We start from the raw sequence: 142,353 nt of genomic DNA on the forward strand, positions 1-142,353 counted from the left end.
AAACATTCAGAAAGCGAAGTTTCATTACATTTTTCGATAACTTTACACTCTGATTTCTTACGTCTAGCATTCAGAAGCAGATATTCAGAAAAATAGGTGTCAGGGTAATATGCGTTTATATTATGTCTATTTTGACGGTAGAGTAGACGTTCTAAATACTTTTATTTTCAAGGAATGGTGATGAAGATGGTGAATGGTGAATTAAAACTACTCAAAAACAAAAGAGAAAATCAAAGAGATATGCGGCTGAAAAATATACCACAGCGAGAACAAGGGAGTATGCGGTTCAAGAATAAGCGGCAATGAGAATTATCTGGAAATGCGAGACAGTGAGCATCAGAACGTGTAAATAATTATGTAAACATTAGTAATTTCATATACCGTACGGAATAATTTCTGTTCGTTTTAAGTTTTAATGTTGCTCCTTACTTTCAGTTAAAAAAAACTTGTTTTTCTACTTGTTTTCTGAACATTTTTGAATTAATGCAACTTTGATTTTGGGTTACCGTACATGAATAATTAAAGCAAAGTTTGCCTATTAATTTCACTTTTTTGACCTTATTACGTATATTAGGTAGTTCGCCCCTTCGTCAATACCTCGCTCTTTACTCTAAAGTTCAAATTTGTTCAAATCACTAACCCTGAGTCACAAATGTCGCTTAATTAGAATAGATAGCTCTTTTGAAAGTACTAAAAAAAAAACTTTAGCGTAAAGAGTGAGGTATTGACTAGGGATCGAACCCCCTCATACATGTAACAATTTTTGTTCGTAGAAAATCCCTTCATAGAGATGTCCCTTCCCCCAAGAAAACATCCTCCGTGGAAAGATCCTCCCCTGTAACCCCCTTCTCTGACTCCCCAAACCACCAGAAAAAAATCCCTCCTGATAACGTCTGTATACTTCCCAATAAGCAATACTATATGTAAACAATGGGCAAAGTTCATAACTTGCAGCCCTTCCCCCGGGAACTTTGGGGAATTAAGTCATCCTCAAAGACATATTTATTAGGTTTTCGAATATGCCGAACAAAATGGCTGTCTCAAAATTTGATTGAATGACTTTGGGGAAAAAATGAGCGCGGGAGGGGGCCAAGTAGCCCTCCATTTTTTTTGGTCTCTTCAAAATGTTACTAGATCTTTTAATTTCCGTTCGAATGAGCCTTCTCACGATACTCTAGGACTATTAAATCGATACAATCACCCCTGGGGAAAAAAAACAAAGACGCATCAGTGATCTTTCTTCTGGCAAAAAATACAAAATTCCACATTTTTGCAGATAGAAGCTTGAAACTTATATAGTAGGATTCTGTGATGCACTAAACTTAATGAAACTTATATACTTGAAATTAGCATAAAAATCTAAATCCCATTTTTTAGAGTTTCGGTTACTATTGAGCCGGGTCGCTCCTTACTTACAGTTCGTTACCACAAAGTGTTTGATCGTGGTATGCATGCAATAAACCGAGTGTGTAAAGAACAATTTGCCTTTTTGCTTTTACATATTTTGTTTTCAGTGAGGCACTTGTTAATGTTACGACGGCATACGTGGAGGGGGCTGTTATTTTTGTTCGTTCACAGAGCTCTGTTTTGCTTTTGACCTATACTTATGTGTAGGTTATCTGATACACCGATTGTATTTCTTCCTCGTTTTACCCGTAGCAGCGCTATAATAGGGTTCTTATAGCGTTCGCTATTTTTGGGCTACTCTGGGCTATTTTTGGCTAGTGATTGCTCCCGTTTCGGCTAAACGTTATGCTAAAGCCTGGCAATAGTGAATACAGCTATAATTGGCAAAACTGACGTGATTCCGCTTTTATTCAAAAATATTTAGGATAATGAAACAATTGACCATTGCCTATTTGAATGTAATATGCTGACGTCTGCACAACATAACTTGCTTTCTAAACTGTTAAAATACTTCAAACACCACAAAATCCCACTATCAGCCAAAAGCCTAGCCAACTATACCTACACACAGAGCATAGATATTGACATCTATCATATTATATTTGAACTCCTAGAGTCGAAAGATCTGCTGAAAGATATCTGAATATATCTAATAAATATGAGGCAATCAAGCCAGTAGCTCTGTAGCCCACCGAGTGAAGCAAAAGGAAAAGGGCTAAATAGTTTTACTGAAAAGCCCGCCTGCTGTTAAATAGAAGAAGAAGATTCTTGGAAATCCCGAAAGTGATTCCTCTGGTTGAACCAGCCCTTGAGTGGTCTTCTTTTTTTTTAGGATATATTTCAATTTAACCAGAGCATAAACTAGCCTTTTCAAGTACCATAATTGTCTTATGCTGCTTGGAAATTCAATTTTAAGCCCTTTATAGACTCTTAAAGATGGTGTAGATATGTTTTTCTTTGGTAAATTCCTAGAGGGTCTTATAATTTAGCTAGAATGAATGTGACAATATTAATTGATGGTTTTTTTATGCTCTGATAATTCAGTAATTTTTTGCAGTTAATTACTTCATTAGACTTACAAATAAAGTGAACTTACCCCTTGATGCCTTTTTTATGCTATTTACAAATATAATAATTATTTTTGTTATAAATGAATTTCACCCCTGCCCCTAGCCTAGTGTATATTTACCAATTCAAGGTAGGCTATAGGCTATATTTACATGGTAAATTTTTTTTGTTCATATTATTGACTTATGAATAAAGTAAACATACCACTTAATGCCTTTTTTATGCTCTTTACAAATATAATAATTATTTTTGTTATAAATGAATTTTACCCCTGCCCCTAGCCTAGTGTATATTTACTAATTCAAGGTAGGCCTATAGGATATATTTACATGGTAAATTTTTTTTGTTCATTCCTAGAGGGTCTTATAATTTAGCTAGAATGAATGTGACAACATCAATTGATGGTTTTTTTATGCTCTGATAATTCAGTAATTTTTTGCAGTTAATTACTTCATTTATTGACTTACAAATAAAGTGAACTTACCCCTTGATAATCATTTTTGTTATAAATGAATTTTACCCCTGCCCCTAGCCTAGTGTATATTTACCAATTCAAGGTATAGGCTATATTTACATGGTAATTTTTTTTTTAATACTATTGACTTATGAATAAAGTAAACATACCACTTATTGCCTTTTTTATGCTCTTTACAAATATAATAATTATTTTTGTTATAAATGAATTTTACCCCTGCCCCTAGCCTAGTGTATATTTACCAATTCAAGGTATAGGATATATTTACATGGTAAATTTTTTTTGTTCATATTATTGACTTATGAATAAAGTAAACATACCACTTAATGCCTTTTTTATGCTCTTTCCAAATATAATAATTATTTTTGTCAGAAATTAATTTTACCCCCACCCCTATAGGCTATATAACAATTCAGGGAATATTTTTGCACCTTAGTGAATGCACCTCAAATGTTTGATGTTGCATATCTTCTAACCACATGTGTCTTTTCTCCTCATTTTCATTTTTGACACATCGCCACTTTTCTTCTAACCACATGTGTCTTTGCTCTTCATTATCATTTTGACTAGCTCACTTCCTTGGTCTTGCATGTCTTCTAACCATGTGTGTCTTTGCTCTTCATTTTTATTTTTCACATGCTCTAATTGTTGTTTTGTATAGCTTCTAACTGCCTGTTCTTATCACATTTAATTGTTCAGATGTTGGTTCCAAAGAATCTGCAACTGCAAATTTTTGTTTTTTGGGCCTTCCAACAGACATTATCATAGGCAGCGCAATAGTGCTGCCTAAGTAAAGAATGATGTTGGCACAATGTATTATTATTTTATTTTTTTGTGGTTGGTCTTAGACCAGGGCACTTCATATCAAAGGAGTTGTTGTAGAAGCTGTGAAAAGGGCTTGTTGATTGGAATGGCTTGTGCCCTTTTTAATAGTTGAAAAGTGATTAGAAGGCAATTAACACTCCTTCCACACCCACCATTTCCCCAAAGACATTCAATCAGAATTTTGAGATTGCCATTTTGTTCAACATAGTTGAAAAACCTAGAAATTATGTCTTTGAGGAGGATATTCCCCCCACAGTCCTCAGGGTGAGGTTGCAATTTATGCCCTTGGGGGTATATAAGGTTTTTATTGAAAGTGTTGTCATAGAAACTTCAAAAAGGGCTCATTCAATTGGAAATTCAAAAGGTTAGTGCCTTTTTTAATAGTTGAAAGTGATTGGAGGGCAACTAACACCCCTCTCATGCCCACCATTTCCCAAAACACATCCAATCAAAATTTTGAGATAGCCATTTTGTTCAACATAGTTGAAAGTTCTGGAAATTAGGTCATTGAAGATGACAAACCCCCACAGCCCTCAGGGCAAGGGTTGTAAGTTATGCCCTGGGGGCATATAAATATTTTATAGAAAGCGATATCATAAAAACTTCAAAAAGGGCTCATTCAATTGGAAATTGAAATGGCTAGTGCCCTTTTTATAGTTAAAAAAGATTGGAGGGCAACTAACCCCCTTTCACACCCACCATTTCTCCACACATGCAATCAAAATTTTGAGATGTCTATTTTGCTCAATGCAGTTGAAAGTCTAGGAAATTAGGTCTCTGAGAATGATAACCCCCTCAGAGCCCTCAGGGCAAGGGTTGTAAGTTATGCCCTGGGGGCAGATAAGGTTTTTTATAGAAAGCGTTGTTGTAGAGACTTCAAAAAGGGCTCATTTGATTGGAAATCAAAAGAGTTAGTGGCCTTTTTAATAGTCAAAAGTAATTGGGGAGAAAATCACCCTCGCCCCATGCCCATCATTTCCCCAAACATTTCTGATTAAAATTTTGATATAGCTATTTTGTTCAACATAGTTGAAAGGTCTGGAAATTATGTCTTTGAGGATGATAAACTTCCCCCCCTAGCCCTCAGGACAAGGGTCCTAAGTTGTGCCCTTAGGGCATATAAGGTTTTTATAGAAAGTTTTGTCATAAAAGCTTCACAAATGGCTCATTTGATTGGAAATTGAGAGGACTGGTGCCTCTTTTATTAGTCGAAAGTAATCAGAGGGCAAATGCCCTCCCCCACACCCATCATTTCCTTAAACACTGACAATCTAAATTTTGAGATAACAATTTTGTTCAGTGTATCAGAAAGGTCTGTAAATTATGTTTTTGATGATAAAAAATCCCCCCAGCCCTCAGGGCAAGGGTTGTAAGTTATGTCCTGGAGACATATAAGGTTTTTATATAAAGAATGGTCATATAAACTTTGGAGGGGGGTCATTGGATTAGCAATCAGATTCTCTAGTGCTCTTTTTCAGAGTCAAAGCGATTGGAGGGCAGCTACCCCTTCACGCCCCCCCTACACATGGCGTATTGGCCCAAAGTCATCTATATAGAAATTTTGAGATAGCCATTTTATTCAAAATAGTCTAAATATCATATAACAAGGCTTTTGGGGTTGAAACACACCCAAGAGATTAGAGGTAAGGATTTTAAGTTATGCCCAGGGGTATTTAAGATTTCTATTGAAGGGATGGTTGTTTAACTTAAGTCTTTCTCCATGATAAAGACTATGTCAATATAAAACGAACAAAAATTAATTAAAAGAACTTTTTCCTCAAAATCAGTTTTTCAAAAAAAAAGGTAAAGAAGTCCATTAAACCAAAAATGAACAAAAATATAATCAAATGATCTACCAAGCATACAACTACCACAAATCAGTATCAGTAAATAAGTGAAATCCAAAACAAACAGAAATTAAAATAAATCACAGAGTCAAACTCAAAACGAGCAGAAATTGTTATTATTAGGGTTCTAAACCCCATGCTTTCTAAAAGCCAAAATATAATTTGTAGTTTACTGAAAAAAACATTTTTAAGTGTTGTCACTTTTATAACTTTAAGAAGTCAAAAATAAATTAAGATCTTAAGGAATAAACATCAGCATATGTATATTAATACTATACACATTTTTTTCAGTGAATTCATTAGAATTTTTTTCAGTAAAGCTGTACATATTTGCAAAACTAGGTATAAAACTTTTGCCAACTGCTGATGGGCACAGTGTACCAGCTGAAGTTTTTCAACAAGCACTGTAATCCTGTGCGGGAGTTGTTTTGTTGTGGATTGAGGGGGAAAAGGGTTTTGTGGATTGGGTAGATTAGAGATTTTCTTCCAAAATCCATGCAGAGTTTCTCTCTTCTTTTTTTCAGTTTGTATTTTAAACTTTGCCAGCAGCTCTTCATGCAACATTTCTGCCTGTTTTGATACTATCATTAGAGATCTTTTCTGAGCTCTTTTGATCCTGGTGGTTTGCTCAGCTGTCAGTCCAAAATGGCATATAGCAGCTGCATATTCCCGAATTGGGCCAATAAAAGATGTATTTGGAGGAGGTGATCTGGAGGGGTGCCATGTTTCAACATAAGCTTGAGCATTTCCAGCCCAGCATTACCCCTTTTTACTAGACTAGATGTGTTTGCTTCCCATTTTAAATCACTGGTAATAATAACTCCCAAGAGTTTAATCTTTCAGACTCTGAGAGAATCAGAGATAGTTGGTAGAAAATTTGGTTCAGAAGAATTGAAAATTGAAATAGTTAAAATTGAAGATTTACTGTCATTTACTGTCAAATTTGAACTGGGAGCTTTAGTCTTAACGTTATCAATTAAGATTTGAGCTTTGCTACATTTATTTGCTTCACAAATTTCTCCAAGGGTAAGGTTGTCAACATATTTCCAGTAGTCTTCACATTCATTAGCAATATCATTGATCATAACTAAAAAAAGAATAGGACCTAGAATGGTGCCTTGTGGTATGCCACAAAAACTGGCTCAGGTTCAGAGAGAGACTCCTTATATTTTAAGATTTAAAACCTATTTATTAAAAAACTCTGAATCATTTTCACAGAAGCAGGATTCACTCTTAAATCAATTAAAAGCTTAGAAATTAAAATATTATGATCAATTAAGTCAAAACCCTTTTTAAAATCAATTGTTATTAAGTTTAGCCATTTACCAGGTTCATCAACATGCTTAAAAATAAAATGTAAAATACTGACTAGATAATGGGATGTTGATGTATTCTTTCTGTTACCATACTGACGAGAATCAAGGAGGGGTTCAACTTCAGCTTTTAGCCAATTTGCTACAAAACTTTTGTATATTTTGTTGAACAAGGGAGTCAAAGTGATTGGCCTCACATCATCGAAATTAAGTTCGGTATTTTTTTTAGGGATTGGAGTGATATACTCCGTTTTCCATGTCTGGAAGACTGGATTATTTTGGCCAAATGACCATTTAACTGGTTAGCAACTGTTTCATCATTAGAATCTGAACAAAATTCGACACCACTAGGGGATTTTCCACAAGCACGTTTTATTTCCTTATATCAAATGCTAGGCTTTGATTAAAAAGGTTATCAATTTTTTGTGGTAATACTCAGCTGCAGCTTTTCTTATCATTTTACATAATTTGTTGCAGACCATATTAGTATTTTCTATTTTTTCTTCTTTTCTTCATTGAATTTTATGCTGAATCCAATCTTTAATTTCTTGGGTTATGTAAGGACGATCTGCGTTGCACCACTTGAACGTTTTCTCAGAAAAGCATTCTTCATATTTGTTTCTTAATTTATCTTGCAAAAATTTAGCTTTCTCATCAGAGGACTCTAAAAATTGCTACCTCATCCCACGAATTGGATGTCATCCAATTTCCAAATTCTAAGAGACCCCTGTCCAAAAGAGGTCGGTATAAAACTTTCTCAGTGACATATTTTACTTTATACGAGGGCAGTGGAGCCCAATTTATAATGTAGTGGTCTCTACCACCAAGGGGAGGTAGGTCTTGAGGTTCACTGTAATATTCTGACAAATTTGTGCAAATTACGTTGAGTTCAGTTTTATCTTTGGTAATCCGAAACTTTACTATTTGCTTGAGTCCATGACATCAGAGGAAACTTTCAATTCTTAGATTGTTCTTATCACCAGTAACACAAGTTTCGAAACTTACCGGTAAATTTTGCACACTAGGTGGAGCTCATTTGATTTTTAAGAGTCAAAAATGAATGGAAAATGAAGCCTGTCTTTTAAACCCTCCAAAGAAGTTCTAATTTTCCTTAAATCCTTCCTTAAAATCTCCTTCAAGTCCATTTTGTTAAGACCTGCTTTTAGGTTGGCCTTAGATTGTTGGACCAAAAGATGATCTTTGACAATCTGTCATCCATCATCCATAGAACGTGTCCTAGCTATCTTAACCTTTCTCTCATTATAGCCCTAGAAACTGGGATATGTTTAAAATATTGTTTATATTTTAGTAATGAGGAATGTGGTCCCTTTTTTCCAAGGATCCTTTGAAAGACTTCGGATGTGAAATTCTTCCTCATGTCATCAATGAACCAAATGATCAATGCTTCTGGAAGCTAAGCAAGGGAAAGCATAAGGTAATTCTTATGTGAAGACTACCTGTCATTATCAGTTTTATGCTTGTTTTCGGAAATTTATAGAAATTAAATGCTGATTATGTATAGAATATTCATCCCACCTTTCTTTTTTTCTTTTTTTTATGAGTCATTAGCGAGTGGCAATTTTTTAGTAGGTTTGGCTTAAATATGCTGTAAAGATTTTGTAGTTTGTAAATATCCATGAATATGAAAGCAGCAAATACAGCGATTTTAGCAGTTGATTCTCTGTTTTGTGCAAGAATAGAAATTGTGTAAGTAGTTTGCTGGAACATTGCTGGAAAGACTTGCTTGTGTTGGCTTTGAGTTGATGTTTTCTAATAGAAGAAATAAGTTGTTCTCTGCAGTGAAATGTAATGATAATCGAACTATATATGTTGAAGAGACTCTTCAAAGCCATGGCAGGATCTACAAAGGGGTATGCTGGATTTCTTTGTGTGATAAAGTTCTTTATTAAGGGCTAATGAATGGCATTTTATTGTGCAGTAGGAAACGTCGTATCATATGAAATACTCTGTATCTAAATGATATGCTAATAGTCTGTTTTATTGAAAGAGACCGCAATGCGGAAGCAGCAGGCTACGTCTGTAGTTTTTAGGATTTTTTGGTGAATATTGGAGCAGGTCTGTAGCTTCCTGGTTTTTTTTCCCAGCAACTTCATTCCCTCTTATACCAACGTCACCAGGTATGTGCAGAAAATTCACTTCAGTATTTTTTGCTTGTAGATGTTGTAGATGTGTAGATGTTCTACATCTTATCATTTTGAGAAACTGGAGGGATGGTTTTATGTGACTAAAAACAACAATCTACTTATTTGTTGGAGGGCTTTTTACAAGAGTTGCTAATGCTAATTTAATTGCCTTTAACTCTGGTAATAGAGTAGAAGATCCAAGAGGAAGTTTCTGCATTATCTTGAGGGACCAATCTCGTATAAATACACCTGCTCCACTTTTTTCAGATTGTTGAATTGTCGGTGAAAACATGTAAGCATCCCAGGTCTGACTCACAAATGGTAGGATAGGAAAACTACAAAATATGGGGCCGAGGAATTTCGTCTTTCTTCCTTGTTAATTGGCTATCTTTAACAGTTGACAGTTTAACTAACCAAGGTGGATCTTCAGGAATTCTTTTTACTTCCGGGATAGGATTCTTCAAGTGGGTTCTTCTGTCAAAGTGTAACTTAAAGGATGAATTGGACAGTGAATTGTTTTACAAAAAGCCAAGTGATTTTTTGTCTTCTAATTTATGTTTTGATTATGTATTTTTGGTTAAAAGACTTGTTTATAGAAACATGACCATAGTTTGACAAAAAAAAGGTCCTGTAACCTCTTTTGGACTATTGCAGCTAGTTTTTCTGCTCTTTTCTTTGGTCCTTTATGGCCTCCAATCAATTGCTGATTATGTGAAGTCATTTCTCTTGTGAACATTATATGATATCTGTCTCTGTTTATTTGATTAATTCAACATAACAAAAAAAATATACCCCCAACAGAGAGCAAAGCTCGTAAAATTGGGTATTAATAATAATAATAAAAAATAAAAAAAAAAAAAAAAATTTCTCATCATAACAAAAGAGAGAAAGGAAAAAAAACCTGGTTAAAGAAAAAAACAAAAAACATAACAAACATAAAGAAAACAAACACTGGACAAGTGAGGCACGGAAGGCTATCCCAACATGGGTAACAAATATAAACAAAAAAAATAATAATAATAATAATAAAAAAATTTCTATTCCACCATCACAGGTCAATACATAATTTTAATATTTTCTTCCTTAGAACTGATATTTGCCGAAATGACTCAATTTGAATTCTATCTTTCAGCCTATATTTATTTGAAATAAATGGTATTTGGTATCTAATTGAAAATCTAGATCTTTCACAATTAACAAAGGGAATTCAATATGTTCCAGAACACCTATGAGCCGAAGGAGGGGGCAGAATCAACAGAGATTTTTCATAAAAATAACTACTAGGATCATGTATTTTAAAATGCCATATTGATATATTAAGTTCTCTTATATGTTTCAGATCTAATAAATTCGAGAAAAGAAATAATGTTTCATTTTCCAATGCATCTCTAAGTTTTGATGGACGATGTAAAAAATTTCCAAGTATTCTCACTGCTTTGTTTTGAAGGATCTGTAGGGGTTTTATATGCGTCCAAAAAGTATTTAAATAAATAATTTTGCAATAATTTAAATAAGGAGCAATCAAAGAATGATAAATTATTTTTAAAATTTAAAATGGAAAAATATGTTGCAAACGATACATAGACCCAATATTTTGCGAAAGTTTCACCCTTAAATGATCAATATGAGTTTGAAATGACAAAAGGGGATCAATAAAAACTCCTAAATAACGATACGATTGAACTCTACGTATTTTATGCTCACCAACTTGAAGCTCCTGACATGAAATTTTTTTAGTAGCACGTTTTGAATGACCAAAAATCATAAATTCTGTCTTCTTAAAATTCGGTAATAAATAATTAGAAACAAACCATCGATTAACTGAACTAACAGTGTTAAACAAATTTTGAATCAATGTAGATGAATCCTTCGCTTTAACAGAAACAGCTGTGTCATCTGCAAATAAAATTGCAAGACCATTATTTCCCTGTAAACATCGTAGAAGATAATTAATATACATCAAAAATAAAAGCGGACCTAATACCGATCCTTGTGGGACACCAGTATCTTCAAGATTATTTAAACTAGACAAATGTCCATCAACATCTACCACGATTTTATGTCCATAAAGGTATGATCTTATTATTTCTAGTCCTTTCCCTCTTATACCGGAATTTTCCATTTTATCAAAAAGAATTTCATGGTTTAAAGTGTCAAATGCTTTTTTAACATCATAAAAAACAGTAGATACAGGATAATTACTATCTAAGCAGTCATTTATTTCTAATACAAGAGCTGCAACTGCATGTTCCGTCGAATGGCCTGCCCTAAATCCAAACTGATATTTGGTAAAAAAATTTATTTTATCTAGATAATTAGTAATCCTTCCTTTTAAAATTTTTTCCAATACTTTAGACAATGGTGATAAAATTACAATAGGACGATAATTATTTGTATCAGATTTATCTCCTTTTTATGCAATGGTATTACACGTGCAATTTTCCATCTTTTAGGAAATGTACCTGAGAAAATACATAAATTTAAAATATGAAGCAATGGTTCAAAAATTTCATCTGCAATATTTTTTAGCAAATTAGTTGAAAGTTCATCATATCCCAATGAATTACCATTTTTTAAATTCTTAATGACCTTTTGAAATTCTGCAAAAGTAACCGGGGCCATAAATATGCTCGTATCTTCAGTGGGCGGTAGATATTTTTTATGCGACCTTGGGGAAGAAAGGTCAACTTCTCCTGAAACAACAGATGATCCAATACTAGCAAAATATTCACTAAACTTCTTAGAAACAGCTTGTGGTCCTCTAAATTCTTTACCATTAATATCAAATAACACTTCAGGGTGTAACAACTTTTTATTTCTTCCAATTTTATCATTAATCAAACTCCAAGTTTTTCTAGGGGAATCTGAATTTCGAAAAGATTTTTCATAATAAAGTCTTTCACTTACTCCAAGGATCCTTACCAGCATATTCTTATAATTTTTAAAACGCGTTATATTTATTTCCGTGGGATATTTTATTCTAATTTTATATAAACGATTTTTCTCATTAATAGATCTCAAAAGTGATTCATTTATCCAAGGTTTTTTTGGGGTAAGTTTCTTTCCTCTCGGGCTCTTATATGGGCAAAAAGGATCAAGCTTTTCATTCATAATATAATAAAATTTATCTAATGATTGGTTCGGATCCTTCTCATCAATTACAGGACTCCAATCAACATCACCAAGCCCTTCTTTTAACCTTAACACATTTTTATGTGAAAAATCTCTACGTTTGGTTTGATTTTTTTATTATTATTTGAAAAAAACTACGTTTTCTAAAGAGTTAAAGAGGCTGAGTTACAAGGTCGAACCTTAAAACGTACAGGGATTAGGAGGCACAGTTGGGGGGCTACCGCCCCCAAACCCCCGCTTTCGCAGCCTTTAAATATAAAAAAAAGTTCATTAAACTGAAAGTAAGGAGAGAGATTAAAAATTAAAACAAACAGAACTCTTGCTTTAGTGCGAATTGTGTCAAATTTTGTTGTTTTTTTTTGTTAATAAAAATGTATGAACCTGAACCTGAAAGAGGATTTGCCCTCTTCAACGCCTCGCTCGTTACGCTAAAGTTTGACTTTTTTCAAAACGCGTTGTGAAACAAGTACAAACTTTAGCGTAAAGAGCGAGGCGTTGAGGAGGGCACAGCCTCTTTCATATACGGAATAATTTCTGTTCGTTTTAAGTTTTAATGTCGCTCCTTACTTTCAGTTTAAAGAAATTTTTTTTATATTTAAAGGCTGCGAAAGCGGGGGGTTTGGGGGATGGTAGCCCCCCAACTGTGCCTCCTAATCCCTGTACGTTTTAAGGTTCGACCTTGTAACTCAGCCTCTTTAACTCTTTAGAAAACGTAGTTTTTTTCAAATAATCTCTGCACGTTTTTGTACAGTTTATTACTTATTATTGCTTGACTAACTGTTAGCTGATCTTGTCAGGAGTTAAAGTTGGGGGCTGCCGCCCCCAAACCCCCGCTCTTGAACATTCTTGTGTTAAGGCTTTAATTCCTGAATACTCAAATCACGTCGTACAGGGTGCCTCTAATCCCTGTACGTTTTAAGGTTCGAACTTGTGACTCAGCCTCTTTAACAGCCCCTCAACTGTGCCTCCTAATCCCTGTACGTTTTAAGGGTCGACCTTGTAACTCAGCCTCTTTAACTCTTTAGAAAACGTAATTTTTTTCAAATAATTTAAAAAGAAACTGAGTTTCTTTTCAAAGTATATAAAAAAGTTGATCTGATGGTGAATCGAACCCGGGTTTTCCGCCTGAAAGTCGGGAGTCTCAGCCGCTGGACTATACAGAGACATAATAGTAATTGTTGTTTAGCAACGTATTGAAGCTATTTTCGACGCAAGCAAATTCCCAAAAATCTTGATATGTGGTTTTTGGAAAACAGGGAAGGAGTGATCAGATTGAGCTGAAATTTCGAGGATAAGCTCCCAGGCCCCAGGAAAGCTTATCCTCTAAATTTCAGCCCGATCAGACAACGTTAAAGGGGGGTTGTGGTGGGAAAAATTAACATGGGCTAATATAGGAAAACGAGGTTTTTCGTAAATGTAAATTCGGGGGATAATTTTTTCGGTCTGAAAATATCAAAAGGCCCTAACAGGTCAAATTCTGCTTCAAGTGAGTCCTCATTCAACCGGATCCGGTGCCAACGGGGGCCTGTAGGTGTGGCTAAGAAAAAAAAAAGAAATGAATTTTAAGGGGCTATATTTGTTTTTTTGAAAACAGGGAAGGAGTGATCGGATTAAGCTGAAATATCTAGGATAAGATCCCGGGCCCTAGGAAAGCTTAACATCTAAATTTCAGCCCAATCGGACAACGTTAAAGGGGGCTGTGGTGGGAGGGTCCAAACTTCCGGCCCAGTTTACCCCATGAAGATAAAGTCGGAGGAGGAGGAAATTTTGCAAGTTTCTTAGTTTGAGCTTGGGCTACAAAATGCAATTACCGCCGTCTCTCTGCGACCTCTAGGACCTGAAATCGCTTAACATTGTGGTGGGTCGCCTCTTTATAGAGGCACAAGTGTGCCTCCTTGATGCGGAAAATTTATAAGAAAATCAGACATAATTATACAGTGGTCAGATGAATCATCAGGAATAATAAATGTATTAACAGCACTATAAGGTGAAAAAATATTATCGATAAGTGAAAATGATGTATAAGCTATTCTAGAGGGCACAAAACATACGGGGTTTAGTCCATAAGATAGTGGGCCCTCCAAAAACTACAAAATATTTCTATCTATTCTATTCTGATCTGCAGATAGGAGTTTCATTAAATCAATATTAAAATCACCCATAAGTAAATAAGGAGTATTAAGACTAGCTAATTTATCCAACATACTTTCAAAATGATTTTTAAATTCTATCTGGCTGGATGACGGAGTACGGTAAATAACTGCAATTAAAAAATTCAGATTATTTGGAAAAGAGCATTCAACTAAACAAGATTCAAAAATCATTTCAATATTCATTGGCAAAAAATCAATCCTTATACGTGCTGGTATGCAATTTTTAATCAAAACACCTAGACCCCCTTGTTTTTGTCTTTTCCGACCGATGTGAAAAAATTGGTAATCTTTTACATGTATATTTTCAATTAAAAAATCATCTAAAAAAGTTTCACATAGGCCTAATATATCTGTATCTGAATCCGACAAAAAAGTTTCAATCACATCCTGTGCAGTCCTCCAACCCCGGCAAGTCCAAAACGACATCCTACTTGTATTTACATTTTTTCTTATCAGCTCATTCATAAATATATATTGATTTTTTGGGATATCAAAATTACTAGAAGTATCTTCATCATCACCAGCTACAATAGTTTGAAAAATTGACTGAAATGAAAGAGAATTCTGCTCAAATTCTTTTAACATTGATGATGGAATTTCACGATTATCTCTATCCATTATCAAATATTAATTCCACGTTAAGAGAAACCACACCATGCCCCAAAAGACCAGCAAACCATAATAAAAAATAACAATTAAAAAAACAAAAAAAATAATCTCCATTCCAAGTCGTTTTCCCTCAGTACGACTAATCTGCGCAACTTTTAATTTAACCTCTATGTGGATCTAAACAAAAAAAAAGGAAAGAAAAAATAATAATAATAATAATAATACACCTTATATAAACTAAACATAAAAAAAACAATTTCAATTTAAATGTTTTCATTCATATTACTTGGGCACATGAACTATTACTGCAACCCACGACATTACGACATTTGAACATCGACAGGGACTATAACAGGCACTTCCCTTCGGGTGATGGAAAATTTTTTATGAAAATCGTCAATCTCCGATATGGCATCATTGAATGTGTATTTGGTAATCGAGCCGTCTGGTCTTTTAACTAGCAGATTCGGCTGAAACCCCTTCGATATCCTGGCATCACATCCATGATCTTTTCATAATTTGTCACGTTTCACTAGAAGCAGCTTTCACACTTTACGGATTTCAGTTGGGACATCATCGCTGATGAACAGGTTGCTGTTGTTTCCAGGGAATGTCTTATCCTTAAGTTTGATAGCGTTCTTCAATATGGCAAACTTATCGTGTTTTTTATTCAGTGTCACCTTCAAAAATTTACGGTTGCTATCATAATGAGTAATTGTGAGATTTACTTCGGGCATTTCCAGTCCGTGACGAACTACCTCTGTGGATAGAACTTGAGCGTGGTTATTATCCTTACAAGCTGCGTTCCATATGATGACATTATTTTCTAGCTTTGCAGCTTCCATTGTCACAATCCGAAACATATAATCTTCATTTTTCATTCTTAATTCCATTATTTCATCCGTGCAAGTTTTTATTTGCATTTTGAGGCTAGAGGTTTCATTCTCAATCTTTCCAATTTTCGATTCACTATTGTTTATCTTATTTGTTTGTAGCGATTGTTCTTTTTCCAAGTTATCCACCCTTGCGGTAAGAGTTCCTAATTGATTGTTGATATTGTCTAACCTATTTCCATTTTCTTTCACAACATCAAGAATTTGATTAAAATCCGCAGCTAGTATCGATATTTCTGGTTTTGAGCTAGAACTGAGTCCTGAGATGTCAAATGAACTGTCCATGCCTTCTCGCTTAGCATGTTTCCTTTTACGTCCCATCTAATCACAAATATATCAATAATCATTGATATAATATTGTCAAATAAATTCACTCCACACAGAGGTATTAATTACGCCTTATTCTGACGATAGCATTGAATGATTAATAATAATCTTTATTATTGCCAAACTGGAATACCTCACTTGGATATCTTATGAAATTAACTCAATTTAACAAAGTCAAAAGTTCAATTCATGCATTGGTCAGAAACTCCAGTCAATTCAATTTATCCAGTGACGTCACACATTCCACTAGGTTACAGATACTGAATAAATGTTTAAATACTTTATGAGACGTAAAAGCGTTCTCACTATTTCGTAACTACTGAAAGAATCCAGTGTCTAATTAAATCAGAATAAAATCCTTTACCGACAACTAGTTCAAAACTGGGATTAATCCTTTTTAAAAGAATAGATAGATCTTAACTGTTCAAAGACTGAATCAATACTGATAATTGCTGTTTTGTTTCGTTGAATTATTAAAAAAGCTAGACCCATTTATCTCTCCGTTTTATGGTGGAAATGCAGCCTGGTCATCACAATTACTGTAATTTATGTTTTGGGAAAATACACAATAAAGGATTAAAAATTGGGGTCAAACCACTGTTATTTCAATGAAACATAATTGAAATACCAAATATTTAACCTGGGATTTGATTAACTGAAGGATAAGAGTTTGACAGCCCAGACAAGATGGATATACGAACTCCATTACTGAATAAACTAAATAGTTTGTTTACAAGGATATAAAGCAATATTCTAATCTACAAAGAATTATACATTAAGATTTGAAAATGAGGCAGTTGAATTTTTGTTCACTGGATAAAATAAACACCGATCTGAAAACGTTCAAAAGAGCACAATAAAATAACACAACACAGGGACAAGATAATAACACGAGTCAAAAAGAAGCTCCATAGAAAACAACATCCCTTAAGTCGATGTATTTTATTAAGAACGGTAAGCTGCAAATGTGGTAGCGGCAAGTGGTAAGTGGCAAATGTTTACATACATAGGATTTCCTTGAAAGGGTTAATAAACGCAACAGAAGTAGCGTAAAAATGCACTTCGTTCTGACCCTTAGTAAGGTAGATCAGACAATTTCCTGGGGAGAGTTATTTGCTTTAGAATGCAAATGTTTAGTTGCGGAAATCTCGAATTTTTTGGGGTAGATGCTTCCAAACAATCTAAGGGAATAATCTTCTCTCCCTGTTTGGTAAATGTGAAAGGAAAGCTACACCTTTTTAAATGTTTTGATGCCATAAGTTTTTAGCTGTTTTTGCTGTTTTTTTTTACCCACATTCGTTTTTTAAAAGTTGGCGGTCGCTATTTCATAAAACAGTGCAACTGCAGATATTTTGTTTTTTATTTTTACTCCGCATTTATTTTATATTGCAGGTTATAAATAAACTTACTTACTTACTTATACGTAGGATGTCTTTTCTATTAAAAATAGAACTATCAATTTTTCTTAAATTTAAAGATATATGGTTGTGTAAGTTTCCATATAACCATTTCATACAATTAGGTTTCATTTTCACTGTCCTTGATACATTAGATTTTTAAGATTTTTATTATCCCCCCCCCCTGTGTCCCGCAAGATTTTCAAGCTGAATTGCAAGAAAGTTTTCATTTATTTACACAATTAATTTCAATTTAACAATTGGTATTTTTGTATTATTTTTAATTCATTATTTAATTATTTTAATTTAATTATATTAATTATTATTGTTCAATTAGTTTTATTTTATTTTTAAATTTATTCTTAATTAGTAATTGGTTAATGCTTTTCGTTTATTAACTGTGACTTTTATTTTAATAAAAATAAAATTTCAAAGTTACGAAATGATTATTATAACCATTAGATTATTTATTTGAAATTTTGCGTCCTAAAATTTGAAATTTCCTACAAATTGTCCTTGGTATTTTAAATTTTTTACTTCTTGCCTCCTTTTTGCATTTTTTTCCCTTTTTTCATTAAGTACTTTTGCATTAAAAGTACTCGAGTTGTTATGTTTTTTTAGGTCAGTGGAAAGTTCGTAACAATTTTTTCAGTGGACACGAGATTTGGTGCAAGCAACACTGAGCTAGAGCATGCGAAAACATGTGCTAAGAAACTCAAGACATTGCGGCATCCCTCAGTACTCCAGTTTGTTGACAGTGTTGAGGTAAGCTAATGGAGATATTGGATTTTATTGAGGGCCATATCGGCTATCATTAATAATGTATTATTTCGTTTGCAAAATAGTCTTTGGTATAAAAATAACGAAATTGAGTTGGAAAAAATTTGCTCATCCAGGGGAAAAAAGTATGTTACAAACCTATGCTAAAAAAAAGTATTCTGAGTTTTGTTTTAGGAAAATTCTTATTAGGATTTTTTTTTTCTACTCATTTTTTATTTAACCCACCTTAAAAAAAATTAATTACTGCCAGATTATGAGGACCTTCGTTTGTAGGTATTTAAGTGCCAGTTTTATTTAAAAATGAAAATTCCGTTCCATTTTGTCAATGACAAAAAGGGAATAAGCCCCGCAAGGTATCCAATCTTGCTGTATATTAATCCAGCAAGATTGGCTGATTAATATCTTGGTGGATTAATCCAGCAAGATATTAATCCTTGAAAGCTATGGGTGTATTAACTACCCATCTGGAAAAGGTGTATTAACTACCCATCCCTAATATTATAACTACTGGAAATGACAAAATCCAACGAAAGAATATGAATCTAGGCCTCGCTTTAACTATGATAGAGTGTATTAATTTTTAAGCTGAAAGTAGATGCTCTTTACTTAGGTATTTGCAGGAAAGGCCCCATTCCTTAATACATGGGTCGGCAACCTTTTGTTGTAAAAGGGTCAAAATTTAGCGCAAAGATATTACGCGGGCTGCACCTAGGTCACATGGCATTATACTGTAATGTAGCATTGTAGGTTAGTTAATACAATCAATGAGATTTGTTGTTGCATTTGACTTGCAAGTTATTTTGGGTGAACAGTAGAGGAAGACTTCTTCTAACAAGAGAAGCAATGTCATATATTGTTAAGATCTTCCCAGGATTAGACAACATCCAGTTATTTGCAGGCTTATTGCATTGGCGCTTGAAGGAAAAGTACAGAGAAACATCTAACAGCTGGAGCTTGTGGCTGACGTGTAGCGTGATGCCTGAATCTTTTGCAACCTGGACTACTTTTTAGGAGATGTGAGAGTCATGGAGAATAACAGATGTTCATAGAAGTTACAAAAATTTATTTGGTTTAATTCTGGTCAAAAATAGAGGGAAAAATAGATGATTAAGGAGAGTCATGGTTATCTAAGATTAGAAGCTTGGTGGTCTCTTGAGATGCATGTGAATATATCCATTGAGCTGATGAATATATTTCAAAAATAGATATTGGTTGATCCAACCCAATGGTGAGGCTCCACCTGCTGAGTTTGCTGAAACTTTTCCCTTGGAAATATAAAGTAAGGTGGTAAATACTAACCGCTTGTAGAAACAGTCCCACCCTTAGTCACAAGAACACCTCTCTCTGAGGATGTTGCCTTGCACACTATCATCTGTTCCTTCTCCTCAAACACCTTAGGAGGAACGTGAACTTTGGTCACCGAATTTTCGTCACAGTTGTATATGTCACTTGCTGTCAAAGGAAATTTTTCTAGTTCTGACTTCAGATTTTAGAAGAACTATTCAATGTTGACATTGTTAAAGCTCGTTGCTTGACCCAAGCTTGTGGGTTCAGGCTTGCAATGTGAAAGTTGTAGATTTCGAGCTTGAAAGCCTACCAGCCAGTCTGTCCCTGCCTCTTTAGAATTGCTCCACTTCTGAGTGATTGTCTTGTTGTTTGCTATAGCAAAGTAGTTGATGCAGTCAAAGTCGCAAGCACTGTCAATTGTAGTTACAAGCAGATGGGGTTGCAGTTGCAATCAATCACAGTCTTAAGCATTTGCAATTGAAAGTAGTCACCAACTGCAGTTGCAAAGTCACAGGCAGGTTCAATTTATTGCTTTCAGCTATTCCTCACATATTGTTCATATGCCCTTTTGAAAACCTGCATGCATAGAGCGCAGCTTGATTTTGTTCAATGTATACTGCAATATCCCTTGATTTTTTCACCTTAATAACCTTAACCACTCCAGATATATTGCAGATAGGCCATTTTAACATCCATGGTTAGTTATAAATCCCCCTCAACAGGTCCTGAAGTTTCAACTTAATACCTTTATCTGTTCCTAAGATGTTGTAATATGCCCTTAGGACAGACTTGGATGGACGTAGTGCCTTTTGATTTAGTTCAACATCCTCAATAGGCTATGAATGTCCCAACGTCCCCCCTTTCTTTTCCTGGGATATTGCACATATACCCTTTTGAGAATCTGGATATGTATTGTACCTTTTGATTTAGTTTTACTCCTCTAGTTTCCCTTAAAGTTGAAACTTAATACCTTAGTTTGTTCCTGAGACATTGTATCTATGCTCCTTTTATAACCTAGAGGTACTAAACCTTTTTTGAAGAAAATTACCTTTAGAAGAAAAAAAAATCACCTTCGATTTTGTAGATGGGTGTCATCCGGCACATAGTGATATGTCCGAGTGTGTACCATTTTTTCCTAACCCACTATATACCAGATGACACTCATCTACAAAATCAAGCGTTATTTTTGTTTTCTTCTGAATATTTTGCCACAAGAAGGCCACAAACATGACCAGATAATTTGGCTTTCAGTTGGTACCACAAACACTAAATTTAACCGAAATAAAACAGAATAAACAAAGAAAATCTAATTGCAAAATATTTTTTGATCGGTGTATCCCAAACTTTGAGGTAGGTTTACTAAAAAATTGCAACATACCAAAATAATTGGTCCGGATGGTTGAACATCGAACTAACTATGCTAAATGGCGTTCATGGATTTTTTCGAAAATACTAGAAGGCAGAATGCTAGATGGTGCCCCTTTCCACTTCGTTGTGTATTCGTATGGTGAATAATATGGTCCGTCAGGTGCGTAGGGGTAAGGATTTTGCGGGCAGCACGAAGACGCCTCACGGGCCACATGCGCCCGCGGGCCACGGGTTGCCGACCCATGACTCAATACAGAAAATAATAATGAACTTATGGTTAGACATCCAAAAGTATTCAGTAAAGTGATTCTTGAGTCTCCGTTATAATATTTCCGTCTAATTCTAAGCAGGGCCCTGGAGTCGGCTATAAGTTATAACTGGCTCCAGCCATCTTCAGTATACTGACCTCCATTCAGCAATAATTCACACGACTCGACTCCACAGCCGTTTTCTGAAGCATCATTTAACTAGATCTTATTCGTTATAACTGACTCCAGACTTTTTCAATATACTGACTCCAACTCCGACTCCGTTCAGCAAAATATATTAAAACTCCGACTTCGACTCCACAGCCCTACTTCTAAGGATAGAACGAGATGGGAAAAGTACTAAGACCACTTGCACTAGACGTTACGATTTAGCAATAAAAAATTAAGTCTAAAAAAATTTCAACCGTGAAAAAAAAAGAAATACGGATGTCTCGGCAATGAACTCTACCAAGCCATTTTAGGTGCAAAGAAAAAAAAAAAAATACACAATTTTGTCGCACTGGTTCCAGAGACATTAGTGTTCTTGCAGCTTGTTCTTAGTAGGTTATATGCATTACTATATTTACTGTTATTATTATGTATGTTTTTAATTCTAGACAGATAGATTTGTACATCTGGCCACGGAAGAATGTAGCCCCTTGTGGGACTATCTCTTTATGCAAACAGACTGGGATGATATCCAGAAAGAGATGTCTATCAATTGGGGTCTTTTTCACATACTAGTAAGCTGAAGGTTTTTTTTTGTCTCTTACGTGTTTACTGTTGTTTATACTTGCTTTCTGGTTGAATTTTTGCTACAAACATATTGAATTGACTTCGTTCGACTGGTACTGCTGAAAATTAAACCTTTTAAATAAAATTTGTGGGACCTTGTCAGTTTCTAGTAAGGTAGGATGTGATTATAAATGTTTAGAAGAAATCTTGACGCATTGAGAGGTATGTTACCAAAAATTATTACGAAACTCTTATTGAACATTTTTCGGCTGTTTTTTCTTGTTTGTCGTTGATGGCAATGTTGTCAAGGGAGAGCAAAATGCCCAGGAAGCATTTAAATCGGTATTAGGGCTGCCTAAACTATTACTGTCTCCGCATCACAACAAGGTTGTTTAGTTTTTCTTATATCCTCTTGATTTGAATTAATGTTATTTGAGTTGGTTTCATATATAGATTGTCCAGAATTGCCTACGGATTATTTTGGGTACCTGACTTACTGCACGTATCTCGAATAGTAAGCTGTGAAAATGTGGTTCAATACCGCTTTCTAAGGCTATAATGAGAGAAAGGATGAGATGGCTAGGTCATGTTCTGTGGATGAACGATGACAGAATGTCAAAGATTATCCTCGTTGGCCAACCGTCTAGGGCCAAACGAAAAGTGGGTCGAGGTGGCTTGAAGATACATCTAGTTGTTAGTAGTAGTAGTAGTAGTAGTATTAAGCGTGCTTGATTAATCGTACTGTGTAAAGGGCAAGGGATTATCCAGCTATTTATCCTGAAATTTCTTTGTGGCACGTATTTAGTAAAATTTTGGGATGTATTTTGCTTTCTCATGTTAATACGTTTTATGTTTTAAAATTGCTCTTTTTGCCTTTGCTCAAGATTGCACCCTCGGTACTTTTAACGAACCGGGGAACTTTCAATTTTAGTAGAGAGAGCACTAGTAAGGTTCGATGCAAACTGTCTTGTCCTGGATTTTTCTGTGTCAAGTTTCTTAATTTTCTCGAGGGTTTTTCATGCTCGCCCTCGGCTAGTTACATCTTCCGAGTGGGTTTGTTAGTGGACCAAGGGATCAATACGTTAGATTTTCAGGTATTTTTCTAAACGAAACATTTTTTAAAGCACCATATAGGAAGAAATACAATAAAAAGTTCGCAGAAATTTTGATTTTACTTCGGTATTTTACCTGGTTCTTTACTGAGCATCCTCTGGGGTTCTACCATTGCGACTACCCGTCACACGCACTAAACGACGTAACATCTAAAGGGAAAATCCATCAGAACCACTAACCGTCATAACATCTTAAAAAATGTATAAGTTTATATAATAGTAATAAGTATACAATAGTTTAGAAACAAATTACGGCTATATATTTGCACATCAGGGGGGTGAGCGTAAATCATAGCATATATTAAATACGTAACCTAAACTAGGTACCTTCCCCCCCCTAAACCTCAAAAAACTAAAGTTTTAAAATTTTAGATGTTATGACGGTTAGTGGTTCTGACGGATTTTTTTGTCGATGTTATGACGGATTATGTAGTTGTCCTGACGTTAGTGCTCCTGGCGGTTAGATGTTATGACGCCTTCCCAATCTTCTTCCTTTCCGTGATTGAATCGTATGTTTTTTATTGGCCGATTAAATGGATTTCAACAATGGGTAAAACTGAGGTTCGCAAATCAAGAATTGTCGGTTTATTATCACGATTGGACTTCCCGATCGATCCAGAGAGTGTGTGTGCTTCTAACCAAGGTATTGAAGAGATACAGTGCATCAGTGTTTCGAAATCATATTGTGTATACTTCCGTTCGGCGACGGCTAAATCTCATTATTTGCGTAATGAGATTCACATGGGCTACGAACATTTCCGGCTTACTGATTATAAGTTTTTACCGCGAATTTGCTACAAATGCGGGTCGCTAGAGCATATATCGTCGGGCTGCTCTAGCGTGGAACGTTGTCTCAAGTGTCTTGGTAGTGTACACTCATTCTCGGAACAACCCTTGCCAATATAAACCTTGTTGCTTCCATTGTGGATCTCATGAGCATACTGGATTTAGCTTTCACTGCAAACGGTTGACCGAAAAAGTTGTAAAGAATAAAAAATGATTAGTGCAAAGATTATATCTCTGAATCTGAATGGATTTGATGATAAACAACATGTATTGCAGTCTATGCTGCGCGATCTGGATTTTTTGTGTCTGCAAGAGATTTACCTTCTGGACCACTCTACTAGTCTTCTTTCGAGCCTGTCGCAACAGTTTAAGTGTTTTGTATCTCCAGCTACTCCTACAGGTGGATGCCCATCTGGAGGTGCTTGCATATTTATTCGAAAGAATATTCCAGTTTCAGTGTTTGCCGTTAATCGTTATTTTGTTGCTGTTTGAATCACAGGGATTATCGTTTTCTCGTGCTATTTACCAACAAATTATCATACTATTGATTCGGATTTTGATTTCAATTTTGCATGTTTAGAACGACCGCGATTTGTGGCGAAAGTTCCATCAGATTTCCAGTGGCTTATTTGCGGGGATTTTAACTGCAACCTTGCTATTTCTAATGTCCACTCCTCCGCTCTTTTATCTTTGTTTTCGGTTTTTGCTATAGTTTCAAAAGATGCGGATTTTACGTATGTCCATAATTCTGGTTCTTGCTCTAATCTACACCATGTGCTTGTTTCAGATGCAGCGTTATTGCCATAGCCTGTTCATGTTGGATTGGATATGCCTATTAGTGACCAATTTTATCTTTCTTTTCATTTAAATATTCAAATTCCATCTTTTAAAATTATCCATCGTTCTAGTCAAATTGTAAGTAAAATCATCTGGGATTGGGAAAAAATGTGCAAATATCATGAAGAATCAGATGCTCTTTTAGCTAAAATAATTGTAAATTATTCTAAGGATGTTGATCAAATTGATATTGATCTATTTTTCCTTGAAATTGTTCATGGTTTAAAAGTCGGGGCTAATAAAGCATTTACGATTGATTCTTTCCGTCGGGGATCTCGTGTTTTAGGTTGGAACCTTGACCCGATTTTAAGCAAAGCCAAAAGAATGCATCTCAAGCTTGTTACCGTTGGAATTGCACGGGAAAACCGCGATCTGGACCATTTTATGATGGTATGAAATTAACTAAACGCTTTTTTCGGGCTGAGTTGCGTTTGCATAATGAAATTATAAAAGATGAAATTGGTTCAAGGATTACTAGTGATAAGAATGAGCTTTGGAGTTTGGTCAATTCTAGACGTCGTAATAATAATTGTTCACCAGATTCTTAATAGTTTTCTGGAACTAGATGATTGGATAACTCATTATAATCATGTTTTTTCATCCGGTGATGCGGCAGTTGAGTCACGGTTTGACTCTTTAGTATCGGATGGAACTTCAAAGCCCCGCCCAAATAGTAAAATATATGTTTCTGTTGAAGATGTAACGGCAGCAATTAAAGCTCTAAAAAGTAAGCATTCTTTTGATCATGATGGTATACATTCAAACCATATAAAATGGGCATCCCCCAAAGAAATCCTTCTTCTCGGCTCTCTTTTTACTACTATTCTATCTTCTGGAGTTCCAACTAGCTTTTCTCGTGCTACCCTTTCACCCCTTTCAAAAAAAAGGAGGGAATACGAATCGATGTTCTGATTACAGGCCGATTACTGTTTCTTGCCAGATCAGTAAAATTTTTTAGTTAGTTTTATGAAAGTATCTGGAGTCTTGTAACCAAGGCCTGAATCAAATTGGACTCCGTAGGGGGCTAAGCATGGATGTTGCTCATACCCTCCTTTCAAGAATAACATCCTTTTGTAAGCAATGGGATAGAGTTTATACACTTGCGTTAGATTTTGCGGTGGCGTATGATTCAATTATCCATTCTTGGGCTATGACTGCGCTTCTGAAGAATAATGTCCCACTACCAGTACTTTTGGTTTAAAAAAAAGTGGTATGGCTCCTCTCGTATTCGTATTAAGTGGAAGAATCAATTTAGTGATTATTTAAGTTATGTAGGGGGCTGAGGCAAGGAAGCATTATTTCTCCTTGGATTTTCCATATTACTGTTTCGGGACTATTGGATCAAATTCAGTTGACTTTTATTTACGGTAAAGGTTATGTTCTGTCGTGGATCACTTACGCAGATGATTTAGTCCTTTTGAGTCGATCACTTCAGTCACTTCAACAAAATGTATATTTTTTTTGCTAAGGTTTTTAGTGAGCATGGACTTCGTTTTCGCCCTGAAAAGTGTCAGTTTTTAATTCTTGGTCCTAAGGCTAATGATCTCGTTAATTCAGAAAAATCTGTTCGTATTGATGATATTATTTTAAAACCTTTGGAATCTTTTTTATATCTTGGTGTGCCTTATGGACCAACTTTAGCTCTTTGCCGTGCTTCTTATTTCTAAAGCAGTTAAAAGTAGAATAGCGTCTAGTTTCGGGGCAGTAATTTGTCTTCGCGATCTTCTTTCTCGGAAATCACTGGCTCGGGTATATAATACAGTCGCTTTGCCTCATATTTTAGTTTTTTCATCGCTTCTCCCGTTTTTTAGAATTAGTAATATTGCGCATGTAAAAACCACATTTTTAATTTTGCTAAGTTCCTTTGCCGCTTTTCTAAATCTGAATCAAATACTTTTTTAATGAATACATATAAAATAAAAAACCCTGTTGATGTTTTGGAGAAAAAGCAAAAGAAATTTTTATCAAAATTACCCCTTTTCTCTCATAATTTATATGAAGCTGCGCATGAAGTTTTTTTTTTATATATATATATTATGTTTAAGAGGTAATTACTTGGAAAAAAAAAAAAAAAAAAAAAAAAAAAAAAAAAAAAAAAAAACTGTCGTCCTAATCCAGCAATTGAGACAAATGTCACTTGAACGAGGCTTTTACCTTACCCATCTATCCAACTACCTAGGACCAAACAGTATATATTGATTATTGAATGAAGTGTTAATTTGTGAAATGTTAATTTTAAGTGTTAATTTACTATTTATTGAATGAAGTGTTATTTGTGTGGTAAGTTTGATTGAAGGCCTTTGCGTACTCGTTATTATATAGCTTAAAAGAATTTTATGGTCTATTGATTGCGTTTTTTTTTTTTTTTTTTTTTTTTTTTTTTTTTTTTTTTTTTACTCTTCGTATTCGGAAGAAATTAAAAGTTTGAATTGAATTGAACTTACCCTTTTTTTCCGAGGATTCTTTCCTAGATTTAATAAAGCAATAAATCTTATTGCGTAAACAAACCACTTAAGCAACTAGACTAATAATTGATCTTAAATCACTTTGCTCTCTTTACTATATATTATGTTTACTCAGCTTCAAGGGGGCTTTTCCAATGTCCCTAAATGTATTTCCCTCGTTATTTTTGATCAAGCTTTTGGTCGTATTCAAGATTGGAATGAAATATAGATTTATTTTATTTCCTCTGTAAGGCGTGGTTCTATTCCTTTAAATGTGTGTCACACTATATGGAAGACCCCTCTTGCGCCAGATCTAGGATGCCACTCAGCTGTTTTACGGCTTTTAGAATAAAAGTGATAAATTTTCTTGGCTTTTTTTTGCTTTCTTTCTTTCTTCCATTTGTTTGTGGCTATTTTTGTAGTTTTTATTACTGAGTCTCTTTAACGTGTTTTATTCCCTGTCACGTTTTTATGGTATAGTTCCGTTCCTTGCTGTTTTGCCTGGTCATAAAACCTTGCAGGGAATGAGGATGCAATTACTTTGTTTTGTATGTAACGTAATTATAATAACAGTTATAACAACATTTTGTATTATAACAACTTAATTATGTCAATCTACGACTACTCTGGCTAAATAGGCCACCACTCAATAGGGCAATTATTCCTTCTAAAAAATTATTATTGATTACCCTACCAATAATAATTATTATTGATATTATTGAATGCTACCTCTTGATGCTATTGTGAAAAAAGGAAAAAAAAGACGAACAAGTTTTTTTCAACTGAAAGTAAGGAGCAACGTTGAAATTTAAAACCAACAGAAATTATTCTGTGTATGAAGGGGGAGCCCCCTCAATGTCTTGCTCTTTACGCTAAAGTTCGACTCATGTACGGAATAATTTATGTCCGTTTTAAGTTTTATATTACTTTCAGTTGAAAGAACTTCTTACTGTTCTTTTAATTTAATTTCTGTTCATTTTTCAGATCATGCCCGGAAATCCCCTCCCCCTGCCGTGAAATTCCCCCCGGAAAATTCCTCTCTCCTTTGAAAAATTCCTCCCATGTAAAGTTCACCCACATAAAATTTCTCTCTTGTGAACTCCCCCCCCCCCCCCTCCTCAGACAATTTCTCCTTGATGAAAGCTTCCTCAGACAATTCCTCTTGGAAAATTCTGCTTAATTTCATTTGGAAAAAAAACTTGTTTTGTTATTTAATTTCTATTCGTTTTTCAAGTCATGCCAAAAATTCTCCCTCCCCTCCGTGAAAAATTTTCCTGGAAAATTCCATCCCCCCATGGAAAGTTCCTGCCGTGGAAAAAAAAACTCGCAGGAAACGTTCCTCCGAAAAATTTTCATATATATCCCAATAACAAGTACTTTGTGTAAAATATAGGCAAACTGGATACCTTACAGCTTTTTACCCTGGGGCTTTCGGGGGCTATATCATTTCCAGAGGCATAGTTATTGGACCTTTCAACTATGCTAAACCAAAAATTATTGGTTCGCAATCCCGACTTTTGGCCAGCAACTATGCTGGCTATCCCAAAATTTTGATCAAATGTTAGTGGGAAAAAGAGAGGTGTTGGGAGGGGGGGGGGATTTGCCCTCTAATCTTTTTCGTCGTTTAAAAAGAGCACTAGAACTTCTAATTTGCGTTTGAATGAGTCTGCTCTCAACCTTCTAGGACCATTAATTCCATACGATTACTGCTAGTTTTTTTTTTTTTTTTTTTTTTTTTTTTTTTTTTTTTTTTTTAGAGTTTTGGTTGCTATTGGGCCGATTTATTCCTTGCTTACACTTCATTATCACCAATTTTGATTTGCCTCTCCAGTACCTCCATAATTGTGGCCAAAATAGGAAGAAAATATGCTTAGGTAGGAAGCAACTATTGAATAACCAGAAGACCTTGGCTACTCTCCCTGCATTCTTGGCCATAGCGATTTGCGGGGGGGGGGGGTATTTGATGTTGATTTTTTTTTTTAACTGGATTAATCAATAAATAAAATTTATTTAGAAAATAACAAAAGTAATTGGAACTGCAAGCGATGACAGAGAACACAGCTCCATTTTGTATTCCTGAAATTCTAAAATGTATTTTATAAGGCTAAGTTGCAGAAATAGACTGAATTGACAAGGCTAATCAACATCTTACGTCTAATTTGTTACTAGTATATTGAAAAGAAACAACCGAAGAGTTGTCCACTTTCCGTAACCTGGCGTACATCTCTGAGTGCCATGCGTGTCGCTCAGTTCCGCCACGCTTGGCACACATCACCTGGTGTATATTATTTATAAAAGTCGACGACCTCTCGTGAAGAACAAAGAATTTCTTTTTTAATTGTGATGAAACAGACAATTTCCTTGTGATATATCTATGTGTGCAAAAGAATAATAGCAGAAATTGACCGTATAAACAAGGTCAATGCTTGTATCATCGCACTCAATCCCTCTTCACACTAAAAAAGATAGGATTATTTTGCAATTTTTTATCTTGCGCACTGTAGTGTCTAGTAATTATGTTGTTATATTTTATTTAATTTTTTAGAAAGGAATTGAGTTTCTTAATCGTGATGGTAATATTAGTCATAATAATATCAACATGTCCTCAATTTTTATTGCATCGACTGGAGAATGGAAGCTTGGAGGTGTTGAGTATACCTGCCCAGCCACAGATGGAATGACATATCCGACTAAAATCCTGCCATCTTTGGATAAGTACGACCCGCCTGAGAAAAATGACCACAAAAAAATGAGATTAATCTCTAAATGGTACGTACTGGCCTTTAGTAGACTCTTGACATAACCCCTTCTTCCTCTTTATTTACTCAAGTCTTTTTATAGTCAAATGACTAAATGATGGCAATTTGCTGTAGCATCATATCCGGATTTTATTTAAAAGAGTGGATTATAGGAGCTGTTAAAGCCAATTTGGTCAAAATTTTTGAATTGTAGCCTCCAGTTTCAACATTTTATTCTATTCTCCAAGCAATATCTTGGGTAGCAATTTTGAAGATTAGATAAGAAATGTATATATATATATATATATATATATATATATATATATATATATATATATATATATATATATATATATATATATATATATATATATATATATATATATATATATATATATATATATATATATATATATATATATATATGGCATCGGCAGCCCGTAGACTTCGCTGCTGGGCCCCGGCACGCGGCAGGTTTCTATATATGGATTCTCATTGTGGCCGTTTCAAGTTTTATTTTATATATAACTAATTTACTTTAATCAGTTTTGTTGTGAAGTGTTTATAATTGATTGCATAATTTTACTTGACTAGCCCTTCTCTGAGTATAATCTTATTTGCATATACTTATTTTCTTTTAAGGAGCGGTTTATGTAATCTTTCCACAAAAAAAAAGTTTCAGAAAGTAATATCATTTGAACTGTGGGTCTCTAGCAGTGTTAACCAGTCTAAAGCCTAGAACACACGTAGCTTTTTTCGGTGCCGATTTCCTTCTCTTCAGCATGAAATGTCCAAATGTTGGCATATTACCTGAAATAAAATTATGTGTGTTGTTAAAGACTGTAGACTGCAGATTATCTTTAATCATACACATAATTTTATTTAAGGTAATATGCCAATATACAAATAAAATATTGATAAGTTACCAAAATAAGACATTTTTCAATGAAATTGAAACCCAAAAAAAGGTGTTTTTCAGAATTTAAGGGAGCAAAGGCGCATTTTGTATGAAACCATTATGTATTAGAAATTGAAGCCATTTTTCAAACTGTCGACAACTCTTTGGTATTCCGATAGCTAAATAGGGTAATAACTGTGCACCCTTATCAAAACTATTTGGTAAAATTTCCGTTATTATAATAATAGAAATAATTAAGGACATAGAAATAATTATTAAGGGCAATCATAGAAAGGACAAATTATTACTAGTCCCTGCAGGACTTTGAACCACCAGATTATGTCCTAATTCGCTAACACGCTTGGTAAAACAAACGTTGACAGCAGCAATGCAGCCGTCTGTTGTCACTACAATAAACGAAGGGCAAAATAAACTATGGTTTATTTTAACGCCCAAGCCGAGATTGAAGGAGATACACTCTGTGTTTTCTTTTCTTTTTTTTACTACCGGTGAATGGGTGTGCTTGGAGAGGGTACATCATTAAAAAAAAACTAAATTGGAAGTCGTAAATTATTTTTTCCTCTAGGAAGGAAGAGGACGATTGTAAAAAAAAGTGTCCCCAAACGTTTGTCCTGGAAAATGTCTTATTTTGGTATTTTCATTATAAAACAGGAAGAAAAAAAAATTTCTTCCCTCCCACCCTAGATTTTAGGAATTGTGCCAGTTCATATCCAGCCTACCTTCAAACACCTTTCCAGCTATTGGCTTACTGAGAAGTTATTGCCAGTTTGAAAGAGCTTTTCAACTGCATGCGATGGTATATCAAATTTTCTGTGTAAAAATTTAGCTGGTGTTCTGCGGGTTTTCCACTCTTTTGTAAAACATGGGGTTCTCTCAGAATCCCTTAAAGTTTCTAATGCTTTACCCTTGTTTAAAATTGGTAATTGGTAATTCAAACAATTATAATACCCATAACTGTTGTACTACCAGTTTAAAGTTTTTGAGAAGGTAATAACAAGTAGTCTTATTGACGAAAAATAAGTTGCTGTTTTTGTTTTTTCTGATCAGTATGGTTTTTTGAGTGGTAGATCAACAGAGCTTGCAGTATCTTCTTTACATTATGTTTTTTTTATCTCAGACTGTGATTTTAGCCATTTGGTAGCTACTATTCTATTTATTGATTCAATAAATTCCTTAAGATTTTGACGAAATGACTAATTTTTGTCGTTTTCTGCGGCATATCCAAAATAGTACTAACAGTTTCAAAATTGTAATTTGTTGTTAATATTAGCAATAATGCGAGGTGTAACAACATAATATAGTTATAATATAAATACAATAGGCCTATATGATAAAATATATAATAATAATATAATAATTCATAATAATAAAATACCACTAATATAAATAATGTTAGAATAAAATCTGAAAAAGGAAACAACTGTCTCTTATGTTAATACCACAATAGACTTGTACTAGAATAAGACTGTATCCTTACATGATTCCACGCCACCAAGAACAAACAAAAATCAACCTACACGAGATTCATGGAATAGCCAAGGACAAGCAAGATCGTAATTAAGAAATTCAAATATCAAACCAAATCATCAGAAGTATTAAAAATATTGTAACACCCCCTCCAGTATAATATTCAAATTACTGAAAGTATGAGAATTCTATAAACATGCGAATTAAAACCAAAATAAAGAAAATAAACAAATAGGCCTATATGCTATAAAATAGGACTCATCAGATGTTTTCTTTTTTTTCTGCCTTCTTTTCTTCTTTTCTCTCAGTCACTATATATACAAATATACATATATTTGTGGCCGAGGAATTGCAACCAGTTAATATTTTTTAATATTTTTGCAACCAGTTTTTTGCTCTTTATGGAATTTAATGTCTTTTCATACTGAAGCCTTTCAAAGATATTTGATTATTGAATCAAGGCCGAGTTCTAACAACGATTTCTACTAAACTTTAAATTTTTTGTTTTCTTTGTTAAGGTTTTTGAGTTGTTGAAATCCCTTGTCAAAATATAGACAAATATTTTCGCAATTACCATTTTTTGTTCTTTAACCAATTTAATGTAAACTTTTCTATTCATGAAAATCTTCAATTTTACCACATAAGTGTGACAAGTGTGACAACGTCATTGCAATACTGATGTATATAAAAATGACGTCACTCACATAAATATTTTTCCATAAATTACGGTTCTTAACGAAATTTTTCAAACTTCTAAACCGTCTAAATCGTTTTTTTAGGCCAGAATATCCCAGTATGCCAATTTTCCCGAAAAAATATGGAGCAGTTTTTGAGAAAAAATAAATATATACATAATCATTGCTCACTTATAAAGATAGTATATATATATACATATAACTGAATCAAACTCAAATCGAGCAGAAATTAACATGAGTAGGGCTCAAAACCGTTATGTCATCCCAAGGCCAGAACTTAATTTGCACTTTACTGAAAAAATATTAATGTTTTTACTTTCATAACTTTAATAAAACAAATAATATTAACATTTTGATTACTAAACATCAGTATATGTATATTAAACTGACAATGCACATTCATTTGTATTTTTTCAGTAAAGTGAAAATTATGTTCTGGCCTTGGGAAGGCATAGGGGTTTTGAGCCCTATGCCTGCTCATTTTGATTTTGACTCGGTTATTTATTGTAATTTCTGTTTTTCTTGGCTTTCATTTATTTATCAATTCTTATTTGTGGTTCTTTCACGATTGGTAGATTATTTTATTTTACGTTTGCTCATTTTTGGTTTAATGGAGTTCTTTACTTTTCTTTGAAAAACTTATTTTGTGCCAAAAGTTTTTTTTTAATTAATTTCTGTTCGTTTTATATTGACATAGTCTTTTCAGGGAAAAAGAAAATAATTCTTTAAATCTTTTTGTTTTTTTTAATACTTTATAGTTTGGCCTGCTATTTGTATACTGGAGAAAAATTTTCAGCTATTTTTAACAACATACACCCTTTTAAAAATCCAGACACAAATAGTATTGTTTAATTTAGTTTCATGCCTCCTCTAGTTGACATGAAATAGAAAACTTGATACCATTCGCCAAAAAAAAATCTGTTTACTTTCTTTGATAGCTTGGATACACTTACGCTATTTTGATTTGGTTAAATTTTAAGAACGGAAGTAGCCCCGAAGGTTTGAACATAACATCCTCAGTCGCTCTTGGGATACTGCTGAGATGCCTTATTGGGAATTAGCATTAACACAGTGCATTTTGATTTAATCTTAAGGCAACATTTAGTTTTTAAACATAATGGGCAATGGGGAGGGTGGGCGTGGGAGAGGGACTAATTGCCCTCCAATCATTTACGACTATTAAAAAGGGCATTAGCCCTTTTTATTTTCAATCGAATGAGCCCTTTTCAAAGTTCCTAAGTCAACTCCTTCGATACGAAATGCCCTGGTCTAAACAAAAAAAAAGGAAAAAATAACAATACATTGTACCCACATCGACCTTTACTATAAAAATGCCAAGTCTTCCAATCACTTTCGATTATTAAAAGTGCACTAGCCCTTTAAATTTCTGATCGAATGAGCCCCTTTGAGTTTCTACGACAGCGCTTTTTATAAACACCTTATATTACCCCAGGGCATAATTTACAACCATCGCCCTGAAGGCTTTGAGGGGGCTGTCTTCCTCAAAGACCTAATTTCCAGAATTTCCAACTACGTTAAACAAAATGGTTATCTCAAAATTTTAAGTGGATGTGTTTGGGGAAATTGTGGGCGTGAGAGGGGCGTTAGTAGCTCTCCAATCACTTTCAACTATTAAATAAAGGCACTAGCCCTTTCAATTTCCAATCATATTAGCCCTTTTGAAGTTTCTACGACAATGCTTTCAATAAAATTCTTATATGCCCCCAGGGCATAACTTACAACCCTTGCCCTGTGGCTGGAGGGAGGTTGCCATCCTCAAAGACCTAATTTCCAGAACTTTCAACTACGTTGAAGAAAATTCCTATCTCAATATTTTTATGGGATGTGTTTGGGGAAATGGTGGGCGTGAGAGGGGGTTAGTTGCCCTCCAATCACTTCCGACTATTAAAAAGGGCACTAGTCCTTTCAGTTTCCAATCGAATGAGCCCTTTGAAGTTTTTACGACAACGCTTTACATAAAAATCTCATACGCCCCAGGGCATAACTTACAACCCTTGACCGTAGGGCTGTGAGGGGGTTGTCATCCTCAAAGACATAATTTCCGGACCTTTCAACTACGTTGAACAAAATGGCTATCTCAAAATTTTGATTGGATGTGTTTGGGGAAATGGTGGGCGTGAGAGGGGGGTTACTTGCCATCCGATCACTTCCGACTTTTTAAAAGGGCTCTAACCGTTTCAATTTCAAATCGAATGATTCCTTTTTGAAGTTTCTACGACAACGCTTTCTATAAAGAAAAACTTATGTGCCCCCAGGGGATAACTTACATCCCTTGCCCTGAAGGCTGTGGCGGGAGTGTCATCCTCAAAAACATTATTTCCAGACTTTTTAACTGCGTCGAAAAAAATGGCTATCTCAAAATTTGGATTGGTTGTGTTTGGGGAAATAGTGGGTGTGAGATGGGTGTAGTTATACTCCAGTCACTTTCGACTATTAAAAAGGGCATAAGCCCTTCTAATATGGAATTGAATGAGCTGTTTTTGAAGTTTTTACAACATCACTATCTATAAAAACCTTATATGCCCCCAAGACATAACTTACAACCCTTGCCCCGAGGGCTCCGAGGAGGCTATCACCCTCAAAGACCTAATTTCTCAAACTTTTAACGATGTTGAACAAAATGGTTATCTAAAAATTTTGATTGGATGTGTTTGAGGAAAAAGTGGAAGTGAGAGAGGGGCTAGTTGCTCTCACATTTTCGACTATTAAAAAGGGCACTAGCCCTTTGAATTTTCAATCGAATGAGTCCTTTTTCAAGTTTCTACGGCAGAGCTTCCAATAAAAACCTTATATGCCCCCAGGGCATAAACTACAACCCTTACCCGGAGGGCTGTGGGGGAAGTATCATCCTTTTAGATATAATTTCTGAAACCTTTCAACTACTTTGAACAAAATGGCTATCTCAAAATTTTGATTGGATGTATTTGGATAAATGGTGGGCGTGGAAGGGTTGTTAGTTGCCCTCCAATCACTTTCGACTATCAAAAAGGGCACTAGGTATTTCAATTTCCAATTGAATGAGCCCTTTTTGAAGTTCCTACGACAACGCTTTCTATAAAATAACCTTATATGCCCCCAGGGCATAAATTACAACCCTTGCCCTGAGAGCTTTGGGGGGTTGTCAACTTGTCATCCTCAAAGACCTAATTACCAGAATTGAACCAAATGGTTATCCCAAAATTTTGATTGGATATTTTTGGGGAAATGGTGGGCAGAGAGGGGGGTTAGTTGCCCTACAATCACTTTTGACTATTAAAAAGGGCACTAGACCTTTGAATTTCCAATCGATTGAGCCCTTTTTGAAGTTTTTACGACAACGCGTTCTATTTAAGCCTTATATGCCCCAAGGGCATAACTTTATAAACCTTGCTTTGAGGGCTGTGGGGGGTTGTCATCCACAAAGACCTAATTTCCAGAGCTTTCAACTACGTTGAACTAAATGGCTATCTTAAAATTTTGATTGCATGTGTTTGGGGAAAAGGTGGATGTGAGAGGGGGGTTAGTCGAATTCGAATTTCCAGTCGAATGAGCCTTTTTTGAAGTTTCTACGACAACATTTTCTATAAAATTCTTATATGCCCCCAGGGCATAACTTACAACCCTTGCCCTGTGGCTGGGGGGAGGTTGCCATCCTCAAATACCTAATTTCCAGAACTTTCAACTACGTTGAAGAAAATTCCTATCTCAGAATTTTGATTGGATGTGTTTGGGGAAATGGTGGGCGTGAGAGGGGGTTAGTTGCCCTCCAATCACTTTCAACTATCAAAAACGGCACTAGTCCTCTCAATTTCCAATTGAATGAGCCCTTTTTGAAGTTTCTACAACATCGCGTTCTATAAAAACCTTATATGCCCCAAGGCATAACTTACAACCCATAACCTTAGGGTTGTGAGGGGGTTGTCATCCTCAAAGACATAATTTCCGGACCTTTCAACTACGTTGAACAAAATGGCTATCTCAAAATTTTGATTGGATTCGTTTGGGGAAATAGTGGGCGTGAGAGAGGGGTTACTTGCCATCCAATCACTTTCGACTATTAAAAAGGGCACTAGCCGTTTCAGTTTCCAATGGAATTATTCCTTTTTGAAGTTTCTACGACAACGCTTTCTATAAAAAAAAACCTTATGTGCCCCCAGGGCATAACTTACATCCCTTGCCCTGAAGGCTGTGGGGGGAGTGTCCTCCTCAAAAAAATAATAGACTTTTTAAATCCGTCGAACAAAATGGCTATCTCAAAATTTGGATTGGATGTGTTTGGGGAAATAGTGGGTGTGAGATGGGTGTCAGTTATACTCCAGTCACTTTCGACTATTAAAAGGGCATAAGCCCTTCTAATATCGAATTGAATGAGCTGTTTTTGAAGTTTCTACAACATCACTCTCTATAAAAACGTTATATGCCCCCAGGGCGTAAATTACAACCCTTGCCCTGAGAGCTTTGGGGGGTTGTCAACTTGTCATCCTCAAAGACCTAATTACCAGAATTGAACCAAATGGTTATCCCAAAATTTTGATTGGATATTTTTGGGGAAATGGTGGGCAGAGAGGGGGGTTAGTTGCCCTACAATAGCTTTCGACTATTAAAAAGGGCACTAGACCTTTGAATTTCCAATCGATTGAGCCCTTTTTGAAGTTTTTACGACAACGCGTTCTATTGAAACCTTATATGCCCCAAGGGCATAACTTATAAACCTTGCTTTGAGGGCTGTGGGAGGTTGTCATCCACAAAGACCTAATTTCCAGAACTTTCAACTACTTTGAATTTCCAGGAGAATGAGCCTTTTTTGAAGTTTCTACGACAACATTTTCTATAAAAACCTTATATGCCCCCAGGGCATAACTTACAACCCTTGCCCTGAGGGCTGTGGGGGAGTGTCCTCCTCAAAAACATAATTTCTATTTGGAAATCAACGACGCTGAACAAAATGGCTATCTGAAAATTTTGATTGGATGTGTTTGGGGGAAAGGTGGGCGTGAGAGAGGGGTTAGTTGCCCTCCAATCACTTTCAACTATTAAAAAGGGCATTAGCCCTCGCAATATCCAATTGAATGAGCCCTTTTGTAGTTTTTACGACAACTCTATCAATAAAAACCTTATATGCCCCCAGAGCATAACTTACAACCTTTGCCCTGCGGGCTCTGGGGTTTTTTTCAACCCTAATTACATAATTTCCAGAACTTCTAACTACGTTGAACTAAATGGCTATCTCTAAACTTTGATTCAATGTGTTTGGGGAAATGGTGGGCGCGAAAGGGGGGTTAATTACTCTCCACTCACTTTCGACTATTAAAAAGGGTAATTTCAATTTACAATCAAATGAGCCCTTATTCTATATAAACCTTATATGCCCCCAGGGTATAACTTACAACCCTTCCACTGAGGCCTCTGATTCGACGAAGATTTCAATAAAAAGTTATATGCCCCCAGGGCATAACTTATAACCCTTGCCCTGAAGACTGTGGGGGGAGTGTTCTAACCAAAGGTATAATTTCCTGAACTTTAAACTGCTTGGAAAAAAAATGGCTATTTCAAAATTTCAATAGGATGTTTTTGGGGAAATGGTGTGCGTGGAAGGGGTGTTAGTTGCCTTCCAATCACTTTCGATTATTAAAAAGGGCCCTAGCCATTTCAATTTCCAATCGAATGAACCCTTTTTGAGGTTTCTACGACAACGCGTTCTATAGAAACCTTACATACCCAAAGGGCTTAACTTACAACCCTTGCTTTGAGGGCGGTTGGGGGGTGGGGGTTGTCATCCTCAAAGACCTAATTTCCAGAACTTTCAACTACGTTGAACAAAATGGCTTAAAATTTCGATTGGATGTGTTTGGGGAAAAGCTGGTTCTGAGAGGGGGGTTAGTTGCCCTCCAATCACTTTAGAATATTAAAAAGGGCACCAGCCCTTTGAATTTCCAGTCGAATGAACCTTTTTTGAAGATTCTACGACAATACTTTCTATAAAAAACCTTATATGCCCCCAGGGCATATCTTACAACCCTTGCCCTGAGGGCTGTGGGGGGGGGGGGGTGTCCACCTCAAAAACAGAAATTCTATGTGGAAATCAACGACGCTGAACAAAATGGCTATCTAAAAATTTTAATTGGATGTGTTTGGGGAAAAGGTGGGCGTGAGAGGGGGGTTATTGTCCTCCTCAAAAACATAATTTCTATCGGAAATTCAACGACGCTGAACAAAATGGCTATCTAAAAATTTTGATTGGATGTGTTTGGGGAAAAGGTGGGCGTGAGCGGGGGGTTAGTTGCCCTCAAATCACTTTCGACTATTGAAAAGGGCACTAGCTCTTTGAATTTCCAATTGAATGAGCCCTTTTCCAAGTTTCTAGGACAAGGATTTCAATAAAAAACTTATATGCCCCCAGGGTATAACTTATGACCCTTGCCCTGAAGACTGTGGGGGAGTTTCCTGCTCAAAGGTATAATTTCCTCACAGGTATAAATTAAAATTGCATGCAACAAAAAGGCTATCTCAAAATTTTGATTGGATGAGATTGGGGAAATGGTGGGCGTGGAAGGGGTGTTAGTTGCCTTCCAATCACTTTCGACTATTCAAAAAGGCACAAGCCATTTTCAATTTCCAATCGAATGAGCCCTTTTTGAAGTTTCTAAGACAACGCGTTCTATAAGAACCTTATATGCGCCCAGGGCATAACTTAAAACCTTTGCCCTAAGGACTTTTAGGGGGGTTATCATCCTCAAAGACCTAAATTCCAGAACCTTTAAATACGTTGAACAAAATGGCTATCTCAACATTTTGATTGGATGTGTTTGGGGGAAAGGTGGGCATGAGAGGAGGGTTAGTTGCCCTCTATTCACTTTTGACTATTAAAAAGGGCACTAGCTCTTTGAATTTCCAATCGAATGAGCCTTTTTTGAAGTTTCTACGACAACGCCTTCTATAAAAACCTGCCCCCAGGGCATTACTTACAACCCTTGCCCTGAGGGCTGTGGAGGAGTGTCCTCCTCAAAAACATAATTTCAAGCCACTCCGATTTCCAATTGAATTAGCCCTTTTCGAAGTTTCTACGACAACTTCTTCGATACGAAATGCCCTGGTCTACGGGAAAAAAATAAGAAATAATACATTGTGCCAACATCGTTCTTATTACCCTCAGGGCATAACTTAAAACCCTTGCCCTGAGGGTTGTAGAGGAGTGACCTCCTCAAAAACATATTTTCTGTCTGGAAATCAACTACGCTGAACAAAATAGCTATCTCAAAATTTTGATTGGATGTGTTTCGGGAAATGGTGGGCGTGGACGGGGTGTTAGTTGCCTTCCAAACACTTTTGACTATTAAAAAAGGCACAAGCCATTCCAATTTCCAATTGAATGAGCCCTTTTCCAAGTTTCTATGACAACTTCTTCGATAGGAAGTACCCTGGTCTAAAATAATAAATAATACATTGTGCCAACATCGTTCTTATATGCCCCTACGGCATAACTTAAAACCCTTGCCCTGAGGAGCGACCTCCTCAAAAATATATTTTCTATCTGGAATCAACTACGCTGAACAAATTTGCTATCTCAAAATTTTGATTGGATGTTTGGGGGAATGATGGGCGTGGGGGGGGGCAAGTTGCCCTCCAATCACATTCAACTATTGATAGCCACTCCAATTTCCAATCGAATGAGCCCTTTTCAAAGTTTCTGCGACAACTCCCTCGATACGAAGTGCCCTGGTCTAAGACCAAGAAATACACAATACATTGTGCCCACATCGTTCTTTACTTATGCAGCGCTATTGCGCTGCCTATGATAAGACAGTATCCTTACATGATTCCACGCCACCAAGAAAAAACAAAAATCAACCTACATGAGATGCATGGAATAGCCAAGGACAATGTGTTTGTATATATGTATACATATAAGAGCCCTGGCACACGGCATGCGGCAGGCTTCTATATAGACCCTGGCACCGCGCCGATGAGGAAAGACCGGTGGCGGCGGGGCCAAAAACAGCGCGCCGTGCCGCCAGTAAGATGTCGGCAGTGCGCCGCCGGTGCGATCAATGTTGACCGCAAAAATTAAGGTTTTCATCAGTCTTTCTCAAATCACAGCTTAAATTTACAACAGATTCGAGCCTATTCATGAGTTCAAAAATTCACAAGTCGCTGGCTGGAAACTGGTCTTCGTTATTCATCAAGAGAAGTAGAAATCTGGTAGAAACGAAATGGCTGTGGCGTTTCAGAACCCTTGCATAATTCGAGTAGTTGAAGTATTTATTAGCTATGTATTCTTAACATAAATAAATTGTCAAAATTAGTAGTTTTTTTCATCGAGCATTACTGCATACAAAACTTCAAATACCGTATCACAAAATTCGTCAGTTATCTGGGTAAAAACTTTGAATATAACTTTAAACATAGAAGCTTAATTTTTTCATAATGCCCTTTGCCTATATCTGTTTTGTCACCTTTAAAACAGTTGAAATGGGTGACTTTGATATCGATTATTTTATTTTTTTTGCTCTTTTGGATTCCTAAAAAGCCTTCTTGTATTAAAAACTGGTTTTTAATAATAATTTAAAAAAAATGCATCTTAAAGTTTTTTTTTTGCTTCTTTATAGAATATTTGTCATGTAGGCTAAGGCTGAACTGCTGCTTTTTTCTTGCTTTTGGCTGCTCTTTTGGATATTATTCATTTTTTCTGTTGGGGATTTATTCCAAATTATAAACTGATAAATACCTAATATCACTCAAATTATAAACTGCATCTAAAAAGGAGTAAATATATCAAATTGAAAAATACATGATGAACACTTCACATGAGAACACTTCAATTGCAATGAAATAAAAAACACTTAATGGTTTATTCGGTATGAAGAAAAATGAAGTGCCAGCTATTTTCTTTGGTAAAAAATGAAAAGCTCATCCGTTTTAAATGTAATTAAATGAAATAATATGCAGACTGAATTAGCTCCGGGAAGATGTTGAGATTTTCATCCTACCTCGTCACTTTTAATCCCAGCAAAATGTAAGACACTTAGCATCAGTTATTGAGTTTAAGCTTTGATTTCCAAATGCTCACAAAAATTACCAAATTTAAGAAAGTCGCAACAATAAGTCACCTGTGGTCAAAATACTCAAAGACTCCTCTTTGATTCCCACCAAGGCTCAAATTTTCTACTATGGTCATTTCCATGGAAATCTCCAAAGAGTTTCTTTTTTAAATAGCTTTCAAGCGTAGTTAGGGGTATTTAGCCTTTTTTGCTTTTCTTCAAAGCTTTGAAAAAAGTGTTACATTTGTTATATTTGTGCATATTTTTGGTAATCATTTGTGGGGTGATCGAATTTTTTTAAACCACTGTAGATACGTAAGAACGTTGCAACATCTAGTAACCTTAGGTCATAAGACTGCCAAAGACTCCTCCTTGAACCTCCCAAATTGAAAGCTTTTATTATGACCTGGCCTTTTAATGTAGCTTGGGCACTGGACCAAGGGCGCCATTGTCACTCGAGCGCAACGCTAGGTGGGGATGTCAATATCGCTTTCGTCACACCAATTCGTTGTAGTGTGAATCTGCCTGGTACTTATGAATGAATGTTTTCAAAGTTAACCCGTTTCATCAATAAGAAAAAAAAACGGGTTGGACCCATATGTCCCTTTCCCTTTGGACGATAAAACCATTCAAGTGCTGTATCAAGTATAAATCACGAAAATCTTGTTAATTTTGTCAACTTTTCAACTTTTTGGTATCCCTGCTTTCAATAAAAAAAATCAAGGTACTATCACTTAAATATAATAACTCCCTATGCTCCCCCCTCTGGATACCATCTTGATAGAACACCGTCTCTGCTTTAAATAATTCAAAATAATCAACTTATTGGCACCCCTGCTTTCAAAAAAATAATAATAATCGAGATATATCATTGAAATATGATAGCTTACTACCCCCCCCCTCCTCTGGATACCACCTTGATAGGATGCCGTCTCTGCTTCAAATTAAAAAAAAATTAACGTTTTGGGATCCCTGCGTTAAATAAAAAGATTTCGAGATATTATCATTTAAATGTAAAACCTCCCTACCCCCCCCCCCGCTCTAGATACCACCTTGATAGGATACCGTCTCAGGTTTCATTAGAAAAATAATTTACTTAATAATTAACTAGGTCGCTTCATCAATAAGAAAAAAAAACGGGTTCGACGCATATGTCCCTTTCCCTTTGGACGATAAAACCATGCAAGTGCTGTATCAAGTATAACTCACGAAAATCTTGTTAATTTTGTCAACTTTTCAACTTTTTGGTATCCCTGCTTTCAATAAAAAAAATCAAGGTACTATCACTTAAATATAATAACTCCCTATGCTCCCCCCTCTGGATACCATCTTGATAGAACACCGTCTCTGCTTTAAATAATTCTAAATAATCAACTTATTGGCACCCCTGCTTTCAGAAAAAAAATAATAATCGAGATATATCATTGAAATATGATAGCTTACTACCCCCCCCCCCCCCTCCTCTGGATACCACCTTGATAGGATGCCGTCTCTGCTTCAAATTAAAAAAAAATTAACGTTTTGGGATCCCTGCGTTCAATAAAAAGATTTCGAGATATTATCATTTAAATGTAAAACCTCCCTACCCCCCCCCCCCCGCTCTAGATACCACCTTGATAGGATACCGTCTCAGGTTTCATTAGAAAAATAATTTACTTAATAATTAACTAGGTCACTATATGGTTCAAACAAACACGCAAAATAATGTTATACAGCTTAGTGTTCCTCCTAATTAGACTCCTCTTTGATCCCCACCAAGGCTCAAATTTTCTACTATGGTCATATCCATGGAAATCTCCAAAGAGTTTCTTTTTTAAATAGCTTTCAAGCGTAGTTAGGGGTATTTAGCCTTTTTTGCTTTTCTTCAGAGCTTTGAAAAAAGTGTTACATTTGTAATATTTGTGCATATTTTTGGTAATCATTTGTGGGGTGATCGAATTTTTTAAACCACTGTAGATATGTAAGAACGTTGCAACATCTAGTACCCTGAGGTCATAAGACTGTCAAAGACTCCTCCTTGAACCTCCCAAATTGAAAGCTTTTATTATGACCTGACCTTTTAATGTAGCTTGGGCACTGGACCAAGGGCGCCATTGTCACTCGAGCGCAACGCTAGGTGGGGATGTCAATATCGCTTTCGTCACACCAATTCGTTTTAGTGTGAATCTGTCTGGTACTTATGAATGAATGTTTTCAAAGTAAACCCGTTTCATCAATAAGAAAAAAAAACGGGTTCGACGCATATGTCCCTTTCCCTTTGGACGATAAAACCATGCAAGTGCTGTATCAAGTATAACTCACGAAAATCTTGTTAATTTTGTCAACTTTTCAACTTTTTGGTATCCCTGCTTTCAATAAAAAAAATCAAGGTACTATCACTTAAATATAATAACTCCCTATGCTCCCCCCTCTGGATACCATCTTGATAGAACACCGTCTCTGCTTTAAATAATTCAAAATAATCAACTTATTGGCACCCCTGCTTTCAAAAAAAAAAATAATAATCGAGATATATCATTGAAATATGATAGCTTACTACCCCCCCCCCCCCTCCTCTGGATACCACCTTGATAGGATGCCGTCTCTGCTTCAAATTAAAAAAAAATTAACGTTTTGGGATCCCTGCGTTCAATAAAAAGATTTCGAGATATTATCATTTAAATGTAAAACCTCCCTACCCCCCCCCCGCTCTAGATACCACCTTGATAGGATACCGTCTCAGGTTTCATTAGAAAAATAATTTACTTAATAATTAACTAGGTCGCTTCATCAATAAGAAAAAAAAACGGGTTGGACCCATATGTCCCTTTCCCTTTGGACGATAAAACCATTCAAGTGCTGTATCAAGTATAACTCACGAAAATCTTGTTAATTTTGTCAACTTTTCAATTTTTTGGCATCCCTGCTTTCAATAAAAAAAATCAAGGTACTATCACTTAAATATAATAACTCCCTATGCTCCCCCCTCTGGATACCATCTTGATAGAACACCGTCTCTGCTTTAAATAATTCAAAATAATCAACTTATTGGCACCCCTGCTTTCAAAAAAAAAAATAATAATCGAGATACATCATTGACATATGATAGCTTACTACCCCCCCCCCTCCTCTGGATACCACCTTGATAGGATGCCGTCTCTGCTTCAAATTAAAAAAAAATTAACGTTTTGGGATCCCTGCGTTCAATAAAAAGATTTCGAGATATTATCCTTTAAATGTAAAACCTCCCTACCCCCCCCCCGCTCTAGATACCACCTTGATAGGATACCGTCTCAGGTTTCATTAGAAAAATAATTTACTTAATAATTAACTAGGTCACTATATGGTTCAAACAAACACGCAAAATAATGTTATACAGCTTAGTGTTCCTTGAAAAAAAAATTGAGGGTATGAGTAAAGGGGTACAAAGACAACAACAAAAATATCGAAATTATTCAAATATACCTAAATTATTGGAAAACTGATTCATAGATTTGCCGTGACATTCAATAAGATCCTAAGAATCTAATTAAAAGGGAGCACATACAAAAGCCAAATTAGGCCAGTAGCCCATGAGAAATTGCAAAATACCCAAGACAATGAACAAGTCCCAATGGGGGCCCTGGGTCTATCAAAATATTTCAATGGTTTCCCAGGGAATTTGATATTATTTTCTTCCGTCTCTACTTTAAATGAAAAATCTAATTATATTTTTGGCATCCCTGCTTTCAAAAAAAATATGAGGTATTATCATTTAAAAATGATAGCCCCCTATCCCCCCCCTATTGGCAATAATTTACAATTTATTTATGAATCATATTTTGGGGTAACTTCCGGTTCAATCTTTAATTCCCCAACCTTGTACATAGCTTAGTCTATAGCTAAATTTTGTCTCAATAGAAGGTTTTTATTTTTGGGAAGGAGGGTAAAAATGCTTCAGAAGGAAGATTGTATTTTCTATCAGGCGTTCAACAGTTGGGTATTAAACATTAAGAAAATCTTATATAAAAACAGCAAAAAAAAAAAAAATGCAAACTTTCAATTCAGCTGTAGCAACAATCTGTCGGCTGTCAATTTCAAAATCCAACTGAATGCTGAAGCTGTATAGTAGTGAATGCGTTCTATAATTCTACTATTCAACTTGAAAATAAAATTCTTGACTGCGAAGGATGTAAGAAATAGCGATTGGGAAACTGCATTCGAAATTACTTAAACTCATTTCATAAAGACGATACTTTTTTTTGTCAACATATGAAGAACTGTGTATATTGCAATATTTGCAATTGCATATTGCATCTGTCTGGTTTTATGCAAAGTAAAAGAAGAGACGAAAATTAATGAACAAGAGAGTAGTGAAAAATTATGGTATGCAAAGTAATATTTGGCAGGGAAAGTAACTGGTGATAAATCTCTAGGGGGCAGCGTGATTGCTTGATTTTCGGGGATTCATGGAACCAAATTTTTTTTCGGGGTGACGCATAGATTTTCGGGAAAATACTCAAAAAATCGGGGATAGTTCAAGCCCGTGCTTGATTTATAATCAGGAAAATTGAAATTCTAAACCACACGATAAGGAAAATCTCAAACTTTGCGGTTGACGCAATAAAGAATTGCCGCAAAATTAATTTAAAGTCGACCGAACGCCGCCGCCACTGCCGGCGGCGGCGCGCCTGTGGCGCGCCGGCGATGATACGAGGCTTCAGCGGCGTTCGACCGGGCCTCTCGTCGGCGGCGTTCGGTCGATCAACCGCGCCGGGGTCTACTTCTATATATGGATTCCCATTGTCGCTTGTCTTCTAACCGCAGACAATTTGCTGTCTTTTCATGCTATAGTCTTTTCAAAAATATTTGATTATTAAAGCACGTCCAATTTCTAACAACGATTTCTACTAAGCTTCAAACTTTTGTTTTTCTTTTTTAAGGTTTTTGAATTGTTGTAATCTCTTGTTAAAATGTATGCAAATATTTTTGCAATTGCCAGTTATATGCTCCTTACGCAATTTAATAGTTTTCATACTGTTGTCTTTTCAAAGATGTTTGATTATTGAAGCTAGTCTGATTTCTAACAACGATATGTAGGCTACTAACTTTTGGTCTTCTTTTAAGGTTTTTTGATTGTTGTAATTCCTTGTCAAAATAGAGAATCATCATGTAATAATCGCAAATTTTCGTTTTTTGGGCCTTCCTACTGACATACAGTAATATAACTGTTTGCGTTCGAACCTGTAATCACGTAACGAATTGATATTATCAAACAAAAAACAAACTAATTTTAAAATTTTCCTGCATTTTTCTAGTTTGAATTAAAACATTAAAGTTAATGCTCAGACACTCCAAATATTTTTGCAGTTTACATAATAACCTTAGTTATTCTGAACTGAGCTTAAAAAATTTTTCAACTTTTTTTTATATCTTAAAAAGATATTGCTTATACTTATAAGAAAACAAATTTGGTAATGATGTTTTTCTTACAACAATTTCTACTAAGCTTCAAACTTTTGGTTTTCTTTTTAAGATTTTTGAAGTATTGTAATCCCTTGTCAAAATATATATATAAGTATTTTTACAATTACCAGTTTTTTGCTCTTTATGCAATTTAATGTCTTTTCATACTGACTCTTTCAAAGGTATTTGATCATTGAATCAAGTCCGAGTTCTGACAGCAATTTCTACTAAGCTTCAAACTTTTTATTTTCTTTTTTAAGGTTTTTGGGTTTATGTAATCCCTTGTCAAAATATATACAAACATTTTTGCAATTACCATTTTTGTTCTTTAACCAATTTAATGTAAACTTTTCCATGCATGAAAATCTTTAGTTTTTCCACATCCATGTGTGACAACGTCATTGCAATACTGATGTATATAAAAATAACGTCACTCACATAAATATTTTTCCCAAAACTAAAGTTTTTACGAATTTCCTCAACCTTCTGAACTGTCTAGATCGTTTTTTAGGCCAAAATATCACAGAATGCCAGTTTTTCCGAAAACATATAGAGGCCGTTTTCGAGAAAAAATAAATAGATCGAGAATATATACATACACAATCATTGCTCACTTATAAAGACTGTATATATATATATATATATATATATATATATATATATATATATATATATATATATATATATATATATATATATATATATATATATATATATATATATATATATATATATATATATATATATCGTTCTGACGAATATTTTTGGATGTAGCATCAAAGTATTATGGGTCTGCACTGTTTGTTTTCGGTGCTAATTGTTTTTGGCCTTGTTCCCATCATTTCAAACTTAAAAAGAGAGAATGACTACTTTTCAGAGCACGCTATGGAATTTTTCTTCTTCTTTTTTTTGGAAACTAACTGTTGAGTGTTACCAACACTTCTCTTCTAGCAGGATCAGATGTTAAATGTTATTGATCCGACACCATTTCGTGGGATTTCAGATATTTTTCAAAATTCCCACAAATTTGTCTTAGCAAAAAGTTTTATCATTAAGATTAATCAAAATAATATTTCACATTCGCGAGTCGGCTTGAAATAGCTATTCTTCCATCCTTAACAGTTTTCTTTAACAGGTTTTAAAATTTTCTGTTACTGTGGGCTAAATTTCTTTCTATTCTAGGTTGCTTCAAAGGGGCAACCATGACTACAGATATGCAGTAAGTCACTAAACAATACACTAATAAGACTAAATACTGATAGATGATTAATAGAGAATAAATAACGAATAATATAATAAAGGCATATTGTTTCAGGTCTGCTGATATGTGGGGTTTTGGATGTCTCCTTTGGGAAGTCTTCAACGGAAAATTGGACAATCCCCTGTCACTGAAGAATTTGAAGAAGGTAAACAATTTTTATGGTACAGGTTTAAGACTTACATTATTTCTTTATAAGCCATATATTATGTTAGATATTATGATTATGATATCTGGACTATCATAATAGATGTATTTATGATTGAGATTAAGTAAAAAAAAACACAAGTTTCTTCAGCTTAAAGTAAAGAGCAACATCAAAACTTAAAACGAATAGAAATTATCAAACAGTTCGTGGCAACGAACTGTAAGTAAGGTGGGACCTGGCTCAATAGTAACTGAAACTCTAGAGAATGGAATTTTGATACCAATAGATACATCAAAATAATTGGCTTTTGGTGCTGACTCCAAGTCCACAAGTTTCATTGAGTTTATTTTTATATTTTGCCTCAATTTTGAAAAAGGGGGAAATACCCCCTAAAAGTCAAGGAATCTTAATGAAACCTGCACCATCAGATTCAGCGTATCAGAAAATCCTACTTTAGTGGTTTCAAGGTCCTCTCTGCAAAAATATGGAATTTGGAATTTTTTGTCAGAAAAAAGGTCACGGATGTGTGTTTATTTGTTTGTTTGTTTTTTCAGGTGTGATCGTATCAACCCAGTAGCCCTAGAATATCGGGAGAGGGCTCAATCGAACGTAAATTAAAAGTCCTAGTGCCCTTTTTAAGTGAAAAAAAGATTGGAAGGCAACTAGGCCCCATCCAACACCCTTTTTTCTCAAAATCGTCCGATCAAATTTTGAGATAACCATTTTGTTCACCATAGTTGGAAGGCTGAATAACTATACCTTTGGTGATAACTTGACCCCCCACAGCCCCAATATGCTGAGCAAACGAGAACAAATAAATCAAATTGATTTCAGAATTTCAGAGCTATGTTACAATTTTGAGTTGTTTTTTTCTTTTTTTGTATCAAAGGCACACAATTGTTTTTTTATCACAATTGTTGAAATTAGCCAAAAATAATTTATGTCATATTGAAGATGACTTTTTCTAATACAAAAGTATTGAAAGGAGTTTAGTTCATATTCTAATGGTATTTGGGATATTACTCTAAAGTTATTCTTTAACATATCCCTATTTTACAGATCCCTAAACTGTTGCAAGCAACGTACTGTGAACTTGTGAGTGCCAATCCGTCAACTAGACCAAATCCAAGTGATGTTATTCAAAAGAACAGGATGACAGGGGGTTACTTTGATGACAAGAAAGTAAAAACACTCCTATTGCTATCTGATATTCACATCATGGACCCAACTGAAAAAAGCAAGTAAGTGTGTAGGGTCATTCTGTATATTTGGTTGTTTCAGCTTCGTTTAGGCTAAGTTATCCAAAATGGTGGCGTTGTAGATGTGCTGTAGTCGTTAATGATGCATCCAGAGTGTCATTTTCAGATTCATACTTTTTTGGAGCCTGTTTGCCTGTAGGCAGCCCCACTCTTATGCAGAATAATTTCTGTTCATTTTAAGTTATAATTTTTCCTCTTATTTTTATTTTTTTCATTTAAATTCTTTATTCCAACCAAGTTCATGTTGTTTTTTTATTTTTATTTTATAAGCTCAAAAATAACGCAAACCAAGAAGCTTAGTAAATCTTCGTAACATAAGGGCTATATCAAGGCATTAGGGGGGGGGGGGTTAGGACGCAGCTGCCACGCTAGCGATTATTATATTTGACAACGGTGTTGAATGGCAAATCTAATTGCATGTTTATCATTCAATGTTCTTTCATCATTCAGAAAATTTTAACCTTTCATTACAAACAGGGCAAACGCCATCTATTAAATTTAAAAACTGAAAAAGTATTTTCCGATGTCTAAATGGCTCAAAAATGTAAAGCCGATGCACACCGTCTAATGGGGCTCTGGTTTAAAGTTGCAACATAATTGTTTAAGAAGCCTGAAAGTGGTAAATTAAAGCGCACCATTACGTTAAGTTGCTTCAAGGAATACCACAATAGAGGAATAACACTGGAATTTTGTTTTGAAAAACCCCACGAGCTTGATTTTGTTAAGATAACTCAAAAGGTGTTATCGTCACTGAAATCATTATAACATATAATAGCAAATGATATATAATTAAACAAAAAAAAAACTGGAAATCATTTCACAATATTTTAAATCAGTAGCATCAAAGGGTGTGATGCTACTTATTTGCATCCACTCTTTTGGGACAACCTCGGCGACCCATATCCTGCTAAACAGTAGAATCAAACGGGGATTATTTGTAGCTTTTTTTCCAATTACAGAGATTTTCAACTGAGAGTACAAAAAGAGTTGGAATTCTATCGATAAAAGTATGATTTTTTTATAATAGACCGAAGGATATTTAGTCGAAAAAAATATATTCGGCCTAGCAATCAATGGACTATAAAGCCAAAAGTTTCTTTGTATTCTAATGAGTGTGATTATTTCGAAAACAGCTAAAATCTAATTTTTAAAACTGCTTGTGAAAGTGCTGACTATTTGGATTGAGAAGGGTGGACAAATCTTTAATGTGATATATTTTAACCCTTCTATCGACTTATTCAAATGCAAAGAACCGCTGATCTTCTCTTTGAGAAAAGCTTAGTCAACAGTTTTGTCACCTATTACAGAAGCGTGAAAATGTCAGATAAGACCTTCAGGTACGGCAGTGACGCTACACTGCACATAATAAATTTTGCAGGTGAGTGAAGATGCTGCAAAATGTAAATGCAATCAATATATTCAATTGAAAATGCAAGTCCCTGCTGATCTTCTCTTTGACAGCAGCTTAGTAAACAGTTTAGAGTTTAGTAAACCTATCACAGAAGAGTAAAAATGTCAGATACGACCTTTAGATATGGCAGTGACGCTATCCTGCACAGAATAAATTTTGCAGGCGACTGAAGATGCTGCAAATTTCAAATGCAATCAATTTACTCAATTGCAAATGCCTCACTGATCTTCTTTTTTAGAACGGCTTATTAAACAGTTTTTGCACCTATTGCAGAGTTGTAAAAATGTCAGATACGACCTCTTGGTGTGGTGGGGCATAGAATGGATTTTGCAGGCGAGTGAAGATGTTGCAAAATGAATTTCTATTTGTTTTTTTTTTTTTTTTTTTTTTTTTTTTGGTATAATATAGTAATTTTTTTATGAGTTATTAAAGATCAACTTTTTGTACAGTACATAGAATATTTTTCCTTTGATTCTCAACATGCGGCTAAGATCTCTGGGGTTTTTTTTTCGACAATATTTTGTAATTTAAAGGGGGTATAATGTATTCTGAAAAACCTCCAAATATCTTGAGAAAAAATGACATGAGAAAACAGGTGGGATTAATCGACAGGACTTTTTTAGTGGGAGAGGATAAGCTGCTATTCTGTATATCACAGAAAAAAATATCACATAAATACCTTTTGAAACACCGTGGCCGAATTGAGGAGCCTTTGGCCGAATTTTTGCCGTGGTTAAACTGATGGCTGAATTACAGTGGCCAAATTTTATTAGATCATATATTGTCATTGTAACAGTAGCTTGAAGTAGCAAAACCTGAACACTACTGAAAAAAAAAATAATTAAATTAAAAAGCCCAACGATATGCAGTGGCGAGTCGACAAACGACAATATTTTTTTCTTCGTCTATCTCTTTTTTTTAATTCAAATGGATTAAATTTAAGTGGAAGACAATTACTAATTATAAAGACCACCTTTATTTAAAGCATAAAGTTGCTTTCCCTACAAATTGAAGTATTGCTAAGATCTACTCTTTCCTCTATCTCTTTTCATTGGTGCATTTATTTTATTTTTGCTTCAGTGTAATCTGTTGGGTAAATGCTTTAGTGGCGACCCAATTCATATTTCGTTTTTTCAGTCTGTTTAAACACATTTCGGATTACATTTCAAATTACCCGCCAGAAGTTTGTAAGTTCAAAATACTCCCTGTCCTGCTGAATGCATTTGAGTTTGGCAATGCTGGGTCGTCTGTTGTGTCCCCATTATTAAAGGTAAGTGATTAACACTAGTTTTTCTTCTAATTTTCTTTTTCTTAAAGTGGGCTGTGGGTGTATAGTAGGCAATCTTCGCCTATGAGGAGGTATCAAACTTTTATTGTGTCTGTAAGACGTTCTGGTAGCATAAGCGTTCCTTAATTAGACAGTATTTGTTTTGATCAGACAAAAAAAAAATAATCAACACTGTCTTCCTGCGGAAAATCATATTGAGATGAATCCGAAGAAAAGTTAGACAATTCTAATTGTAGAAGAGAAGATTATAAAAGTAACTACGGCTTTTACTGGCTCCTAGGGCTATCATAAACTACTTAACCATTCTCATTAAATTTTAATGTTTACGATTTTCTCGTATTAAAAGACAACGTAGCTTAAAATACCTGCTATTACCTGATAATGAACGCGAACATATAATGCTGTTTGGAAGAAAGCATTTACAACAATCCAAGAAACTTCTTATTGTTAAAATTTTATATCTTTTTTAAAATTATTTAAACGAGCAATAATTGTGTATATATGTTATTTCTCCTCGGAATCAGCTACAGAGATTTTTTTAAGACCAGCATATTCACATTTCTGACCACCAAAACCTTCTAAATAGGTCATAACATTAAGGAAGGATTCGTACTTTTCTCAGGGTGGTTGTATCAAACCTATGATGGCGTCATGACATCAAGAAGACTCACATTGTCTGCGGTTGGAAGAAAAGCGACATCGAAAATCAATATATATAAGCCTGCTGCGTAGCCATACCAAGGCCCGATACTGTTTATTATATATATATATATATATATATATATATATATATATATATATATATATATATATATATATATATATATATATATATATATATATATATATATATATATATATATATATATGTATGAAACGTTTAAGTCGCAAACATTTCAATGCTTTTAAGAACCAACATCTCTAAATTTATTACGAGGATTCGTCTCGTAATTTTCCCCTAGCTCTTTATCCCACCCCCCACCCCCCTCATAGATTTTCAAAAATCTGTAATCAATCATAGGGCTGTGTGTCTGACTTTACCCATATACCAGCATGTATAAGTAAAATGCGTTTGAAGTTCTTCTATACTGTCAGTTTATATTACCATGTGCAATAATTATGGGTGAGTTTGACCTCATTTCTTGGTATTAATGGTAAAAATATGGGAAACAGACTCCTACTTCAGCAAACCGTTACTTAAAAGTGACGAACGCTTACTAAAAAGTGATCACTGATCATTGCTAATAGTAATCGAAGCTCTGAAAAACCAAATTTTGAAATATACTTTGCAACAAATTAATATAATTTTTATTGTGATCCCAAACATCAGAAAAAAAAAATTACGTTTAAAGGTGCCTGTCAAAAATTAATAATATAGGAACATTTTGCTAAATTTTAGAAATAAGGGGAGATAATAGCCCCCCGAAAAACGGGTTCAATCTTGATGAAAATTAAACCATCGACGTCATCAGATTTGAGAACCCAAAATCAGGCATTTCTGCTATCATTTTACCAAAATACGGAATTTCCTATTTTCCTGAAAAAGACAGTCACAGATGCGGTTTTTTTTGTTTTTTTAATGAGGGGGATTTGTCTTATTAGTGGGCGTATAATGTCGAAAGATGGCTTATTTGAACGAATATTTAAACTCCTAGCACCCTGTTTAAGTAACAAAAGATGTGGGCCGTGACCTGGGGCTATGCGTGACTCTTTTGTGCCAAAACCAATAGTGTTTGTGCGAATAGGGCCTAAACACTATGACGTGAACAGCTTGATGCAGCCAATTAGTTTTAAACGATTTTAAAGCAGTGTGTAATACCCTCTAATGCCAGACGACATAGTGCTGTGAGATGGCACATTCAGGTCTGTGTCGGTTGATCTTTGGGGAATAGGTGAGGGGTCTCAGAAAATGTATTTTTGTTTCGTAGATTTTAAATCCCTCTGAGACGCCATTTTGGTTAATATGGTGATTGTAATACAGGCTCGTTCAAGAAAATCAAAGACAATTTCTTGAATCAATTTGAATGCGTAAAAGCCTCATCCAAGGAAAAAGCCAGAAGCTGGTGATAAAAGGTGATAAGAGGTTCTAAGATGTCTAAATGCCCAGGACGTATAAATCTGGGCTGGCTCAGATAGCGATGGGTTGAGTTACTTTTTAACGCAAGCGGAATCGGCAGCAACTTCTAGGTTGCTTATGATGAATATCAGGGCCATATCCAGGATTTTTGTTCGGGGGGGGGGGTACCTGATTTTTTCCCGTGGACTTTGTCTAACATCCTCGAGACGGGTATTTTTTAGACTAATTTTCGACTCTGTCAAAAAATTTGAGGGGGGTTCAAACCGGGTAACCCCCCCCCCCCCTGGATACGGACTTGATGAATATACTATTTCAACAAGATTGGGTAACCGGTTAAACCTGCTCTAAGAATGACTAAAAGGGATCTTTTGTGGCTGTGTAATCAGTTTTAAATAATACTGATCTTGTATGGCCATTTCCTTTCCAAGACTGATATTCTAGAGATGTCTAAGGATCATTGTCACACTCAAGTAAACCATCATGTATAGCTCCTGTTCATTCGTTTTCTAAGAAAGTCATACCAACTTTTTGCTAGACCTTGGGATAGCATATCCTCAAAGCTAAATGATTCCTCGTTAGCAGCTCTAGAACGAGAAAGAAAAGCCCTTGGATTATCAAATTTTAGTACAACAATTAAAATACGATAAGTTAGCATGAACCAATGTTTCATTGAATTTTTACTAAAAAAAAAATTAGATCTATTGAAGGTTAAGGGTTTTTTCCACCCAATTGAGTTTTTCTTCCTGTCACCAATTTTTCCTCTAACTTACATGTCTGCTCTCGTTCTTATTACCATTAATTCTGTCTGCTCTCGTTCTTATTACCTTTTCTGTCTGCTCTCGTTCTTACTACCATTAATTCTGTCTGCTCTTGTTCTTACTACCTTTTCTGTCTGCTCTCGTTCTTACTACCATTAATTCTGTTTGCTCTCGTTCTTACTACCATTAATTCTGTCTGCTCTCGTTCTTACTACGATTTATTCTGTCTGCTTTTCTCGTTCTTACTACCATTAATTCTGTTTGCTCTCGTTCTTACTACCATTAATTCTGTCTTCTCTCGTTCTTACTACGATTTATTCTGTCTGCTCTCGTTCTTACTACCATTAATTGCCAGAATAAGATCGTAAAGGACGATGTATGCTCTTTTTTATATTTTAGATTGGAATGCTGCTCAATGAAGAAGAATACCAGGAGAAAATGGTGCCTTGTATCATCAAATTATTTTCTTCTAATGATCGAGAGACGAGAGCCAAAATGCTTCAGGAACTTCATCAATTTGTTCCTTATTTAAGCACATCTGTAGTAAATGATCATATTTTTCCAAATATTGCCAACGGATTTATTGATTCAAATGCATACATTAGAGAAATGACTATAAAGGTTTTCTTTTTTCTCTCACTCTTTCTTTCCTACAAAAGTTAGGTGTAGTCAGTGCCTTAATTTTGTTTTTTGCTTTTTTATTTAATTCGTGGAAGCTTTTCAAGCAGACAGATTGAAATATTTTTGATTTTATTATTTAATTATTTTACTTTATTTAATTATTTTGTTTATTCTTCTTTTAAATTATATCCTGTGTGTATTTATCTTCTGTTTGCTTCCTAAACTTTGCTCTCATAATTTTTTAAATAATTCCGTACTCCATTCTTTTCCTTTTGCTTTTCTTTACATTTTTTTTCTGACGGTATCAAAAGTCATTCTTTATCTCGTTTGTTTTCTTCTTACATACTTGTTTCCCGGTAAAAAAAAAAGTAGTAAATGAAAAAATAAAAAACCTATGAAAATAATTAGGAAATAAAGGAATTCAAAAAAGTATTGTCAATGAAGCTGAGGTACAGTCGAAATAGCTATATGGCTTCTTCAATGGGACCCTTGCGCTCTTAGGAACAAAAATGTCTCTATCGTTTGTTTTTGTTCGTAACAAATATTGGAAGAAAATAGTGAACACATAGCTCAACTACCATCAACTGAACCACCACATAGCTCAACCACCACATAACTCAACCACCTTAAACCCATACACCGCATAGCTCAACCTCTACTTAACTCAACCATTAAATATCTAAATTGCCACTATTCTATCATTGAATAGTTTAGTAAGAAGAAGGTAGTTGGAGATGTATGCAAGTGTGATAATCAGAACCTAATGGTATGTGGTTTTGAATTTTGGTCAATTAGTCTATAGGAGTATCTACAGTGTAAGCCGTAGATTAGTTGTCCACGTGTAATTGTAAAATGTGTAATTTATGCAACCGATAATCTTCTTATGAATATGAATAGTTTTTCAAATTTGTGCTTTTCTTCTTTGGAAAGTCACTATTGTCACTTGTGAAAAAAAAAGTTACTATTGAGGCGGGTCGCTTCTTACTTGTAGTTCGTTACCACGAACTGTTTGATAGGCGGTTCAAAGATAATTTATTTAAAATTACATTAATAATAAAAGCTTGAAAGTATTTGGCAATGAAAAAGTTTGAAATTTTTAAAATTGTCACTATAATTTCTAATCGAGAAACCGACAATTCACGCTTGAATTAAAAAAAGAACAGCAAGGCCAGTAAAAGGGTATATTGTTAAGGGTATATTTTCACAATTCAAAAGTCTTCATATATTTTGCTTCCTAAAAAAAAAGTTAAGACTCCATTAGAAAACTTAGAAAACAAGAGTTTACATTAGAAAATTAGATTTTTACATTGCATCTTGAATGTAAAAATAGTTTTATCGCTTTAATGTTTGATTTTCTTTCTTTTTTTCTTTTCTTTTTTTCTTTTTTGAAAGGCAATATTCCACTTAGATTCCACTTCCATTCCTTCTATAGAAAACCAAGATGAAAAAATGATGTTTGATTACGGGAAGATCGATAAGCGGATTAATAAGAACGGTGTGTGCAGTGAATATGTTAAAGGTAGAACAGCCAAGGCCCATGGTGTTTTTTCCCAGTTGAAAAAAGTTTGGAAGAACAAGAAGATAAATCTGCGAACATACATTAGAATATTGGAAGCAACAGTGATGACAATAGTCAAGTATGGTTCTAAAAAATGGGTGCTCCAAAAAACGGAGGAAGATTTGCTAGATGTTTTCCAGAGAAACTGCCTACGGATTGTTTTGGGCACCCGGCTGACTGACCGTATTTCAAACAGTAGATTGTGCGGAAAGTGTGTTCTAATCCCGCTTCCTAGGGCTATAATGAGAGAAAGGTTGAGATGACTAGGGCATGTTTTGGGGAAGAAAGAAAGCAGATTGACAAAGATTGTCCATCCTTTTCGGCCAAGCGTCTTGGGCCAAACGAAAAGCAGGTCGTCCCAGATCGGCGTGGGAAAATGTCGTAAGGAAAGTTTTAAGGGTAATGAAAACTTCCTGGGAGGGTGTAAATAGGGAGGCTTTGAATAGATTGGGATGGAGGAGGAGCATGCATAGCTGTTTTAGCCTCTGGTGGCTTGAGCCAAGAATTACGAATACCACTGAGGGTTTCCACAATGCTCTTAATGGTATGTTCATCTGCGCTCATGCAAGTCTCTGAATGCTCTTTGATGGGCTAAAGCATGACGTTGTTGTTCAGTGAACAGCACAGTGACATAATTAGTGGTATCACAGGCTGCTCAGCATCAGGGTCAGAAATTGTCAAAATGTAAAATACTTGCACAACCACTTTCAAAACACGTTCAAACATACCCTCAGGAAGAAAAAAAAATAAAGAGATACCTGAAAGCAATTGCTCATATGCAAGTGTGAAAAGATGCTTTCAATTTAAAAATTCCCACAAGGACGTGTTTTCCATTAACTTTCTGTAGATTTCCTCCCCCTCCGCCCTCCCAAGAAGAATATTGTTAACTTTAGTGATGTATCAATATTTTCTTCCAGTGTTTGTGCGTCCCCCAGTGCTTGTGGTCAGATTGAAGCTGAAATAAGTTTAGAAGATAAAAACGTTTACAGTTGTTAAGGATGAAGAAATAGCAGAAAAATAAATCTGACTTGCCCAAACGCATTTTCCTCTCTGGAGTCAAGTCTCTCTCTTTGAGTCCCGTTTTGCTCTTGAGAAAAATTGCACCAATTGCAATGTTTTTGCTCCTTTTTTAAATCAATATATTAAATAATCTCTCATGAGACAAAACGTTGAAACAGATCTGAGCAGTATGGTGGTTGAGCTATGCGGTGGTTGAGTTGTTTGGTGCTTGAATTTAAGATAGCTGAGTTAAGTGGCAGTTGAAGTTCAGGGTGGTTAAGCTATGTCGTAGGTGAGTTGTTTGGTGTTTGAATTTAAGATAGTTGAGTTAAGCGGCAGTTTAAGTTCAGGGTGGTTGAGCTATGCGGCGGTTTAGTTGTTTGGTGCTTGATTTTAAGATAGCTGAGTTAAGTGGCAGTTGAAGTTCAGGGCGGTTGAGCTATGCGCTGGTTGAGTTGTTTGGTGCTTGAATTTAAGGTAGTTGAGTTAAGTGGCAGTTGAAGTTCAGCGTGGTTGAGCTATGCGGTAGTTGAGTTACTTGGTGCTTGAATTTAAGTTATTTGAGTTAAGTGGCAGTTGAAGTTCAGGGTGGTTGATCTATGCGTTGGTTGAGTTGTTTGGTGTTTGAATTTAAGGTAGTTGAGTTAATTGGCAGTTGAAGTACAGGGTGGTTGAGCTATGCGGTGGTTGAGTTGTTTTGTGCTTGAATTTAAGGTAGTTGAGTTAAGTGGCAGTTGAAGTTCGGGTGGTTGAGTTATGTGGGAACCCAACACAATAGGGAACTGTTTCATCAAATACCCCCACTCTGCTGTCTTCAGTTCAAGAGGAACCTTGAGGAAATATATTATCACAAAATAAAAGGATCTGTTTTTAAACTATCAGGTCTTGATTTGAAGTTAAAAAAAAAGTTGTTTTTTTTTCATGGTAAGTAGACTTTTGGTGTTAGTAGACTATACTAAGTTTTTTGTTCATAGATTTTTTCAATTTCTATATTTTTTGTCTCGCAAAACAAGAAAAAAGTGTAAAGAGTAGTAATAATAATTACAGGACAGGAAAAAGAGAACTTGCCTAGATCAGGGCGCTTTACCCAGGGGGAGGATCAATTTCTATGCAGTGTCTAACAAAGCAATATAAAAGTGTAAATTATAATTATAATAACTACAGGACAGGATAAAGAAATCTTGTATTGCTCATGGTGCCTTCACATAGGGGATGGATTGAGGATATTAAACAAACCTATGGTTTTTCTAATCACCCTTCCTCCAGAAAGAGTATTGCTTAAAACCGCTATTTAGTTGTGATTTTTCCCCTGCCATTTAATAAAATTCCTAAATTTTGGAACATTATTTTCTGAGTAGCACTTTGAAACAAGCACAGGACTATTTACTGCTACATAAATTTCGTAAATTTATCAAGTGGTATAGGTAGAGTACGGTAGATTTGTAACTGAAATGAATTTATTTTATTTACTTTTATTTACTTTCAATTACTCTAATTTATTTTAATAACTTTAGGCCATGCTACCTCTTGCTCCGAAATTGAACTACAAGAACCTGGATGAAGAAGTTCTCAAGCATTTTGCTAGGCTTCAAGGACGAGATCTAGAGGTAAGGACACCCTATGACTAAAATATTTTTGGTTAATATTTTGAATAAATTACATAAGGTAGAATCTGAAAATTTGAATTTGAAAATCTTCAATTCTATATAAATAGTTTTGTCCTGTAATTTCTAAGTACCCCAAAGTAGAGGTCTCCAGTTTGCCAAACTGCGGCCACTTAAAAAAACTATGCCAAATCAATGTAATATTTGAACCGACCATTGGTAATTTCCAAATGAAGTTTAATATCTTATCTAGTGTTTTAAGGTTTTTTTTATAATAGATGGTCTTTGGAAGTGCCGACCATTGTTTCTCAAGAGAGATACTGTTTTAATTCTAAAAGAAAAAGCAACTCAACAAAGAAGTAAATTGAAGGGTCCGTAGCTTGCCAGTTGTAGGCGGAACACCGTTAGATAGTGGCAAGTGAAATGAGAAACGGTCACCGGCGAAAGGCCAATTAACCGGTACCAAACCAGTAAGGTATCCATTGCTCATCTAACATCATTTTTTTTCTTTTTTTTCAAAACCCTGAAATTTTTCTCATCGATTTGATGTGCAAAAGCAAGTTAAATTTAATCTAGCTTTTTCTTGGCCAGAAATTAAATATTGATGATCATGCTGATACAAAAAAAACTATTTGATTTATTCATCTACCTTGAAATGTAAAGGGGATTACAGAATTACGCTAATTTGTTCTTATGCTTACTTCATTACGTTCATTTCTCTTGAATCCGCTGCAACAAGGACTTTCCGTAATAGTTTATAACCATTACATCTACGTCTACATTACAGTCTAGTGAGTTTGCAGCAGATACATGTATAGAAAACTTAGGAGTCAATGGAATTGTGGGAAATAAACTAAAAATAGTTAGTGAAGTTTTGCTCTAAATAAATCTTAAAACTAAAATTTGCAATTGCTACTTCATGGGGGAACAAGTTACATGTTGTGGTGCCACCCCTTGTTCTTTTTCCTTTCATATAAATGGCCTGAATTCTTTGCCATAATTATGTTTGCCTATAGGATAATTTTCATTTGTAATTTAAACTCTTGTTGCTAAGCTAGATTCTTTCGCAATAAGTAAGCTTTGAAGTTAAGTTCTATTTTTGTCTTCCGGATCTGGGCTATTGAAAGACAATATTACGCAAAAGAAGCCAGGGATTTGAATGTTGATTTAGCGTATTGGTTGGGGCAAATCTAAGGCCCACCCTTACGCAATGTTAGAGATATTCGTGGTGACCCAGGTTGGGGCACCCTTGGCCTAGATTTTGGCCGTTTGACAGTTCGATCACGTTACCATACCATGGAGAAGAGTATACCGTAAAAAGGGTACTAACATACTCTATATTTACGGAACGGTGGTGGTGATCGCGGGCATTCCATTACAATATTTGGCGCCATCGAGGCTTCCCCTCCAGTAAGTGGTGTAGCACCATTTTCGCGCCAATATCTGGTGGCAGCCGTGGCTACCAGTGCAAACAGTCGTGGCAGCGGAGTACGAACATTACACATTTTCTGTTTGTTTTTTTTTTTTTTTTATTCAAGTCTGAGGTTTCATTGCTTGTTCTTGCAATGGAATAATAGAATATTCGAAAGTAAAATAGCTTTTGCATAAGAACTACATATATCTTGGATTGTAAAATAATTTTTTACACCCTTGAATGTTTTACAAAACCCACTTTGTATTTTGTTAACTTGAAGCGTATTCAAACAAGAGACGATTTTGATTGCCGTAGAAACAGGAGAAAGAATGGCCAGATAGACTCCTTTCCTAATTGAAAAGAAGGTTGATAGGAATATATTTTCAAGAAACGGCTATTTTACAGGATGGAAATTTGCTCTGTTTCGCGAAGTATTAACACAGTATGTAGGTTATCATTCAAAGAGGAGAAAAAAGTCACGCCACAAAAGGAAAAAAGCCTGGAAATATTATTGTCAGTGGTGTAAGATTTTTGAATGCGCTTTGTTTTTGGTAACATCGTTTTCTTGTTATTTTTGTTTGTTTTTTTTTCTCATTTTTTTTTCTCTTTTATAGGGTGGGATTCGGGCAAACACTACAGTATGCTTAGGGAAAATAGCACCCTATCTGCATCCTGAAACACGAAAAAAAGTGCTAATATCGGCTTTTACAAGGTCGCTAAAGGACAGTTTTCCACCAACTAGGACAGCTGGCAAGTATTTTGACTTTTTTTCCATGCAAAACTCTATCTACAATTACTAGTATACCATTGAACAATTTTTTTTTTGGGGGGGGGCGGGGTCAAGAATTAAATATTCTAGTTGATCATTTTACTCTGACTTCGTTTTTTGTCTGTTAAAACCATTTTTAAAATCTGCAAGTATAAAAAAATTTTGACGGAACAACGCAGACTTAAACAGTTTGGTTTGATCCTGGAATATATTATATAGGCCCCCTTGAGCCGACTTCAGCTATTTTAATGATCCAGTATGTACATTGTCTTTTTTCTCTTCTTCAGCTTCTCTCAGTAGAACATATAGCTGGTGATGATTCTATTGATTTAAATTTTAACTGCGTCCCTTCTAATCGGATAAATCCTTGCTTTTCTGAAATAAGAATTTGATCTTGAGTCCTATAGAACTTACTCTAAGACTGAAAAGACTATGAGATTCAGGTTTGATAATATTTGACTAGTGACAATATTTGACTAGTAACTTGGCTTTATCTCAAAAATAAACTTTAAATTGCCTGTCGAGGAGGAATCCATGCCTTTCTATGAGCAGTAAAAAACGAATCAAAAGAGCAACATCCAAGAATGGTAGCTTATAGGTGGATTATGTAAGTTTGTTTTCTCGGGTAATGTTATAACTAATTGCAGAGTAGACATGGAAAATAGAAGACCGAAAGCACAAGAGGAATTTGCTCAACTTTGCGACCTTTTATTTTTCTTTTTTAGTTGATTTTCATCACTTGATTTGCTTTTTCACTATTAGATTCACTCGTTATTTTTCTGTGTTTAGCCTTTTTTATGTTTTATTTTCTATTTTAGTCAAATTAAAATTTAACTTAATCTAATTAAAAAAGTAAAATAAGTGAACATCACCTTTTTTTTTATTGCCGCCTTTCTTGTAGTATTTTTGTATGTAATATGAGAATACCTCCCCGAGAACCTTATTGCTATTGTCTTGTGTATCCCTGGGACGTTGGGATACTTCTTCTTATAAGTATCCTTTGAGGGTTCGATTTGTCTTTTTTATTTAGAAAATTTATTAATTTAAAATGTTAACTTAAGGGAGAATATGAAGAATATAATAAGATATAAACTTACAGGGTACTCCAGCGCCATGAGTGGCTTCTATTTCTTAAATAACAACTATGAATAATAATGGCACTGTAAGTTCTACGAGTAATTTCGAGATGTGTTCTAAACTAAAAAAAAAAGTCTAATTTACGAGTAAGCACCAGGGAACCAAGGTTTGCTCGGTGAAGTGAATTAGACAAAAAAAAAAAAGTGTTCGGTGTATACCCCCCCCCCCCCCCTGTGGCGGAAATACATACCCCCATACCCTAATTCACACAAGAAAAGTCTCTTAGTGCAATTTTTATATGTTTCGTTTTTTTAAGGCTGTTCAAGCCTTTTTAGTTTTTGTGGCTAAACTGTACAGAATTGATTGGGCTTTCTTGCCATAACTTGTCTAGCTTTGATGAGAGATCCGAATAACGACAGAAAACTAAAAGCCGACACATACTTTCCCCGGGATCTTAGAAAAACCATTTAACTTTCCCTGCTTGTGCCAGTGATAAAGATATACAGATTCAATGAAACTTGCATCATTAGAATGCATAAGTTTATTTATATGATTGAACGGAGCAGAATTTTCTTTTTAAAGTTCAAGAAAGGGCAGTCCCTAAAATATTCTTTTATGCCTGCTTGGGATACTTTAGAAATCAGCTCAAATGAAGCATCATTGAATAATTTGACAGCTTTGGAAATTTCCTATTGTGTTAACTGCTTTGATTGAAATTTTTGCGGGCACAGGATGCACATTATTTATGCTGTATTTACATTGATTAGACAGCGTTGTGCTTGATAATTAGTAAGAGACTATAGATTTTTTTTTGTTTTAAACTAGCCTCTTGTTAGCTTTTCGAACTTGGGACTCATTTAAGACCCCCTATCAATGTTTACCAAAATTAATTCGGAAGCTCCCTGTGGTGCTGGCGAATTTATTAATGGGCCTTTTGCCTTTGAGACTGTCAGCCGATACTGAGACTCGCAAAATGAGATTTACGGTATCGAACGTCCTTCAGCAAAGATATGAAAGGGAAGGAATTTTCTAAACTCTATGGGTCAATACTTCTCCTAATTGATATTCCTGGTAAGTGCAAAGGCGGGAAAATCTGGACTGTTTATGACAAATGCCTTGGGTTTTATAAACGACATAAATAGGACCAAACTCAAAACAAAATTTCTAGGTCTGTAGAAAGGCTTAAATAAAAAAAAATATGATGCAATAGCTTCAGCCACTTGAGGTAACTTGTAATCCTGGAGGGAGTCTGCTATGCTGCACCATAATTATGCGCATGAGATGCGGTGTTAGAGCAGAGATGATCAACCCGAAAATTTTTTACCATCAAACAAAGGAGTCCGATGCCCAGTTTGTTGACATAATCAAGGTTTTTGTTTTCTCCGTTCCCCGTCACTTTAGTGAAATTCATCCTTTTCCGCTTTTCCAGGTCAGAAAATGTTAGTTTGATAATTTTCAGAAAAAATTATCGAGCCGTTTCAAGAAAAAATAGATACATAAATATTCATACACTACCGTATAGTTTCTGTCTGTGTATCTTGATAGCCAGTGACTCTCAATATAAAGATATATTTAAATATGTTCAAAAACCATAAAATATTATTATTTACTGAATATTACATTTCTTTTTTACTCATCTAGAATTGGCCTCAGGGAGGGTTTTGAAGGTTTTGGAGTACAGCTCATTTCTGTCAATTTTCTGAAATTATTTTGCCACTGCTCATTTGTTTTCAAGTTTTCTTTTAACTTTTCCCCGGAGTCCAATTTATTTACTCATCCAATTTATTTACAATTATTATTTAAATTATTATTTATTTCCAATTTATTTTCAATATATAATAAATTAAATTTATTTCCAATTTATTTAAATTATTAAAATCATCCAATTTATTTACAACCTTGTTTGGATGATGGAATAGTCGAAAGAAGATTTCAGGTATCTTGTTTTATATGTAGCTTGAACTAGATGTAAATATTCATTTTATAGATAGTCTGTGAGTCTAATATCAAAGGAGTCTAATCTTATTTCAGGTGTACTTGCACTGTTAGCGTCTCTTAGTTTCTTTACACTCGAGGATGCAGCTACGAAAGTATTGCCTAGTTTATGTGCTTCCACAATCGATCCCGAAAAGGAAGTTAGGGACCATGTGCTTAAAGTCGTAAAAATCTACTTAACACGATTGGAAAAAGTCTCAGAGGATCCTTCACTCAAGCAAAGCTATGGTATTGCTCAAATAGCAAGATCCTCTCTCTCTCTCTCTCTTTCTCTCTTTCTCTCTATCTCTCTCTCTCTCTCTCTCTCTCTCTCTCTCTCTCTCTCTCTCTCTCTCTCTCTCTCTCTCTCTCTCTCTGTCTCTCTCTCTCTCTCTCTCTTTCTCTCTCTCTCTCTCTCTCTCTCTCTCTCTCTCTCTCTCTCTCTCTCTCTCTCTCTCTCTCTCTCTTTCTCTTTCTCTCTCTCTCTCTCTCTCTCTCTATCTCCCTCTCTCTCCCTCTTTCTTTGAAATTTTATTTCATCCCGGGTTATTAGACCCTTTCTTTTCTCTTTCTTTCACTCTCTCTTTCTCTCTCTCTCTCTCTCTCTCTCTCTCTCTCTCTCTCTCTCTCTCTCTCTCTCTCTCTCTCTCTCTCTCTCTCTCCCTCTTTCTTTGAAATTTTATTTCATCCCGGATTATTAGACCCTTTCTTTTCTCTTTCTTTCACTCTCTCTCTCTCTCTCTCTCTCTTTCTCGACCTTTCTTCTCTCGTCCTCTTTTTTTCCTTTACAATAAATACGCCTCAGGGACGTTTCCACTGATAATTAGCAAGCTAGGGAGATTAGCCGTCGAATAGCTGAAAATACTTATAATGCGAACTTCTTTTCTATAAAATTATGTGTGTACTACTCTCAAAAATCGGTTGTATCAACAGTGGAGTCTTTCCATCTATCGTAACTAGACTATATGTCAAAAACGAAATTTTGGTATCATTCGTCGAACATTTCAATTCTTCTTGGTATTTTCTATTAAAACTTCTGCGACATCTGTAGATTCTCTGTTTTGAAAAATTATATGGAAAAATACGCTAAAACATATGAAACTAAAATTTAGGCCTAGCTTACTAAGTTTTTTTTAAGTAAGTCTCCTTTCCTTCAGACAACCTTGATATTCTTCCTCAATTTTTAATTGTAGGCACACATATACACAAAATCGTCGTTTCTTGTAATTAAAATAAACCTGACATTCTTTGTTCCTCTTACCATCTGCTTCTCATTTATCGATATATTTTTTTCTTCTTTTGTCGTTCCATATTTTTCTTCTTTTTTTTCTTTTTTTTCTTGTTGCTTTTTTACCGATATAGTTTCAAGAAAGAAGAAAAATTGAAAATATAATGTTTTTATAAGAGAAACAAACCAACTTTTTGAACCTGAAAGAGAAAAACTTGCTAATCTGACATATTTTTTATTGTAATTAGTTTTTCCCTACCGTGAAGATACAACTGTATTTATTAGAGCAATCCCTGAGCATGCCACAAGAGTTGTGAAAAACATGTTTGAATTCCACACTCAAAAGTACTTGTATCAAATAAAACTTGCCCATTAAATAAACTGAAAAATAAGTTTTGTTCATCTTTTCCTGTTGTCATTATACATGTTAAAGAAAATATAGAATCCGCTGGATATGCTTCAAGAACTCTTCATTGGTAGTATATGTCGAAAGGAATTCTACCTACCTAGACTACGGCAACAACGGGTATATTATAAACTATGATTGAAAGCGATGTTTTAGGCCAAAAAAGTACTTGATCCACAAAATTAAATTAAAAGTACATCACTAAATTGGTAGTGCGTACTTGGGTTGAAAGACAGAAATTTCTGCTTTCCAAGATTGCGAAGACGACGGGTACATTGTAAATTATGGGATGAAAATTACTAGTTACAAAAGTAGTTACATAAGAAAAGTAGTAGTTACAAAGAGTAGTTACAAAAAGTAGCGGTTACAAAATAGCTTTATCTGTAAAAGTAAATTTTCAAGTTCACCACTTAGTGGTGGTAGTTATTGGGATTGAAAAATTAAATTTTTTGCTTTCACAGACTGCCAAGATAATTAGGTCCTCGGTGAATTATGAAGTGGTATTTAGTATGGCACAAAAGTACTTATAGCATGGGGAAGTGGTATTTAGGCTACAAAGGTAATTATAGCATGATCAAGGCCGTATCAAGGATTTTTTTTCGGGGGGGGGAGTTCTACAGAAAAAATTTAAAACATCAAAAATTTGTTTATTTTCATTTTTGTTACATTTTTACGAGTTGGACAAACATTTAGAGGGGGGGGGGGGTTCAAACCATAGATTTTGTTATAGTATGGCACAAAATTGCTTGGCCATACAAAGCAACCATAGGATATGTACGAGTAAAAATAGTGAAATAAAGCAAGCGAATAAATTTCTGTGAGACTAGGCTTTTAACTTGGCGAATCAATCCCAGAAATTTTGACAATTTTTAAGTTATAATATTTGAAAGTGTTTTCCATGATAGATATATGGTAATAGTGGTTGCATTGATAGTCGTAGTAGGCACTGGGATTGAAAAGCAAGAATGTCTGTTTTACCAGACTGCCTAGATATTTAGTATTGATTAGTCCGTAATTTTCGTGGTAAGTTATGAGGGAAAGTAGTATTTTAGGGTACAAAAGTTCTTGATCCTCAGAAGTAAATTAGAATTCAAAGCTGAAGTTGTAGTAATTAGGGGTAATGAAAAGCAAAATTCTTTTTTCCCAGACTGTCAAGATAACGGGTACATGATGAACTATAAAGGAAAGCGGTATTTTAGGTTAAAAATTAGTTATTATAAGCACGTGATTCCAAGGAGATAAAAGATATCCTTATTATTTTGATAATAATCAAGGGCTATGATAATAATTAAGGGCTATGATAATAGCCTTGAATACCTTGTCTATCTTGAATCCAAGTCTTGACTTTCTCACAACTCTATTTTTTTTAACAATGAAAAACTTTAGCGCAAAGAGCGAGGCGTTGAGGAGGGGACAGCCCCTTTCATACACTGAATAATTTCTGTTCGTTTTAAGTTTAACGTCGTTCCTTACTTTCAGTTAAAAAAAAACTTGTTTTTTTTAATTTAATCTATCATGACTCCAATTCTTTACTACGACCATGGGGTTCATTAAATAATAAAAGGGCAAAATATCATTTCGAAATATAAAAAATGGATAAAGAAAATGGGCCAGTTCTCAAATTAATCCAAATGCATTGAGTTCTTAACCACATTAAGCTTGGAAGCTGGCCCTACAAAAAAGATATTAGTTTAATTGGTAATGATAGATTTCAATGATAAAAGTTTTCTTTTCTTTCCCTAAGGAAAAATTGCAGTATTATTATTAAGGATGTTAGATCCAGTGAAGCTTTAAAAGTAGAATAAACAAGGTATGGAAAGTTTTTTGGCAAGTGAGAGAAGTTTTGAGGAATTCTAAGACAAGTCTTAGAACTTGTATTAGGGTACTAGAACCCATTGTAATGACCGTTGTCAAATGTGGCCCTGAAATGGAGATAGTTCAAGAGCTTCGATGAATCGGAGATGCATCGACTTAATGTTTTCTAGCAGACTAGTCAATTGATAGTTCTTCATTCTCGTTTGTATTATTTTGTATAGAACAATGAGCTGTGTAAAAAATGTAGTTTGGTTTCAATGACTATGGCTTTAATGAAAGAAAGGTGAAGGTGGTTAGCTTACGTTTTACAGATGAAGGATAGCGCCACTGCAACTAATAACTCATTGGCACCTGAGATCAACACAGCTGCGCATCCTCCTTCAACCCAATCGACTCATAGCTTCACTTTTTACCCCCCCCCCCCCCTTCCATGATGTTCCAGTTACCTTTAAATCCTTTCTTATGATCTCAATCCTGCTGGATAGAACAAATAGCTGGAAGTCCTCCAATGAAAGACTTAAAGAAACTAAGAGCTGTGGGAGATAGTAATATATGGAGATCTTAAAGGGAGGGAGGAGGAAAAATTTACGGAGCTTTTTTGGCCTCGGGTGACTTAGGACTTGAATGAGTTTTATCAGAAGTAGTAGTAGCATTTAAGCAAAGAGTATTCATTGGATAGATGCTCACATGTAAAAGTGTAAGTAGTATCAGGAAACTCCTTTTGGGGTTCAACTAATCTCAAGTTACCAAAAAGGGCATTTACATGCCTCACTTTTCTAATTTTTATTGGGGCTTTAGACCAGTTCTAGGGGAAAGGGGGGTACCAGAAACCTTTGGAGTCAATTCCTTGTCGCTCTTCTTTATGCCACCAAATAGGCAAGGCAAAAGGTTCGATCAAGTAAGCTACCTAGGTTCTTTCGGAAGCTATGATCTTTATTACTAGCCCCTTGGTTTAAATCATGTTTCTTTTACTAATTTTTAATGCTAGAAGCTAGTGTAAATTGTCTTTCTAGAAGCCAAAGTAGACTCGAAAACAGTGGATCCATCTAATAGCTCTACTTGGACAGGCTGGGCTCTTAACGTTTTTACGTCCAAATTTCAGAAGCCAACCAGTGCAACTACAAATGGAACAATCGGAGAAGTCAAAAGTACAGTTATTGCTGCTGAGGGCAAGTTGTTTCTCTCGTTTTTCTTAATGCTAGAACTTACTAGTTTGTGGTTATTAATTTGGACAACTATGCATTGGTCAGAGTATCACCTCGGTTGTTTTACTTTTTTCTTAATCTTTATCTTTTTATTTATCTTTATCTATACTTTTATTTTTTGTTGATTTATTTACCTCCGAAGCTTGCATATAACTGGGAGGTTTCTTGCTGCAATCCCTCCCCTATTTGCTTTAGTTCGTTAATGCATTGCTGCTGCTTAACACATTCTAGACTTGAATCTTTTGTCACTTGGTACTTCGTAAATAAAAAATCTTGTTAACCATCCCTCTCCCCCATTCCTTCCAATATTCTTCACTGTTTTATGATTGATGCCCTGAGTACTGAAATTAAAGAAAAAATGAAATACTTTGCGCAGTATTTTTATTATTTTTAATTTTATACTCAATTCAGTTTTTTTTTGTGGTTCATTTGGTTCAATGGACAATTAAATATTTGAGATTTTCAAAAACCCTTCATATTTTATTTGTTTAGGCACATTCGTGTCCAAGTTACGTTACGACAAGATTATTTTACCGTGTTTTGGACATTTTAAAGATCTTTTTTTCTATAAAAGAAGAGGAAAAATACCCTTTAGGGTAAAGGGTATAATTACGTGGTACCCTTTAGGGTTGCTGGTTAAGTTTGGAAAAACTGGTAAATTGTAACAACCGTTTAGAAAGGAGAATTTGGTATTTTGGCTTGGGCAGAATTATTTTCCTCTGTGCTTAATCGCAAGGTCGTTATACACCAAACGCTCTTAATAGCTCGACAATATTTTTAATTATTTTTATGCCAAAGGCAAGTTTCTTACAATCAAAAATCTATATTTCAAAGCTCTCAGGTAAACGAAAAATAACATCAAAGATACAGTTGAAGCGTCTAAGGACATTGCTCCGGATGCATTGTATTGGGTCCAAAAAATTTGTATTAGCAAATTTAGGCATTTTAGGCATTGAAACTATTGTTAACGTTGTAACGTTAGAACTTTGTGACATAATCGTCACGTTATTGTAACCACGCTGTATTATCCTTTTGTCAATTAGCTCTAAAGGAAAAAGCATCAAAATAAATCTGTTGGTCTCATTAATTCTATTGTTCGCAAAATCTACAACAAAAAATAGCTTCTATCTTCTTCGTCCCGAAAAATTTGAAATATGTTGTGGTGGATATAAATATTGCATTTAGTATTCTGTTTGGCTGAATGAAGCAACTTCTTGCGACTGTGTTCTGGCTTTGTGACAGTGAAATTGCTCGTGTCGTTTTTGTAATTTTTGTGTTATCATTTTGGGTGTGGAGTAAAGCTGATGCAACTGACATTTTCACTCTAGTTTTTTTTTGGTCAGGATAACAAATATTGGTGTCTGCCTACGTTTCAAGGGGAGCTCCAGGCTTACGTAACATTTCAAGGGAGTCTTCATTTCAAGGGGGATTGGAGATGGCGTTTAGAGCGCTCAAGTAGCAGCCTGAGCGTCGTCCAATTATAGCTTGATTTGTGAATTTTCTCGTGGTTTTTCTGCTGTGATGGTGTAAGTAATCGAAAATTTGACTTTCCTAGTTTCCATTAGTGCACTAATGATGGCATTAAAGAACTGAAAAGCTGACTTATACGAACTGAATTCATCTCGCTGACAGTAGCGCCATCTATTTTGTATTTTGGAGTTTAATTGGAGATGGCGTTCCAGAGCGCTCAACTAGCAGCCTGAGCGTCGTACAAGTATAGCTTTATTTGTGAATTTTCTCATGGTTTCTTTTCTGCTGTGGTGGTATGAATAATCGAAAATTTGACTGTCATAGTTTCCATTAGTGCAATAACGATGGCATTAAAGTACGGAAAAGCTGATTTATACGAACTGAATTCATCTCGTCTGACAGTGGCGCCTTTTATTTTCATTAACTTAAGGCTCTTTCGACTGTTGAGAAAGCCGCCAGATGTCAATCCAAGTCAACAGCGATCCAAGCGTAGCCACAGAGGGAAAAGAGGAGGCCAAAGAAATAAAAATTGTGCTATCCCTGTTCTCGTTTCTAACAACAGAGCGAGGTCTCTCAGTACAGCAAGGGAACGTATTCTGACAGTAGTTAACTGCATCCCTCCTAGTGAAATCCCTCCTTCGCTTCGTCCGTGGTACGCTGACCCAGTATCGTCACTGTCAAGTACCCCACCCCCTAACACCTGAGTTTTTCTTGTCGAAGTGCAGACTTCCCAATATCCTAGTATGTAATGCCCGATCACTAAACAATAAAACCGACGAACTTGAAGTAGTTCTTAAACAGACGAGTTCCCCCATTGCTGTTATCACAGAATGTTGGGATATTAATGATGAAACCGGGCATATCAAGGGGTACAAGTGTTTTTTTAATACGAGACGCGACCGAGGGATTAACCGACGAGGCGGTGGGGTCGGACTGTACTTTCGGGAAGACTTACCTTGTAAATTACTAAGTCAGCCCAGTGAATCATGCCATGAAGTAATTTGGGTCGAATGTAAACCAAAGCGCCTATCAAAGCGATATTCGTGCTTGGTTGTAGCTGCAGTTTACTACCCCGAAAGTGCAAAGAACAGAAAAGAACTGATCCAGTATATCCAAAACTGCACTGATGACCTACGCCGCAGACACGCAGCGCCTGCTTTTGTAATCGCTGGTGATTTCAATCAGACTAATAAGGCATGGGTCTCCAGCATGCTTGACCTTAAGCAAGTTGTCTCAATCCCTACTCACGTCAGTGGTAGTATATTAGATCTTATTTTCACGAACATTCCCGATTATTACGAAGTACCCTTCTCTCTCGGTCCGTTGCATAACTCTGACCATAACACACTTCTTTGGAAGGCCAAAGTTGGCCTTCCAGCACCACGTAAAGTAAAAATTACCACTCGACCTATGACTAAAGAGGCAATTCGTTCCTTTGGACAGTGGATTGGGACGTTTGACTTTGATGAGATTTGCTCTATGACAGATATCGACCAGAAAGTTGATACTTTCAACTCTTTGCTGTCATGTAAATATCACGAACATTTCCCTGAGAAAAAAATAACTGTTAGTGTTACTGACAAACCTTGGGTAACACCCGATCTAAAGAAGCTTATCTTAACTCGCTGCCAGTTACATCGCAGTGGGGATATTGTTCAAGCAAACAAACTTCGTAACCGCATTGTTAAACTGTTACGAGCAGCGCAGAAAAGGTACGTTCATGACAAAGTCTCGCCTCTCCTTCAAGGTGAGCCCCGTAGGTGGCACTCTGAAGTCAAGCGTCTTACCGGTAAACGTACCACCAGTGAAATTAAGATACAGAAAGACGATAAAACGCTGATAAAATCAGCCGAAGTGAACGCCTTTTTCACTTCAATCTGTACTACTCACCCGTCCTTCACTGAAGCCGAAATCGAAGCCCTCATTGCTGACGTCTCTGAAGATACAATCGTTGAAGTATCAGAGTTCGCGGTGTATAAAGAACTTCAAAAGTTAAAAAGCAACTGTGCTTCTTACCCAGGTGAATTGCCAGTTAAACTTTTAAGAGAATATTCTATGTTTTTAGCAAAACCACTCTCATCAGTGATCAATCAGTCGTTCAAGGAGCACAAATTCCCGAGTGCTTGGAAAAAAGCCTACGTCCGCGTCTTACCTAAAGTCAAAGACCCGAAGTCCTGCAATCAGCTTCGTCCGATTTCTATTACGCCTAATATGGCTAAAGTGACTGAATCTTTTATTTATAGAGAGCTCCTAGCCCAAGTTCAGCCAGCCCTTGATCCGTTTCAGTACGGCTGCTTGAAAGGGAGTAGTACGACGCATTATCTAGTACGTCTCTACCACCTGATTACCGAGTGGTTGGACAAAGGCAGTAGCCTCGTTGACCTGCTTTTAGTTGACTATCGTAAGGCTTTTGACTTGATCCGCCACTATACAGCAGCAAATAACCTCAAAAAGATGGGCGCTAGGAAGCATATTTTGCTCTTAGTTGTTGACTTCCTGCGTAACCGCTGTCAGTGTGTCTATGCTCTCTTCCCTAGTGACTTAAACTCTGAGTGGGCTGAACTAACGTGTGGCGCACCACAAGGCACTAAGCTGGCAGCTCTTTTGTTTTTAGCGGTAATTAACTACATTATCCTCGAGTTTGAAGACAGATTCAAATACGTGGACGATCTCTCCCTACTTCTGAAATATCTTGCTGAAAAGTCAGACGTGTATCCCCAGTTCAGCAGTGAGATCAGGAACTCCTTTCTCGAGGCGTGTAGCATTAATGACCTCCAGCTTAATATGAATAAAACAAAAGTCATGAGGTTTAATCCGCTTAAGCGTGACCTCTCATGCCCGGTTCCTTGGTACCCTACTACCTCAACCTCAGTGATTCTCGGGGTTACTTTCAGTGACGACTGTTCATTTAGCGCGCACATCGCCGGTCTGGTGAAAAAAGGTAGTTACGCATTACAGTCGCTAATTACCTTGCGCCGACTGGGTTTCTCACAAAGTCAGCTGAAGACGGTTTACGTCACGTATGTGCGCCCAATCCTTGAATATGCGTGTCCTGTGTGGGGCCCTCAGGCTCATAATATTGAATACCTAAGTGAAGATCTGGAAGCCATTCAAAAACGGGCAGTGAAAGTGATACTAGGCCCGAAATACAACTCTTATGAGGCTGCCCTTAGTACCTTACGACTGCCAACGTTGCGTGATAGGCGCTTACAGTTAATGTGCAATTTTGGGCAGTCCCTTCTTTCGTCCCAGAAACACCGTTCGTTGCTTCCCCCTCCTGCACCTATCACCGCCAACACCCGCCATAAAAATCAACTAGTGCCGCCAAAGTGTCGAACAACCCGTCACAGCAATTCTTTCGTGCCTTTTTTTGTCAGTTATTTAAACCGCCAGTGACCAGTTTTATGTAATGTATTAAACAGCGCCATTTAGTCGGGGCTTCGGCCACGGCTACGATAGTTGTTTATAAATAAATGAGTCTATGAGTCTATGAGTCTGAATTTTAGCTAAAATTCAAAGAGTATGAGTTATTTATCATCAATGCCATCTAACGTCTGGTGTCTCTTGGCGTTTTTTTCAAACTTCTTAGTTGTGTTTTTGAATTGATGTCAGAAACTTATTACTTGACTAATTTTGTCAATTACGCTAATTTTGCCTTTTTACTACACTGAAATAAAACACCAACAAACATCAAATGCGTTTGAGATTTTTTTTTTTCTCTTTGGCACTAGAGCCAGCTTTCACTTTTATAAGTTTCCCCTATTCTGCTCAAATCATTAGGTTTAAAAAAAACATCAGGAGTACTAAACCTGAAAAGGATTGTCCATTTTTATACCAAAAACATAAAAATGGCCACTGATCGTTCAAACAGAAAAGGGAAGTACTGAACACCCTAATATTTGTCTCATGTAGAGCGGTATGTAGAGGAAAAAAATTTGAACGGCCAGAAATCGCTATGTAGTTTACGATAAATCCTGAGTTTTGGGCAGCTAACCCGACTGGAAACAATACCCTACGATCAGTTTTGCTCGTATTTAGTACAGGCGAGTATGCAGAAATATATTTTGGAAAAACTATATATCAGGGATGGGGGAGGGAATTAAAAAAAGGAAAGATAATTTCATAAACTACATTGGCCTGCCATAACAGAGAATAAAAATCAAAAAAAATAACGATCGAGAATGAGGTTTTTGAAGGCCAACGTAAATACCGGACGAAAGAAACGAATATTTCTGGAAGAAAACCGTTTCCCTCCTTCAGTGCTGTAAGAGAAAGTTGCAAGAAAAGACGTTCATGTTTTCTGAACAAAACAAATCGAGTAAAAACAAAATGATGAAAGGAAACAAAGTGGAAAACAAATAGAAAAAGAAAACCCAAAGTGAAAGAATTAAGAAAGATATAATAAACCAAACACCGTGGAATAACCAACAACACATGAAATCAGAACTAACAAAATTGGAAATTTGTGAAGCCAAAAAGAAAAAAAATCAAAAGCAAGCCACTCACCAATGTCCACGATTGACAAAAAAAAAAAAAAAAAAAAAAAAAAAAAAAAAAAAAAAAAAAAAAAATGTCGCTTAATACTAGGCAAGTGACTGAAAAGGTAAAAGATTCTTTCAAATGAACGCAATTAGCTACCTAGGGAAAAAAGTAAATCACCTTTTGTCTTATTTAATTACTGCTTCTTATGCACTAGATCTTTTAGATCTGAGGGGTTGGGGCACGGGCTATTTTATGAATGCAAAAGTAAGATAGATTTATTTTAGGGATGAATAAATTATTAGTTTCTTGTTTCTGTTGCTTCTTTCACTCACAATTCTGTGTAGCAAAAAACTTGTTGTTACATTAGTGATAGAGGGACCTTTCACGCACAAAAATATGAGGTTCCAATTGTTGCCCTCTTTCACCAACAAAGCTGACCACATTGCGGGAAACCTTGAAGAACATGCTATTTCACAAAGTTTTAATGAGCCTAAATTGTGGGGTTGTTTCAAAGATGACAGTTTATTTATCGGAATATGGGGAAGAATCTCTAGAATCTTTCTTTGGTTTCCTTAAATCCCTGGATATAAAACTTAAATTTAGTAAGAATCGGAAGTGGGTAGGTGACTTCCATTTCTAGGTGGCCTGCTATACCGGAATGGCACATGTTTTAAGATTTATAGAGAACCTACACATAGTGACAGGTACTTAAATTATGCTTCTAAACATTCTCCTTACGTGAAAAGAGGGGTAGTCACTTCTTTAGTCGATAGGGCAATACGAAAATGTTCACGTTTTATTGACTCAGAGCTTAACCACCTCTGGGATATCTTATTTGGGGATGGGTACCTGATGATTATAATAAATTCTGTGGTTGAGAAGCGTATTAAAAAGTTAACACAGAGAGAGCTCAGATAAAAAGGAAAAGTCAGTTTGTCTTGGTCTCCCTTATATATAAAAGATTTTGGACCAAATTGTAAGAAATCTAAATAAAAATAATGTTTTCACTTGTCATAAACCTGGTAAAACTATTAGATCATGAATTTCAGGGTACGGTGAAGATCCCGAACAACAAAAGCACAAAGAACAATAGGGAAATTTTTTTGCAAGACAGTGAAGGTAATTTGAAGGAATATTTCGTCCCTATGTCCAAGGGCTGTCCTCAGCAAGAAAAAATTATATAAAATAACAACGACTCACAACAACATGCGACCAATAAAACCAAAAATTAAAATTTTTTCAAAGCAGTCCCAGCATCCTTACATCAGCGAAGTTCAACCAGGACTGAAGATCCCGAAGTTTAACCACGGGTGAAGATCCCGTCCCTAAGTTTCAAAATTCTGGTGCCTACGGTATTCCTTGCTCCTGCGCTTTGTGGCACATATAAAGGACTGAACAACGTCTTATAGATAGAATATCTCAGCACTGTATCTCAATTGATATTGCTCTCAAAAAGAGGAAAATCCCAGAAATTTTTACTCATGTCTAGCAGAACACATTTATGACCACCTGCACTATAATATTTTTTTTGTCCAAGCCAGTTTAATTTCTCATGACAAGGGTGTGGCCCAGTATATATAAATATTAAATTTTAGGCCTAGGTCTAAACAGAGATGCGGGTGTTTCTAAAACAAGTGACCCTTATTTTGGTTTTCTCAAACGAAAGGCTGATAATTTATTCATTCCTAGCATAAATCCTATGTCACTTTTGCATTAAAAAGAGGCACGTATCCCCAATCCCTCAGATCCAGATGATCTACTGCAAAAGAAGAACTGATGAAATTTAGACAACATATGACTTAGTTTTATCTCTAGTTAGCTAGTTGCGTTCGTTTGAAAGAATCTTCATCTTTTCAGTCCCTTGTCTAACATTAACCATTGTAATATTAAACATTGTGTTTTGTTAATCGCAGATATTGTTGAGTGGCTGGCTCTTAATATTAGGTTTTTCGGCTTTTGAAATTTTTAAATCTAATTCCGATTTTGTCTGTTGTTGGTTTTTCCGTGTTCGGTTTCTAGGTTTATTGATTCTTCCAATTTGGGTTTTTATCTGGCTTGTTTCACCCACATTTTCATTGGTAAAATGTGAACTGTTTTGGTAAACATGTTCCATTCATTGGTAAAGAAAGTCCTTGTAACGTAACTTTATTTATAGCGCTGAAGAAGGGAAGCTGTTTTCCTCTCGAAATATTCGTCTTTTGTCCAGTATTTTTAACTCCGTTCTTGGTTTTCTTCAATTCTATCCTTTATTAAAAAAGAGACGAATTCGTGACCTTACTTTTTTGAGAAACTAATTTTGAGATTATCTAAATACATATCTGGAGTTTCCTGGTTACTCGATATCCCTAGTGAATTATTTTTTTTTATCTGGATTGAAATATGTGTATGGATTTCAAAATTATTCAGTGACAAGATTATATAAGGTCAGGCTTATTTGAAAGCGGAAGTTGAGGGGGACGGGGATTCTGGTCTGTTCTGTCGTAGATCTTGGACACTATAGAGAGACACTCTGTTTCGTTGTTTTATATCACCCTTGGAGTGTAGGTTTTTTGGTTTATTTTTTACTTCAACTGACCATCTCTGTCCTAGTATATTGCTAATGTTTTCAAGTCCTATCCTAGTCATATTAAATTGTCCAAGTTTAGTTTCTATCCAGTTCTGCTTGTTGTTTTGATTGGTATTTAGAGCTTTTTTTAGTCAACACAGGCTTTAAGTAAATGATTACTAAGAACTTGCTGCAGAAGGTACATTTACCAGAAACAGAAAAGAGGGAAAATGTTACCCTACTGACCACAATGTAACAGTCTGATTTCGAAATCATAGTGTAGTGTTGCAAATGGTGTAGTAACTCTTTTAGCGGCAAAAGGGTTCATTTTATTTCCTTGTACTGCATTATGCTCTGCGGGTGTCATATAGGAGGGTCTGTTGAAATTATGTCTAAATAGTTAAACTAATAATAATGTTTTCTTGTAAATCATATTTAGATGTTGCATTGTATCAATTGTGATTTATTAAAAGATAAGAAACCAACTTTTCAGGAGAAGAAACTAGTAATACAAAAACAGAATCGCTTACATACAAGCCGAATAGACCAAATTCTGCCGCTGTTGAAGACACATCAAATTTAGTAAGTCTGTTTTCATAATTTTCATCTCTGTTTTTGTCCTTTTAAGAGGAAATTTATGAGAGTAGCTCATTGCAACCACTCATATCAATTCCCAGAAGACCATCTTAGAACTCCTGTACAATTAGTTTCATCCGTTTCCATGTGTATAAGAAAAATTACTGCTGTCAAGACTCTTGCCATATCATCGTTCTTGCTGATGGTGTAGATGTTGCTGCTTCTGCTGCTCCTTATGTGATCAAGATTCTTCTTTTCAATCATCATCGTTCATAACAACTATATCATCGTTCTTGCTGATGGTGTAGATGTTGCTGCTTCTGCTGCTCCTTATGTGATCAAGATTCTTCTTTTCAATCATCATCGTTCATAACAACTATATCATCGTTCTTGCTGATGGTATAGATGTTGCTGCTTCTGCGGCTCCTTATGTGATCAAGATTCTTCTTTTCAATCATCATTGTTCATAAGAACTATATCATCGTTCTTGCTGATGGTGTAGATGTTGCTGCTTCTGCTGCTCCTTATGTGGTCAAGATTCTTCTTTTCAATCATCATCGTTCATAACAACTATATCATCGTTCTTGCTGATGGTGTAGATGTTGCTGCTTCTGCTGCTCCTTATGTGATCAAGATTCTTCTTTTCAATCATCATCGTTCATAACAACTATATCATCGTTCTTGCTGTTGGTGTAGATGTTGCTGCTTCTGCTGCTCCTTATGTGATCAAGATTCTTCTTTTCAATCATCATCGTTCATAACAACTATATCGTCGTTTTTGCTGATGGTGTAGATGTTGCTGCTTCTGCTGCTCCTTATGTGATCAAGATTCTTCTTTTCAATCATCTTCGTTCATAACAGCTATATCGTCGTTTTTGCTGATAGAGTAGATGTTGATGATGCTGCTGACTTGAAAAGAAAAGAGTTTTAGGTCGAAATTTTGATTATAGCATTTATCTATTTCTATTAACCAGTTCTATCTGTCTTGTTTGGTCCTAGTTTTTCCAGATGCCACACCAGCCTCGCGAATTACCACCAACACTACCAATGTTCCATGCCCTACCCATTTTGTTTTCTAAAGTTGAATAATCAGTCGGTGTTTTTTTTTTTTTTTTCATATTTATAAAACTTACTGTTTATGTGTCCTTGATACATCTATAATTGGATATATCTCAGCCAGAAATAGCTTAAGCTTTGCCAGACAAATAGAAACTAGTTTCAAAGTGTTTTTTTTTTCTTGCTCTCTCCCTCTCTCTCTCTCTCTCTCTCTCTCTCTCTCTCCCTCTCTCTCTTTCCCTCTCTATCTTGCTCTTCCTTAATTTTTTCATCCTCTTCACATCCTTTCTGTTTTTGCGTTCCTGCCTGCTTAAACTTTTTGTAAGCTAATTAAATAAAATTGGGCTCCAGGCACTGTTTCTTTCTTGTGGTACTTAGCGTATCTCGCGGTTTCTTGGCATTAATCTACACAGATTATTTCAATCTTTATTTCTTTTTGTGTTTCTTGTTATTGCCTTATAGTTTAGAATTCAGTTTAATATTTGTTTATTTTTGTTATTCCTATTTCATCGGTAGTGCTATTTTTAAAGAATTACTCCATGCACAGTTTCGTTATTTCCTATATAAATTTCTTAAAAATCGAAAATCAAGCGGTTTAACCTTTCTTTGCTAAATATTCCATCGGTGAAATTGCAAATAATAGACGTTGAGAAAAAGGACACCCTCTCGAAATTTGGGTTACATGATTTTTTATAATTATCAAATTTCATCTTTTGCAGAAAGTACAAATTGAATCTGAAACCTCAGGTTGGGACTGTGATGATTGGGAAGATGATTCTGAAGCATCGGTTAAAGAAGAAGGCTATGCTGCACAAAGTAAATTGCAGGCTGGGTGGGATGACACCGATTGGCCTGATCTAGAAGAGGCAAGTGAACTTTAATTTCTTTCCTTTTGACGATAATGTCCTTTCAGTAACGTGCTTTCTTTATTCGGGTTATAAGAACAAAAATTCTATTTTGAATCAAACTATAAAGGCAACAATTTTGAGTCCAAACTTCCAAAATCTCTTTAGCAATTTCATGAGTGTTCCGACCTGGAAACTGTCTTGCAATTTCACAAGCGTAGGATTTTTATCCCTGAGTTTCCTGGATTTCCTGAATTTAATTATTACCAGGGTGTAGGTGATGACAATAACTGTTCATAGCCTCATTTGTAGTGATTATTTTCGCCTGAAAACCTATGTGAAGAGATTTTTGACAAATTTTATTTACTATTTGGCACGTCCTCTTTGTATAAGTAATTTTAAAAAAGTAATTTTTACACACGTTTAAGCCCGATATACATCCATTTCATACTGAAGAAATAATATTTGCCGAAACCAGCATTATAACATTACCGTGTCTTTAATAGCTTTGCAGAATCAGTGTGTTTTTGGTATCTGAGTGGATGTTTGAAACTGTCGAAAATAATCTTCTGATCTAATACCGGGGGAGGGGGGGGTTGAGAAAGACAAATATGAGGGGAGAAGTGAAAATACCACTTTCGGGAAGAGTCTGCAATTAATGTGATTTCTTTCTTAATCAAAACACCAAAGACAAGATGTTTAACCCCTAAACAGGCTCCGAGTCTTGTATAGGGGAAAGGAAAAGCTGGCATTTTGTTTAAATACTAATTTGAATAACCAAAAAACAAACAACCGATTCAAAATAATAATGAACATAAGTGGAAACTTAAAATCCACCAATCTTTCTTTAAAAAACTTTCAGTTGAAAAAAAAAATGTTTTTATTTAATTTCCGATCATTTTTTAATCATGCCCAGGCTTAGCGAAGATATGATGTGATATACCGGCCCCATAAACCCCGATTTCTTACTGATAAATTGTATATATTGATAGTTGTAAATCGTTTGATAGCGTCCCACTTTTTCAGTGTTTCTGCTTAAGAATAATATGTTGGATTGCTATCAAAATTTAGGACGAATTTGAGTATTTAGTCGAAATTTTAGATGAACAGTAGTTTTGTAGAATGAGTTCTTAAATGTTTTTTTTTTATTTTTAGTTTAATTCGGGTGGATCATGTAGATGTAAAATTTGCGCGAGTTTTGATCATCTACGTGCCAGAAGGCAATTGTGATCTCTACAATAAGGTTCTCTGATGTTTAAGTACACATGTGTTTAAATACACCGAAACATTGTGTATAAATAAAGGAAAAATATTACCACATACAATCGCCGAAAACAGAGCTCCTGGTACGCCTTGTTTCCCGCCCCTTCAAGTGATTTCCTGGCGAGGCTCATAACGCCCTGCATCGTCTTTTCTACCTCTGTGCCGTTGGGTATGTCAATATAATATTTTTTGCTTAATAGAAAAAGATTTTCGTAACGGGAGGGACAGTATTACCCCCCGCCTCTAGCACCAGTAATAAATGCGTAGACCAAAAGTATTCCCGGGAATTAAGGGAGATTATATATCAATTTCTACCTTCCTCCGTTCCCCAAAACTTACTCTGTAGTTGTCCAAAGGCTCAGTGAGAGATAATATCTGTGCGCATTAACAAGGCAGTGTATGAGGCACACGCCCCAAAACAAAGCAATATAAAGAAAAAGGATTTGTATATCTATTATTTTACATTATGTTACGATTAGGGTGTTTTCTTAATTACTTGAACATTAATCACTTGGTTTTTAACTGAACCTAATGGATCTCAGTCAGAACGGGGGGGGGGGGTTAGCGCCACCTCTAGTGACATATCAAGTGGATATGTGGCCTTTTAATAATACGTAACATATACTTATTGCAACTAAATGTTGCTTTGATTAAAAACTGCATATGATGAAACCGTCACTAGTTAATCCGCCTATCTTAAAATGTTAATATTTGTCTTTTTTTAAGGATTCAGTGAACCACAGGAAGAACTCATCGGGAAGTACAGGTGCTTCAAAAACATCGTCATACACTGAGACTAGTAGAGATGATTCTGTATTTGAATCTCTAGGTAAGAAAAATTTTCGGCTGGTAGAATAAGTTTGATGACACAGTGCAAAAATTGGTTAGTTTTTGAAATTAGGAAGTACCAATGGCTTAAAAGTTTATGGTAATTTTCGGTAACTTATATTTCCTTCCATTTTTTTATGTTCCTCTCTTTTTCATTTTGTTCCTTTCATTTTCTTTTTTTTAATCAGTTCTTTTAATGCCAGCCATGTTCATCCATTCTCGTTTGACCTACTGAAGTTTTAATTGTTTCAATATCCACATTACCGATTTGTGGAATGGTGATTACAGCTCTGATAATTTGTATTATAATGGCTTATTGTACTTAGGACGACAAATCATGCCTCATTGAGCCGGAACATTGGTTACTTTTATTATTATCTCCTAAAATATTTAAAATCCAGAGAAAAAATTATTTCGTTTCTGCACGACGTATTGATAAAACAAGATTTTGGAATCCCATAAATGTGGCTATTGTTTGCTATTGTGTGTGTGAATCCCACAAGTGTGGATATTGTTTGTGTGAATCCCATAAATGTGGCTATTGTTTGGTTCAGAAAATCATAAATAGGCTAGTCCTTCTACGTGAAAAAATGGTAAAATATGGAATAAATTGCAGCACAAATGACAAAATTTCAATCTGGTGAATAACATACTAAAATACCCAAACAATCTTAGACCCGAAATGCCAGAAAATCATACTTAAAGACCTGAATCTTAGACCAAAATAAAAATGAATGCTTAGGCTTTGAAGTATTAACATAATACTATGTATAATAGTATATGTATTTGTAATACATAATATCTATGTTATTACATAACTATGTTATAACATAGTATATGTATACATAGTAATACATAATACACTGCATTTGAACCTGCTGATAATGAATATCAGCTTTAAAATTGCTTTAGACTTCAGTTTCACCCGTAAAAAGACATTTTTCAGAAAAAGGCCGAAAAATTAATTTTCTTCAAAAATATTTAAAATGTTATTTTATTTCTTATCTTACCTCCTGAATTGCACATAATTTAGGTGCAAAAGACCTTACGACTTCAAATCCACGGAACCAAAACTTCTTGTGGGGGCCCAAGATCTTAAAACATATTTTCTTTTAGCGTTTGAAGTTACGCTAAGAAAACATAGATATTGTATTCACGTATTAAAAAACATTAGGTATTAGAAAATATATTTTCTATGGCGTTTGAAGTGATTAGAGGTCCCTACTGGGTAACCTATAAAGGCTCCAATTTCAAACCAGTGTCCCCGAGTTCTCTTCGACACTACCTTATTGACTAAGGTTGGTTTGTCTACAGATGTAAAGACATAGTTTGTCTTTAAGAACCATGGCGAGTAGAGATACCTTATGGGGCTATGTTATATGGGGCTATATGTTGTCTTTGACGGATATAGATGTGGACTAAAAACTGGGCTCATCGAAAACAAATAAAACATATTTTAGGCCGTAAGATCCACTTCACGCCTTTGAAGTCACCTTTGGTTAAGAAGGAAAGGTTTCTTGCCAAGGAAGTGAACAAGTAGAGGCTCATCTTGCTACGGTTTGCTACATATGCTTGGGTTTGTAGAGAAGAAAATTAGGTGCATCGTGCCAACGGCGATGCCGACTTTTTTACTGTAAAGACAATTGTTTCTATTGCAACTGTAACGGAAATTTCGCTTGTCGGTATTGATATAGATTTGCTAGTCCTACTGGTCCATCACTCAAAAGAAGGGGCCAACTCTCTTTCCTACCAAGTTGAAAGCAAGTCTAATGAAAAGCATGTCAGTATTCTAAAAGTGAAGCAAAGTCTCAGAGACGTTGCCACTGACATTCTGTTCTACATATCTTCTTTGGTTAGTACACTACATCAAGACTACGCGGTTTTGGTAAGCTAGTCGAGTTCTCGCTTTCGAAAGCTACTTTACGAAGCTGCTTCAGTTATCAACTAGATACAGAATCGAAAGATGAGTTGATTAAAGTGGAAGAGCAGGCACTGCTCAGTCCCTACGACACAGGCTTTTCGTCAGCAAACTGTCAACTTTAGTATCTTTTGTCAGTCCTGAAAGACTTCCTCCCACACCCTCAGCTGTTCGGTACTACTTCTATCGAGTCTTCTTTCAGATAGCTTAGTAGAATAGATCTCCTTCCAGTCTTGACCCTACCACTTGAGGTTGATGCCTTTAAGATGGTGAACTCGTTCCAGTCACGACAGATGCGAAACCTGCACCAGAGCGAAGGCTGGTGTTTGGTTGAAATTAGATTCCACGACTGTTTGTGCTTAATTTTCTTGTCTCACATGTCCAGTTTAGCTGGAAAAGTTTTTTTTTTTTTTTTTTTTACAAAAGAAAATATGTTTTGGACTTAATGCTCAATTTTGGGCTGCCAGAGAATTTTGGCTACGTGAATTTGAGATCTTAAGGTCTTTTGTGCCTAAATTTTATATAATTCAGCAGGTAAGTTGAGGTAGCAAAAGACATTCAAATGCATTTTTGAAGAAAACTCAAATTTCGGTTTCTTTTTCTTGAAATTTGCCTTTTATGTTTTTTTGGGGGTGCAGCTGAAGCCTAAAGCAATCGTAAAGCTCATATTTGCTCTCAACAGTTGTTCTTGTTATTCTCCAGATTTTTCTCAACATTGCAGTGCCAAATAAAATTTATTGTGCAATTCGTTCCACCTCAAACCGTAGAATGACCAGCCACAATGTAACATTAAAACCAAAATGTGTACCCTGAAATTTTCACAACTTTGCGCGATAATTTATAAAAGATTTCACAGCTTTTTACGGACGCGAAGGTAAAAAAAGAAATTTGAGAATGAAAATGAAAGGAATTAAAAAATTCCTTATCTGAATAATGTGACTTCACTTAGTCTTTTAGATATAAACACAAAACATTCTTTGTCTCAATCGTAGTAGTTACCCATCTGTTAATCAAGTTAGTATGCCCCTGCAAGTTAGATGATCGCCCAATACCGAAAAGTACCAGATACGATATTGTTTTGGGTACAGTATGGCCAGTATCTTATTGTAAGGGCATAGGAAGACCCTCTCTCTTTCTTTCTCTCTCTCTCTCTCTCTCTCTCTCTCTCTCTCTCTCTCTCTCTCTCTCTCTCTCTCTCTCTCTCTCTCTCTCTCTCTCTCTCTCTCTCTCTCTCTCTCTCTCTCTCTCTCTCTTTCTGTCTCTCTTACTCTCCCTTTCTCTTTCTCAGAAAGAAATTTTTTTCGATAAGATAGTTGGCACATCAAATGCCCTTTTCATATTAAACCAAAAGGCTTTTTCCTCGTTATGCTTTTTCCAAATTCTCACCTTTTCTTAAAAACAGTTGAGATGTTCATTTTTACTATCTTAGGATCAACTCGAAATGTTTCTCAGCAAAGGACAGCTGTTTATCAGAGCTCATCTTTACCGACAGATCCGACGAAAAGGAAACCCAAAACAGGTGGTGCAATGAAACTAGGAGCCAAAAAGGTAATATAAATGAAATTATGACTATTTACTTTGCTAATCGTTTTGAAGTGATTGGTTTATTCCCAAAAATTCAAAGTAAAAAGATGAAGAATCCCTAATCTGATAGCGGCATTTATTCGGGATGTGGCATTTTTAGTGAGGCTGTGGCATTTTAGTAAATTAAATTTAAGAACGTAAATCTGAGTAAATACATTATAAAGCTGCAAGACTTCTTGGTTAGACGGGATTTTGTTGTTTTTATTCTAAGGAAACCTTCTATACGAGCGCAGCTATTTACTTTACCATTCACTCATGAGCGATTGGTGTATCCTAAGAATTCAGAGGAAAAGATGAAGCATTCCTAATCTGGCTGAGAAACCTGCTGAAAAACGAATGAAGCAAATTTAACGATTCTGACTCTTGTTCGTTTTTGCGTACAAGTAATAACATACCCAAAAACTTTGATAAGATATTTGATGAAAAAGATAAAAGATAAAAAAAAGGCCAAAAAAAAGGTAATTTGCACTTTGCTGAAAAAAAAATAACAACAAATGACCTTTGATTCTGTTTTCAGTATATTGCAAATTATGATAGAGATAAAGAGATTCTTCTTTTATCCGTTTCCCCACCCTTTGGAGACTCGAGGAACAGCCTAATAAGGTTTGGCTGTCCTTGAAGGTGCAGTTGTGTTTGAATCAATAGATTGTTGATGTTTCTTTTTTTTTGGAAGGAAAGCGTTGCTAAATTTAATTAATTAGTTTTGCTTTTTTTCGATTCAACGTTGTAACACTTAACGAAAATGCGGCACTACCCTAAAAATTTCATAATTTTGTAACAGCTAAAAGACAAACGTTAGAAAATCGTAGTTTCAGGTAGGAATAGATCTAAGATGAATTTAGAGGCCAAAATTGTCCTTATTTGGATGTTTTTGGTACTTTAGGAAATAAAATACTCTTTCTGTTACTGTTCACCGTGGATACAAACCTTTTATACAATCATAGCTTTCAGGTTGCTTCCGGTTTATAATTATTTCTCTTTTTCTTGTTTAAAAAAAAATCTGAATTGCCCATAAATTTGAGCTTACGTTAAATTTGAACTCACCCTTCGACATTTTAAAGTTTAATTTTTTTTTTTTTTTTTATATTTTTTTTACTTATGTGCAACAACGAACAAGAATTAGAATCGTTAAAATTGGTTCATTCGTTTTTCAGCAGTTCTAGGGATACGTTCTTAATCAACTGAAGGTTCACCATTTTATTAAAGGCAAAATTGACCAAAACAGTAAATTTGAGGAAAAGAATCAAATTTTCCATTCGCCTCATTGTCTCTGCTCTTTCTAATAACTATGTTCAAAATGCAGCAAGCTCAATATTCTTAAATTCTAAATCCTACATGGAAAGCATTATAGAAATGACTGTTGTTGTACGACCCTAAAACTTTGGCGTTAATTGGGAGGGGGGCATGGTCAATTGCCCCCTCTTTGTATATTATGATAGACGCCTTTTTAGGTGTATTTTCAGTGGGAAATATCTTTTTTCTGTTTTCATTGAAGAAATTGAGGAAACGACATATTTGCCCCCTTCCCATCCTAGATTTTGAAAAGTATATTTTACCTCTAAAGTTTCGTGAATTGACGTCACTGTCCCAAAACATGATATCAGAACAAGGAAAGAGCTGCTCACTTTATTGATATCGCAACAAACCTTTAAGTGATTTAGGGCGTACTATTGTATAATTACCTGTCAGTTATGCCAAATGCATGGGTTTTCTCATTGAAAAATTTAAAAAACGACAAATTCCCCCCCCCCAAACTTTTTAAAATGTATTTTACCCCCTCCCCCCCCTGTCAATTCTCGTGAATTGACACCAATGTCCCAGAAAATAAAATCAGAAAAAGGGAGCGGGTGCAAACTTTATTGATATCATAGCAAAATTTAAAGTGATTGAGGGCATACTCTTTTATGAATACCAGTGTCAATGCTAAAGAAAAACAGCAGAACCAGTATCAAGGACTATCAGCAAAAAAAGTACAATGTTCACGGACCGATGCCAGCCCTGGTCATGATCTGGTACATCGCGGGCATGTGATCAGCAAGTATGAATATTCAACAAGACAAAACCAAAATAATGTGGCATCACATGTCAATGAATATCGCATTTCATATAAAGAGGCCTACAATCACTGCAACTACCATTGAGTTGTAAAATAAAGACCAGTAAGTCGCAAAATCTAGTCATGTAGAGCTCGTGAGATTTATATCATTAGGCTGTATGTGTTTCGATGCTACACTGAAATGTGCATTGTATAATATATATATATATATATATATATATATATATATATATATATATATATATATATATATATATATATATATATATATATATATATATATATATATATATATATATATATATATATATATATATATATATATATATATATATATATATATATATATATATATATATATATATATATATATATATATATATATACATATATGTATATATATATATATATTAGTTTACTGTAATATTATATATATTTATTATAATATCATATACATTAGTATATATTTGACATTCTTTTTCATTTCTAGTATTTTGATGCGCAAGAATTAACAGCATTAAAAAGCATCCCTGTTTTTCTGAAAATTGGTATAATGAATTTTGCTAGCTGAGAGACCTACCTAAAAGGCCAGAAAGCGCATATTTAGGACCAAGATTTTCAAATATGTCATAAAGAATTTAGAATCTCTTTTGTGCACAGGTGTGACTGTATCAAGGAAGAGTTGCCAGTATCCTGAACTTGGGGTCGACCGTGCTCTGATAGACTCACGGGGGGTAGGATGGGGGGGAGGGGGTATGATGTTGAAAATGAAAACACATTGTTTCTCCTTCTTTTGAGACTCGGAGTGGAAGGTCAAGTAACCTCCCTCTTTATAAAAATGAGAAAACATGATAATTGTGAAAATCTAACGAATTACAGATAAAACGCAATTTATTCAACTTTTAAATTAATCCCTCCTTCACGCCCTAAAAAATATTTGGATTCCACTTAACTAAAATTTTTGCTCACATCTGAGAGGATTCTAAAGCTAGAAGAACCTTTTAAGTTAACTTACACAAATAATTTCTTCTTAAGTGAACTTAAGTTGACACAACCATAAACATATGCAGGATTCAATATTATGACCTCTAAACAGTTTATGGGGGTGGTAGGCCTATTTTTATTTGTGGTAATTTAATGAAATAAAAACCCTGATTAATTATTACCAGTGGAGAAATTTGAGCTTTAATCCTATTTCATTGCAAAATCAATCATATTCAATTTTCTTTGACAATTCCTAAAATTTCTAATTTAAACCGCAACTCGTAAATTTGGTTCTGAGAAAATGTGATTCTCTGGTCCAAAAATGTGAATTTAAGGCATCTGGTGCGTCACTAGAAAATATCCCAGAGTCATTCTCTCTCCTCAAGAATACCAGAATGGGTGCATCTATGGCTATTAAATTTAGGTATTTGTTGACATATTGATTATTTATGTTTTATTCATTCCAGGTGACAATACATATGGATTGAAATCATGATCTTAAACCCTTCGCAGTCAGTTATTCCAAATTTGCTTTAAATTTTCTTGGAGTTTTTAAATATTTATTGATGCTTCGGTTTTATCTTATGCTTTGTTTTTCTTTTTCTAATTGAAAATTAAATGTCTTTCCAATAAAAAATCTTTATATTTAGTTTTCGTTCGAGGAAAACATTGTTGTAGTTTCTAGATTTCTTCAAATCTAGAGTAGTCTAAACCCAAAAAATGTAGCAAAAAAATAGCAAGAGAATTAGAATCCAGACCAACGCTACTTATCTGAATTTTTTTATATCTATTTTCGTCAACTTTGCAATTTCTTTGAGTCTATTGGGGCTTTCAATGTTTAGAATCTTGAGTTTTTTTCTTTTGGAGTCCTTATGGTTTTATTTCTCGCATGCTCTGAAGACACCATGTTGCTTATAGGCTTATGACGAAATATTCGCGATATATCTTTCTCCTTTTATGTTCATGGCCTAAAGTCCCGTTTGCTACTTACTTTTTTCTTGAGTTACTTTTGTTGTGATATTTGTCCGGGTCCGACTTTAGATCTTTCTTAGAGTTTGTGTCATAAGTCCCATGCTATTGCTGAAAATCGTGAAAATCACTGGTATTCGACTAGAATTTTATTCTAGAGATATCTTTGTCTTTATAATTGTTTAAGATAAGATTTTCAAAAACCGACTATCAAAGCCCAATGGGCCGAGCTTGCCCAATAACACTCCCCCCAGAGCCCTCGGGGCTAAGGTTGTCAGTTATGCCCTGGGGGCATATAAGGTTTTTGCTGAAAGCTTTGTCGTAGAAACATGAAAAGGGGCTCATTTGATTGGAAATTGAAAGGGCTAGTGCCCTTTTTAATAGTCGAAAGTAAATGGGAGGCAACTAAACCCCCTCTCACACCCAAAATTTTACGAAACGCAGCCAATCAAACTTTCAGGATAACCATTTTGTTCACTGTTGATGAAAGTTCTGGAAATTAGGTCTTCGTGGATGATAATCCCCCCCCCCCACACACACACACAGCCCCAGGGCAAGGGTTGTAAGTTATGCCCTGCGGGCATATAAGGTTTTTATAGAAAGCATTGTTGTAGAAACTTCAAAAGGGTTTATTCAATTGGAAGTTGAAATAGCTAGTACCCTTTTTAATAGTTGAAAGTGATTGGAAGGCAACTACCACGGTTTCCCCAAGCCCATCATTTCCCCAAACACATCCAATCAAAATTTGAGATAGTCATTTTGTTCAACGCAGTTCAAAATTCTGAAAATTATGTCTTTGAGCAGGACACTCCCTCACAGTCTTCAGGGCAAGGGTTATAACTTATGCCCTGGCGGCATATAAGATTTTTATTGAAAGCTTTGTCGTATAAACTTGAAAAAGGGGTCATTCGATTGGAAATTCAAAGGGTTAGTGCCTTTTTAATAGTCGAAAGTAATTGGAGGACAACTAACCCCCCTCTCACGCCCACCTTTTCCCCCAACACATCCAATCAAAATTTTTATATAACCATTCTGTTCAACGTAGTTAGAAGTTCTGAAAATTAGGTATTTGAGGATGAAAACCTCCTCACAGCCCTCAGGGCAATGGTTGTAAGTTATGCCGGGGGGGCATATAAGGTGTTTATAGAAAGCGTTGTCGTAAAAACTTCAAAAAGGGCTCATTCGATAGGAAATTAAAAGGGCTAGTGCCCCTTTTTAATATTCGAAAGTGATTGGAGGGCAACTAGCCCCCCTCTCAAGCCTAACATTTCCCCAAACACATCCAATCAAAATTTTAGAGATAGGTATTTTGTTCAACATAATTGAAAAGTCAGGAAATTGACACTCCCCCCACAGCCCTCGGGGCAAGGGTTGTAAGTTTTGACCTGGGGGCATATAAGGTTTTTTATAGAAAGCGTTGCCGTAGAAAGTTCAAAAATGGCTTATTTTTAAAAACGCGTTCTATAAAAACCTTCTATGCCCCAAGGGCATAATTTACAACCCTTGCCATGAAGGCTGTGGGGGAATGTCCTTCTCAAAAACATAATTTATATCTGGAAATCAACTACGCTGAACAAAATGGCTATCTAAAAATTTTGATTGGATGTGTTTGGGGAAAAAGTGGGCGTGAGAGGGGGGTTAGTTGCCCTCAAATCACTGTCGACTATCAAAAAGGGCATTAGACCTTTGAATTTTCAATCGAATGAACCCTTTTTCAAGTTTCTACGAAAAAGATTTCAATAAAAAACATATGCCCCCAGGGCATAACTTATAACCCTTGCCCTGAAGACTTTGGGGGGAGTGTCAGCTCAAAGGTTTAATTTCCTGAACTTTAAACTGCGTAGAACAAAAAGGGTATCTCAAATTTTGATTGGACGTGTTAGGGGAAATGGTGGACGTGGAAGGGGTGTTAGTTGCCTTCCAATCACTTTCGACTATTAAAAAGGGCAATAGCCATTTCAATATCCAATCGAATGAGCCCTTTTTGAAGTTTCTACGACAACGCGTTCTATGAAAACCTTATATGCCCCCAGGGCATAACTTTCATAGCTTGAATACACTTACGCTATTTTGATTTGGTTAAATTTTAAGAGCAGAAGTAGCCCCGATAGTTTGAACATAATACCCTCAGTCGTTCTTGGGATATGGCTTAAATAACTTATTAGTAATTAGAATTAACACAGTGAATCTTTATTTAATCTTAAGGAAACATTTTTTTTTTAAACATAACGGCAAATGGGAGGGTGGGCGTGGGATTAGTTTCCCTCCAATCACTTAAAATGAGCCTCAGGCCTTTCTATTTTCAATCGAATGAGCCCTTTTCGAAGTTCCTACGACCACTCCTTCGATACGAAATGCCCTGGTCTAAACAACAACAAAAACAAAAAAATAATATATTATACCCACATCGATCTTTTCTATAAAAATTTCAAACCTTCCAATCACTTTTGACTATTAAAAAGGATACTAGGCCTTTTAATTTCAAGTAGAAAGAAGCCTTTTTGAGTTTCTAAGACAACGCTTTCTATAAACACCTTATATGCCACCAGGGCATCAATTAAAACCCTTACCCTAAGGACTATGAGGGGGGTTGTCATTCTCAAAGACCTAATTTCAAGAACTTTCAATTATGTTAAACAAAATGGCTATCACAAAATTTTGATTGGATGTGACTGGAAAAAGGGTGGGCGTGAGAGGGGCGTTAGTCGCTCTTCAATCACTTTCAACTATTACAAAAGGCGCTAGCCCTTTTAATTTCCAATCAAATGAGCACTTTTGAAGTTTCTACGACAACGCTTTAAATAAAAACCTTATGTGCCCCCTGGACATAACTTACAACCCTTGCCATGAGGACTGGGGGGGGTGTCATCCTCAAAGACCTGATTTCCAGAACTTTCAACTACGTTTAACAAAATGCTTATCTTAAAATTCACATTCATTAGGTTTGGGGAAAATGTGAGCGTGGTTGAGGGCTTTGTCCTCCTATCACTTTTGACTATCAAAAACGGTACTAGCCTTTTCAGTGTCAAAGTAACTGAGACTTTTTTGAAGTTTCTATGACAACGCGTTCTATAAAAACCATATATGCCCCCAGGGCACAACATACAACCCTTGCCCTGAGGGCTGTGGGTGAATGTCCTCCTCAAAAACATAATTTCTATCTGGAAATCAAATACACTGAAAAAAATGCCTAGGGTGTTAGTTGCCTTCCATTCACTTTTGACTATTAAAAAGGGCACAAGCCACTCCGATTTTCAATTGAATGAGCCCTTTTCGAAGTTTCTATCACAAATTCTTCGATACGAAGTGCCCTGTTCTAAAGGAAAAAAATAATAAATAATACATTGTGCAAACATCGTTTTTATATGCCCCCAGGGCATAACTTAAAACCCTTGCCCTGAGGGTTGTGGGGGAGTGACGTCAAAAACATATTTTCGATCTGGAAATCAACTACGCTGAACAAAATGGCTATCTCAAATTTTGATTGGAATTTCCAATCGAATGAGCCCTTTTCGAAGTTTCTACGACAACTCCTTCGATACGAAGTGCCCTGGTCTAAGACCAAGAAAAAACTTCAAATGAGAAGGGCTTGTTCCCTTTTTAAAAGCTGAAATTGACTGGAAGACAACTAACAGCCCTTCCACGCCCACCATTTCCCCAAACACATCCAATCCAAATTTGAGATTGATATTTTTTCAACGTTGTTGGAAGTTCTGGAAATTATGTCTTTGAGGATGACACTCCACCCACAGCCCTCAGGGAAAGGGTTCTAAGTTATGCCCTGGGGCATCTAAGGTTTTTACAGGAAGTGTTGTCGTAGAAACTTGAAAAAGGGCTCATTCGATTGGAAATTGAAGGGGCTGGTGCCTTTTTTAATAGTCAAAAGTGATTGAAGGGCAACTAACTCCCCTCTCACGCCCACCATTTCCCCAAACACATCCAGTCAAAATTTTGAGATCGCCATTTTGTTCAACGTACCAGAAAAGTCTGGATATTAGGTCTTTGAAGATGGCAAATCCCCCACAGCCCTCACTGCACGGGTTGTAAGTTATGCCCTCAGGGCATATAAGCTTTTATAGAAAGCGCTGTTGTAGAAACTTCAAAAAGGGCTCGTTCGATTGGAAATTGAAAGGGCTAGTGCCCTTTTTAATAGTCGAAACTGATTTTAGGGCAACTAACCCACCTCTCACGCCCACCATTTCTCCAAACACATCCAATAAAAATTTTGAGATAGCCATTTTGTTTAATGTAGTTGAAAAGTCCGGAAATTACGTCTCTTTGAGGATTATACTTCCCCCACAGCCCTCAGGGCAAGAGTTGTAAGTTATGCCCTGTGTTTGATTCTATTCTGTTATTTTTTGGTTTAATGGAGAAAGCGTTGTCGTAGAAAATTCAAAAAGGACTCATTCGATTGGAAATTGAAAGGGCTTGTGCCCTTATTAATAGTCGAAAGTGATTAGAGGGCAACGATTGGAAATTGAAAGGGCCTGGGCCCTTTTTAATAGACGAAAGAGATTGGAGGGCAACTAACCTCCTTCTCACGCCCACCATTTCCCCAAACACATCCAATCAAAATTTTGAAATTCCCTGAAAAAGACTATGTCAATGCAAAACGAACAGAAATTAATAAAAAAAAAACTTTTTCCACAAAATACGTTTTTCAAAAATAAGTAAAGAACTCCATTAAACAAAAATGAATAGAATAGAATCAAATAATATGCCAAGCATACAACTACCACAAATCAAGCATCAATAAATAAATGAAACCCAAAACGAATAGAAATTAAAATAAATAACAGAGTAAACTCAAAACGAGCAGAAATTAATATGAGTTAAGTTCTAAACCCATGTGCTTCCTAAAAGCAAGAATATAATTCGAACTTTACTGAAACATTCTTTTAAATGTTTTCACTTTTATAACTTTAAGAAATCCAAATTTAATTAAGATTTTAAGGAATAAATATCGGCGTAAGTATATTAAACAGACAATGCACATCCATTTTATTTTTTTTTTTTCAGTAAACTACAAATTATATTCTTGCTTTTAGAAAGCATAGGGATTTAAACCCTACTATAAGTAATTTATGATCGTTTTGAGTTTGAATCTGTTATTTATTTAATTTCTGTTCGTTTTGGATTTCATTTATTTATTTTTACTTGATTTGTGATAGTCGTATGCTTGGCATATTATTTGATTCTATTTTATTAATTTTTTGGTTTAATGGAGTTCTTTACTTATTTTTGAAAAAAAATTATTTTGTGGAAAAAGTTATTTTAATTAATATATATAAACCGAGATAAGATTCTTGCAGCCTGAACTCTCGAAACCTTTAGAAGTTCATTCATTGTGGCAACCTTTATCTAGGACGCTCAAAATATCTGCTTAGTCTTTCCCAGTTTTATCTTCCCGGTTCATGTCATGTTTTACAATGTGTTTCTCAAGTCGCAGTTATTCAAAATAATATATACAAACGGGGATAAGATTCTTGCAGCCTGAACTCTCGAAACACAGTTTTATCTTCCCATTTCATGTCATGTTTTACAATGTGCTTAGCCTGTTTATAATCTATAAAACTAAGGACTAGTAGCTCTGATGATTCAAGTACTTGAATCATAGGCAGCGCAAAAATAAATATTTTTTCTCGTAGAACTTCAAAACGGCTCATTCGATTGGAAATTGAAATGGCTAGTGCCCTTTTTAATAGTCGAAAGTGATTGGAGGGCAACTAGCCCCCCCCCACGCCCATCATTCCCCCAAACACATCCAATAAAAATTTTGAGATAGCCATTTTGTTCAGCGTAGTTGATTTTTAGATAGAAAATAGGTTTTTGAGGAGGCCACTCCCCCACAACCCTCAGGGCAAGGGTTTTAAGTTATGACCTGGGGGTATATAAGAACGATGTTGGCACAAGGTATTATTTATTATTTTTTCCTTTAGACTAGGGGCACTTCGTGTCGAAGGAGTTATCGTAGAAACTTCAAAAAGGGCTCAATCAATTGGAAATCGGAGTGGCTTGTACCCTTTTTAGTTGTTGAAAGTGATTGGAAGGCACCTAACAACCCCTTCCACGCCCACCATTTCCCAAAACACATCCAATCAAAATTTTGGGATAGCCATTTGGTTCAGCGTAGTTGATTTCCACATAGAAATTACGTTTTTGAGGATGGAACTCCCCCACAGCCCTCAGGGCAAGGATTGTAAGTCATATAAGGTTTTTATTGAAATCTTTGTCGTAGAAACTTGAAAAAGGGCTCATTGGATAGAAATTCAAAGTGCTGGTGCTTTTTTTAATAGTCTCGAAAGTGATTGGAGGGCAACTAACCCCCTTCTCACGCCCACCTTTTCCCCAAACACATACAATAAAAATTTTTAGATAGCAATTTTGTTCAACGTAGTTAAAAGTTCTGGAAAGTAGGTCTTTGAGGATGACAACTCCCTCACAGCCCTCAGGCCAAGGGTTTTACGTTGTGCCCTTTGGGCATATAAGGTTATACAGAACGTGTTGTTGTAGAAGCTTCAAAAAGGGCTCATTCGATTGGAAATTGAAATGGCTAGTGCCCTTTTTAATAGTCGAAAGTGATTGGAAGGCAACTAACACCCCTTCCATGCCCACCATTTCCCCAAACACACTCAATTAACATTTTGAGATAGCCATTTTATTCCACACAGTTTAAGGTTCAGGATATTATACCTTTGATTAGAACACTCCCCCCACAGTCTTCAAGGCAACATTTATAGGTTATGTGCCCTGAAGCATATAAGTTTTTTTTTTAATCTTTGTCGTAGAAACTTGAGAAAGGGCTGATTCGATTGGAAATTCAAAGGGTTAGTGCCCTTTTTAATAGTCTCGAAAGTGATTTGAGGGCAACTAACCCCCCTCTCACGCCCACCTTTTCCCCAAACACATCCAATCAACATTTTTAGGTAGCCATTTTATTCAACGGAGTTGAAAGTTTTGGAAATTAGGTCTTTCAGGATAACAACCCCTTCACCCCCACAACCCTCAGGGCAAGGGTCGTAAGTTATGCCCTGGGGGCATATAAGGTTTTTATAGAAAGCGGTGTTGTAGAAACTTCAAAAAGGGTTCATTCAATTTGAAATTGAAAGGGCTAGTGCCCTTTTAATAGTCAAAAGTGATTGAAGGGCAACTAACCCCCCCCCCCTCACGCCCCCCATTTCCCAAAACACATCCAATCAAAATTTTGACATATCCTTTTTGTTCAACGTAGTCGAAAGTTCAGGAAATTAGGTCTTTTAGGATGATAAACCCATCAGAGCCCTCAGTGCAAGGGTTGTAAGTTATGCCCTGGGTGCATATAAGGTTTATACAGAAAGTTGTTGTAGAAATTTCAAAAAGGGCTCATTTTCTTGGAAATTGAAATTGCCTTTTTTAATAGTCGAAAGTGAGTAGAGAGTAATTAACCCCCCTCTCACTCCCATCGTTTCCCCAAAAATCAAAGTTTAGAGATAGCCATTTTGTTCAACGTAGTTGAAAGTTCTGGAAATTATGTATTTAAGGATGACAAACCCCCCAGAGCCCCCAGAGTAAAGGTTGTAATTTATGCCCTGGGGACGTATAAGGTTTTTATAGATAGATTTGTCGTAAAAACTTCAAAAGTGGCTCATTCAATTGGAAACTGAAAGGCCTAGTGCCCTTTTTAATAGTCGAAAGTGATTGGAAGGCAACTAACACTCCTTCCACGCCCACCATTCCCACAAACACATCCAATCAAAATTTTTAGATAGCCATTTTGTTCAACGTTGCAGAAAGTTCTGGAAATTAGGTTTTTGAGGATGACAACCCCCCCCCCCAGCCCTCAGGACAAGGGTTGTAAGTTATGTCCAGGGGGCATATAAGGTTTTTATTTAAAGCGTTGTCGTAGAAACTTCAAAAGTGCTCATTTGATTGGAAATTGAAAGGGCTAGTGCCTTTTTAATAGTTGAAAGTTACTGGAGAGCGACTAACACCCCTCTCACACCCACCCTTTCCCCAAACACATCCAGTCAAAATTTTGACATAGCCGTTTTCTTTAGCGTAGCGAAACGATCTAGAAATTAGGTCTGTGAGAATGAGAGCCACCCCTACAGCCCTTAAGGCAGGGGTTAGAATTTTTGCCTTGGGGCATCTAAGGTGGTTATAAAAAGCTTTATCGTAAAAGCTCAAAAATGGCTCATTTTAATCGAAATTAAAAGGTTTAGTACCCTTTTTAATAGTCGAAAGTGATGGGAAGGCTTGAAATTTTTATAGTAAAGATCGATGAGGGTATAATGTATTATTTTTTTGTTGTTGTTGTTTAGACCAGGGCATTTCGTAACGAAGGAGTTATCGTAGGAACTTCGAAAAGGGCTCATTCGATTGAAAATAGAAAGGGCTTATCCCCTTTTTAACAGTTGAAAGTGATTGGAGGGTAACTAATCCCCCTTCCACGCCCACCCACCAATTTGCCTTTATGTTTAAAAAATAAATGTTGCCTTAAGATTAAATCAAAACGCACTATGTTAATTCTAATTACTAATAAGGCATCTCAGCCATATCCCAAGAACGACTGAGGGTATTATGTTCAAACTATCGGGGTTACTTCTGCTCTTAAAATTTAACCAAATCAAAATAGCGTAAGTGTATTCAAGCTATGAAAGAAAGTAAACAGATTTTTTTGTGAATGGTATCAGGTTTTCCATTTCAAGTCAACTAGAGGAGGTATTAAATTAAATTAGACACTTCTAATCGCGTCCAGATTTTTAAAAGGGCGTATTTTGTTAAAAATTGCTGAGAATTTTTCGCCATCATACAAATAGCAGGCCAAACTATAAATTCTTAAAAAACGAAAAGATTTAAAGTATTATTTTCTTTTTCCCTGAAAAGACTATTTCAATATAAAACGAATATAAATTAATTTAAAAAACTTTTTCTACGAATACCCGAGTCAGACTCAAAACGAGCAGAAATTAACATAAGTTGGGCTCAAAACTCCTATGCCTTCCCAAGGCCAGAACATAATTTGCACTTTACTGAAAAAAATACAAATGGATGTGCATTGTCAGTTTAATATACATATATTGATATTTAGTAATCATAATGTTTATATTATTTGATTTACTAAAGTTATAAAAGTAAAAACATTTATATTTTTTCAGTTTTTTTTCGTTAACTTTATCATTAAAAGTGGTCATGTTTCACATCTCCTTAATTCGTACTTTACAGTATTCTCTACTCTCTTTTTATTCCCGTGTCTCTCTTCTTATCTACTATTTATCTTCTTTAAATATTATCTTCTTATCTATTATTTATCTTCTTATCTTATCTATCTTCTTATCTATTACTCAGAAACCTCCTACACAAAACTCTTCTCTCTTCTACCAAGCTGAAAGCCTTATTACTAATATTAATTTTAAAAAAATATTTTCACAGAATAAGTTTTTCAAAGAAAAGTAAAGAACTCCATTAAACAAAAAATGAGCAAAAATAAAACCAAATAATCTACCAAGAGTGAAACTACCACAAATCAGCATCGATAAATAAATGAAACCCAAAACGAACAGAAATTACAATTAATAACTGAATCAAACTCAAAACAAGGAGAAATTAACATAAGTTGGGCTCAAAACCCCTATGGCTTCCCAAGACCAAAAAGAGATTTACACTCTACTGAAAAAAATATAAATGTTTTTTTCTCTTATAACTTTAAAAAATCAAATAATATTAACATTTTGATTACTAAATATCAGTATATGTATATTAATTTGACAATGTGCATTCATTTTAATTTTTTTCAATAAAGTGCAAATCATGTTCTGGTGTTGGGAAGGCATAGGGGTTTTGAGCCCAACTTATGTTATTTTCTGCTCGTTTAGAGTTTGATTCGGTTATTAATTGTAATTTCTGTTCGGTTTGGGTTTCATTTATTCATCGATGCTGATTTGTGGTAGTTTCACGCTTGGTAGATTATTTGATTTTATTTTTGCTCATTTATTTTGCTCATTCTTTACTTTTCTTTGAAAAACTTATCTTGTGAAAAAGGTTTTTTAATTAACTTCTGTTCGTTTTATATTGACATAGTCTTTTCAGGGAAAAAGAAAATAATACTTTAAATCTTTTCGTTTTTTTAAGACTTTATAGTTTGGCCTGCTATTTGTATGTTGGAGAAAATTTTTTAGCAAACAACATGCACCCTTTTAAAATTCTGGCCACAAATAGTAGTGTTTAGTTTAGTTTCATACCTCCTCTAGTTGACCTGAAATGGAAAACTTGATACCATTCGCAAAAAAATCTGTTTACTTACTTTGATAGCTTGGATACACTTATGCTATTTTGATTTGATTAAATTTTAAGAGCAGAAGTAGCCCCAAAAGCTTGAACATAATACCCTCTGTCGTTCTTGGGATACTGCTGAGATGCCTTAGTGGGAATTAGCATTAACACAGCGCATTTTGACTTAATCTTAAGGCAACATTTAGTTTTCAAACATAATGGGCAAATGGGAGGGTTGGCGTGGGAGGGCGATTAGTTGCCCTCCAATCACTTTCGACTATTAAAAAGGGCATCAGCCCTTTCTTTTTTCAATCGAATGAGCCCTTTTCGAAGTTCCTACCACAACTCCTTCGATACGAAGTGCCCTGATCTAAACAACAACAACAAAAAATAATACATTATACCCACATCGATCTTTCATAGGCAGCGCGCTAGCGCTGCCTAAGTAAAGAACGCTGTGGGCACAATGTGTTTTTTTTTTCTTCTTCTTCTTCAGTCAGGCACTTTGTATCGAAGGATTTGTCGTAGAAACATCAAAAAGGGCTCATTCGATTGGAAATTGGAGTAGCTAGTGCCCTTTTTAACAGTCGAAAGCTGTTTGGAGGGCAACTAGCCCCCCCCCCCCCAACGCCCATCATTCCCCTAAACACATCCAATCAAAATTTTGAGATAGCCATTTTGCTCAGCGTAGTTGATTTCCAGATAGAAAATATGTTTTTGAGGAGGAAACTCACCCACAACCCTTGGGGCAAGGGTTTTAAGTTATGCCCTGAGGGCATATAAGAACTATGTATTATTGTACTATGTACTATGTATTATTTTTTTCCTTCGGAGCAGGGCACTGCATATGGAAGGGGTCGTCGTAGAAACTTCAAAAGGGACTCGTCCGATTGGAAATTGAGAGTTCTAGTGCCGTTTTTAATAGTCGAAAGTGACTGGAGGGCAACTAGCCCCCCCCCCTCCCCACGCCCATCATTCCGCCAAACACATCCAATCAAAATTTTTAGATAGTCATTTTGTTCAGCGTAGCTGGTTACCAGATAGAAAATATGTTTTTGAGGAGGACACTCCCCCACAACCCTCCCCCTCGCAAGGGTTTTAAGTTTTGCCCTGGGGGCATATATGGTTCTTATAGAAGGCGTTGTCGTAGAAACTTCAAAACAAGCTCATTCGATTGGAAATTCGAAGGGCTAGTACCCTTTTTAATAGTCGAAAGTGATTGGAGGGCAGCTAGCCCCCCCCCCTCGCCCATTATTTCCCAAACACATTCAATCAAAATTTTGAGATAGTTATGCCCATAACCCTCAGGGCTAGGGTTCTAAGTTATGCCCTGGGGGCATATAAGGTTTTTGTAGAAGGTGGGCGTTGTCATAGAAGCTTCAAAAAAGGCTCATTCTATTGGAAATTTAAAGGGCTAGTGCCCTTTTTAATAGTCGAAAGTGATTGGAGGGCAACTATCCCCCCACGCCCATCATTTCCCCAAACACATCCAATCAAAATTTTGAGATAGCCATTTTGTTCAGCGTAGTTTATTTCCAGATAAAAAATATGTTTTTGAAGAGGACACTCCCACACAACCCTCGGGGCAAGGGTTATAAGAAATGCCCTGAGGGCATATAAGAACGATGTTGGCACAATGTACTATTTATTATTTTTTTCCTTTAGAGCAGGGCACTTCATATGGAAGGAGTCGTCGTAGAAACTTCAAAAGGGGCTCATTCGATTGTAAATTGAGAGTTCTAGTGTCCTTTTTAATAGTCGAAGTCATTGGAGGGCAACTAGCCCCTTCCCCATGGCCATCGTTTTCCCAAACGCCTCCAATCAAAATTTTGAGATAGCTATTCTGTTCAGCGTAGTTAATTTCCAGATAGAAAATATGTTTTTGAGGAGGACACTCCCCCATAACCCTCAGGGCAAGGGTTTTAAGTTATGCCCTGGGGGCCAGAAAGGTTTTTTTTTGTAGAAGACGTTGTTGTAGAAACTTCAAAACTGGCTCATTCAATTGGAAATTTGATGGGATAGTAACCCTTTTCATAGTCGAATGTTTTTGGAGGGCGACTAGCCCCCCCCCCCCCGCCCATCATTCCCCCAAACACATCCAATTAAAATTTTAAGATAGTCATTTTGTTCAGCATAGTTGATTTCCAGATATAAAATATGTTTTTGAGGAGTACATTCCCCCACAACCCTCAGGGCAAGGGTTTTAAGTTATGCCCTGGGAGCATATAAGGTTTTTAAAGAAGGCGTCGTCGTAGAAACTTCAAAAAAGACTCATTCCATTGGAAATTCAAAGGGCTATGCCCTTTTTAATAGTTAAAAGTCATTGGAGGGCAACTAGCCCCCCTCCACACCCATCATTCCCCCAAATACAGGGAATCAAAACTTAGAGACAGCCATTTTAATAAGAGTAATTAATGTCGCTATGGATGATATGATTTAGAAAAGGAAACTCTCCACCAACCAATAGGGAAAAGAGTGTGACTCATGGCTTAGGGGCATGTAAAGGTCTTAATGAAGGTGTTGGTATTTAAACTTCAACACAGGCTCATTCGATTGGAAATTCAAAGGGCTAGTGCCCTTTTTAATAGTCGAAAGTGATTGGAGGGCAACTAGCCCCCCCACCTGACGATTATTCCCCGCAATGTTGTAAGTTATTCCCTGGGGGCATATAAGGTTTATATAGAACGTTGTTGTATAAGTCATAGGCAGCACGATCGCGCTGCCTAAATAAAGAACGGGGACACTCGAGAGCGATACAAGAAACAGGGACTAAGTAAAGAGGAGGACACTCCCCCACAACCCTCAGGGCAAGGGTTTTAAATTATGCCCTGGGGGCATATAAGGTTTTTAAAGAAGGCGTTGTCGTAGAAACTTCAAAAAAAGCTCATTCGATTGGAAATTTAAAGGGCTAGTACCCTTTTTAATAGTCGAAAGTGATTGGAGGGCAGCTAGCCCCCCTCCCTCGCCCATTATTTCCCAAACACATTCAATCAAAATTTTGAGATAGTTATGCCCATAACCCTCAGGGCTAGGGTTCTAAGTTATGCCCTGGGGGCATATAAGGTTTTTGTAGAAGGTGGGCGTTGTCATAGAAGCTTCAAAAAAGGCTCATTCGATTTGAAATTCAAAGGGCTAGTGCCCTTTTTAATAGTCGAAAGTGATTGGAGGGCAACTATCCCACCCTCCCCCACGCCCATCATTTCCCCAAACACATCCAATCAAAATTTTGAGATAGCCATTTTGTTCAGCGTAGTTTATTTCCAGATAAAAAAATATGTTTTTGAAGAGGACACTCCCACACAACCCTCGGGGCAAGGGTTATAAGAAATGCCCTGAGGGCATATAAGAACGATGTTGGCACAATGTACTATTTATTATTTTTTTCCTTTAGAGCAGGGCACTTCATATGGAAGGAGTCGTCGTAGAAACTTCAAAAGGGGCTCATTCGATTGGAAATTGAGAGTTCTAGTGCCCTTTTTAATAGTCGAAGTCATTGGAGGGCAACTAGCCCCTTCCCCATGGCCATCGTTTTCCCAAACGCCTCCAATCAAAATTTTGAGATAGCTATTCTGTTCAGCGTAGTTAATTTCCAGATAGAAAATATGTTTTTGAGGAGGACACTCCCCCATAACCCTCAGGGCAAGGGTTTTAAGTTATGCCCTGGGGGCCAGAAAGGTTTTTTTTTGTAGAAGACGTTGTTGTAGAAACTTCAAAACAGGCTCATTCAATTGGAAATTTGAAGGGCTAGTAACCCTTTTCATAGTCGAAAGTTATTGGAGGGCGACTAGCCCCCCCCCCCCCCGCCCATCATTCCCCCAAACACATCCAATTAAAATTTTAAGATAGTCATTTTGTTCAGCATAGTTGATTTCCAGATAAAAAATATGTTTTTGAGGAGTACATTCCCCCACAACCGTCAGGGCAAGGGTTTTAAGTTATGCCCTGGGGGCATATAAGGTTTTTAAAGAAGGCGTTGTCGTATAAACTTCAAAACAGACTCATTCCATTGGAAATTCAAAGGGCTAGTGCCCTTTTTAATAGTTAAAAGTCATTGGAGGGCAACTAGCCCCCCCCCACGCCCATCATTTCCCCAAACACATCCAATCAAAATTTTGAGATAGCCATTTTGTTCAGCGTAGTTGATTTCCAGATAGAAAATATGTTTTTGAGGAGGACAGTCCCCCACAACCCTCAGGGCAAGGGTTTTAAGTTATGCCCTGGGGGCATATAAGGTTTTTAAAGAAGGCGTTGTCGTAGAAACTTAAAAATAGCTCATTCGATTGGAAATTCAAAGGGCTAGTGCCCTTTTTAATAGTCGAAAGTGATTGGAGGGCAACTAGCCCCCCCACCTGACGATTATTCCCCGCAATGTTGTAAGTTATTCCCTGGGGGCATATAAGGTTTATATAGAAAGTTGTTGTATAAGTCATAGGCAGCACGATCGCGCTGCCTAAATAAAGAACGGGGACACTCGAGAGCGATACAAGAAACAGGCACTAAGTAAAGAGGAGGACACTCCCCCACAACCCTCAGAGCAGAGGTTTTAAGGTATTCCCTGGGGGTATATAAGAACATTGTTGTAACAATATATTATTTATTAATTTTTTCATTTTGAGCAGGGCAATTCGTATCGAAGAAGTTGTCGTAGAAACTTCGAAAAGCGCTCATTCAATTGGAAATTGAAGTGGCTTGTGCCCTTTTTAATAGTCGAAAGTGATTGGACGACGACTAACACCCCTCTCACGCCCACCATTTCCCCAAACACATCCACTCAAAATTTTGAGATAGCCATGTTGTTTAACGTAGTTGAAAATTCTGGAAATTCGGTCTTAGAGGATTACAACCACCCTAACAGACCTTAGGGTAAGGGCTGTATGCCCCTTATATGCCCTGGGGGCATATAAGGTGTTTATAGAAAGCGTTTTCGTTTCCAAAAGGGCTCATTCAATTGGAAATCGAAAGGTCTAGTGCCCTTTTTAATAGTCGAAAGTGATTGGAAGACTTGACATTTTTATAGTAAAGATCGAAGCGGGTATAATGTATTATTTTTGGTTGTTGTTGTTGTTTAGACCAGGCCACTTCGTATCGAAGGAGTTGTCGTGGGAACTTCGAAAAGGGCTCATTCGATTGAAAATAGAAAGGGCTGATGCCCTGTTTAATAATCGAAAGTAATTTGAGGGCAACTATTCCCCCTTCCACTACCATCCTCCCACGCCAACCCTCTTATTTCTGCTCTTAAAATTCTCCAAGCTATCAAAGAAAGAAAAACAGATTTTTTTGCGAATAGTATCAAGTTTTCCATTTCAGGTCAACTAGAGAAGGTATTAAACTAAATTAAACAGTACTATTTGTGTCTAGATTTTTAAAAGGGTGTATGTTGTTTAAAATTGCTGATTTTTCTCCAGCATACAAATAGCAGGCCAACTATAAAGTCTTAAAAAACGAAAAGATTTAAAGTATTATTTTCTCTTTCTCAGAAAAGATTATGTCAAAATAAAAAAAACAGAAATTAATTTAAGAAACTTTTTCAACAAAACTAGTGCTTCAAAGAAAAGTAAAGAACTCCATTAAACAAAAAATGAGCAAAAATCAAATAATCTGCCAAGCATGAAACTACCACAAATCAGCATCGATAAATAAATGAAAGCCAAAACGAACAGAAATTACAATAAATAATCGAGTCAAACTCAAAACGAGCAGAAATTAACATAAGTTGGGCGCAGAACCCCCTATGTCTTCCCAAAGCCAGTACAAAATTTGCACTTTACTGAAAGAAATATAAATGTTTTTACTTTTATAACTTTAATAAATCAAATAATTTCAACATTTTGATTACTAAATATCAGTATATGCATATAAGACTGACAATGCACATTCATTTGTATTTTTTCAGTAAAGTACAAATTTTGTTCTGGGCTTGGGAAGGCATAGGTGTTTTGCGCCCAACTTATGTTATTTTCTGCTCGTTTTGAGTTTGACTCGCTTATTTATTGTAATTTCTGTTCGTTTTGGGTTTTATTTATCGATGCTGATTTGTGGTAGTTTCACGCTTGGTAGATTATTTGATTTTAGTTTTGCTAATTTTTTGTTTAATGGAGTTCTTTACTTTACTTTAAAATACTTATTTTGTGGAAAAAGTTTTTAAATTAATACTATAAAAATGACAAGCCTTCCAATCACTTTCGACTATTAAAAAGAGCACTAGGTCTTTCAATTTTCAATCGAATAAGCCCTTTTTGAGTTTCTACGACAACGCTTTCTATAAGCACCTTATTTGCCCCCAGGGAATACATTACAACCCTTACCCTAAGGGCTATTAGGGTGGTTGTCATCCTCTAAGACCTAGTTTCTAGAACGTTCAACTACGTTAAACAAAATGGGTATCTCAAAATTTTGATTAGATGTGTTTGGGGAAATGGTCGGCGTGAGAGGGGCGTTAGTTACTTTCCAATCACTTTTAACAATTAAAAAAGGCACTATCCCTTTCAATTTCCAATCAAATGAGCCCTTTTGAAGTTTCTACCACAACGCTTTCAATAAAAAACTTACATGCCCCCAGGGCATAACTTACAACCCTTGCCCTGAGGGCTGGGGGGAGGGGTTGTCATCCTCAAAGACCTAATTTCCAGAACTTTCTACCACGTTGAACAAAATGGCTATCTGAAATTTTTGATTGGATGTGTTTGGAGGAATGGTGGGCTTGAGAGGGGGGTTAGTTACCCTCCAAGCGCTTTCGACTATTAAAAAGGGCACTAGCCCTCTCAATTTCCAATTAAATGAGCCCCTTTTGAAATTTTTACGACAACTATATCAGAGGCAACGCTGTAGCGTTGCCTATAGTAAAGGCCATACGGCTCCAATGTTTTATTATTTATTATTTATTATTTTTTTTCCCCAGAGGCACTTCATATGGAAGGGGTTGTCGTAGAAACTTCAAAGGGGGATCATTCAATTGGAAATCGAGAGTTCTAGTGCCCTTTTTAATGGTCAAAAGTGATTAGAGGGGAAGTAGCCCCCCCCCCACGCCCATCCATACCCCCAAACCATCCAAAACAAAATTTGATGTATCCAATTTTTTACGCGGAGTTTTTTTGCAGATAGAAAATATATTTTTGACGAGGATACCCCCCCCCACAACTCTCAGGGCAAGGGTTTTAAGTTATGCACTGGGGGCATATAAGGTTTTTATAGAAGGCGTTGTTGTAGAAACTTCAAAACAGGCTCATTCAATTGGAAATTAAAGAGCTAATGCCCTTTTTAATAGTCAAAAGTGATTGGAGTGTAACTAGCCCCCTCCCCCCCCACGCCCATCATTTCCCCAAACACATCCAATCAAAATTTTGAGATAGACATTTTGTTCATAGTTGTTGATTTCCGGAAAGAAAATATATTTTTGAGGTGGACACTCCCCCAAAACCCTCAGGGCAAGGGTTTTAAGTTATGCCCTGGGGACATATAAGGTTTTTATAGAAGGCGTTATCGTAGAAACTTCAAAACATGCTCATTCGACTGGAAATTAAAGGGCTAGTGCCGTTTTTAATAGTCGAAAGTGATTGGAGTGTAACTAGACCCCTCCCCCCCCACGCCCATCTGCATTCTTAGACCACACTGGCTATACATGACAAATGAAACTCAGAGAGGAGAGAAACTAACAAAATGAAAAATAAAATCAAAAAGGGTGAAAAAACGAGGATTTTGTCAGCCAGTGGCGAACCATGAAGATGAACAAAATATAAGCAAATTTTTCAACAAGGACCTCTGCCAAGTCGTCCTCAGTGCTAAACAAAAAAAAGACAAAGAGAATAAAAAACGAAAATCTAACCTTTCGAAGTTTACATTACAAAGACAGAACTGACACTGAATAAAACCCAGGCGTGAATCAATGAAAATGAATTTACCAGGATGATTGGGCAAGGATCTTTTGCCTTGCAATAGTTTTAGCTGGTCTACAATTTCGGTTTTCATTAGATATGCAAATAGGTTCTTTTAAGTTATACCGGGTGAAGGTATTGATTGAGTCCTTCAAGATTAAACTGCCGTAAATTGGGCCTAATGAAATATATCCAGTATGTCTATTTATTGCTAAATTTTGGTTCATATATATTTTTATTTCAATTACCTCTTTAAAAGTTTGTGGTACGCCATTTACAGTTGATATTAAGGTTGCCTCGTCAAAAAGAACTAGATGGGTCGGATTTACGAAAATATGCGAAGCCAATGCCGAATCAAAGTTGTCATTGTTATTTTTTAATCTCAGGGACTTATCTATTGAAATTTTGTGCTTATGCAAACGTTCACCTAGTTGTTGATGGGTCCTACCAATCTCAAATTTTCCATAAGGACACGGGATTCTGTAGACACCACTACCTAGTACAGGGTCAGTTTTATCCTTTCCTGAGTTGAAAAAGTGTTCAACTTTTTGTTCGGTTTTGAAAGAAACAGAGAGATTATGTTTTTTTAAAATTTTTCCAAGTTTATCGCCAAGTTTCGGGATGTATTGTAAAACGATGAAAGTTTTTTTCTCAATTGTCGGTGTAACTGAATCAAGGGGGCCAAGCTCCCTATTTTGTTCTTTTATCTTTTTAATCGTCTATCTATTATATTTTCAATAAGTTTGATTGGGTAACCATTGCAGAAAAAAATATCCTTTACATGATTTAATGCAGAATTTATATGATTACGGGAACAGATTTTTATAGCGCTGTCGACTAAAGAGATTATTACCCTTCTTTTCAGAGAAAGAGGGTGATCAGCAGAAAAGTGCTGATATCGATCATTATGAATTAGCTTTCTACATATAGAAAATTTAAGACTTGTAGTAGTTTTTATAATCAAAACTTGCAAGAAAGGCATCTTACCAGAATCTTCGAGTTCCATTGCGAACTGGAGATTCGAATCAAAAGAGTTCAAATGTGCCAAAAATTCTCTTAGAGAGTCTTATCCATATTCCCAAACAGAAAGAATATCATCAAAAAAACAAAACCAGATACAGTGTTTTAAGCGGAAATTATTCAAGGCAGACTGTTATATGAAATTCATGTTATAATTTGCCAAATAAGGAGACAAAACAGTGCCCGTGGATAATCCCCTTATCTGAAGAAAAAATTTGTTTCAGAATTTAAAATACGAGGAAAACATGTTGAAAAGACGGACAAGGGTCATTATTGTATCAATTTCCAAAGTTTTATAATCCAACCAAGCTCAATTTTCCTCTAATTTTCTTTGTAAGGCCTGCTCACACTAATGGACATTGCATAAAGAGTAAATAGAAACTGCATCAAAACTAGATAAGACGGTATTTTCTGCTATACTTTGATTTTTTAACTTCTCAACAAGATCTATGGAGTTTTTTATATAGGATTTCTATGTGCTTAAAAGAGGCTTAAAATGGTGGCTATGAAGCTTCCTATACCTGTAGCCGGAGAACTAAAACGTGCCAAATTTGGACGTAATGGACTATTTTTCTTATGCACTTCAGATAAACTATAAAACTTTGGGGTTGAACAACCTTTCTGGTAAAATTTTCTTTACATTTGAGGGGTAATTAGTCTAGTATCTAGTAAAATTCCTAGTTCACTTCTCAACTTCTGTGTGTAGTTGTCCGTGGGATCAAATTTAATTTCTTTGTACATATTTTTATCCATTATAAGAGCGTTAAGTTTTAAGTCATAATCTTCAGAATACATAATTACAGCAGTGTTACCTTAGTCCGCTCTTGTTATCACTGTGTTTTTTGTCTTTTTTTAAATTTCGAAGGATTTTAATTTCTTCCTTTGATTGAGTTGAAAGTAACAAAGATGGCCTATAATCAAGAATACTCTTTATAATTTTAGCTCTGAGCAGCTCTAGATTTTCGACTTTACCACGATAGCTAAAGACAGCAGACTCCACACCCATAGTAATGACTGATGCATATATGTTTTTTTGGCCCATTGCAAATGGCGGTTCATTAAACAGACTTCAGATTTCTTTCTATATGAAATTATGCGAGTAAGAAAATTTCAACGTAAGGCCAATAAAAACCTTATGAAGAGCAGTATGTGGTTTCTTAAATTTTGTAAATTTTAGTTTTAAGGCTTTTTTTGGTAAACGTGTTGTTGCTAAATGAAAAACATGGCTGGACAACCTTTGTGATATATGTAAGATTTGGTGAAAATCTTGAGGGGACAAATATGATATAATAAGGATTTTAAATTAAGTATTTTATTACGAAGGACTTATCTTCTGGATCTATGGTCTTTTAAAATATGTGTTAAAGTATCGAAACCCATTCTATGAATAAACGGGCCCTCAGATTGTGTGCCTAAATGCAGGTTGAAACGTAAAGAAGGTGGAAGAATTCGATGTCTTTTACAAGTTTCTAAGAAATTAAACTGACAAATAAGATTTGCATGTTTCTTGACACAATTTTAAAAATCTAAAACAATATTGGTCCAATGCTCCCCATAAGCTTGACGTAAATACATCCTTAGACCACACTGGCTATGCATTATAAATGAAACTCAGAGAGGAAAGAAGGTAATAAAATGAAAAATAAAATCAAAAAGGGTAAAAAAACGAGGATTTTGTCAGCCAGTGACGAACCATGAAGATGAACAAAATATAAGCAAATATTTCGACAAGGACTCCGCCAAGTCGTCCTCAGTGCTAAACAAAAAAGAAGACAAAGAGAAAACGAAATAAATTTGTTACGTAAGTTAATTTGTAAGTTACGTTTATTTATTACTAATAAAAACTTAAAAGTTCTTAAAATAAAATTAAAAGTTCTAGTGCACTTAATAAGTAACCAAAAAACTGGAGGGCTACTAGGCCCCCTCCCCGCCCTTTCTTCTCAAAATCGTCCGATCAAAATTTTGAGAGTCATTTAGCAAAAAAAAAAAGTAAAATTAATATGCAAATTTTGTGAGCCAAAATCAAAACCTGTATTAATTCAAAAACGTTCAGAAATTAAATAAAAAAAACTATATTTTTTTTAACTGAAAGTAAGGATCGACATTAAAACTTAAAACGAACAGAAATTATTCCGTATATGAAAGGGGCTGTTCCCTCCTCAACGCCCCGCTCTTTACGGTAAATGTTAACTCTTTTTTCACAACTAAACTTTTTAAAAAAATAAAAAAATTGAGCGTAACGAGGGGGGCGGTGAGGAGGGTACAGTCCCTTTTATATACGGAATAATTTCTGTTCGTTTTAAGTTTTAATGTCACTTCTTACTTTCGGTTAAAAAAAATCTTGCCTTTTTTATTTAATTGTTGTAAAGAGGCGTAATTTCTCAATAATCTTCCCTTGACATCGCTTTAGCATTGTCGCTGCATTAGTAGTTACAGCCTTACGGCCACAGATAAAAAGTATGTAAAATATCATGTACTTTTTGTCTGTTGTTACAGCCTATTAAAAAGCGAACCACTGCCCATTGTAGCAAAAAAATGTCCTAAATGATATCTATTGAGAACGAATAACTATTATCTAGATTCAGCTTATATGATATAAGCTGATTACACTTTTGATATATCAGAAAAGAGCCTGAAACTTTTCGAAAATGAGGTCAGATCAGAAATAAATTCTTCGTCAGAGCGTTGTTTTCGAAAAGCCTGCCATTTCACGCCTCAATGGGAAATTCAAGGATATTTGTGTTTTAGCACAAACTTGTCGTAGAAACTTGAAAAAGGGGTCATTCGATTAGAAATTCAAAGGGCTAGTACCCTTTTTAATAGTCAAAAGTTATTGGAGGGCAACTAACCCCCTTCTCATGCCCACCTTTTCCCCCAACACATCCAATCAAAATTTTTAGATAACCATTCTGTTCAACGTAGTTAGAAGTTCTGAAAATTAGGTATTTGAGGATGAAAACCCCCTCACAGCCCTCAGGGCAATGGTTGTAAGTTATGCCGGTGGAGGGGGACATACAAGGTGTTTATAAAAGCGTTGTCGTAAAAACTTCAAAAAGGGCTCATTCGATAGGAAATTAAAAGGGCTAGTGCCCCCTTTTAATAGTCGAAAGTGATTGGAGGACAAATAGCCCCCCTCTCAAGCCTAACATTTCCCCAAACACATCCAATCAAAATTTTAGAGATAGGTATTTTGTTCAACATAATTGAAAAGTCCGGAAATTGACACTCCCCCCACAGCCCTCGGGGCAAGGGTTGTAAGTTTTGCCCTGGGGGCATATAAGGTTATTTATAGAAAGCGTTGTCGTAGAAATTTCAAAAATGGCCCATTTGATTGGAAATTAGAAGGGCTTGCTCCCTTTTTAAAAGCTGAAATTGACTGGAAGACAACTAACAGCCCTTCCACGCCCACCATTTCCCCAAACACATCCAATCCAAATTTGAGATAGCTATTTTGTTCAACGTTGTTGAAAGGTCCGGAAAGTATGTCTTTGAGGATGACACTCCACCCACAGCCCTCAGGGAAAGGGTTCTAAGTTATGCCCTGGGGCATCTAAGGTTTTTACAGGAAGTGTTGTCGTAGAAACTTGAAAAAGGGCTCATTCGATTGGAAATTGAAGGGGCTGGTGCCTTTTTTAATAGTCAAAAGTGATTGAAGGGCAACTAACTCCCCTCTCACGCCCACCATTTCCCCAAACACATCCAGTCAAAATTTTGAGATAGCCATTTTGTTCAACGTAGCAGAAAAGTCTGGGTATTATGTCTTTGAAGATGGCAAACCCCCCACAGCCCTCACTGCACGGGTTGTAAGTTATGCCCTCAGGGCTTATAAGCTTTTATAGAAAGCGTTGTAGTAGAAACTTCAAAAAGGGCTCGTTCGATTGGAAATTGAAAGGGCTAGTACCCTTTTTAATAGTCGAAACTGATTTTAGGGCAACTAACCCTCCTCTCACGCCCACCATTTCTCCAAACACATCCAATAAAAATTTTGAGATAGCCATTTTGTTTAATGTAGTTGAAAAGTCCGGAAATTTCGTCTCTTTGAGGATTACACTTCCCCCACAGCCCTCAGGGCAAGAGTTGTAAGTTATGCCCTGTGTTTGATTCTATTCTTTTCATTTTTGGTTTAATGGAGAAAGCGTTGTCGTAGAAAATTCAAAAAGGACTCATTCGATTGGAAATTGAAAGGGCTTGTGCCCTTATTAATAGTCGAAAGTGATTAGAGGGCAACGATTGGAAATTGAAAAGGCCTGGGCCCTTTTTAATAGACGAAAAAGATTGGAGGGCAACTAACCCCCTTCTCACGCCCACCATTTCCCCAAACACATCCAATCAAAATTTTGAAATTTCCTGAAAAAGACTATGTCAATACAAAACGAACAGAAATTGATAAAAAAAACTTTTTCCACAAAATACATTTTTCAAAAATAAGTAAAGAAATCCATTAAAAACAAATTAATAGAATAGAATCAAATAATATGCCAAGCATACAACTACCAAAAATCAAGTATCAATAAATAAATGAAACCCAAAACGAACAGAAATTAAAATAAATAACAGAGTAAACTCAAAACGAGCAGAAATTAATATGAGTTGGGTTTTAAACCCATATGCTTCCTAAAAGCAAGAATATAATTCGAACTTTACTGAAACATTCTTTTAAATGTTTTCACTTTTATAACTTTAAGAAATCCAAATTTAATTAAGATTTTAAGGAATAAATATCGGCGTAAGTATATTAAACAGACAATGCACATCCATTTGATTTTTTTTTTTTCAGTAAACTACAAATTATATTCTTGCTTTTAGAAAGCATAGGGATTTAAACCCTAATATAAGTAATTTATGGTCGTTTTGAGTTTTAATCTGTTATTTATTTAATTTCTGTTCGTTTTGGATTTCATTTATTTATTTTTACTTGATTTGTGATAGTCGTATGCTTGGCATATTATTTGATTCTATTTTATTCATTTTTTGGTTTAATAGAATTCTTTACTTATTTTTGAAAAAAATTATTTTGTGGAAAAAGTTATTTTAAATAATGTATATAAACCGAGATAAAATTCTTGCAGCCTGAACTCTCAAAACCTTTAGAAGTTCATTCATTGTGGCAACCTTTATCTAGGACGCTCAAAATATCTGCTTAGTCTTTCCCAGTTTTATCTTCCCGGTTCATGTCATGTTTTACAATGTGTTTCTCAAGTCGCAGTTATTAAAAATAATATATACAAGCGGGGATAAGATTCTTGCAGCCTGAACTCTCGAAACCTTTAGAAGTTCATTCCTTGTGGCAACATTTTATCTAGGACACTCAAAATATCTGCTTAGTCTTTCGCAGTTTTATCTTCCCATTTCATGTCATGTTTTAGAATGTGTTCCTCGAGTCGCAGTTATTCAAAATAATATATATAAACGGGGATAAGATTTTTGCAGCCTGAACTCTCGAAACCTCCAGAACTTCATTCATTGCGGCAACATTTTATCTAGGACGCTCAAAATATCTGCTTAGTCTTTCCAAGTTTTATCTTCCCATTTCATGTCATGTTTTACAATGTGCTTAGCCTGTTTATAATCTTTAAAACTAAGAACTAGCTCTGATGATTCAAGTACTTGAATCATAGGTAGCGCAATAGCGCTGCCTAATTTAAGAACGATGTGGCCACAATGTATTGTTTTTTTGTTGTTTTTTTCTTGGTCTTAGACCAGGGCACTTCGTATCGAAGGAATTGTCGTACAAACTTCGAAAAGGGCTCATTCGATTTTAAATTCCAATCAAAATTTTGAGATAGCCATTTTGTTCGGCGTAGTTGATTTCCAGATAGAAAATATGTTTTTGACGTCACTCCCCCACAACCCTCAGGGCAAGGGTTTTAAGTTATGCCCTGGGGGCATACAAGAACGATGTTGGCACAATGTATTATTTGTTATTTTTTTTCCCTTTAGACCAGGGCCCTTCGTATCGAAGAATTTGTCATAGAAACTTCGAAAAGGCCTCACTCAATTGAAAATTGGAGTGGCTTGTGCCCTTTTTAATAGTCAAAAGTGAATGGAAGGCAACTAACACCCTAGCCATTTTTTTCAGTGTATTTGATTTCCAGATAGAAATTATTGTTTTTGAGGAGGACACTCCCCCACAGCCCTCAGGGCAAGGATTGTAAGTTATGCCCTGGGGGCATATAAGATTTTTATAGAACGCGTTGTCATAGAAACTTCAAAAAAGGCTCATTCGATTGGAAATTCAAAGAGCTAGTGCCCCTTTTAATAGTCGAAAGTGATTGGAGGGTAACTAACCGCCCTCTAAAGCCCACATTTTCCTCAAACATAACCCACCTAAATTTTGAGATAGCCATTTTGTTCAACGTAGGTAAAATTTCCGTAAATTATGTCCTTGAGGATGACAACCCCCCTCACAGTCCTGAGGACAAGGGTTGTAAGCTTTGGTCTCGGGACAAATAACGTTCTTATAGAAAACATCGTCTTAAAAACTTTAAAAAGCGGTCATTCAATTGGAAATTAAAAGGGCTAGTGATCTTTCTAATAGTTGGAAGCTATTTTAAGGAAACTAACACCACTTTCACGTTCACCATTTCCCCAAACACATTCAATCAAAATTTGAGATACCCTTTTTGTTCTACGCAGCTTAAAGTTCAGGAAATAAAGTCTTCAGGGCAAGGTTTATAAGTTATGACCTGGGGGCATATAAGTTTTTATTGAAATCTTTTTCGTAGAAATTTGAAAAAGGGATCATTCGATTGAAAATTCAAAGGTCTAATGCCCTTTTTGATAGTCGAAAGTGATTCGAGGGCAACTAACCCCCTCTCACGCCCACTTTTTCCCCAAACCCATCCAATCAAAATTTTTAGATAGCCATTTTGTTCAGCGTAGTTGATTTCCAGATATAAATTGTGTTTTTGAAAATGACATTCCCCCACAGCCTTCAGAGCAAGGGTTGTAAATTATGCACTCCGGGCATAGAAGGTTTTTATAGAACGCGTTGTCGTAGAACTTCAAAACGGCTCATTCGATTGGAAATTGAAATGGCTAGTGCCCTTTTTAATAGTCAAAAGTGATTGGAGGGCAACTAGCCCCCCCCCCACGCCCATCATTCCCCCAAACACCACCACTAAAAATTTTCAGATAGTCATTTTGTTCAGCGTAGTTGATTTTCAGATAGAAAATAGGTTTTTGAGGAGGCCACTCCCCCACAACCCTCAGGGCAAGGGTTTTAAGTTATGACCTGGGGGTATATAAGAACGATGTTGGCACAAGGTATTATTTATTATTTTTTCCTTTAGACTAGGGGCACGTCGTATCGAAGAAGTTGTCGTAGAAACTTCGAAAAGGGCTCATTCAATTGGAAATCGGAGTGGCTTGTATCCTTTTTAATAGTCGAAAGTGAATGGAAGGCAACTAACACCCCTTCCACGCCCACCATTTCCCAAAACACCCCCATTCAAAATTTTGAGATAGCCATTTGGTTCAGCTTAGTTGATTTCAAGATAGAAATTATGTTTGTGAGGAGGGCACTCCCCCACAGCCCTCAGGGCAAGAGTTGTAAGTTATGCCCTGGGGGCATATAAGGTTTTTATAGAAAGCGTTGTCGTAGAAACTTCAAAAAAGGTTCATTCGATTGGAAATTCAAAGGGCTAGTGTCCTTTTTAATAGTCGAAAGTTATTGGAGGGCAACTAACCCCCCTTCTCACTCCCACATTTTCCCCAAACACATGCAATAAAAATTTTAAGATAGCCGTTTTGTTGATCGTAGTTGAAAGTTCTGGAAACTAGGTCTTTGAGGATGACACCCCCCCCCCCCCTCCAAGAGTCCTCAGTGCAAGGGTTGTAAGTTATGCCCTGGGGGCATATAAGGTTTTTACAGATCCCTTTGTCGTATAAACTTCAAAAAAGGCTCATTTGATTGGAAATTGAAATGGCTAGTGCCCTTTTTAATAGTTAGAAGTGATTGGAAGTCAACTAACCCCCTTTTCACGCCCACCATTTCCCCAAACACATCCAATAAAAATTTTGAGGTAGCCTTTTTGTTCCACGCAGTTTAAAGTTCAGGAAATTATACCTTTGAGCAGGACACTCCCCCACAGTCTTCAGGGCAAGGGTTATAAATTATGCCCTGGGGGCATATAAGTTTTTTTTGAAATCTTTGTCGTAGAAACTTGAAAAAGGGTTCATTCGATTGAAAATTCAAAGGTCTAATGCCCTTTTTAATAGTCGAAAGGGATTTTAGGGCAACTAGCCCCCCTCTCACGCCCACTTTTTCCCCAAACACATCCAATCAAAATTTTTAGATAGTTATTTTGTTCAGCGTAGTTGATTTCCAGATAGAAATTATGTTTTTGAGGAGGACATTCCCCCACAGGCTTCAGGGCAAGGGTCGTAAATTATGCCCTTGGGGCATATAAGATTTTTGAAGAACGCGTTGTCGTAGAAACTTCAAAAACGGCTCATTCGATTGGAAATTGAAATGGTTAGTGCCCTTTTTAATAGTCAAAAGTGATTAGAGAGCAACTAACCCCCCCCCCCACGCCCATCATTCCCCCAAACACAGCCAATAAAAATTTTGAAATAGCCATTTTGTTCAGCGTAGTTGACTTCCACAGAGAAAATTGATTTTTGAGGAGGCCACTCCCCAACAACCTGCAGGGCAAGGGTTTTAAATTATGACCTGGGGGCATATGATAACGATGTTGGCACAATGTATTATTTATTATTTTTTCCTTTAGACCAGGGCACTTCGTATCGAAGAAGTTGTCGTAGAAACTTCGAAAAGGGCTCATTTAATTGGAAATCGGACGGGCTTGTGCCCTTTTTAGTATTCAAAACTGAATGGAAGGCAACTAACACCCCTTCCACGCCCACCATTTCCCGAAACACATCCAATCAAAATTTTGAGATAGCCATTTTGTTCAGCGTAGTTGATTTCCAGACAGAAATTATGTTTTTGAGGAGGAAACTCCCCCACAGCCCTCAGGGCAAGGGTTTAAAGTTATGCCCTTGGAAATATAAGGTTTTTATAGAAAGCGTTGTCGTAAGTAGAGAGGGGTCTTATACTCGTGACGGGAGTCCATATATGGGCATAGAACCACGTGGTTTATGGTTTTCTCACTGAGAATGGAAAAACAGTATTTTTCTCACATGGAAAAACAGGAATTTTGTCACATTTATGGTTGTTCTCATGGATGATTATGTGTGTTGTTCGATTTATTTGATGTTTTTCTCGGATGTCAACATCAAATTATGGATGTTTTATGGTTTTTGTCAGTGAGAATTTGAAAAACATGAATTTTCTCACATTTATGTCTGTTTTCATGGTTTTTGTCAGTGAGAATTTGAAAAACAGGAACTTTGTCACATTTAAGAACGACAACAGCAATTCATGTCTGTTTTATGGTTTTCTCAGTGAGAATGAACATGCTTGACGTGAATGCCCTGGGATTGTTTGGCTAGCCTGATCTGAAAACTTGATTTACATAATCGCTAGGGGAAATTATTGAGCCACGTATGGGGAATTAAGAAACAAACATGGCTTCTTTGTTGTTTGGCTAGCCTGGTCTGAGAACTTGATTTACATACTCGCTATGGGACATTATTGATTCACGAAGGGGACATTAATAAACAAACATTGCTTCATTTTTGTAAGGCTATTATGGCCTGAGAACCTGATTTACATAATCGTTAGGGAAAAGTATTGATTCAAGAGGGGGGGAATTACGAAACATTAAGGTTTCTTTAATCTTTAGACCTGAGGGATTTATTTATTATTGTTGTTTTGAACAAGTGCATGCTAGGGATGAATGTCAAGGTGTCCTGGAACAGGAAACAGTTAGATCACATGTTTCCTTCTCAGCCAATCAGCGAGTCGGATGCATCCTCCTTCCCAGCCAATCAGAGACGTGCTTGCATATGATTTTCCCGTTACATAACAATTCGCCCTTGAGATTTCATATATAACGGGCATGCAACGTGATTCAATTATCAGAAAGTTCCAGAACACAATGGGATAGAACAACAATGGATAATTATTGATTAACTTGAAGCCTTGGCAGCCAAAATTAGAATTTTATTTTTTTTTTTAATTTTTTTTTTTAAAAATAAATTTTTTTTGGGGGTTTCCCCTATAATATTTGGGGTTAAACCCCCCCCCCCTATACACACGTCCCTCTATGATGTTCATACTCGATAAAAAGTGTAAAATACGCTCTTTTTTCGTTATGTAAACCTCATCCCTCCTTCCCCATCTGTCTACGTCCATAATTCTGTTTTCGATAAATTACGTATCTTATCTAAAAGCAACTGTCAACTTTCTGTCAATCCCTTAATATACAGCCCGCTATGGCTTTGACTTACAGATTTCTCGCAACGATTTATTTATCTGATAATTACTGACACCCCCTTTAAAGTACATCCGGCTTTGATAAATCCTTATGAATTTGGATAGCAAAGCTTCCGCTGAAAAAAAATGATACTTTTTACCGTTAAATTAAAAGCAGTTTCGCGTGAAAAGAGAATGTCAAATCTAACACCTCCAGTGCAAGGTGAAAACAATATGTTTATTCGAGTTAATATTATTGTGAAGTATTTTTAAGAAAAATATACTTTGCTCTCGGCTGCATAAATTTAAGTTAATTTTTACCAGCTCTGTCGGGGGGGGGTGAGGGGGAATTTTTCAGGGTCTTTTATACGTTGTATTTTAAGTGGGGTTTATTTTACTCGGGGTGTTTTTTTTTCTGGATGTGCGTTAAATAACAGCTATCGTAAAAGGATATAGAAAGATAAAAAATAGCGTTAATACTTTAAATGCGTTAAACAAGGCATGCTCAATACAAATTAAAACCAGAAAAGAACAGAAACGTCTAAAAATAAGAAACGAGGCTGACTTATATAGGTTGGCATTTGAATAGCTCAGTGAGCTGCAATTCTTCTTCTCAGATTCAAAAATGATGCTATTGTTATATATCCCTATATTTTTTAACTGTTTTTTTTCATTTTAAGTTATCTTGGACAATATCGGTCTATGGTGGGGGAGGGGATTTTTGTACTTTACTTTTTTCTCAGTTAGATAGTACTTGGGGGTTATGGGCCTGGTTCTGTTTTTTCTGGTTTGTGCTGTCAATCTTCACACTATGCCGGTCTGTTACCGGTTAAGTGAACAGTAATTATCAGAGTCAAAAAAAAGGATTCAATTATTACATTTAACTAAATTTTTTAAGTTATGCTTACTTAGCGATCGAATAAAACAAAATTAGATTGATGTGTAGGATAACTTTACTTCATTAAAAAAGGGGGCAAATTATTTTGATACTAACCTTGTATCTTCCGTTTAATAAACATTTTGAATAATTAGTGAAAACTCAGCCCACGACCGAAAGTGAAAATGTATACGTCACTGAAACGGCACCGGTCCTTCACTATGACCGATGGCCAAGGCCTCCACCACACGTTCAGGGCCGTGAAGGGTCCGACACAGTTGCACAGGACCCGCTTGATGTCGGTCCATCCACCCTCCAACACTCGCTCCCTGGTCCTTCTGGCACCCAAGTGCAGCCTAGATCTCAAAATGTAAGCGTTTTTTTCCTACCTTTATATAGAAATATCTATCAATTTCATCCAACTTTTATAGGCCTTTTTCCACATGCAAAATGTTCGAACACTGCGTAAGAGTATGTCTCAGCGAGGCTAATTAAATATTTTTTCTCTCCAACGAAAGTATAAAGTTCCCCCCTTTGAATCACGTTAAGTGCACGCATTCAACAAAGTTATAAATTAGATTATCGAGGACAAAAAAAGGCACTTTCGTCTGGTAATTTCAAGGTTTGATAAGATATATTTATATATAAAAGAAGTCTTAGCCTTAACAATAAAAATATTACAAAAAAAAAAACTTTATCTATTACGGATTTTTGTATAATTTCATTATACGGCTATTATTTTAAATTAATGTTTTTTTCCCCAGTTTATATAAAAGAGTATTAATAATAATTTTTATTTTCTGTAATTTTTGTAAAAAAAAAAGACCCTACTTGTTATTTTATTAAAACTGGTGATAAAATATTTTAGTTACTCCAAAAAAAAAAGGCACTATCTTCTTGTAATTATCAGCTTTGATAGGTTAAATTTCAATATAAAAGAATGCTTAACCTTACCTATACTAATATGACAAAAAAAACTATTTATATGAATGTGTTGTGTATCATGCCAGGGGATTGCAATCCATTTCACATCATGTTTTTTTTCCAAAGAGCAGATAAAAAGTATTAATAAGAAAGTTTATTTGGAGGAATTGGTTGAACAAAATCAAAAACTACTCTTTGATTTTTTATATTTTAAATATATTATGATACTATATGTTTTACCACGGGGCCGAGAGGTATTGTGAGGCGAGTGCGTGTTGCTGTAAGCACTGTGGGCCCGAGCTGTGACACAGGGATGCGACTTGGACTAGGGAAGCGGCACAGAGATGTACCAAGGGTTAGAAACATGCCATTGGATGTGCCACGGATTAGGGAGGCACTACGGGAAAGCAACACGGGTCAGGGAAGTGCCACGGGATGCGCCACGGGCCCCCGAGAAGCGCCACGGGGGAAGCACCAAAAAAAAAAAAATAAAAAAAAATTTTAACAATTTGAAAATAAACAATCAAATTGTCGCCTGCCATGTCATATCTTAGATTATCTTCAGTCGTATTAACCAAATGTTATTAAGCAGTAATAATCCAAAATTTTAAAAGCAATAGGGGTGATTTGAACACTCTGAAAATAAGTTATTTTTTCATTTATAGATTGCATTGGTTTGATTGTCACCGTCTAGTGAAGAAGATGAGGGAGGGGATTCCCCTGATGAGCCCCACAAAAATTCTACCTGTTGTAATCTACATCAACGTCCAGTGCAGATTGAGGATAGGTTGGATTATTTTATTAATGTAGAAAGTATCACAGGTGAACTGGTAGACTTGACTACTACTAAACTGAAATTTTTAGAGTATATTAATTGTAACACTCAAACATCAGAGCCCATCACGATTCCCCTTCAAACACCTGACGTGGAGCATTCGCCAGTTGTTGTTGAACCGCTGGGGGGAGGGGATACTATCCACGCGGGAGAGGAGGATACAACTCTCCCGGACTTTCAGCTGTCCAACAGAATATTAAATCATCTTGTTGTTTTCACTGCACTGTTTGGTGACCCTTTTAATTCGCTTTTGTCTGGTAATTTCGTTTATGATCCTATAGAAATTGTACACAACTTTGTAGATAAAATTCGTGCACTACTGGAGAACCAAATTCAGTTGTGGGGAGGTAGTGATTCGATTAAGGTTTCCATTGTTCTAAAAGTGTTTCATTTAAATGAGGGAAAAAGCGAGGTTTATTATCATTTTATACAGTCCGAGATGCGTTTGGTTTATTCGAATTTGGAAAATTTTGGGGGAATTTTTTCAGATTGGGTCGATAAAATTATAACGCATCTTGATAACTATAACGAAAAAGGTCGTGTTTCAGTAGTTTTATTTGTTGAAAATTTAAGTGTTAACAGATGTAAAATAAAGAAAGATTTTATTTTAAGAGGGGGTGGGGAAAGGGCAGTAGTTTTAAATTATAATCCAGATCTAGTAGGTTGTCAAGGTGTCCAGCGGATCTGTTTTGAAACAGGTCAAATGTGTTTCAGATATGCTTTCCTCATCTCAGCATTCGAGCCTCTAACTCGGGACGCTACCAAGACGAATTTAGACATTTGGGCTATACATGGGAAGGAGGGCTCCGTTTTCCCAGTTGTAGATTTTTCTTGCCTAGAAGGAAAATACCCAGTAACGCTTCGATCTATTGATATTTTTGAAAGGGCTAATGCTCATTTGAATATCGGCGTTACTGTGGTACAATCCGAAACAGAATTTGAAGATGGGGTTCGCTCTCAAAAGAAGGGTGTGGTCGTCCCCGTAAGGGGCCCGTCAGTTAATTTGGTTAAACACTGGGTTTGGTTACTATACACGCCACCTAGTCAACCGAACGCAATCGGGCATTTTAACCCTATCACTGACATCAGTAGAGTTCTGGGGGGTGGTAAGCATAGTGGGTACGTTTCTACTGTCCAACATGCCTCTCTACAATTCCGTAGTGATACTAAAACTACGGGGTCATCTGAGGCATTGTAGCCACCACGGCTATCAGACAGTGGAAACAGTTTCAGGGGATAGGGCCATTCTACGATTTAAAAATTTCCAAAATACCCGTCTCCAGTTCAACAAAATCTCGTGGGATGGTGAGGCTCAGCTGGTGGAAGTGACTGACCCTACAGTTCCAAACCGTGTCAAAGAACATCAGGCCAGTTCAGTGTACTATGCTCACGCACAAAGAGACAATTCTAACACAAGGTAGTTGTTAGAAATAGTTGAAACATTGGATGAGCGGGACGAGTGTATGGTCAAGACATTGACTAAACTGAGTGGCACAGCTACGGGTGCTAGTTCTCGCGTGACAAATACCAATTATCCCCTGGTGTTGTCTGCAGAGGATCGTCTCTCGATTAAAAATCAAAATCTATGGTGGGTGTGCAAGGGGGAGTTTGGAGAGGAGGGGACTCAAGGGAACGGTGGGGGGAGGGGAAAGTCAGAGATCATGACCATTTGTGGCAGGAAAGATCATCGGGGGGGAGTAATTTTAGAGGGGGTGCTCATCAATCGTTTAATTTAAATGTTAGCCAACAGTTTTTTATCCCTGTTTTTATTCATAAGTCAAATTATGATTTGAAATTTATTGTACCAGCATTGGCACGTAGGCATAGGGAGGGAAGGGGAGTAGAGGATCCATGGGTAAATAATTCATTGACATATAACATAAGCCACAAATCAGCCGAGAAGTAACTGCTTCTCGAACTGAAATGGCAGGCTGTGGATAATCAACGTATGTGCTGTAATAAAATCAGGTGTTTAGATTCCTTTAGTTTTTTCCACAAGGCATTGATTCAATTGATTCAAGTGCAAAAAAGCGACAATTTTGATAGCTTTCCCTTGCTTAAACAGCACTTTCCAGACGGTGAAATGTATGACCTGTTGACCTGCAAAGGTATATACGCATACGATTATTACTGCTCTGGCGCTCGCTTAAGTGAGGAGAAACTACCGCCAATTGAAGCTTTTTACAATTCACTGACCAACAGTGAATGCACAGCCGAGGAGTATGAGTTTGCCAAGAAGGTGTGGTCCAAGGGGGATTGTAAAAATGGGCGGGATTATTGTAGACTGTACTTGGCCAGTGACGTTCTAACTTTGTTAGATATAGTATTTAAGAACACAGAACAGATCTATTCAGAGTTCGGGTTAGATATAGGCTACTATTTTTCAACACCTCATTTAGTGATGAATTTAATTTTAAAATTTAGCAGGGAGGAAATAGGCCTAATCACGGACGTAGATAAACACCTTTTTGTAGAGCGTTCAATGAGGGGGGGGTATGTTTTTCATGGGGACCGTGTCTTATCAACTGATACAAGTGGACAAAACAGCAGTGGTGCAATGTCTAAGGCAGTGTTCTTGGACATGAACTCTTTTGAGCCCTCGGCAATGTTCCACTACGCTGTGAAATGGGGGACCTATCAATGGCGTGAGAATCCATGTGAGGTCCATGACATTACCGCAGTCGAGGACAACGGGCCACAAGGATGGTTCTTTGAAATAGACGGTCAAAGTCCGCTGACACTTCACGACTCAGTCAAAGATTTTGTTTTTCCCTGTATCACTCGGCCGGTGAGCAGGGACTCTCTGAGCCCCTACAATCGTTCATTGGTTGAGGATATGGGGATGCATTGGACTCCTCTAAACAGAAACTGATCGCTTATTTGGACCCTAAAGAGAATATCGTTTTTCACCATGTGCTTTTGCACTGTTGGGTTAGAAATGGCTTCAAGATCACTAAAAGACCTAAGGTCCTTCATTTAAATCAGCGACCCTACTTGAAATAGTTTATCGACACTTGTGTCGATAAACGCTCTAGGGCCAATTCAAAGATGGAGACGGACATGTATAAGCTCATTCTAAATTCCGCGGTTGGAAAAATGTGTGAGAGCATACGGACTAGATCTCGCTGTGACGTAGTGACTGACCCTCTAGAGTGTGCACGACTTAGTGCCGACCCCAATTTTACATCGTTCACGAGCATAGAGGCCGGCATGGTTCTTCTACACAGGCGAAAGCGAAATGTAGTACTGAACAAGAATATCGCAGGCGGTAGTTCAGTACTGGAAATTTAAAAAAAGCTCATGTTGTCGTTCTTTTACAATGTGTGCAAGGTGCAATGGCCACGGGAGGGGGAGGTTCAAGTTTACTATGGTGATACAGATTCTTTGCTGTTAAATGTAAATGGGACTGAAGATTTGTTTGGTTATTTGCAAAAGGGGGAACACATCATCCCGCGGATGGATTTCACCAACTGTAATCCATCTCTCTACCCCGAGCTTGAGAAAAGACAAGCCCCAAACCAACTCTTAATGTTAAAATCAGAGACGGGGAGTGATTTGATATCCCGGGGGTGTTCCCGGGTCCCAAAGTCTATTGCGTTGAAACTCATAGTGGGGAAGAAAAGAAGGCGTGTAAAGGGGTGCCTACACACTTTGTAAAGAACAGTTTTAACATGAGCGTGTACAGAGACTGTGTAGAAAGTAACCTAGTGCCGAGAGCACAAGTGCTTGCAATTTGCTCTCTACAGTATAGAAATTATGCTGTGAGAGTGGAGAAAAATGCAATGTCATGTATATCTGACACGGTCTATGTGCTAGAGAATGGTGTGACTGTCCTACCCCAGGGACACTATCGTATTTCAGACCGAATTGAATGCATTGACTATCGCAATCAACTTGGTCTGAATAAACTAACCTAACCACTAACCACCCTTTCACTACCTTAACTCAACCTGTTCATCTACCCCAAGCAATAACCCACGCACTAAACCACCCTCCCCTGTAGCAGGAGCAGTGACGACCACGATTCTTTTCCACACCAAGGCCCCCCGGGGGGAGGGGGGATCCCTTCCCGCGGCCGCCCAGGGGGGGGGGGTCCCGCCCGCGGCCGGCCGGCCTTCGGCCCCGCGGCCTGGGGGGGGGGGGAACCCACACACCTTTAAATTCATAATGTTCAACTGTGCTGTTAGTTCTAGCGTTTCCCGTGTGTGTATTTTCTGTTGTGCAAAAAGTGTTATTGTATAGAAAAGTGTTGTACAAAAAGTGTTTAAAGACAAAAAGTGTTGTACAGAAAAGTGTTTAAGTTTTTGATGGACAAAAAAGTGTTTTTTTTTTTTTTATTGTACATAAAGTATTGTATAGAAAAGTGTTTTTAAAGAAAATTAGGTGGTTAATTATAAATTTTTATAGTTGCCCTTTTAATTACTAATTAACAAATATTTTTAAGGTTGACCACCATTAAATTTTGTCGATTTGAACAAGTGTTATTATTTTTATTTTTGTGCATGTTTATTGCAAATATTTTTTTTATTGAAGTGTCTAAATAAATGATGTCATGAACTTTTGTTTTTTTGTTGTTGTTCTTGAATCGATAGATCCACGTGGGCAATTATTGCTACTACTTATTCATTGAGCACAAATGATTTACAGTTAATTGCAGTCAGACTGTTGTCAGCAGCATGTATCAAGTTAAAACACCATTCAGATCGTTTCTGTGTGGTCCGTCAATGTCAGGAAAAACAACACTTTTAACTATAATAATTCAAAATTGTAATAAAATGTTTTTTGCAAAGCAGAAAAAAATCTATTAGTGATATAGTATTTGTCAGGAGTCCTATGATATAATAAAAGCACTTGACACATCCAGACCAATACAATTTATACGGGGACTTAATGTTTTCAATAGTATTGAACCGAACTCGTGGCTAATCATTGATGATTTGGCTGAATCCATTGAACAGTTCTCACTGGAAATGCTACAACTGTTCACTATTCGCTCCCACCATTAACGTATGTCAGCTACCCGCGTTCTACACAATCAGTTTCATCAAAGCACATGTATGAGAACCCTTGCATTGAATTGCACCATTTATATTATCTGCCGAGTCGTTCGGGTTTATATCTAGGGAATAAATATACAAAATCCCAAAAAACCTCGTACGCCCTAAATTATTGTTTCCGCGGAAAGAAAGGCAACAATCAAGCCCAACGGTTAAAATCTGCTGGATCTTAATAAGAGCATGCCCGAGGATCTACGTGTAGTCACAGACATTTTCAACAAAGAAATTACTGTATATCTTCGGGTGAACAGTAGAAAGTAATATTAGTCGTTATTATGACACTGAAGAAACTACATGAACCACGGCATCTGTTGTCCGTTTTGAGAACTTCAAAACCGGTGCTTAGGAAGACTCTACTCAAACACTGTGTTGACACCGATTTCATTAATCTTATATCTGAACTTTGTTTAAATTTAAATGCAGTCAATATAAAACTGTAATATGGTGTTAGACAACATAAAACCAAAACTCGTTCCAGTGTCCGCGCCTGGGCTTTAAAAAAAAAGGGAAACAATATAAAAAGAACATGACTCCTTCAAGCGGGCGGTAGCTTCTTCACACTTTTATTGCAGATAAGTTCAGGACTTGTAAACCGTTTTCTATAAATGGCAAAACCCTATAACGTGACACCATTTGAACTGATCATCTCGCCCATCGAACATTTTGAAGACAATCTAAGAAAATTCATTAATGATGAGAATATTGACGACGACAAAAAACTACTTTTACTTCAAGATGCAGCGCGACGTGTGAACAAAAAGACACCTGCTCGTGAGAGACCTGCCACCGTCGTCACCACAGAGCCCCATCCCCCTGAAACATCTCAATATTCTGCAGCAGCACTGCACCATTTGAGAATGACCTGATGTTAAGTTTAAAGACAATTGGAAACCTAGTGCCTCTCTCCTATCGAGATCCGAGTAAAATAGTATTATCTTATCTCATGTTTGAAACTGTTGGTGAACATCAGGTTAAAGTCGAGATCACATTTTAAAAAATTATAAGTAAGTGACAAAGTTATAATATAGTTGATTTAATTTGTGATATTGAGACTAATCGTAAAGGTCTATTATCCTTTGATAATAATATATACACCTTTCTGTTTTCACTAAAAGTCAAAAAAAGTATTATTGTCAATAGTAAAATTATAAATAAAATAAGAGAATATAGTCCTCCTCCAACACAAACATAATATAAAAAAGAATAAGATTACAAATGTGAGGATACTTTCAGTAGTAGCGGCAACAATGATTTTACAAGACCTGTGACTGCTATTAAACTGCGAAGACGACTTGATTCAAATCTCAGTGGGCCCATGTGCAGTGGTCTTTATACTACATTTCTTCGCTAAAAATTGATGAAGTTTTGAAAGGAGTCTCTAACAAGAGTGGCGATGCGTTGCGTGTCGGTTCCCACATCGGTATTTGTGAATCTTTGTCATGCACCACCACCACCACATTGAAAAATTCACTAGAGTCTCTAGAAAAGTCAAGCGAGGGACACACTGCATCGTAATCAAAGTCTTCGTAGTAAACACTATCGTCAAACTAAAGCATTTGTCCCTCTGTATATAATGCAAATGGATCTATTAACTTTAGACACACTTCAACGGCACCACAATGCCCCCTCCACCGCTAGTCGAATGGCACTCAGAATCCGTAGTCGCTATGCATATGCTAGTCAATTACAATCGTAGATAGGTGTTGAAGGTGCACGGGGCATTGAAAGTATTCTACAACATGATTAATATAGAAAAATTCAATAGGATCGTGGTAGTGTATTTGCGAATCCCCTAGAGCAAAAGGTTCTTTTCAAATATAATACAACACTTTATCATAGTCACAGCCCGATACAGGTTGCATTGGCTGAACGTTTAATAATAAAGATCCTTCAATTAATTTCAAGATATTGCAAATTTAAAAATACACCGGATTTTATTCATTATTTATATAAAATCATTTTTATTTATAATCATCGACCCCATCAATCTCTGTCCAACTCTACAACCCCTAATGTTCACTACACTTAAAATACCTGTGATGCTTTTCTAAAGAAATACTCCACGGCAGACACAGAGAAAATAAAGAAAAAGAAATACATTGTAAGTGATGGTGTTTTAATTAATAGAACCACAAATATTTTTGAAATGTGTACTTATTTGTGGAGAATTGACCTTTTTATAGTGTATAAAATCATGTCAATCTACAAAATAGATTATCTGCTTATAGACACAAAATATTATGATAGTCTAGTTTGTTCTTATTACTATGAAACTTATCATAATTTGACTCAATCTCTAACGTTATATCAGTGTACGTAGCTTAAAGAGTCGTACACGACCTTGTACGAAACAGGCGCATGTTCGCTTTCTCTGATACAACTCGGAGTTTGATTATTTTATCAGTGCTGAATACAACGACAATGCCAAATGATTTCTATGTGACTTTCATGTCCTATGTTTCAGATCCTCTCTCCAATGATCGGAATAGAACAAGTGATTTTTGGACGAAACTCTCCACCACTACCAAATTCAACGACGGAATGCATGAAGTTGCTCTTGTCGACTGTATTCTCAAAAATAACTATGATATCCTGAGAAATGATCGTAAATAAGAAATAAAAATCAGACCCTATGATTGGCCGCCGCCACCAGGTGATCAAGAACAAATTCAAAAAATAACTTGGCTGGATTATCCATATATTGAATTACCCTCCGAGGAACTCACCTGTATGAATGATTTATGTCGTTATATTAATAAAAGAATGTCCGCTTGTAAAAAGGGTGCTTTTCATTTCATCTATTCGAAGGAGGAGGGTAAGAAATACATTAGTTCACCTATTGCCAGTGAAAAGTTTATTCTCAACGATCATCTAAAGGACGTTCTTGTCTTAAACCTCAATATAATCAATGGCAAAAGGGCCGGAATCAATCATTTACTTTTCTCTGACGACCCACCTGCCTTCACCAGAGACACTTGTATATTTATCTATGCTTCATTTGTGTACACATATCTATTTGGTAATTCAAATGTCCCCCTCCTACGAGTTCTTGAACGTAAAACAAATCAAGAACAGATTCATCACTACAATATAAAGAATCTTCAGTATAGCCCCGTACATACTTCCTATATTGAACTCTGTCAGTTAACACTAAGAACCGAAGTGTGTGATCCCAGATCACATTAGAAGTTTTTGGCTGTGATTACATGCCATTTTCTACAAATAATTCAACAATAAGATGTCTAATAAAATAGTGGTCTTCAAATTCCCTGATATTGACTGCTATGTTAACTTTCTTTGCCTAAGACACCTGGGCAATGGACTGGACTATTATAAGGGTCGCTCGTCAATGTCTGGCTATGGTCTTGGTAGTTGGTTTGCTCAGCTGTTTCGCTCTATACTACCACTGGCCAGAAAATATCTTTTACCGACTGCGACAGATTTTGCATCCTCTACACTATACGATTGGGGCTCTGGCAAGGATTTTAAAAAAGTGCTTCGGAAAATCTTAGGTCCAGTGCGCGAACCCTTGGCGAGAGATTAAGACAAAAAGTCAAAGGTTTAAAAAGGTTACGAAACACCGCAGAACTCATCAGTACGCTCATGTCGGACGAATAATACATCATCCCTCCTGTCAAATAAAATAAGTACATATCCGACACGTCGTGTAACCAGACGTTACAGTACGACTCAACGTGTCAGATCTAAACTAGATTTCTTCTCCTAAAATTTCATACCTCCCACATAAGGACTACCACCATTCAATCACCTACTCAGTGAATCTCGTCAATGCCGACCATGGTTATTTGAGTGTCAAGCATGGATACTATGAACAATTTTATCCACAACAACACCTCTCCGATACTATCAATTTTCAAATTTATTCCAATGAAGACTACTTTAAGGACATGTCCTCAACATTTATAGATTTGCAAATGAAAGTCCGGAAATCCGATAATACAATGCCAATTCGGACCGATGGAATATCCTATGAAAATTGCAAACTACACAATTTATTTCGTCAAATTAGTGTTTACATCAATGGCACGCTGGTGAGAACAAGCCCCCCTCTCTCCAATTCTAAAATCGCTATGCAATTCATGCTGATGACGCCCAAGTCATACAAGGACTTGAGAGGCGCCTCCAATGGATATGAATACATTACTAAGACTGATAGTACAGATGCGCTTAAACATACTACAACTAGTGAATTACATATAGTTTGAAAAATATATCATGAAATATTTAATATACCCCACGGGCTGCCTCCCAATGTTCAAGTGGATAGAAAATTGACACTTGCACCCACCAATTTCATATTGAGACAAAACCGTGCCGACAATCCTGATGTAAGTCTCTCCCTCACCTCAGCACTACTACATGTACGCAAACAGCAGGTCATGTGTTCTGTTGCTTTGGCCGTGTAAAAACTGAGAGCCAATGGTAAAACTATTACACTACTGGGTCCTCATACAATCACCAATCACCGTCATATTACCGTGGGCTCACGCACCTACACCGATACATCCTTTATCACCGGTGAACTCCCCTCGAACTTGGCGTTGGCATTTGTAAAAAGCGCCAGTGCCATAGGATCATGGACAGAATGTCCACATAAATTCGAGATGTTTGGACTTTCATCTCTTGTGTGCAAAGTAAACGGCATCCCACTCTACAATCTATCTTTTGATAAATCCTATAGAACATTGTACGAGTTGACCATGCAAACCCTAGATCACGATTCGCAACTATTTGAAAATGGTATAACCGAAGATATGTTTGCTAAAACACATGGTATCATTGTACTGGATTTGTCGGGTACACAGGATATGAGTATAGTACGTACGGGGAGTGTGCGTTTAGAGTGTACATTTGCCGACCTATTGGCTGAGAGTATTGCCCTAATCTTACTAAATCAATATGAAACCTTTTGTGAAATTACTCCCGAAGGCAGTGTTCTACTAGACTTTGCGCCAGGAACACCAGTAAAATAATTAATGTATTTAATTTGGATCCCTACATGTCTCAGTAAAAGTCCTATTGTCTGCCCTCGGACTTTCTTGGAAAAATTTAAAGTGTGAGCAAGACATTGATTATTGTTAATAGCAGTCCATCGACTGTGCTGACGGGTCATTGGCTGTGCATCTATCAAACAAAGAAGACGATTGAGTTTTTTGATCCTCTTGGTCTAACCTATACATTCTACACACCCCACATCAGCAACTATATTGTGAGCAGTGGGAAAACTATTATTCAAAATCGGAAGAGGGTTCAGTATCTAACGACAAAAAGCTGCGGCTTCCATGCACTACTATATTTTGTGTTCTGATGTCTTTGATATACTTATAAGCAGTTTCTCCGCATGTATGTTGACAATTCCCGTTTGAACGACTTTATAGTGGAAAATATCCTCTCAGACCTATATAGTATTGATTTCAGTGCCCTACGAGTAAAGTGCTTTAAAAATTTTTGTGAATTTGTTTATTAATAAAATACATCTATATACAACATTGTCTTTAAATCTTCACTATAGATTTCTTCAGCTTTGATGTATAGGCAACTGTCGTGAACCACTAATGCTGGTAAATCATTTGGATTCACTGTATATTGATCTTGATTGACTGCAAAGTCAGGGTCACATTTTCTACAGTACAATGTAACTTCACTCTTGTCATATCTCTTTGTATAGTCAATGATACTATCTGCATTCATATTATGAAATTCAAGAGTTTCAATCTGTCTATTTGAAGCAATATCACATAAAGTGATTTTAAGTGGTGAATCACATTCAGTTACAGACAAATAAAAATCAATAGTTTTATAGTCATTGTAGACGGTGTCGTCACAGCGATGACGTATAAACAAGATTGTATTGTTACTCCAACAGTTGAATCGTTTACCAGATTCCTCGTCCAATAATAATTTGAATCCGCGACGATACCAATCTCGTAGAAATAAACTAAAATCACGTTTAGGACTCATTTCAATCATAGCAGGATAAGTATTCTCCCACTGATCAAATTTATCATAATGACAATTGAAGCATAGATATCCTCTAGGACGTGAGTCACACACCTACTCAAGACATGAATTACATCCTTTAATTTGTGATGCATAGCCTTTATGTAATTTACAAGGATTGTATAATCTGCACTTTTCACTATAGTCATCAATAATTGTACAAGGCTCACATTGATTCCAACTGCCAAGAGTGTACATGCACACTGTACTTATATAGAACATTTTTTCGGTTTCCGATGTCAACTCACTCACAGCTAAAACGAAACTAATTGTCCTCATTCGATAAATTCAATGTGGAGTGACCTGGTGGGAGAGAGGAGTAGCTCTGTGACGCTACCTCCTTCGAATGATGGGGGAACTATCTACATTGAATCCACTGTCAATATTTTCAAAAGTATATGCACAATATGATTCTACTATGTTCCAATTAATATATCAATAAATTGACTATATGCATTTTAATCACATTTTAAAAGTTTCATACAATAGTCTATTTGGGGATAATCACTCCTCATTATATGTTCAATTGGTCACGGAAAAGAGACTATCCTGCGTTTAAGAGATAACTCGAGAGAATCATCATCCAAAATCAAATGTTTTTCCATAAACACTACATTTGATCTAATTCTCTATTTCTAAAATTTACTCACAATCAAATTTTCAGTCATTTCACTCTGACCGCTGACTCTAGACTGACCCTGATTCGTTAGCCTATCCTGACCAGACAAGAAAGAAAACATTTTCGATTTCGAAACAATTTTATTGAATAATTACAGCAATAACATCAATAATATTGAACATGTACAATCAGCGATACTGTTTATTGTCCTCAATATGTTAGAAAAGTACATAAGTCACATGATAGTTACGCTATTATAGAAAATAATATCAAAGTATCAAGTCACAAGACAGTTACGATACTAAAGAAAATAATTTCTAACGGTCAAGTCAAATGATAGTAATTCTTTTGTATAAAATAATATCAAAGTAAAAAATCAAGTGATAGTTACGTTATTGAAGAAGATAATTTCAAAGTGCCAAGTGACAAGATAGTTAGGCTATCATAGAAAATAATTTCAAAGTACCAAGTCACATGATAGTTACGATATTATAGAAAATAATTTCAAAGTACCAAGTCGCATGATAGTTACGCTATAATAGAAAATAATTTCAAAGTACCAAGTCACATGATAGTTACGCTACTAGATTAAATGATTTCAAAATGCCAAGTCACATAATAGTAATGATATTATAGAAAATAATTTCAAAGTACCAAGTCACATGATATTTAGACGGGGTTACGTGCGTGCACGTAACCCCGTCAAAATTTTTTTTTTCATAATTTCCTGAATTAAATTTCTTGGTTCTTTGACTTTATTTTTTTTAAAACCGTAACTATCTTGTGACTTGGTACATTGATATTATCTTATACAATAGCGTAACTATAATGTGACATAGTACTTTGAAATTATTTTCTATAATAGAGTATGTGACTTGGTATTTTGAAATTATTTTCTGTAATAACGTAACTATCATGTGACTTGGTACTTAGATATTATCTTCTACAATAGCGTAACTATCATGTGACACTGTACTTTGAATTTATTTTCTACAATAGCGTAACTATCTTGTGACTTGGTACTTTGAAATTATTTTATACAATAGCGTAACTATCATGTGACTTGGTACTTTGAAATTATTCTCTACAATAGCGTAACTATCATGCGACTTGGTACTTTGAAATTATTTTCTATAATAGTGTAACTGTCATGTGACTTTGCGTAACTTTGAAATTATTTTCTACAATAGCGTAACTATCGTGTGACTTGGTACTTTGCAATTATTTTATACAATAGCGTAACTATCATGTGACTTGGTACTTTGAAATTATTTTCTACAATAGCGTAACTATCATGTGACTTGGTACTTTGAAATTATTTTCTATAATAGCGTAACTGTCATGAGACTTTGCGTAACTTTGAAATTATTTTCTATAATAGCGTAACTATCATGTGACATGGTACTTTTAAATTATTTTCTACAATAGCATAACTATAAAGTGACTTGGTTCTTTGAAATTCTTTTCTACAATAACGTAACTATCATGTGACTTGGTGCTTTGAAATTATTTTATATAATAGCGTAACTATCATGTGACACTGTACTTTGAAATTATTTTCTAAAATAGCGTAACTATCGTGTGACTTGGTACTTTGAAATTATTTTATACAATAGCGTAACTATCATGTGACTTGGTACTTTGAAATTATTTTCTACAATAGCGTATCTGTCATGTGACTTGGTACTTTGAAATTATTTTCTATAATAGCATAAATATCATGTGAAATGATACATGTATATTATACTAAACAAAAACTTAGCTATCAGGTGATATTGTATTTTTAAATTATGTTCTACAAAAATGTAAATATACAGAGACATGGTCCTTTTATTTTCTTTTCTATATTAACTTAACTATAATGTGACATGGTACTTAGAAATTGTTTTATATAATAGCGTAACTATCATGTGACTTGGTACTTTGAAATTATTTCTATAATAACGTAACTATAATGTGACTTGGTACTTTGAATTTAAGTTTTATAAAGGCGTAACTATCCTATGAATTAGTACTTTGAAATTATTTTATACAATAGCTTAACTATCATTTGATTTGGTCTTTTTATTTTTTTTTCTATAATAGCGTAAATATCCTGTGACTTGTTACTTTGAAATTATTTTATACAAGAACAAAACTAACATGTGACTTAGTACTTTGAAATTATTTTATACAAATGCGGAACAATCATGCGACTTTGTGCTTTGAAATTATTTTCTACAAAAACGTAGCAATAATGTGAGTTGGTACCTTGAAATTAGTTTCTAAAATAGCGTAACTTTCATATGACTTGGTACCTTGAAAGTAGTTTCTAAAAAAGCTTAACTATCATGTGACTTGGCGCTTTTTTAATACTTTATATAATAGCGGTACTTTCATTTGACTTTAGTCTTTTATACTATGGTCGGTAAAAGCGGAACTTTCATGTGATACGATACACTGTTATTATTTACTGTTAAAGTGAAACGATCATGTGACTTGAGACATAATAATTATTTTCAAATAAAGTGTTACTATCATGTATCTGGATACTTTAAAATTATTTTCTACAATAGCTCGCGTTTAACAAAAAAAAACAAAAGAATTATTTACTGACCTTTAGTTGTTGTGATTTTAAAAGTTTGTGTTTAACAAAAAAAACAAAACAAAGAAATTATTTAATGACCTCCAGTTGTGGTCTTAAAAGTTCTGATTTTGTATAAAGCAGACATTTTTAAAAAAAAAAAACCAAAGTAAATATTTACTTACCGTCAGTTGTGATTTTAAGAGGTACGCTTTTATTTAAGCCAATCGTGTTTAACAAAAAAAAAAAATACTTTTCAGACATTTCTTGTTATAACTTTATTTTCAACTAATTCATCCGGGTTTTCGAGAGCAATTCATGCCAGAGTACAGCACTATAACTAGTCTAAGACATCTACTCTGTCATCGCCCCATCCCCCAAAAAATACTTTTCAGACATTTCTTGTTAAAACTTTATTTTCAACTAATTCATTCGGGTTTCTGACAGCACTTCATGCCAGAGTACAGCTCTATAACTAGTCTAAGAAATCTTATCTATCATCGCCCCATCCTCCAAAAAAATACTTTTCAGACATTTCTTGTTAAAACTTTATTTTCAACTTATTCATACGGGTTTCTAAAAGCAATTCATGCCAGAGTACAGCAAAATAACTAGTCTAAGACATCCACTCTGTCATCGCCCCATCCCCCCAAAAAATACTTTTCAGACATTTCTTGTTAAAACTTTATTTTGAACTAAGTCATCTGGGTTTTCGAAAGCAATTCATGCCAGAGTACAGCACTATAACTAGTCTAAGACATCCACTCTGTCATCGCCCCATCCTCCAAAAAATACTTTTCAGATATTTCTTGTTAAAACTTTATTTTCAACTAATTCATCCGGGTTTTCGAAAGCAATTCATGCCAGAGTACAGCACTATAACTAGTCTAAGACATCCAATCTGACATCGCCCCATCCCCCCAAAGAATACTTTTCAGACATTTCTTGTTAAAACTTTATTTTCAACTAATTCATCCGGGTTTCCGAAAGCAATTCATGCCAGAGTACAGCACTATAACTAGTCTAAGAAATCCACTCTGGCATCGCCCCCACTCCCAAAAAAATACTTTCCAGACATTTCTTGTTAAAAATTTATTTTCAACTATTTCATCCGGGTTTTCGAAAGCAATTCATGCCAGAGTACAGCACTATAACTAGTCTAAGACATCCACTCCGTCATCGCCCCATTCCCCAAAAAATACTTTTCAGACAATTCTTGTTAAAAATTTTATTTCAAGTCATTAATTTGGGTTTTTCACAAGCAATTCGAACCACAGTACAGCACTATCACTAGTCTGAGACATCCAATCTGTCATCGCTCCATCCCCCCAAAAACAATTTTCAGACATTTCTCGTTAAAAATTTTATTTCAACTCATCCACATGGGTTTTTCACTAGCAACTCTCCCCTCCACTATCTTACTATAAGTACTCTAAGACACTCCGCTCCCATCACTCCACCACTTATGTATTATATGGAACACATTGAAGAAGTAAAGCTATCCGTTATTACAATTCTTTTCTTGTCATCTACACCCCTTTAGTATCAACTTTTTCTTATAGTATAACGTTAAAATTTCTTAAATTGACAAGACTGTCCAAACATCAATTGTGTATTATACAATAAAAAATCAACAAATCTCTCTCAAAACCCTTTTCAGCCCTTTTTTTTAAAATTTTTTTATTTCTAAAATATTTTAATTTAACAACATATCAAAGTTTATTCTAAATTGTCAACACTGTCCAAACATCACTTATGCATTATACAGTACAAAATCAACCCATCTCCCCCCGAAACACTTTTCAGCCATTTCTCGTTAAATTTCTTTATTTCTTAACTATTTTAAATTGACAACACATCGAAGTATATTTTAAATTTACAACACTGTCCAAACATCACTTGTGTATTATACAGTACACAATATATAATTTCTAAGACCACACTGGCTAATCATGATTAAACGAAACAATAGTATAAAAAGAGAAAAACGAGGATTATACAAGCCAGTGAAATATATGAACTAAAATGCAAATATTTCGGTCAAGACCTCCGCTTGACCGTCCTCAGTGAAGGATAATAACATCAAAATTACTAATAAAACTCCATCCTAATAAAAATCGTCACCAGATTTTCAACAGATTTCTAAAATAGCTCAAAGTTCTTTCCGTTACGGCTTTTTTATGGCTAGAGCTCGTTTATCATAAAAGTTTTTCAAATTACAATACGAAAAATTTCAAAATTCCAGACATTTCCTCCCTAGACTCTGTCCTGGCCCGGCCATTGAGAACCTATCTTCGAAAGTTCTTACACCGGAAGAAATCCATATCTTGTCTAAGGGACCAAAATTTTGCTTGCCTCATCCACGAGTAAATTTCTCAGAGATAGTATCCAGTGTGGAGGCGGGTATATTTGGCTCAAGAGGTATTGTGGAAAATCCCGATTTACTTCGAGGGGAGGTTGTTAAGAATTTTCTTAATTTCACTCCTCATTCCTCAAATTCAGAAACTCGGGAAACACAAGCTCTTTTAAATTTAAAAAAAGACCCATATATCTTTATCGCCGGGGCTGAAAAAGGGAACAAAATTATTATCCTTGATAAAATTTCATCCAATAAAAAAGTTACTGATATTTTCTCTGACATTCACATTGATAAACCTCTTGAGTCATATCCCACCGACAAGTTCACCCGTGAAGTACGAAAAGAGCAGGGAATTTAACAAAAAGAACGAAATGTACAAAAAGGTTTACCCTGAAGGGGACTCCGCTCCTAAATTCTATGGTCTCCCAAAAATTCACAAAGATGGAGCTTCTCTGCGCCCAATTGTGGCCTCCAATAGTTCGCCAGCTTCCAGACTGGGGCAATGGTTAGCCACAATTTTTCGTCCTCTTATGTCGACGCAAGCTTCTTACATTAAAAACTCAGTACACCTTGTGGAAAAACTAAAAAACCTTGATATAAAAAAAAGACACAATTTTGGCCAGTTTTGATGCCATTTCGATGTATACATCATGTGAGATAAAAAAATGTGAATTTGCTCTTCAAAAGAAACTAGAAGATAATATTGACCGGATGGATTACAAAACATTAGATATTGAAACCATAATACAACTCGTTCACCATTGCAAGAAAGATTCCTTATATTTTCGGTACAGCAATCTATTTCTCAACCAAAAAAATGTCTTTCATATGTGTGAAATCTGGTCAACATGTTTGGCCAGTTATTGAATGCACCTTATTGAACCATTTGCGGTAAATAATTTGCCTCTTAAATACAACTTATAGAGGCAGGTTGTCAATGATATGTTATCTGTTTGGACTCACGGAGAGATAGAACTTAACACTTTTTTACTTCATCTTAATAGTTTCGATTCCAACCTTCAGTTCCCCTTGGAACTGGAAGATAATCATAAACTGCCTTTTTTAGACGTCTTAATCTTCAACAAATCTCTCAGCCATAAATATTCAATTTATAGAAAACCTACACATAATGCTAAGTATTTGCAATCCTCTTCCAATCACCCTCCTTGTGTAAAAAGATGAGTAGCTATATCTTCAGTTCATCGTACCATAAGAATTTTTTCAAAGGCTTATATAATCCCAGAATTAAATTTTCTGAAGGACATTTTGTTTTGCAATGGATATCCCATCAAGTTACTGGAATCCATCAAAGAAAAAAGACAAAAAAGGCAGAAAAAGATTTATCATCTCCACAACCTCCAACGGATATCATCCCTTTAGTGGGTGATAAGAAAGTTTTTACTGTTTTGCCCTATTTTCGCAAATTAGGTGACAAATTGCAAAGAATTCTTAAAAAACATAACTTAAATGTCACCTTCAAAAAATATAATAAAATACAGAACTATTTTAACAGCGGTAAAGATAAAACGAGCCCTAGTTTGGGCAGTGGTGTTAATAGGGTTCCACGTTCTTGCGGCTGTTTCTATGTTGGAAGAACCCATAAGCAATTGGGGTAGAGATTGTTGGAACACAGGTCCTCAATCGAAAAAGCTATGGAGCTATGCCAAAGGCCTGAGACTTTTGATTCCGCCTTGGCTCAGCATGTGTATGACAACCCGCACCATTTCGTTTTATTCGATAACACCTTCATTATTGCCCCTGTTAAAGGTCTCATCCAAGTTTTCAGGGAGGCAGTTGAGATAAAAAGTACATTCACCGAAAGGTTGCTCTCAATAGAGACACGGGATAAACTTATTTAAGCCCCATTAGTAGAAGGGCCTTATTGAGTCGTGACGGGACTCCTTATATGGGCATAGAATACTGACGGGACTCCAAATAAGGGCATAGCCTCCCTAGGGAGAACACGTGGTTAATGGGGTCAATGACCTCTTTTTCCAAGTGTGTCAACAACAACAACATCGACCTTGACATTCGCTGAGAGTGTGCACTTACAACAACAACAACATCGACCTTGGAACACCTGTGCTGTCGACCTCAATTCACCTATCGTGAATCAATAATTCCCCTTAGAAACAATAAATTAATTCCCCTTTCTTGACAGATCAATCAACCAATGACATCATCTTTCAGACTTTAAAAATTTTCGCCCAGAAACGATTCTCCAGGAATAGATCCAAGTCATTAATGTCATTGCCTCGGAAACAACTCTTTTGGTCGAACTCCAAAGGATATTAATAACCAAACGCCATGGAAACGAGTCTCCGAGAAACATCTTATCGAAGAATTTTTTTAACGTGGGAATCAGGTTTCTTATTAATTTGAAATGCATTAGCGCAGAGAGATGCCAAAAACAATAGGAACACGCTGAATTACGTTTAAGGATTATTTGGGCAAAACTGTTTTAGGCAGGTTATGGAATTATTTCGGCGAAAGACTTTTTGAAGAGATTTTGGAAGAGGATTTGAGGGTGAAACTCTGTGGTCATTATAATACACAAGTTCCATTTGAACAGTGTTGTGAGGTCCTCTATCCCAACCCTAAAGGGTTCCGATCCCCCACCCCAACCCCGAAGGAAGCCCCCGGTCCTCAAAGCTCCCCCAGGCTCCCAAAGGACCTCCCGGACCCCCAAAGACCATCACCCGGTCCTCAAAGGTCCCCCGGG

At 36.0% G+C, this 142,353-nt stretch overlaps 1 protein-coding gene across 5 annotated transcripts; it reads left to right on the plus strand.

Annotated features, from left to right (window-relative positions):
* Nucleotides 1-1,785: 1,785 nt before the first annotated feature.
* Nucleotides 1,786-90,574, plus strand: yata (N-terminal kinase-like protein yata). 5 transcript variants are annotated; one of them, XM_089094402.1, is made up of 18 exons: nucleotides 1,786-1,865; nucleotides 8,245-8,370; nucleotides 18,212-18,355; nucleotides 21,891-22,016; nucleotides 29,733-29,956; nucleotides 48,784-48,874; nucleotides 49,934-50,115; nucleotides 52,682-52,814; nucleotides 56,067-56,288; nucleotides 60,360-60,452; nucleotides 62,478-62,613; nucleotides 65,741-65,932; nucleotides 70,146-70,301; nucleotides 79,328-79,416; nucleotides 81,186-81,332; nucleotides 83,301-83,403; nucleotides 86,750-86,868; nucleotides 90,412-90,574. In XM_089094402.1, exons 2-18 carry the CDS (start codon nucleotides 8,254-8,256, stop codon nucleotides 90,430-90,432), a joined length of 2,295 nt encoding a protein of 764 aa, XP_088950528.1. In that variant the 5' UTR covers nucleotides 1,786-1,865; nucleotides 8,245-8,253; the 3' UTR covers nucleotides 90,433-90,574. The 5 variants fall into 5 exon arrangements, with proteins under 5 accessions (XP_088950528.1, XP_088950518.1, XP_088950555.1 ...); XM_089094392.1 differs by lacking the exon at nucleotides 1,786-1,865 and adding an exon at nucleotides 2,162-2,235; XM_089094429.1 differs by lacking the exon at nucleotides 1,786-1,865 and adding an exon at nucleotides 2,170-2,190.
* The last annotated feature ends 51,779 nt before the right edge of the window (nucleotides 90,575-142,353 follow it).

Source organism: Artemia sp. Qi Xiang Cuo, chromosome 1, assembly GCF_049724085.1.
Source record: "Artemia sp. Qi Xiang Cuo chromosome 1, ASM4972408v1, whole genome shotgun sequence".
NCBI classification, from domain to species: Eukaryota; Metazoa; Arthropoda; class Branchiopoda; order Anostraca; family Artemiidae; genus Artemia; species Artemia sp. Qi Xiang Cuo.

Excerpts from the sequence above, each read along its gene's own strand:
- yata (XM_089094402.1), top strand. The coding sequence starts at position 8,254 with ATGTGGTCCCTTTTTTCCAAGGATCCTTTGAAAGACTTCGGATGTGAA. Across the intron at positions 62,614-65,740 it reads TCCACCAACTAGGACAGCTG|GTGTACTTGCACTGTTAGCG; the intron begins GCAAGTATTTTG and ends ATCTTATTTCAG. Across the intron at positions 86,869-90,411 it reads TGAAACTAGGAGCCAAAAAG|GTGACAATACATATGGATTG; the intron begins GTAATATAAATG and ends TATTCATTCCAG.